We start from the raw sequence: 104200 nt of genomic DNA, 5'->3' as shown, positions 1-104200 counted from the left end.
AAAATGACGACAGCACGCATTGTCATTAAAGTCTTTAATAATGTGCAAGACTTGAGCAGCTGTGGCCTTCGTGGGCATGCCCTCTGCAGAAGGAAGGTCAAGGCCACAGCCCACTGCTCACTGTACAAAACCACAGGACGTGTCTCCTGCTTCACAGTCCTGAAGGCGCCCGTTTCCAAGAATCATATCAGAGGACATGCTGTGTTGTGACTGGAGCCGCTGGACCCACCTGAGCACATCCTTCGCCTTCTAAATTTATAAAAGCATAGGACCATGCATGAAATCACCCTGCCTGGGAGCCCAGGTTACACACAGGTCTGTACACCAGCAACCACACTGGCGACTGGGAGGCTGTCCCTGGCACCACTGCAGTGTTAACATCAATGCCGTCAGTGTGAACAAATCCATGGCCCCTGTACTGTCTGAGCAGAGGTGTTACCGTCCCTGAGGTGGCACGTGACCCCGTTGTGGGCACACTGGGGTCTCCCTAGGTGACTGCATAGCCCTCCTGATGATGTCACCACAGGGTCACAACGCCCACCAGGCCCAGGGAGCCCTGATTCTGTCCCAGGGTCCTTCACTTCCATTTCCGGGGGCGGGGAGGGTGTGTGTGCGCGCAAATCTCCACGTTCTAGAGATGCTGCTCTGCCATCGGGGCCTGGCTGGGGTGCCCAGGGAATCTGGGGGCACCCGGGGAGGCTGGTGTGTCTGCGCCGGGTCAGGCCAAGCCAGCAGCTTCTTTATTTAGCTTTTAACTGTGATCTGCCCCGGACTGCTGCCACATTGGGAAAAGTGAGGCCCAAGGATGCATGGCTATGTGGGACCCACACCCACAAGGGACATCAGGGACCGCTGTCCTGATGATGGACAAGGCCCTCCTGCCCCCTTTGCCTGGCCTGAGCCACACTTGACAGTATCAGGGACTTAAAAAACCCACATGATTTACCTCTTTCTAGAAAACCTCGGGTTCAGCTTTTTACCTAAGGAGGAGGGTGGCCGAGTGACTGTGCCCCCTGCAGGTCATGGGAGGGAGGAGGTGAGCCCTGCCAGCAGGGGGGGCTAAATTTATTCCTTTACTTTAAGGCTAGGGCCCATCATACACATACCCTTTTAAAATGTTTAATTCTGAGCATTATTATTCCTGATAAAAAATACTCTCCAAAAATCTGATACATAACACAAGACATATGCAGGCACTGCTTAGTGTTTCCAGAAATATATTTTGTGCAGATTTCGTTTTCAACTTTGTGGTGGTTTTTTTTTTTGGAGGGGGTTTGCGGGTGCTTTGGTGAGCCTTGTTTTAGAACCTCTATGACCCAATTTTCCTGGTCAGTCTAAGGCCCGGGTTGGGACCAATGGAGCCCACCTGGTGAAGGTGTGACCTGGGCGTCAGACCACAGGAGCTGCTGACATGCTCGGTATGAAAATACTTGTTAAATATTAACAACAGGAACTTACCAGGATTTAGAAAATGTTCCGAATTTGTATAAACTCTCCACTGCGCAGGCACTTACATTCCGGACGTGCCTCCTCCGCGTGGGCCGCGCCTGCGACTATGGGCGGGTGACCCCCGCGGAAAAAAGGCATCAGAGGGAAGCGCCAGCATCAGAGGGACACTTTATTCCTCGGGACATTACAGGCCAACTCCCGGTGGAGCAGGTCAGTTCTGCTTCTGTGGAAAGTGTGCACCTTCGAAGTTGGGGGCAGTTTCTCCCTTGGACATGGTCGCCGCGGCCCCCGCGGCGCAGGCGCGAGAAGAAAGTTCCTCTGGGCCTGAGGCCCACGGGCTGCACGGGGAGGCTGTTCTGCCCTGGGCACCCGCCCACGCCCGGCCCCGCATGCATGCGCAGGGGTCAGGGCCAGGGCCAGTGCCATCCACGCGTCCACGACGAAAGCGCGGTGTCTCACACGGACTCCTCGGTGGACAGCAGCAGTGGGTTGATGTACTCGAACCCTTCAAACTCCGACTGGTCGATCCTCTTGATTACGTCCCTGCAGGGCCAGAGAAGGCTCGGTGGGCGTGTTTAAGATCGGGCCCTGTCTCGCCCCCGCAGCTAAGGACGCCCCGCACCCCCCGCCCCCGCCCCGCAGTTTAGGACGCCCGGCCTCCACCTGGGACCCTTTCTCCCCCCCTGCAGTCCCCGGCCCTGCAGCTGGACACCCCGCCGCGCCATGCTGCAGGCCTTACTCGTCGTCAGGGGTCAGCTGCACCGGCTCGCTGGTGAACTGCGTATCAAAGTTGTCCAGGCCATAGTCGTCTGTGATCTGCGGCTGGAAGGGCGGGAGGGCCTGCTTCTTCCCCAGCTGCAGGAAGATACACGGTCAGAGCCACGTGCGTCAACTTGGCGCTGTGCAAACTCAAACCACAGAATCAAACAGAAGAAATGGTGCTTAAGTATATAAGCCTCATTTGATGGCCAATTGTTTTTCTCTAAAGTGTAGAAATTTCCCTCAAAGTCAGAAAAACTACTTGAGCTGAAAAGTGCTGGCAGCACAGGCCATGAGAGACATACCCCACGCCATCAAGGGCCTGCAACCCCGCTCCTTAAACCAAAGGAGACTGGTTTGGGGAGTTTTAATCTTGGAACCCTGGTCATAAGAGAGCTGAAGCTTGGTAGGGATACCTGTGTTCCACTGGTACCCCTCCTCCCGAGAAGCCTTAAACGGCCATTTCTGACTAGTATTCCTAGTCCCAAAGGGATGCATGGCATTGAAAGGTTTGTCAGGCAGGAAATGGGGCACATGAGAACCCAGACCCTGCCTCCCAGTTGTCATCTTGGGGGCTGAGACACAGTGTCTGGAGAGGGCAGAGTCACGTGGAGGTGGAGCAACTCAGAGTGGCTCCAGTTACTGGGGGGGGGGGGCACCTGGGCCCCCACGTTCACACACTCTTTACATCCTCTCCCTTCCCCTCTACCAGGTGTGTGCTGCACACAGGTGCTGGGCCAGGCCTGCTCCTCAGACCTCAGATAGAGGCACACTGAGGCATGGGGGTCTCTGCCCAGAGGGACCGTCCCAGTCACAAGGGAAGCTGGAGCCAGAGGACAGGCAGGAGCCAGCCCTCGAGTGGGACCACTGTGCTCTCACAGCCAGGGCAGCTTGATTCAAGGGGTGGATGACCCTGGCCTTTCATGACTGGCTGCCACCTTCCCTTGGAGGGTCTGAGATAGCCAAACTGGAAACCCCCGCCTGGGTGGGGCCTCCATGTGACCCGTTGGAGACATGGAACTGTCCCAAGGCCCTGTGTAGGTAGAGGGCTCCAACCAAGTCAGAAATAAGCCTCCAGTCCACCCCAGCTCACACCCTGTCTTTGCACTGTAGGGCCAGGGCCCTTAGGAACACCACTTATGGCAACAAAAGCAAACTGGGCCTGGAAGGTTGAAACAGGTCCTATAAGTTTGGGGGATTTGGGAAGCTGAACACACAGGTTCTGCTAATGAAGTTGGTGCAGGAAGAGTGAATGTTACAGAGATGAATCCCCCAGTCATGCCCAGTAGTGTCAGGGCTGCGGCCAGCACGCCCAAGCCACCTGGAGAGGCATGCCCATCACTGTCACCCAGGGGATGCAGGAGGCAGGTGCGGAACAGAGGGGACAGGCTGACCCACTGGCAGAAGGGGGCTACCAGCGTGTGCGCATGTGTGCATGTGCCCACACGCCCATGTGCACGCTGTGATCCCAGGGCTACGGGAGCTGGTGGGCATGGCCACACCCTGGACACTGTTCTGGGGACATAAGGCCTTCCCTTCTCCCCTGGCTTTCTCTCTGTCAGGCAAATTTCCATATTCTTGTCAGCATGAAATATATTCAGATAAAAAAGAGGAAAAGGAGCATTTCTCTTGTACTATTTTCCCTACTTTAGGTCTCAGCCTGCTTTAAAGAGATTTAAATATCAAGTCAGAACAGACCATGAGGAAAATGCAGCCAGGTGCTGGCCTGGGGTACTCCAAGCCCACCCCCCATCCCTGGCCGCATGGCCGCCCCCCCACCTCCCCGCCCAGGGAATGTCGCACAGTGTCACCTCTTCTTCCCTCAGTGAAAAGCAATGAACTGGAATGGCACTGCCCTAGAGTGACACCCCAGAGTCCCGCCACTTAGCCCTGAGGTGTGATGGGAAAGAGGAGGCCCAAAGGGGCTGGGAGTGAGTGCGCTGAGGCAGTCTGATGAAGTTGATGGGTGGAGGTTGGGAGGGGCAGAGCTGTGTCATGGCCCTGAGGCAGGAATGGGCCCAGTGTGTCGGGGCAGCGAGGGACTCCTACAGGCCCAGGGGAGGAGGTGGCTGCTGGCAGGGCCCAGAAAGGAAGCAGGGGACTGTCCAGGATGTGGGCAGCTCAGACCCAGGTGGCAGCAGTTGGGGTGAGAGAAGGCCAGACCCAGAAGGTTGAGTCCCCAGGACTGGGTGGGTCAAGGGCCACTGTAGGGGGAGGGGCCACAGCGCACCTGGGTGTCTAGCTGGGACTAGCTAGATGGTTAAGTGGAAGTGTCTGTGAGCTGACTCAGGGCATGGACATAGAGCTCAATCAATGGGTGTATGGCTGGGCTCATCTACCCAAACACACCCCGACAGGACACCCAGCATAGCATGAACTGGATGCCCCAGCAAGGCTGCTCTCAGGACCTTCAGGAAGCACTGCCCCCAGGGCCTTGTCACAGCCTGCCTCCTTGTTCTAAATCAGTGTTTCCCAAGGCACCCCCATTTCCACCCATCCTGCTCCCTGGAGGCCCCTTTCCCCCAGGGAGGCAGGTATCAGGTTCCAACCACTTTACCAGGTCCCAGTCTATACTGCGGAAGAAGGCATGAGACTTGATATCGGAAAATCCAGTCTGCGGCCGGCAGCCGAGCCTCTCCTTGGGGTCCTGAGGAGGTCAGAGTTCAAATGATGACGAATCAGCACAGAGCAGAGCAGCCCAAGTCAGTAGCGGGTCTTAAACACCGTCAGCAAACCACCCGTGGCCAGCCCCCTACCCAGGTGAAACTGCTTCCTCCCAGCGGGTTAAGTTCCTTCAGGAAATGCCTCTCTGGCATAATTTCTCCTCATTATCTTTTGTCAAGTCTGAATAAGCATCCACAGGACCACCAAGGAAGGAAGCAGAGTCACACCCACGTCCAGCACTGAACTACCAGACCAGGTGGTAAAGCCTCAACCCCAGTAGCTGAGGAAGGGCTGAGGCAATGGCCACTGGGGTGCCACAGGGGGCCACAAGTGTACCTTGTTTAAAAATCCTTTCAACACGTGGGAGGCCTTGACAGAGAGGAACCGGGGGATCCGGATGGGCTTCTCCAGGATGACTGCAGGACCGGAGGAGAGAGTCGTTCCTTCTGCTGCCCCTCTGCCAGCTCCTCCTTCCCTGCCCCCAGCCTGTCAGCTCTGCCAAGCAGCCTGCAGGGCACTGGGAACCTTTTCTGGGTAGGAGGGTCGGGGCAGTCACGGTGGTCTGGGCCTCTTCCTGTACCCCAGCAGGGCCTCCAGGCCTCAGAGGCCCTGGTGCCCATGGTCAGGCATGCTCATGATCAGGGATGAACCAACAACAGCTCAGCTGGCCCTATGTCCCCACGTCCACAGGTGCAAGACAACACTGTTGGACAGCTTCCCCACGTCCACAGGCCCAGGAGAGCACCATGGGGACAGCCTCCCCACGTCCACAGGCACAGGAGAGCACCGTGGGGACAGTCTCCCCACATCCACAGGTGCAAGACAGCCCTGTGGGACAGTCTCCCCACATCCACAGGCACAAGAGAGCACTGTGGGGACAGCCTGGGCCAGCATCCTGGGGGCAGTCAGTTCTGGTCCAGGGGCCCAGATGGCAAGGAGCTGAGGCTGAGCACAGCCCCTGCCCAGGACTCAGGGGCACACCGGAGGTGGGGAAAAGGGGGCCTCAGCTAAATCAGGACAGATTCTTTCCCGTGGATGTGAAAGACCAGTATCCCCCTGCCCACCATGCTTTGCTCCCTGAGAGCCAGTAGTGGACAGGTGGCAACACCTAGTCTGTGGCAGCCACGGTGACCAGTCAGGGGACCCTTTCACCCCCACTTCTAAAAGGGGAAAACCCGCAGGGCACGGAGGGAGCTTGATGTATGGCCCGCGCACCTTGGAAAAGGTAGTCTTCAGTGTTCATGTCAGGGTTGTCGGTGATGATGTCGAAGGGGGAGCGGCCTGCCATCATCTCGAACATCAGCACACCCAGCGCCCACCAGTCCACACTGAACCCTGTGGGAGAGCCAGGCTGGTCAGGCCAGGACTCTCCATTTGTGCTGTCCAGTCACGGGGCAACAGCTGTGACCTGGACCTGGACCACAGCTGAGGCTGGGTGTCCCCAGCATCTCCCAGGCGGCCTAGCCTCCCCTCTGTCCACTGTTCTGGGGGCTGCAAAGCTATCTTCATGTCAAGGAAGCCCAGGGACAGCCAGCTGCCCCTGTTGTCCAAAGGTGTGCAGCTCCATCACACATAGGGCCCCCATTCTGGGAGGGCTATAGACTCTGCTCTGGACCATGGCTGCTGTTCATCCTCCTTGTTTGGTTACTAAGTGACTTCAATCGTATTGGCCTCCCAGGTGCCTAGGGATCTGAGGGGGCGAGAACCTGCCCACCCCCCAATTTCAACGGCAAAGAAAATATGTGGAAATATTTGAAAGAGTATTTGTGATGGGAAAACAGAAGAACCCAAAAATGCAGGGGGTGTGCACACACAGACACACATGTATATATGTTCTAATCTTTCATTTCACACCCAGAGAAGGAGAGGGTGGACACAGTCCAGTGTCACAGGGGCTGTGGGTGGTTCTGGTGGGTTTAGGGAACCCACACCTGTGGGTGGCACCAGTGACTTGGGACCCCTGCTTGAGGCCTGTCTTTGCATTGTCTTCTCCTTCCCAACCTTTCGGGCTCCTTGACCAGAGGAATCCTGCCCAGTGACCTCCCCAGGGGACAATCAGGTGGACACATGGGACAACAGCTGGGACTGAGGCCATGTGATGACCTGGGGCTGGCGAAGTAACAGTGTGTTTTAGTGCAGTCTGGTCAGGAAACCCTCTTACTGGCAGCTGGGCCAGCTCCCCAGAGACCCTGGTTAGGACCCCAGCAGGGCCAGCCCCACTAGGATTGCCTCCTTTGCTGTCTGCCCCATCACAGAGTCTCTGGCAGAGGCAGCTCCCAGGGCTCAGGCTGTCCTGGTCCACTCCAGACTCAGAGCCAAGTCCCTGGGCAGAGAGGCTTCCAGGGTCGGGGTGCCTAGGTGTCCTGAGTCCATTCTAGACTCAGAGCCAAGTCCCTGGGCAGAGGAGGCTCCCAGGCCTCAGAGTGTCCTGGTCCACTCCCACCTTGGAGCCGAGTGCCTGTCCCACCCGTGCTCACCATACTCCTCTCCCCGCAGGATTTCAGGGGCAATGTAGTTCGGGGTTCCGCAGAAAGTGCTTGTCGTGTCACCAGGGCCCAGGCCTTCCTGTGGGGACAAAGCTAATTACTAGGAGGGAGGGTACCCCCCAGACACGCCCCCACTAGTGGGAGAACACATGGTCATATGGAGGTGCCGGAGACCAGGCATGGATGAGATGGTGCGGGCGCCAGGCTGGCCATGACCCCAGTAGGCGGGTGGGCCGGAGCAGTGGGCAGGATGCTCACCTTGCACATGCCGTAGTCTGTCAGTTTGATGTGGCCGTCGGCGTCAAGGAGGACATTGTCCAGCTTCAGGTCCCGGTAGATAATCCCTCTCTCGTGTAGGAAGTTGAGTGCGATACAAATCTCAGCAGCATAGAACCTGGGGAGGGGGCAACACCTGTCATCAGCAGAGAGAACCCAACCAGGAACCTGGATAGGAGGACACAAGACGTCAGAATTCTCCACTGATGAGCTCATGTGCCAACAGGACTGGGCAAGACACACGTGGGCCCACAGGACCAGGAAAGGCATGCAGCATCCCTGTGGTCAGGGAGACACAAACCAAACCTACCATGAGACACCACCTCACACCTACCAGGATAGCCACTAGACAACGGGCCCCCTATCCCTCCGAACAGAAAATGACAAGTGCTGGCAAGGATGTGGAGAAACTGCAACCCTCATGCACTGCTGGTTGGGATGTAAAATGGTGCAGCTGCTGTGGGAAATAGCTTGGAAGGTCCTCAAAACATTAAAAATAGAATTACCATGTGACTCAGCAATTCCACTTCTGTGAATAACTTGAAAGAATTGAAAACAGGGGCTCAAATGGGTATTTGTACCCCCTTGTTCACAGCAGTACTATTCACAGTAGCTAAATCATGGAAGCAACCCAAGTTTTCATCAAAAGATGAGGATAAAATGTGGCCCATTATTGTGATAGGATAGGATCCAGCCTTGAAAAGGGAGGAGGTCCCAACACTGGCACCTGCTCCAACGTGGATGGACCTTAGGACATGACACAGAGTGAAACAAACCAGATAAGGGAGGATGCATCCTATGGGATTCCACTTCTCTGAGGTCCCTGGAGGAGTCAGTCACAGAGACAAAGTAGGAGAGTGTGGGTTGTGGGAGGGGGTGTGGAGCGAGTGTTTTATGGGGATAGATCTTTGGTCCAGGAAGAAGAGAAAGTCCTGGCAACGAAAGTCCTGGAGACGGTGGTGGGCATGGCTGCACAGCAATGTGAATGTGCCCAATGCCACTGACTTTGCACTTAAAAATGGTTGAGGTGGGAATTTTATGTTATGTGTATTTTTCCACAATTAAAAAAGGAAAACATGAGCGTATGGGGTTCTTGATTTATTACTTGCCTCTCCCCAAAAAGGACCTATGGTGACTCACAGTGCCACATGGGATTATTTTTAAGTGAGGAAATGAGGAAAAGGGAAAAAAGTATGGGAAAACAGGAAAGAGATGTCTATGGGGTGGAAATAAACGCCCCACCCACCTGTGAGGCCCAGGCTGCAGGGGCCGGGGGTGGGGGCAATGTGGTCAGTGTCCCTGAGAATCATTTAAAAACAAAGATCATCCTGCTGAGGCCGGACGGTGCCACTGTGCACTCTGTGCTCTGAGGGTTGGGACCAAGGCCGGGTCACTCCCAGGACCCCCCGGGCTGTGGCCTGGCCTCCCCTGCCCCTCCCCCACCCCCGTGCCCGCCCCAGCTGCACCCACCTGGCGTGCTCCTCGGGCAGCTTCCTCTGCCTCTGCATGTGGAACATGAGGTCGCCCCCGTTGACGTACTCAATGACCAGGAACAACCTGCAGGACACACAGGCTGGGGTCACCCTCGTCCTGAGAGGCCCAGGCAGGCGGTGACCAGGCCATCCAACTCTGGGGTCAGTGGCAGGAGCCCCTCAGCTCTGATCCTGATGAAATAAAACTTGGGAGAGAAACTCTCGTCCACCACTCATGTCATTCAACACAGTTATTTACTCTCCCAATGATGCCTTTAGAGGGCTTCCCTGGTGGCTCAGATGGTAAAGAATCCACCTGTAATGCAGGAGACCTGAGTTCGATCCCTGGCTTGGGAAGATCCCCTGGAGAAGGGAACTGTTGCCCACTCCAGTATTCTGGCCTGGAGAATTCCATGGAGAGAAGAGCCTGGTAAGCTACAGCCCATGGGGTTGCAAAGAGTCAGATATGACTGAGTGACTTTCATTTTTCACTTTCAATGATGCCTGGCCTGCCTTTTGGGTAAAAATGTAAAAATAAGGCAGGGCTGGGGGCTCACTGGGGCTGGGAGGGTGCTATGTGGCTGGTGGCTGTGGAAGGCCTCCCCAGGGAGCAAAGGCCTGGATGGTGCGTAGGGAGAGGTGGGGGAGGGCAGAGCTGAGGGACCAACCTGCAAGTTGAGGGGCCTGGCTCAGCTGGAGAAGCCAGAAGGGCGGGTGCACCATCTGGGGGACGCCAGTGGCCCTCTGGCCACTGTCTAGGTGGACCTGGGACAGGGAGATGGGCAGGCCGAAGGGGAGGAGGTACTCAGCCTCCTGGTGTGGCTGGCCAGGAGGGCCTGAGGCAGAGCCCACAAAATGGCCAGTGGGGTGAGCAGTCAGGAGAGGAAGGGCTGGCTGGAACCACAGGATGGTCCCATGCACCCCTCCCATAGGACCCACCCCAAGCTGCAGGTCCAGAGTTAGAGGGCCAGACACGCTGACCTGGCCACTGGGTCTGCAATGCTACCGGCCTCCCAGAGGAGGGTGGGGCTGCTGGCTGGAGGGGCCTGTGATTGACAGGCCTCTAGGAGGGTGGAGGTGCTAGTAGGAGAGGCCTGTGATTGACAGGCCCATCCTCTGGATGCAGGCAGGGCTCTTCGGGTCCCCAGACAATTTACCTTGTGATTTTTCTCCTTGATAGGATCCTCCTCACAATAAGGTTTCATTTTCAAAATTAAGTTCACACACAATTTCCCTGAAATGCCCTGCTGAGGCTGGCTTGTGGATTTTTAGGTCAACAGTTCCTCTGGGTATGGAGCGGGGCGGCTTTCAGACAGTCGAGAGCACAGAGGGAGCCCCTCTGAGCACTGGCAGCCTGTCTGCATCACTGGTGCGATGATAGTGACGCCCCACACATGGAGCATGTGAACAAGCTACAGACCGCCCACCAAGCCTCTGATCACATATTTACACAAGAAACAATTCCTAAATGCACACAGCAGACATGGAGACTGAGGGCTGAGTACTGGGGGAGCAGCCAGAGCTTTCCATGTGGTCCTGCAGGGTGGGGCGGCTCTCACGCTTGGAAGGGCCCAGTGATACTGACCCTGACACTAGGCAGTCTGCACCGTAGCTAAGTTTTACTCACACATTTGCCTGTGGCTGCTTTCATGCTATCACAGAGGTGAGAGACGGAAAAGGCTTGCCGATGTGGCACAAACAGGACAAGGATGGCTGCACAGCCCCCACAGACCTTCGCGCACTGTTCCAACATGTGTGCACATTGAACCCTGGCAGCCACCCTGGGGGGAAACATTGTGCAGGTGCTCAAGCCCTGGAGAGGCCTCGCCGCTAAAAAACAAGAGTGCTTATTCAGAATGCTGTACTTCAAAGAACAGGATGGTATTTGCCACGGTGAGCAGGGATCGCGCTGCCCCAGGAGACGTGTCCACCCTACGTGGATGTTCCCCAGGGAATGGATGGTGGCCGCCCACATGGACACAAAGAAGTGCCATCCTGGTGCTGGAGACAGACACCAACATGAGGGCTCAGCGAGCAGGAGAGATGTTTAAAAACCGAGAAAAGTAGCAGCAATGGTGGCTTCCTTTCTGGATCTGGAGGAAAGCCTATAACGGGGGTTTCAACAGAAGCCATGTGACTGGAGTGAACACAGAGGCACACTCGGCTGGTCTGTGACTGTCACCTGGGGCCCCAGGTCTCAGGTAAGTCACTGAACAAGGAATTCACTTAATCTGCAACACTGATCAGCTATAACAACAGGGCAGAATGGTTTTTTTTTTCCTATTTTTTTGGCTGCGCCATGTGGCACATGGGTTCCCAGTTCCCTGATGTTTTCTTCCTTCTACAGATAAACATTAACACTACTTTTGACATTTAAAAAAAATGTATATTGGAGTCTAGTTGACTTACGATGTTGTCTTAGTTTGGGTGTACTACCTTCAACATTTCTTCGGAGCAAACCCCCCAAGAGCCACCAGGGGCTGATTCACCCTGATAATGACGCTTCAAGTGACTCAGATAAGCTGGCTGCTGTGACAAACACCCCAATGTCCACGGCCAAGTACAGCCAAGGGCCTGTCTCTGGGCTCCATGACTGGGGCTCTGCCCGTGAGCCCCAGATTGCATGGCTTGGTTAGCACATGTGTGATGCCAGGACAAGAAAGAAACCTCCCCCCAGGGCTGAGATAGCAAGTCACATTTCCTTAGTACTTAACTAAATATAGTTAAGCAGAACATAGTAAAAACTCACAAAACAGGATTCATCAAGAGCTGGAGACAGAAAGCGGCGTAAACACCACAGTCCACTCCTGGGCCAGAGACCAGGGCAGGAGCCAGGCTGTAGAGCTGGGGCCAGAGACGCTACCCACCCAACCTTTCACCCAGGATAAACCTGGAATGCCAGCCCCTCTGAGGGTCGAGGGTGCCAGGGGGCAGGAGGGGACCACCTGAGACGCTTTCCTCATCTCAGGGCCAAGTCAGGCCAGCCTCCCTACCCCATGAGGTAGATCACCAGCCTCACTCAGAGGAGACCCAGATGTCATGGGACAGTGCTGAGATCAAGAGTAATGCCACCAGCATCCGACCACACCCACTCCCCAACCCGTGTCTGTCGGTAAGGCTTTACTGGAACACTGCCTGTGTCTGTCTGCACCCCAGTGAGTAGTTGTCATAGAGACCATGTGGCCCTCAAAGGTGATACTACTATCTGGTCTTCTGAGAAAAAGTGCTGACCCCCGGTATAAAAAAATAACAAGAACACAGTTCTCACAACTCTCACAAAATGTCAGGTGCTCTTCTAAGCACACCTGTGTATGAAACTTAACCCAAGAACCGCACGGTACGTTCTAGGAGTTTCCTTATTTTACAGACAGGAACATTGAAATGCTGGGAGGTCAAGGAATTTTTCCCAGGACCACAGTTACTGTCTATGGGATCTGATACTGGGCGGCTTGGAGGAATCCAGAACCCACACCTGGAGCCCCACTTCCAGTTATAGACCCCCCCAATCACATGGTGGCTGCCCCTGTCCCCTTGGAGGTAGGGGACAGAAAAAAGGAACAGAGGAAGCAGACAAGGGCCCGGGCTTCCGATGAAGAAGGACAGACAAGAAAGGAAGTCAAAAGCCAAAGGGGCATCTCAGGATGGACCAGCCTTGTTCCCAAAGAAAGCACACATCAGAAACGCTAGGCAACCCCTGGACCCACGTGATCAGAACCTAGTCCCTGACTCAAAAGGATGCTCACATGATCCTGCTTGCTCACTTGCTCACTGTGAGCAAGCAGACCAGAGACCACGGGTCAGGGACAGACACTGACAGAGAAGAAATTGATGAACTGGCCCAGAGAAACCTCCTCCTGGATGAGAGGACAAAAAGCCCCCACCTCCCCGTAAAGGACGTGTGCCCAACACACCACCCAACACATGTCCGAGCTCCAAGGCGAGTGCGACTAGGCTGAGTCCGGCTCAAATGCAGGTGCTATGACATGTGAAGGATGCCTGGAATGTGAACCGCACGTTCACAGGAGACATGCCTGATGATGAAATCAGGCAAAGTAGGAGAGACCAAAACAGCGAAGCAGCCACAGGACACTGAGGATATCACTACCTAGAAAATGTGAAAAGTACAGCAAGCAAAACTGGGCAGCAAGGAAGCCACCTTCTGGTACGCCCCTCTCCCCACGTGTGCCCTCATGCTGAGACTCTAGCCCATGGGGTCGGGGCTGCACGTGGACCATTTCAGGGGATCTGCATGGAGAAGAGAGGCTGACGTGGCTCCGCCCACACCCGCTGTCACTCAGCACCTCGCTTTCTATTCTGGGCTTAAGTTATGACAGGAACAAATGCTCTACCTTTTGAAAGTACCATGACTCACGATCCTAGGGAGGGGGCACCTGTCCTCTCAAGGTCAAAGCTGATTCCTGTTGGGTTCACAGCCTCTTGTGCAGGTTCTTGCATCGCGGCTGCTGGTGTGTCCCGTGAGCACCTCCACCATCTCCAGGGCCCCCAGGAACCAGTTCTCCCCAACCCCCGTCAGCAGTAGGTGATCAGGCTGGGCCCTGGGTCTGCTCACTGCAGGCCTACCTGCTCCCCTTCTGGTAACTGCTCATGAGAAGCTGGGCCTTATTCACCAGGTTTTTGCTGCTGGGAGCCCACGGGCACAGCTCAGCTTGAGCAGGTGTCCACTGTTTGGCAGCACTGCAAGGACTCAGTGGGCCCCTGGCCCCACGGCAGGTGCTCAGGGGCGACAACTCATGAGGAGCCTGGAGGAGATGGTGCAGCAGCCGGCAGGTGCCCCAGCCACATCCCCACAGCCGTCCTGAATGCCCTAGGCCTCGCTGCCCCCTCCAGGGTCCACTCTGGTCTGCGTGGGGGTCTTGGTGGCTGCACTTGTCAGATGCTTTCTGACTCAGTGGGTTCTATGCCAAAAATGCCATCCACAGACTTGCAAAGGAGGTCTGCCCGGTGTAGACCCCTCCCGGCCCCCAGCCAGCTCTGCACTGGGTGTCTGTCCGTCCCAAGGTCCCTGTCAGTCGACATATATGGGACCTGAACTCCTGTGGGCAGGTCATGACCTCTTACTATTTTCTCATTAATCAGAGAGTCACGTGAACTCTGACACACACTCACTGTGCCTCTTTACCGAGAATATGACTGCACTTACAGAATCATCCTTTAATATTGTGACTGCCCATAAGGTGCCAGGATCAACCAACTGCTTGGAGCAGGAGAACAGCCTGCGTAGCCCAGCTCTTAGGGAGTTCACACTGAGGGGTTGGGTCCAAGCAGGCACCGAGAAACAACCCGGGAAAGACACCTGCTCCAACCATCCAGGTTTCAGGTGCTTCTAAAGGTTACTGCCAGGTTCTGTAATGTTAGAGGCAAGGAAACTAGACACAGACGATAACTGCTCCAGGATGCCTCCCGGCTATGGTGCTGAAGGCTCTATACGAGTCTTCTCACAGCGGCCTGGAAAGGCAGTATCATGCGCGCCTGTATTGCGGGGATCGCACAGGGGTGATCCTAACTTTAATGTACCTGGGAGCATGTGAACCGGAGGGTTGCCAGGGTGTGAGCTCGGAAGGTGCTGTGCTCCCAGCAATCAAGCTGGAAGTGAGGCTGAAATATCTGACCCGTCTGTCCACACTTCTTGTTCCATGTAGTAAAGTTAACAGAACATCACAGTGAAACCCGTTTTAGAATCCATTTAGGAAGAGTGAAGTCAGGAGGATGCCCTCCCTAGGGTCTGTCCCGTATCCCAGAGACTGGTCAGGGCCAAACAGAGGCGTGGAAAGTACACCGGACACAAGCACTGGGCTCTCCGTGCACCCCGGGCTGGGGAAGAAGAGGTGAGGGAAGGGCTGCACGGCGAAGATAGACAGACTGGGGTGGAACCTGGTCGCAGGGCCTCATCCATGCACCTAGGAGCCTGGATGTTCCCCAGAAGCAACTGGGAAAGTGGTCAGGGTCAGAAGTTTCAGATCTGTGTTTTCAAACATGGCTCAGTTTCTGTGTGGGGGGAACTGACAACCTGGTGCCCCAGGGACCGGATGCCCCGAGAGGCTGTGGCCAGGATTCAGGGGGAGGAAACGGAGGAGGCTGAGAACCTCTCAGGAGGCAGAATCACTGAGCTTGGGGACAGGGCCGGGAGACAACTGCAGACCTGGGGAAAGGCCAGTTCTGTGGGAACAGGGGGGTGGAGATGGGGGAGGTGAGGGGGCACACAGGGGTGGGGGGTGACTCACTGCTCATTCACAGGGGACCCTGAGCAAAGACAGTGAGCACAGCAGGGCTGAGACCGCCCTGCCGCACGCCCACTCCAGGGGAGTCACCGGCTCCCTGAGCTGATGCAAACCCTCCCTAAAAGTGAGCTTGCTTCATGTGATCACATTGCAGAAACACCGCATCTGCCTTGGACACCTGCTGCTTACTGGGAGCCTGGGATTTGGCACATGTTAGGCAGAGGTGCCTACATGACTCACCCCAGTTAACCCCAGGTTTCATGATTCCTTCCAGAGGAATTCAAGGAGTTCCATGGGACCCCAAGTGAAGGGACTCCAGCCAGTGCATGCTTGGGTTCCTCCCAACTTTACCTCAAGCATCTTTGTCTTTTGCCAATTTTGCTTTATACCCTTTCCCAGCAGTAAGTCTCGGCCTTGAATTCGACAATGTGTTAAGTCCTGAGAGTTCTCCTAAGTCACCGAACCTGGGGGTGGGCCCTGAGGACTCTGACCCAGAACACAGTAATTTTTCAAATAAAACAAATTGTGTGAGTTCAAGTCATCTGGCCAAGAAAATTCCAAATTGAGTATACCCTGAATATCATAGACCAGTAGTTCCAACCATTTTAAAGCAGAAATCTAACATATACAAAGCTTTTAAGTAAAGCTCCTGGTGTTTATTACTTTATTCCACTATCAGTGAGAACCACAAGCACAGAGATAGACCTCCCACTCACAGGGCCATATCAGCACCCAATCCCATGCTTGTATCCCATGCAGTGGGATGTGCTCAATAAATATTTTGTAAATAGAATGAAAGAATTTAGCTTCATTTGTATGAAATTCAAGTTATATGACACCAGCTGAGAACAAAGTTATGTGATGAAACAAAAAGCCCCCACACTTGCAAATGGGAGGGCCCCGCAGATGAAAGCGGAAACCTCACGCCAACTCAGCTTCTCCACAGTTCAGACTAGAGAGCAGCAGAATCCGAGAAACACCCCTTATCTTACCGACTTGTTGTCTGGAAGCAGGAGTGTAAGCCGACCAGGAAAGGGTTGCTGGATGCCTGTTCAAACACGTGCTTCTCTGTCTGTACCCAGTCAATATCCTGAAATAGAAGCCAGAGAGTGTGAATACTTCAAAGACATCCTGGGGAAGGGGAGGCTAGAGAGGAACTCTGTCAACTCTGCTTGAGGGGAGACAATGCAGAGAGGAAAGAAAGTGCCCACTAAGACATTTTCCATCCCCACCATTGTCCCTATTACCATCTGCCACCTTCACTGTCATCACCATCATCCTCACCATCACTATCAACACTATCACCATCACCATCCTCACCACCATCCTTACCATTATCACCATCACTATCATCAACACTATCCTTACCATCACCACCACCATCATCATCCCCACCACCACCATCACTACCACCTTGACCACCATCTCCATCCCCACCATCATCACTATCATCTCCATTACCTTTACCATCATCACCACCACAATGACCATCTCTATTACCATCAGGATCATTACTCATCAGCTATCACCATCATCATTTATCACCATTTCTACCAAAGCATCACTAAAGCCACCATCGCCAGCTGTGAGTTGGCCTCATGTGTTGCCCATGGTGCCATGGAAGGTTTGTAATATCATCTCCACTTAAGAAGGGAGGAACGGAGAGTGGAGGATTCCCCAAACCCCACACTCATCTCCCAAGCACCAGCTCCCACAATAGGATTGTCTCCCTCACAGTACATGCTGAAACCTGGAGAAAAGTCAGCTTGACAGTCCCAGCTTTGGTTCCATTCCAACCCAAGAAAGAAGAACTGCATGAGGCCCAGGCCCCCAAATTCTCTAAGTTAATCCCCTTCTTTCAGGGAAAGTGAGAGGGAATGAGATGTGTTCAGAGTAGCCTGCCTTCCCCCAAGGTATTTGGGAAAAACTAGTGAACTCTCAGCACACATTTGGAGGGCCAAAGATCATCTGGGTTCCTCATCGTAGGCTGGGTCCTGATCCCTCTGACCTCCACCCCCCAAGGAGGTGCTCTGGGAGGAATGGCTTCATCTGACCAGCCCTACCCACCCCAGCTCTGCTTGCTTAAGCGATGGCCAACTGGCGTCTCCACTCGGAGTCTCAAGTGCAAACCCAGCCTTAAACACAGCCAACCATCCCTGTTTGTTCTCCAGGGTGCCTGGCCACCGAGGTGCTCAGGAAGGAAACCTCAGTGGGTACACGATACCCCCTCCCCCACACGGAGGCCAAGCCCCCCGGTCTGCCTTCCTCCCGCCTGCTGGACTCTCCAGGTTGTTGTAACAAAATGCCACAGACTGCTGGGCTTTAACACTCCAGATTGCGTCCTCTCGTTGTTTTGAGGCAGAAGCCTGAGCTCAAGTGTGGGCAGGGCCACGCTCTCGCCCAGGTCCCCACGGAGGGTCCTTCCTGCACCTCCAGGGGCCTCTGGCTCCTGTCTGCCTCCCTCTTAACAGTTTCACTGTGTTTTTCCTTCTTTCTGTCTCAAATCTTTCCCTGCCTTTCTCTAAAAAGACACTTGTCCCTGGATTTAGGGCCCCTCCAGATAATCTAGAATGACCATCCCATGATCCGTAATCACTTCTCACCAAATAAGGTCCTGCTCACAGGTTCCGGGCATCAGATGAGGGCCACCCCTCAGTCCACAGACCAAGGCCCAGGCCCGGGGCCATAGGATGGCAGAGTTTCAGAATGCAAACAGCTGGCCCATCTGCCTGCTCCTAGTGTCTCATTCTCTTGAGACCATCTCAAAGTCCAGACCCCAGCCCTGGCCCTGGCTATGTGATGATGCCAGGATCAACTACAGCAGCAATTTTCCCTGGAGACCTCTCCTCTCAGCATTCTAGAAACTGCCCTACCCCCCAAAGACACCATCAACCCTCCAGCCAGCTGTGCACTGGGCAGAGACTTGGAATCACCTTGCAGGGCTGTGACCATCAGTGAAGATGCTGGCTGGGCCCCACACCTCCCATCAGTGAAGACACCGGCTGGGTTCCACACCTCCCCAGGGCTCCGCTTCCTCAGCTGAGAGGCAGGGTTGCACCAGCTCAGTTGTCAGCTCAGCACCAGGGGCTGGCGGCCAACCGGGTGGTGTGTGCACTGCACAAATGCACTTGCTGGGAGGGCAGGTGGGGACTTGGTGAAGCCCTGGCTCTGCCCTCTGAGCTTCCAGCCTAGGCAGCCCTCCCATGGCCCCCACTCCATGTGTATCAAGTTGTCTCACAGTGACATCATCATTGCTCCCTCTGAAGTCACTGTCTGCTTCTAAGGGATGTAACCCCCGCTCAGGGGGTCAAAGAACAGATCAAAAGTACACAAAGCCAAGAAGCCCATGAAAAGGTGCTGAATGCCTGTCAAAGCCACTAAACACCCGCTAGAAGAGCGATAATCAAAAAATAGAACACAACCAGTATTGGCAAGAATGGGCAGAAGTGGGACCCTCGTGTGTTTCTGGTGGGGATGTAAAACGACACAGGGAAAGACGGTTCAGTTGTTCCTCAGAGTGAAACACAAGATGACCCTACGACTTGGTAATCCCCTCCCAGGTGAACACCCAGAGGAGTGAAAACAGGGACCCAGACAGCCGCATAGACGTTCACGGCAGCCAGAAATGGAGACAAGCCACGTGCTCATCAGGGACGGACACACATGCCAAACGGGGCCTGTCCATAAAACAGAACACGACTGAGGCCTAGAAAAGAAAGAGGAGGTGCCGCTCCTCGATACACTTGGATGGACCGTGAGAACGAGATGCTCCGTCAGAGAAGCCAGACATAGAAGGTCCCACAGAGGGTTCCATTTACATGCAGTGTCCAGAACAGGCAAATGCACAGAGACAGAAGTGGCCAGGCGCTGTGGGGCCGGAAGAGACTGGAGAGGGACTGTTCACGGGGAGGAAATGTTGCGGGCTGGGCGGTAACAACGCTTACCCAATACCGTGAATGCGCTAAAAGTCACTAAACTTTACACTGGAAAGTGGTGAAAGCACACACTTTGTTCTGTGCGCTTACTGGCACACAGAGGAGCAGACAGGGAGGCCGGACGTGCTGCAGGCCATGTGTCACAGAATTGGATACGACTTGGCAACTGAACAACAACAACGGGGGACAGATGCAATCTCACCTCATCGTCATGGACCAGCTCCTTCTTTACCACCTTCATGGCGTAGACCTGGTCGTTCTTCTTCAGCCGCACCAGCAGGACCTTGGCGTAGCTCCCGCGCCCGATGACCCTGATCAGGTCGAAGTCCTGCAGCCCGAGCCCCTGAGATATCTTGATCCCGTCCATCCCGTCGATGACTGGCTTGAGGTCCTGATGGGGGTGGACAAGATGGGAGGAAGCGGGAGGGGACTCATCATCACCCATGCCCTTCCCACCCAGGAGCAGACCTCTAGAGCTTCTGATGGAAGGAGCAGAGATCCAGGAGCCATCACCAGTCACAGGTGGCCCCTCTGTGAGCCAGGAGGGATGTGCAGGGCCAGACTGCCCTGACTGCTGAGGAGGTGACCATGGGCTCACACACCCCAAGGCCATCGGTGCTGGGATCAGAAGCTCACCTGGCCCTTCCTGGGGGGCACAAACCATAACCTGCTAATGCCTCAGGAGACCCGCCACAGCAAGCGTCACTCTAGTGACCCTCAACGGCAGGGAAAGGCCACGTGAGCACATGCACCCCTCCTGAGGACTCTCTGAAGAGGGTTTTGTGCTGGAGGAAAGGTAACCGAGTGCTCCTGACTCATTGCACACACAAATGACCAGGGAGAAAGAAAGAGCTCAAGTCCAGAGGGGACAAGCACTTTGGGAAAGGCGTGGCCTTGCCAGGTACTGCTGTTCTCGGAGGTTCTGTGGACAGAAGCTCCAGCTGGAACCGCCCTCGCTCGGGACCAAGCTTCTCAAGCCTCATTTATCACCCAGAGTCAAACTGTGATGTTGTGGTTGGTAATACAAAGTCCCTACTTGTTCCAGGGCCCCATTCCTGGCACAGAGCTCCTAACCCCAGGAGGTTCCAGGTGCTGACAGCCAGCGAAGTGTCCCTTTGTCATGTTAACGAAGCGCCTAGAGGGAAGCCTCTAGGTCACCTGAGGGTGTGGCTGGTTGCCCCGGGAACCAGCCCAGGGATTAGAGGGTCAGTCCCACCTCCTATTTGGAGATTGCCTCTGTGCTAAGTCTCAAAGACTTCTCAGATCTGTGACCCCGCCGCCTCAGTGTATGCAATCCCCGATGCCCACCAGGCCCCCGGACACCCCTAGTTCACCTTTAAGTTCCCACAGTGGCCCCAGAAATGAGCTGATGAACCTCTATAACAGACACAGACACCAATGAGCCATTTTCTACTCACCTCAGAATCATCTTTAATGTTGTCATGTTTCCGGGTTGAAGAAATATAAGCAACTGGTGAAGAGAAAGAAAAAGGGGGAGGGGGTCAAAGCCATCAACAGGGATGTGGCCCAGGACCCAGGGACTCCCACGGCCTCTGTCCCTTTGTGGACACGCAGTGCAAGGCCAGGCCAGGCCACCTGGTGCTCAGGTGGAAGGCCTGGAGCAGCTACTTCTGCCTCAACGAGAGACTTGGGAGAACACAGCTTCCAGAGCCCACCCCCATCTGCTGACTCTCAGCTTCTGGGGCCGAGGCCTGGAAATCTGCATTTGTGACAACTTTCCCTCATGGTTCTTCTAGAAGCGAGAGAGCAGAAGGATTTGATGTCAAGCCTTCCAGTCTCTTTTCTCAAGGTGTGCAGCTGGGTGGGTAGACAGGTGGGGCAGGTGGATGGATGGTGGGTGGGTGGTGTGCAGATGGTAGGGGTGGGTGGAGAGTGGGTGGATGTGTGTAGATGGTAGGTGGGTGGTGCATGGATGTGTGTAGATGGTGGGGGTGGGTGGAGAATGGGTAGATATGTGTAGATGGTGGGTGGGTGGGTGAATGGTGGGTGTATGTGTGTGGATGGTGGGGGTGGGTGGAGAGTGAGTGGACGTGTGTAGATGGTGGATGGGTGGATGGTGGGTGGGTGGATGTGTGTGGATGGTGGGGGTGGGTGGAGAATGGGTAGATATGTGTAGATGGTGGGTGAGTGGGTGAATGGTGGGTGGGTGGACGTGTGTAGATGGTGGGTGGATGGTGGTGGGTGGATGTGTGTGGATGGTGGTGGTGGGTGGAGAGTGAGTGGACGTGTGTAGATGGTGGGTGGGTGGATGGTGGGTGGGTGGACGTGTGTAGATGGTGGGTGGATGGTGGTGGGTGGATGTGTGTGGATGGTAGGGGTGGGTGGAGAGTGAGTGGACGTGTGTAGATGGTGGGTGGGTGGGTGGATGGTGGGTGGGTGGATGTGTGTATGGTGGGTAGGTGGGTGGTGGGTGGATGTGTGTGGATGGTGGGGGTGGCTGGAGAGTGAGTGGACGTGTGTAGATGGTGGGTGGGTGTATGGTGGTGGGTGGATGTGTGTGGATGGTGGGGGTGGGTGGAGAGTGAGTGGACATGTGTAGATGGTGGGTGGACAGGTAGGTGGTGGGTGGATGTGTGTGGATGGTGGGGGTGGCTGGAGAGTAAGTGGACGTGTGTAGATGGTGGGTGGGTAGGTGGGTGGTGGGTGGATGTGTGGATGGTGGGGGTGGGTGGAGAGTGAGTGGACGTGTGTGGATGGTGGGTGGACAGGTGGGTGGTGGGTGGATGTGTGTGGATGGTGGGGGTGGGTGGAGAGTGAGTGGACGTGTGTGGATGGTGGGTGGGTGTATGGTGGTGGGTGGATGTGTGTGGATGGTGGGGGTGGGTGGAGAGTGAGTGGACATGTGTAGATGGTGGGTGGACAGGTAGGTGGTGGGTGGATGTGTGTGGATGGTGGGGGTGGCTGGAGAGTAAGTGGACGTGTGTAGATGGTGGGTGGGTAGGTGGGTGGTGGGTGGATGTGTGGATGGTGGGGGTGGGTGGAGAGTGAGTGGACGTGTATAGATGGTGGGTGGATGGTGGGTAGGTGGATGTGTGTGGATGGTGGGGGTGGGTGGAGAGTGAGTGGACGTGTGTGGATGGTGGGTGGACAGGTGGGTGGTGGGTGGATGTGTGTGGATGGTGGGGGTGGGTGGAGAGTGAGTGGACATGTGTAGATGGTGGGTGGACAGGTGGGTGGTGGGTGGATGTGTGTGGATGGTGGAGGTGGATGGTGGGTGAGTGGACGTGTGTGGATGGTGGGTGGACAGGTGGGTGGTGGGTGGATGTGTGTGGATGGTGGAGGTGGATGGTGGGTGAGTGGACGTGTGTGGATGGTGGGTGGGTGGATGGTGGTGGGTGGATGTGTGTGGATGGTGGAGGTGGATGGTGGGTGAGTGGACGTGTGTGGATGGTGGGTGGGTGGATGTGTGTGGATGGTGGAGGTGGATGGTGGGTGAGTGGACATGTGTGGATGGTGGGTTTGTGGATGGTGGTGGGTGGATGCATGTGGATGGTGGGTGGATAGGTGGGTGGTGGCTGGGAGTCTCCTTTACATGAGCTGCTGTACTACTTTGTGCTCCGTGGCCTCATGTCACCCCTGGGGAAAGAACAAGTGTTTATCGAGTGAGGCCTAGGCCCTCGTACACCCTTGTGACCATGCACAGAACTGCAGAAGCTCAGAGCAGGGCCATCAGTCCAAATGGAATAAAAATTGCTCTCTTGAATGCTTCTTAGCAGTAAAAAAAAAAAAACACACCAACTCTCCACAACCAAAAAAAAACCAAACCTACTAAAACCCAAGAACTATGCAATACTGGGCACGGCAGGCCTTTCCAGAGATGCATATCTGTGGCGGCCACTGCACTAGTGCCTCCTAGAACTCCCGAGGTTGGAACAGAGGAAACCCCACCCTCCACCTTGACTCCCACAGGCAGCAGCACAGAGATGTGGGCACCCAGGGAAGGCCAGCCCGCCCACGCCTGCTCTGGAGAGCCCATCCCAGCCCTGCAGCAAGCGGCCATGCTCACAGGCCCTGGCTTGGGAGGGAGGAGGATCTAGAAAGGGTTCTGGGGGTGGGAGCAGCAGCCCTACTTCCATCGCTCTCCTCGGAGGGAAGGTCCACGTCATCGCTCTTGTCATCCACTGCAGGCTCCTGGGAAGGCATGACGGAATCCTGCAGAGAGACAGGCCAAGTGACTAGGCAGCACCACACGGGGCTTCTGGAGACACTGCATGACCGGGAGTCACCTGTCACACTGTGACGTCACAACACACGTCATTCAGCTGTTACAGCATCGCCCTGAACACGGCAAGATGAGCACTGGAATTACCTGCGTTTCCACAGGCGGAGGTGGCTGCTCAGCCCTCAGGTTCCACCCTTCCAGCAGGTGCTTATAAAATGTGTCTTTTCACATAGTAACGCTTAGTCCCCTCAGCCCTGCCCTCATCGCACAGCGGCCGCAGTCAGGCCCCAGCTCCAGGTTCCATGGCTGACATCACAATTGAGGCAGCTCCCTATTGGTGGACTCTGGGGCTTGGGAACAAGGCCCGACCCAAGTGCTGACCGGGCCGTCACTCTGCAGCCCCTACGTCACCCCCTCTTCTCATCTCGTGGGTAGCAGGGACGGGGTTAGGACCCAAGCTGGGCAGGGGGAAGCCCAGGGTCCCAGAGGCAGCAGTGTGGACTGCACCCCAGCTGGCCGAGGTGTCCACTCACCATATGCCTGCTGCAGGTCAATGGGACGAGCACGTAGCAGCGCTTATGGACCAGTAGTTTGCAGTGGATGCACCTGTAGCCCTGCCTCGCGAGGCCCCATATCCTCTCGCTGCACTGGCCGCAGTACGCTCTCTGCATGGACAAGAATAGGCATCGTCAGCCAGGCCTGGTGCCCCCGTGGTTCTTCCACACCAACGGGACACACTGCCCTGTAAAAACATGCAGCCAGGCCCGTGCCCCCGTGGTCCCTCCACACTGAGGGGACATGCAGCCAGGCCAGGAAGAGGCCTCTTCACACCTGGTAACAGGCCCCACCCAGGCCCAGTAGCCCCAGCTTGGGTCTCTCCCAAGGTTGAGGAAACCAAGGCCCCGAGGGGCTGGGGCTATGCCTCCATAGGAACTTGTGAGCAGGTAACGAGACCTCTCCGTGGGCAGGGCCTCCTTGCCTGCAGGACCTGGAGCGGGGTTGCAAATCCAGCCTGGCTGTGCTCAGAACAGCTGAGGGGCTCCGCCTGAGTGGAGTGACCCAGGTGAGAAGGCTGTGGGGGAGCCTGACCACTGCATGACCCTCGTCCAAACCCACTCATGACCCCTGCATGATGAACACAGAGGCGACCATGCCTGGCACTGAATGCATCTGGATTCTGAACAGCTCTGGGGCTCCATGTGATTCAGTTCAGTTCAGTTGCTCAGTTGTGTCCAACTCTTTGTGACCCCATGGGCTGCAGCATGCCAGGCCTCCCTGTCCACCACCAACTCCTGGAGCTTGCTCAAATTCATGTCCATTGAATCAGTCATGCCATCCAACCATCTCATCCTCTGTCGTCCCCTTCTCCTCCTGCCTTCAATCTTGCCCAGCATCAGAATCTTTTCCAGTGAGTCAGTTCTTTGCATCACGTGGCCAAGGTATTGGAGTATCAGCTTCAGCATCAGTCCTGCCAATGAATATTCAGGACTGATTTCCTTTAGGATTGACTGGTTTGATCTCCTGGCTGTCCAAGGGACTCTCAAGAGTCTTTAGCACCACAGTGCCTTTGAATGTTTGAGTATCTCCTGCAGAGGTACAGGTCAGCAGTGGCCTGTGATAGGGGCAGGGACTCTGGGTGCAGCAGACCTGGGTGTGGTATAAGCCCTCTTGGAGGAGGTCGCCATTAACCCCGCCATAGAGCTGTCAGAACTTACACAGGACTGGGGAAACAGACTCTTGGAGGGCACAAACAAAACCTTGTGCACTCCAGGACCCAGGACAAAGGAGCAGTGACCCCACAAGAGACTGACCCAGACTTGCCTGTGAATGTCCATGCTAGTACAAGTCCACCCTTGTATTTTTCTCAGCATTTTAAAAAGATTTTAAGTGGTCAATCTTTGTTCCTCTTGGTTATAAACACTTGAAACTCATGATCATGACTGGCTCGTTTGGTGAGGTTTTTGTGATTTTAGAAGTCCCAAAATGCAAAGATGAGTGTGTCCAGAAGTGGGGTCACCCACCCACCACTTGGAGCCCAAGTTGTCTCCTTGGTTACATGGTGTCCGTACATTGGCAGTCTCCCGCTTACTTCTGTTCCAGCCATATCTCATTTACATGTTTTACCCTCTTTTGCCATGTTTAACAAATTTCTTTCCTTTGAGAAAGTTTCAAATTACTCCTGGAGAACAGAAAGGATGCACTATACCGGCGCTGATCAGAGCGAATCTTCCCCAAGAGTGAGCCAAGGGTGCAGGACCAGCTATTGGCAGCCAGTGGGCACAAGGAACTCATTTCCCCCCAGGAAGGAGCCTCTCCCCCACACAGAGCATGTACATCTCAGTCACAGCCACAGCACCTGGGATGGTACCCAGCACTCAGTGGGAGCCCAGTAAAGCTCTGCTGAAGACAAGTCCATGCATGCACGCACACGCGTGCGCGCGCGCACACACACACACACACACACACACCCCACTGCTTACAACTTCAGGAAAAGAAGCATGTATCCCAGTCCCCCACACTGCTCAAGTTGTCCTGCCCCAAGGAGGCAAATATGGGTGATGGGGGTCCCTCTGGGAATGGCCCAAGAGACAGTGGATGGCTGCGAAAGACAGATGGGAGGCCAGCCCCAGGGTCACCCCTCTTGAGAGCTCTGACTCTGGCCAGTCCAGTTTAATACTGGCACTGGTGCCTCCAGAAGGGTGACTGCTCATGAGCAAATCCAGGATCCAAGGAGGGAGTGTCAAGCCCGAGAGTGCTTTCACCCCCGTTTCCAGCCCTGTTTGTCAGCATTCATGGAACTATTAAAAAAATTTATGTCCTTGGGGACTTCCCTGGCAGTCTAAGAATCTGTCTTGCAACACAGCAGACACAGGTTCAATCCTGGATCAGGGAACCAAGATCCCGCAAGCTGTGTGGCATAGCTGAAAAGGAGTAGTAATAATAAATAAAAATAAATATAAAATATTAAAAAATTAATTAAATAATAAAAATAATAACAAAAAAATAAAGCTTCATCTTTCAGAAAATCACATGCATTAACAGACTAATGGGTGAAAGTATTTTTCAGTCTGTCTCACATGCTGCTTGGCTGGCCATGTTTTCAGTCATCAACCTCTGGGGCTGCTCTTATGTGGTCACATTGACCGCAGAGTTGTGCAGTTGCGACAGAGACTGCATGCCCCACAAAGCCTGAAACATTTACTCTCTGGCCCTACTTTGTAGGGGAGGTTTCCTCAGCTCGAAAAGCCCAGGAGAAATCCTCAACCAGCACGGCCAGCCCTGCTTGTGTCTTCACCCGGGTCTCCCCACCTGCCTCTCACTCCATACTGTCCCTCCTCGCAGGACTCTCTGCTCATAATAAAGGCTGCGCAGGACTCTCTGCTCATAATAAAGGCTGCAGTTCTTGAACCATCCACCCAGCCAGTCCTGCAGCACAGGTAGCCCATGTGCCACTGGCAGAGGCCGCTCCAGTTGTCCCAGGATGGGAAGGGGGCATATACAGTGCCGAGGCTCAAACCCCTGCACTGGGGGGTTAAGGGCAGGGGGTTCTCACAGCACAGGGAGGGTGCTCAGATGCTGCCCGCCTATGACAGTGATGTGGCCACTCCTCTAGGATGGACTCACTGCAGGGACAGCAGGACAGGGTACCTTAGAGCCACCGAGCTTTTCCCCAACTGCTTTCCAGAAAGCAGGGGTCTGGGTCTGCACCCCTGGAAGTACGAGGACTGTCACTGCGTAAACAGCAGCCTGGGGCACTGACAGCTCTGAATGTCCTGCGTTTCTCTGGTCACCAACAAGGTAAGGGTGCCTGCATTCATGTGCAGCGACCACTCTTGTTCTAACTGACCACTCACACCCTTGCCCAACTTCTGATTTAAGCATTTAGCAAAAGGCCAGAGCTCTTTGGTACTAAACACACATACTGTCTTGATCTCTTATTCCAGGTTTTGCTACAAACATCTTCCCTGCATGTTTCGTGTTCAACATTTGGGGGCTGCAGACAGCTGGCAAGTGCCTATGGTTGAGTCTGAAGACCCACTCCCCCTGCTCCCCACTGCCAGGTTTCCCTAGAGCCCCTCAGCACTTCTAGGTTTTGATTCTATGTGTGTGTGTGTGTGTGTGGCACTGCATGGCTTGTGGGATCTCAGTTCCAAACCGGGCCATGCCAGTGAACACCCTCCCTGATGATCCACCCCGACTCACTCGGCCGTGAACCCAGCCCTGGACAGCCCCTCCCTGCTGACCCACACTCAACCAGTATCTCCCTGTGATGGACTGGATGACCCTCCACCCTTACAGGAGACACTCGTGTCCTGGGTCCCAAGGCCAGGCTCTGACCACCAGTTCCATCCCACAGACTGGGGTCCCCATCGGCCCCCTCGTGCTTCCTGTTCTGGGGAGGACGCTGCCCTCCTCTCCTCTCTCTGCAAGTCCCTGGTTGAGCCCCTCTCTCTGCTCGAGAAGATCAGCTGTGTCCAGTGAAGGGAGCTCTGGCCCGGAAGGCTGACAGCCCTTGCTTTCGTCCTTAGGTCACCAGCAAAGATGGAGAGACATGACCTCCTTCGTCGGCTTGTCCCTGTGAGCCCTGCTGACCCTGCAGAGCCAGGCGTGCAGCTCCTGAGACATGTGGAGTGACTGCCCAGAAAACATACGTGGATGGTGTGGCCTCCAGACATGGAGTCTGGGGACCGAAGGTGGGAAACCAGCCTGGGGATGAACGGCGACACGCCCACTTCCCCACCTGTGAACAGCCTGCTGCCGAAAGGCTGCGGGTATCAGGGTTGGCTCCCTCCTTGGCCTCATGGTGTTTGTTAAAAGCTTGTCGGTGCTCGGGGGAAGAGCAGATGGGAGAGGGCTAGAGTGGGTACGCTCACCCCAAATTCCTGTTCTTCCTTAGAGAGGAAAAGCCTTGCCCACAATTTTGGGGAGGGGGTGGCAGGAGGAGTGCCAGGCTCTGCACCCGACGAACAGAGAAATGCGTTTTCCTCCTAGAACCTGCAGGCAGGAGAGGCCAGGCCCCTCCGAGCAGCCTTGCCAAGTGGGTGGGCTTCATAGTGGGCCAGTGAGTCACTCTGTCAAGAAGGGTGTGAGTGGTTCCCTGAGGTCCTTCAGGGTGGCCTGGCCCATCTGCCTGAGACCATCTCTGGCCAGAACCGAGCTGGTGCCCAGAGGCACAGGAGAGAAGCTGCCTGGCCACAGGCTGGTCGGTCATCTGTTTCTTAAATAAACATGGGAGGGCAGGCAGTGGTACCTCATGTCGTCGGGGCTGGAAGTTTCAGTTTCTCTAGGTTTCATCTTGTCTGTCTGGGTGGTTCACCATAGTCTCACGTCTACACCCATCGGGTGGCCCATCATCCCTGCAGCCCCCGCCCTCTGTCCACATGCAGTGATGCCCAGCCTCCCCACAGTATCTGATGCCCCAAGGACCGCGTGTCCTCTTGTCGTTGTCGGAGGCCCCAGGGCCCCCTCCTTCCCAACAGACATGCTTCATTCCTCCCTCGCTCCTGACACAGCCCCCAGGGCGCCCTTTCCTCCAATCATCCATTACAGGGAACGACACACCGCCACGCTGTGTGTGTGCCTGCTGCGTGCCAGGTGCAGGGGCCAGCCTTCAGGGCAGGGTACCCGGCATGCGTGGGGCCCCAGGTCAGCAGGTGCTCGGCTGCTGTATGGGGCTCAGTGGTGTCCCCCAAACTCATGTCCACCCAGAAATAACTGGGTCCTTGTCATGACTGGTGTCCGGGGGGTGAGGAGTTGGGGGTGTGGGGGTGGGGTGCAGAGACAGGAGGTGGCAGAGGCTGCAGGGCTATACTCCCAGCCCAGGGCTTCTGAGGATGCCAGCGACCCTAGAAGCTACACAGAGGCAGGAAGGACTCTCCCTGAGAGCAGCCCGGCCCTGAGAGCAGTCCTTGTTTTGGACTTCAGACACCAGACCGACCTGCTAAGCGCCTAGTCTGTGGCGCTCTAGGTGGGCAGCCCTGGGGCAGGCAGTCTTCAGCCACGGGGCCTCTGCAGGTACCTCCTTTCCACGTGGCAACAGGACAATGACAAAGCCACGTGAGCCCGTGGTCTCTGCAGGACACAGGGCAGCATGAGGAGAAACACCATGTGTATAGCCTTCGGAGTGAGCTGGGCAGCGGGGCCAAGGGATGGAGGGCCGTTATCGGGCCCTGGGCTTCACAGGACACCCTTGCAACCAGCAGGGACACTGCGCGGTAACACATGCATCCTGGTTACGGGACAAATCCAGGGTCCCTTCTGAATGCCCATGGAGTCCTAGTGCCAGGACGAGGGTCACATGACGGGACATGGTACCGGACGGGGGTCACGCGACAAGGACACACAGGTCACATCTGTCAGAAAAGACCTGAGCTGGAGACTTGCTGGCTCAGGGAGCTCGTGAAGGGCTTGTGGTCATCCATGGCTTAGTGTGGAGCAGAGCCCAGCATCTCCTCCCGGGGGGCACTCACCCTGTTAAAGCGCTTGGCCTGGAAGAGGTGGCCGTTGGCGCGGTACAGCTTCCGCCATCTTCTGGCTCCACGGCGGTAGATGGATTCTGGAAAGAATAGGAGAAGAGTGTAAAGAAACAGCCTTGGGGCTGCGAGCCCAGCTCTACCACATGGGGGGCAGTGGGGACAGGCCGCCAGTTCAGGCGGCCTGGGGCAGTGACTGCGGAGCTGAGACGCCAGCACCCTCGTAGCTGTTCCACATTGCCGGGTGGGGAGACGGTGCCCCGGATGACCCACAAGGACGGCTGTCTGCAGGGGGTCAGGCTGTGAGGCCACTGGGGCCTGTGTATCCACCATGGGCTTCCTGTCCACTCCCTTCCCTCTGGGCGTGAAAACCAGGTCCCGTTCCACATGGCGACGGGCTCCATGGGAGCTAAGGGCTCTCCGGACCTTTAAGCCCAATTGTCCGGGGAGGGACCCTGGCTGCCGGGAAGTCCACAGTCAGCCTGAGGCAGGCGTCCAGCCAGCACCGCCCCCCACCCCCGGCTCCCCTTCAAGAACAAACCTAGGGGCAGAAACAAAGCAAAACCAACCGCACACTTATGCTGAGTTGAAAGTCACCAAAAACACCACGTTCCCAACCTGCACCAGACTTGTGTGGAAGCAGCGGCTCATGAAACACGCCGAGCTACACGTATGACCAGGGCGGGCGGTTTCATTCCTCCTCAAAAACATTTCTAACTTTGCTCCTTCCCAACGCTTTGAAAGTATGTGAAAACAAAATACTTGGGCTACAACGGGAAGCTTTGTGCTTTTACAGAGCTCCGTAGTGAAGGCGACTTTCATGAGAGTCAGGGAGCTGCCAGGAACATACAGAAGTGGAAACTGTAACGGAGTGTTTTTAAAACAAGCAAATGACCAGCTCTGGCTGGAACCTGTGAAACCTGGTCACAGTGACTGCAAAACCGGCTCCCCTCCCACTAAATGAGAGGTGTAGGGGGAAGCCAAGACGCCAACATGCAGACAGACTGGGGCTCCCCCCCTATCTTGCCCTGGGCTCCAAGGGGTTCCTGCTGATGCCCCAGGGCCCCTGCCTGATCACAGGGCGTGGCCCTCCCAGCCAGAGCTGGGGAAGTCTGGCCCCCGGCAGGTCCCTGCTGACGTCCACAGGGCTAACTGCCCTGTGTGTGGCATTCACCAGCCCCAGCCGTCCCTGCACATGGCGGGGTAAGGCACCGAGTGACAGACTCCAAGACGCAGAGGGAGCTGGGTTTTCAGGCAGGGACTCGGTGGCACAAGGCTCCGGCTCCTTCCAGTGTTCAGCACACACACAGCACGAAAGCCTGAAAATGCATCCACGGGATGCCCTTCACATTTCGGTAAAGCCACCCGAAATAAGGAACTCAAAGATATTCAAGCAGAGTCCAAGGGAGCCCCCAGCAGACCAGAAAGCTAGGTGAGGGGACAGAACAGAGTCCTTCGGGACTCCTATGTGTTGAGTAGGGCCGAGGGAACACGGGTGATGTCCCATTGACCACAGTGAGAGAAGCCAGGACCCCCGCTGTTGTGTCTTTCCTGATTACACGTGGAAGCCCTGACCACCCCCTCCAGCTCCTCTCCCCAGCTCCATGCATGGCTGTATTTGGGAGTGGGGCCCCTGAGGAGGTCACTGAGTTCAGTGGTCATGGTTGGGGCCCCTTGATGGGATCAGTACCCTCATAAGAAGAGGAGCAGACACCTGACCTCTGTCTCCACTGCATGGAGACCCAGCTGGGGCAGTGTCTATAAGCCATGAAGAGGGTGCTCACCAGGCCCCGACCCTGCTGGCACCCGGAGCTCAGCCGCCCACCCCCAGATCCTGAGAAGTGAGGTCTTGTGGTCTCTGCTGCATCCAGTGTATTGTGACAGTGGCTCGAGCAGACCAGACGCCTGCTTCACTCCACACACAAATCATCCCCTCAGTACATAAGGACTGAGGGACTTCCCTGGTGGTCCAGTGGCTAAGACTCTATGCTCCCAATGCAGGGGCTCAAGTTCAATTCCTGGTCAGGGGACTAGATCCCACATGCCACAACCAAGACCTGGTGCCACCACACAAATACATTCATCTAAAAAAAGATAAGGACTGAAACGAGGGGCAAAATGACAAGTCTTAGAAGGAAACGTGGACAATCTTAATTGAAGGTGGGGAAAACCCTGAAAACAAAAGGAGAGGACGCACGTTCACCCTAAGGCCACATGAGGCCAGACAAACCCCCGTCTCATTATCAGCCATGCCACATGGGCTAATGATTCAGGATACAGGAGGCATGCCCACAAGTCAATGAGGGAAAATGGAAACGGGAACAGAAAACAAGTCTCCCATGATGTCAAATACTGTCAAGGATCAGAGTAAACTGAAGTCGCCTGTCCTTCTAGGGGAGCTTAACCATGGCCAGAATCAATGGTTGAGGGCATGTGTGCTTCCCCGGGACACAGCAGTCACACTGCTCCTAGACCAGCACCTGACAGGCCTCATGTGTGGGCTCGTGGCCATCGGAGGATGTCTGTGGCCACCCAGGTCCAAGAGGACAGGTGACCTGGGGCAAGGCTGTCTGGGAGGACTCTCAGTCACAACCCAGCTTGAACCACCTTCGGCCACACAAACGCATCTTCCAAAACCAAATTTAAAAAATCAGTATAAAATCACAGGGGCTTCCCTAGTGGCTCAATGGTAAAGAATCCACCTGCCAATGCAGGAGACACGGGTTTGATCCCTGATCCAGGAAGACCCCACATACCGTGGAGCAGGAAAGCCTGTATGCTACAACTATTGAGCCTTGCTCTAGAGCCCAGGAACCACAGCTACTGAAGCCCGAGTGCCCCAGAGTCTGTGCTCCACAACAAGAGAAGCCACTGCAATGAGAAGCCTGTGCACAACTAGAAAGTAGATCCCGCTCACCACAACCAGGGAAAAGCCTGTGCAGCGACAAAGACCCAGCACAGCCAAAGGTAAACAAATAAACAAAAAAAAATTTAAATTATAAAATGACAGACTGATGTATATGAAATGGGCTCTGTAAAACGATGCCTGTTATCAAACTAAAAGGGCTTGCCTGGTGGCTCATACAGTAAAGAATCTGCACACAATGCAGGAGACCTGGGTTCAACCCCTGGGTGGGGAAGATCCTAAGGAGAAGGGAATGGCAACCCACTCCAGTATTCTTGCCTGGAGAATACCATGGACAGAGGAGCCTGGAGGTCTACAGTCCACAGGGTCAAACTAAAAATCAAGAAAATGGACAGTGTGATGTTTCAGGATGCATGTTCATAAAGGGACATCATCCTAGTAAGTGGAAGACTGGGACAGTGCATCAGTGCTGGGCAGGTTGGCTGCTAAGGGTGTGCATGTCCACTCCACTGTATGTTTCATAACACGTGTGATTCCCATGTTCTTGGGGTGCCTCAAAGGCTGCAGTAATCAATATACAATAGGAACTGTAAAAACACAGGGAGGGGCCAGAGGTGGCAACAATGACATGGTTATAAACGAATCTCAGATCCTAGTAGAAACACTGAGTTGTCTCTGCACAGAGGCTCCAGCTATTGCTGTGAGCCCACTGCAGGAACCATGCCCATGCCGCTGCTGCTTGTGCCCTGACCAGTGGGGAGCAGTGCCTGCAGACACACGCTCCACACTGTGGGAGGACACTGGTCAGAGGGGTTGGTTTGGGGAGCCACAGGACAGATGCAACATGGCTCCCAGGTGGCAGAGGTTGCAGGTGTGTAAGTTCAGGGAGAAGCAGGGAGGAAGTGCTGAGCAGATGGGAGGAAAGCGGCATCCTCCAAGCCCCAGAAGACAACCAGCCCTCCTGGGGGAGGGGTCAGTGTATGTCCAGCACATGCAGGACAGACACATGTCGAACAGAGGTGTGACTGTGCTGCTGTCTTTAGCAGGAGACTGAGTGTGGATTCAGGAGGCATCTCTTGGCAGTGGGGGGTGGGGATGTGATGGTGCATTTCATGTGTCAGCTAGGTGGATCACAGTGCCCAGATTTGTGGTCAAAATATCTTGGATGTTTCTATGAGTGTGCTTCAAGATGAGATGACATTTAAATCAATGGCCTTGGAGTGGAGCAGACTGCCCCCGACAGGTGGGCTTCATCTGATCAGATGACGGCTTTGTTCAGTTGTTCAGCCATGTCTGACTCTTTGTGATCTCATGGACTACAGCATGCCAGGCTTTCCTGTCCCTCACTATCTCTTGGCAATTGCTCAGATTCATGTCTATTGAGTTAGTGATGCCATTCAACCGTCTCATCCTCTGTCATGATGACAGCCTGAACAAACCGAAAGGCCGCCTTCCCCCAGCGAGAGAGGGATACTGCGGCAGACAGCTTTGGACCTGGACCGCGGCAGCAGCTCCTCCCACATCTCCAGCCTGCAGGCCTGACTTGCGTCCTCCATGACCCTGTGAGCAGGCTCCTTACAATAACGACTCTCCTGGCAAGGATGGGGAGATGTCAGAGCCCCAGCAGGGCAGACCCTGGCCCCAATCCCAGCAGAGGCACAGGAGCCCCTGGGTGTCCAACCCACACCCACATTACCAACTGGAAAGCAGTGCCCCGTGGACTTATAAGGAACCATGAGGGACCACAGGGAATCCCATACTGGTTTTTTTTTTTTTTGGAGGGGGGAGGGACACTGCATGGCATGTGGGATCAAACCTGTGCCCCCTGCACTGGAAGGCAGTCTTAACCAATGGACTGCTAGGGAAGTCCCCATTTCACACTTACATTCTGGAGTGCCAAGTCAAGTGGGCCTTAAGAAGCACTGCTGTTAATAAAGCTAGTGGATGTGATGAAATTCCAGCAAAACTATTCAGATCCCTAAAGGATGATGCTGTCAAGGTTTTGCATTCATTATGTCAGCAAATATGGAAGATCCAGAAGTGGCCACAGGACTGGAAAAGGTCAATCCTCATCCCAATTCCCAAGAAGGATAGTACTAAAGAATGTGTTAATCATCAGACAATTGCACTCATCTCCTGTGCTAGTAAGGTCATGCTTAAAATCTTGCATGCCATGCTTCAGCATTATGCGAACCAAGAACTTCCAGATGTCCAGGCAGGGTTTCGAAAGGAAGAGGATATAGAGATCAAATTGCCAACATTTGCTGGATTATAGAGAAAGCTAGGGAATTTGAGAAAAACATCTATCTCTATTTCATTAACTATGCTAAAGCCTTTGACTGTGTGGATCATGACAAACTGTGGAAAGCTCTTAGAGAGATGGTAATACCAGACCCATCTTATATCTTACCTGTCTTCTGAGAAACCTGGATGCAGGTCAAGAAGCAACAGTTAGAACCCTGTATGGAACAACTGATTGGTTCAAGGTCGAAAAAGGAGTATGACAGGGCTGTCTGCTGTCACCCTGCTTGTTTAACCTATATGCTGACCACATGTGAGAAATGCCAGGCTGGATGAATTACAAGCAGAATCAAGATAGGAAGGAGAAACACCAACAGCCTCAACAACATCCGCATATCAACAACCTCAGATATGCGGATGATACCGCTCTAAGCTGAAGCTCCAATACTTTGGCCACCTGATGCAAAGAACTGACTCATCTGAAAAGGCCCTGATGCTGGAAAAGACTGAAGAAAGGAGAAGGGGACGACAGAGCATGAGATGGTAGGATGGCATCTCTGACTCGATGGACATGATTTTGAGCAGGCTCCAAGAGTTGGTGATGGACAGGGAAGCCTGGCATGCTGCAGTCCATGGGGTCGCAAAGAGTCGGACATGACTGAGCGACTGAACTGATACACTCTAACAGCAGAAAGCGAAGAACGGAAGCACATTCGGATCCTGACTCACCTCACACAACAGGATATGTGCAGAACACATGTCTGTGCAGATCCTGACTCACCCCACACAACAGGAAATGGAGCAGGGCACACGTGTGTTTTGTGCACACGTGTGTATCAACTCACCCAACAGGAAATGGATAAGGGCACACATGTGTGCCCAGAGCACACGTGTGTGTGAATCCTGACCCACCCTACACAACGGGAAAAGGAGAAGGGCAGGTGTGCAGAACACACGTGTGTGCGGAGCGCTTGAGGGCCGGGCACACAGGGGATGACCTGCCGCGGGCCCTGCTTGTCCACCTTCCCGTGTAGCTGCTCTCAGTGGTAAACAGTCCTGAAAACCAGCCAGGGGTGGGTGGGGGTAGCTGGCAAGACCTCCACAAGAAGCGGCCCTGGTGGGTGACCCCAGCTGACCCTGTCGCTGCTCTACCCTAGTCACTGTGTCACGGCTGAGCTCAGAGTTGGAGCTGCTCAAAGCCATAGTCCAACTTGGGAGCATCCAGTCGTCTCCAGGGTGCCTGCAATCTGAGTGCAGAGTGGGAACAACTGCAGTCCTCATGGCTCTTGTGCTCGGCCACTCTGGTACCTTCGCTCAGCCTCAGCGACACCCCCAGAGAAGCTCGCTGTTTGTCTTTAGAATTCTATAATTAGGGTGGCTGCAGGGAACTTTAATGAGCTCTGTTTCTATGGCAATCTAGCATCATGAGGGCTCTGACAAGGTGAAAAAAATACACTTTAAAAAGGGAGCTTAGAGCAACAGACGTTGAAACAAACCAGGCAGCCCCCAGATTTGGGGGGGGGGGGCGCGTGAGGAGTGCTGAACTTTCAGGGCAGGTCATGATGCTCTTGGAGGCCTCTCTGGCTTTTTGTTAGACATGGACGCACCACCCAGGTGACTGGCCCAGCCAGCACAGCTTCCAGACAGCCCTGTAGACTCAGAACTACAGCAGGAACACACCTGCAGCAGGGCACCTGTGTCAGCTGAATGCCTCCCTCGTAGTTCTAGGTTGGTGACCAGCCCAAGGCAAGGCCAGGGAGCTGGGAGGTACCCACAGCCCTGGGGCTGGGCTGGGGGTGGGGTCCTTGGCAGAGCAGTGCTGCTGCCTCCAGGCCTGGCTTCCTGCAGGGCAGCCGTGTCCCCTGGGATCCAGGCCCCAGGCAGCAGGGCATTCACTCAGGTTGCCCTGTCCTCACCAACCACACGTTCTACCAAAACCCTCCTACTGCAGGCTGCATGTGACCATCTGAAAAAAAGAAGTCTGAGATTTAGGTGGGATGCTGGCCTGAACTGGGGGACATGTCTGGAGCTGCTGTGGCACCTGGTGGCTGCACACGCTGGGCATCCCTGAGGGACACAGTGAGAGTGGACACAAGCCCCACAAAGCCCATGAACCATACAGCTTGTGGGCCTTCCCCCAGGGGCTGGTGTCACCTGACCGTGGATCCAGCCGCCCACTGCTAGGCACACCAGGAGTGTGCCTAGGAGGCACACTGTCTCAGGAGGGACCTGACACTACCCCTAGAGCCATACAACCCAGACCCATGTCCCCCTGCAGCCCTGCAGGTCATGACGGGGGCAGGGCAGCAGTGAGCAGGACGTGGCTGGGCTGGTGGGGGGGGCACTCCTCCAGGGTCCTCACTCACATGGCTTCCTGCTTCTCACTCTGAATTGTGTCCCGTTGCCCTGAGAGATGAGTGAAGGGGCGCAAGGCCACAGATGCAGACTGGGAAGGGTCTCGGAGCTGCTATGGCAGGAAGTCAGCCATGTGGGGATGGTAGCAGTTTGGTCCCCTCAGCAGGCTGGCTCCCATGAAACCTGGCCCTCCTCACATGGTCCTAATGTGATTCCTAAGCCTTGACATTGCTGGCAGGGAGCTGATCTCACCTGGGTCTACCACAACCCAAGAAGGACAACTCTGGCATGTGACTGGCCCGGGGCCATCACGTGACCAAAACCACCCAATCAGGCTGCAGGCTTCCCCCCTCCCCCAGACTGGCCACCCCTGCTGGCCAGAGGAGCAGGGACACAGGGCCCAGCATGGCTGACTGCGTGGACAAGGCGGGTCAGTCCTACAATAGCCACGGGAAGATGGAGTGATTGGGGCTGGGCTCGGCTGGACCCACCTCACGCCGCCACCTCTGGACACACGCGGTGGGGACAACCTCCATCAGCCGTGGGCCTGGAGGTCTGTGGAGCACCTGCCAGCAGTGAGGCCAGCAGCACTGGAGGGTGCACTACGGAACCTCCCCTGGGGAGCCTGGGGCCAGCCTGTGTCCTGTCTCCTGGGGTCTCGCGTGCAGCAGAGAGAAGAGGTGCAGGGGCCCCACCCAATGCAACACCCCGTGTGCCGAGCAGTGGGGCAGAGATATGGCCCCAGAGTTCACCCGCCAGACACTCCCCCCACCTGGTGGCCAAGATGGACATCTGAGTCGTGCCTGTGAGGACACAACAACTGAAGGTCTGAACTCTAGGTTCCGTCGACAGGAGAGTGGCTGCGGGAGCCACAGAGCAGCCAAGGCGGGGAGGGGAGGAGGGCAAGGTGGCCCTCGAGGCAGGAAGCCTTCATATCTCCCTTGAGGGAAGACAACAGGAGAGGCCCTGAGAGTGGGTTCACTCTCACAAAGGTGAGGAGGGACCAGCGCAGGACAAGGGTTCTGATGTTTGTAAAGAGAAACACTTCAGTGGAACAAAGCCTTCTGCTTCCCGAGGCCGGGACAGCGAGGACCCAGCCAGCACCGTGCAACAGGGTCCAGGGCAGCCCAGCTACTAAGACCCCAAGGCCCAACCCATCGGCTCAGTTGCCATCACAGGACCAGATGCTCCATCAAAGGATAAGACCTTGATGAGGCTCAGGCAGTGGAGACCAGAGTCACAGCCTCAAGGTCCCAGGAGGTGCAGGCCACCTACCTGGGCTCCTCAATCTGTCCCTCTGCCCCCCGACACCATTAGTGACTGTTATGAAGTCCAACCCTGGACTTGCCTGGTGGTTCAGTGGTAAAGAATCTATCTGCCAATGCAAGGGACAGGGATTTGAGCCCTGGTCCCGGAAGATCCCACATGCCGTGGAGCAACTGAGCCCACACTCCACGAGAGAAGCCACTGCAGTGAGAAGCCCAGGCATCACAACTAGAGAGCAGCTCCTGCTCACCACAGCTAGAGAAAAGCCCACACAGTAATGAAGACCCAGCACAAGCAAAAACAAGGAAGCCAACCTAAGAGGCATTCTGGGGGGTGGGGTATTGTAACAGTTCCAATTTCTAACAAGTTTCATCACAAAGAGACAAACTGTCATGAAGTGAGTTCAGTTTTGATGAAACAGCTGACCAAGACCAGTGTTTTCTCAGAGCTTCTGGAAGAACACAGAGACTTGCGAGTCACTTACTGCCAGTAAGCTCACGCTGAACCAGCCCATCTCTATCTGGAGGCTTTCCGTTACGGACTCACTTTTAAAAACAGCACAAGTCCTGGAGCTGCTCACAGCCCACCTGTGCTGTCAGGGCCGGCGTTACCTGCTGCATCCATGGCTGGGAGCACAGGGCCAGGCCGATGGAGACGCAGCTCTGGCCAGAGAACATGAGCCCCGCATGTCCCTGGGGAAACAATGGGCAGAGACTGGGGATGCAGCCCTCTGAAGGTCAGTGGGAGATCGCTGGGCCACAGTGAAAACGACGCCGACATCACAGCCAGATGTGCAGGTTAGAGCAGGAGACGAAGCTGGTTCCTGGGAGGCCAAGCGAAGAGGGAGGCCCACAGCTTGTGGGAACCAACTGTAGATAAAAGCTGGGGTTTATGGGGAACTACATTTAATACACTATAATAAACCAAACAGAAAAAGAAAAAAATATATACGTATAATCAAATCACTTTGCTGTATATGTGAAAGTAACATGACATTGTAAATCAACTATAGTTAAAATTTAAAAAAACAAAAACAAAAACAAAAACAACTGGGGTTCAGGGCAGCAGAGACAAGCCTCCCTGAGGGGTCACCTCAGTCCACCTAGACATGTGACAGACCCACAGGCTGCCTCCAGCAGGGTCTGGGGGCTGGAGATCTGGGTTCTGACGATGGCCTCTCCCCAGGGTCTCCTCTCACAGGGTACAAGCCCCCTTCAATCCCAACTATTACCTCCCAAAGTCCTCATGGCCTCACACACATTTGGGGGCGGGGCTTCTGCACAGGACTTTGGGGGTCACATTTGGTCCCAAACAATCTGCTCCTGGTCCCTCCAGATTCATGCTTCTCTTGCACGCAAAACACTGTATCCAACAGCTCCAAGGCTCCACTTCAGCAGCAACTCTGACATCCACAGCCCCATTAAAAATGATCTAAATTGCAGGAGTGACACTCAGCTGTAATTTGTCCTGAGGAAATCTACCTCCACCCCCACCCCTCACCCAGGCCCAGTTTAGACCTGTTAGACCAGACAAGCTGTGTTTCCAAAATGCAATGCTGGGGGAACTTCCTGGCGGTCCAGTGGGTAGGACTCAGTGCTCTTTCTGCTGGGGCCCAGGTTCAATCCCTGGTCGGGGAACTAAGATCCCACAAGCCATGCAGCGTGGCAGGAGAAAAAAAAAGCAACATTGGACAGGAAGAGGATGGCCAGTCCCGCTCCAAAAGGACGAATGGAAAAGCAGGGAAAGCGACAAGTCCCCAGGGAGCCCACACTTGGCAAGGCAAGTCCACTGGCTCTATGAGGCTCATGAATGACCCACCTGGTTTGATGCTGTTCCCCAGCCTCACTGGAAGATCGGAGTGACCCCCACTATGGGGCTCTTGCAAACTCCCCGAGGAAATGGGAATGTGAAGAAATGAACCTAAAACCCAGGCTTCCCTTCGAGGCATCTGTCAAGTCCTATGCTATGGAGTTCAGGGCAGAAGGCCAAGAAATGAAGCTACACAGCTGTTAAATGGGGAAAAAAAAAAGCCCAATATGAGATTTTTGGCTGACTCATGGTGTTGGGGAGACAAAAGATGGAGACTGGGGTCCTAGTCACCCCCCTGGACTTTTCCAGCTACAATTACTATAAGACATTAAAGGAAAATGAGGAACAGACCAGCATCAGCGGAGTCCAGGTGACCCATCCACAGTCCATCTGCCAGGATGAGATCAAGTCCCTTCAGGAGGAAATAACATCACTCAGAGCTCCTGCTGCTTTGCAAACACAGGATCCGATATTCAGAAATCACCAGGCCAGCCAAAAAGCAGAAACATTTGGTCCAACAGTCAATAGAAATGGACTCACAGGAGAGCCAGATATTCAACATACATTGAAAAAGATGGTAAAAGGACAGAATTTTACCCAAGAACTGGATCTATTGAAAAAGGAGTCAAATTCTAAAGACCCTAGGATTTTAGAAATTCTCCAAGTGAAAATACAGCATCTGAAATTAATAATTCAGGAGACAGATTTAAGAATAGGCTAGGGCTTCCCTGGTGGCTCAGTGGTAAAGAATCCGCCTGACACTGTGGGTTCAATCCTTGGTCCAGGAAGATCCCACATGCTGCAGAGCAACTAAGCCTGGGAGCCAAAACTACTTGAGTCCATATGCCACAACTATGGATGCCTGCTCACCCTAGAGCCTGTGCCGCAACAAGAGAAGCCACCGCAGTGAGGAGCCCGGACACTGCAACTAGAGAGTAGCCCCTGCCCACCGCAACCAGAGAAAAGTCCATGAGGCAAGGAAGACCAAGCACAGAAAAATAAATTAAAAAATTTAAAAAGAACAGGTTAGATAAAATAAGAGACAGTAGAAGATCCAGAGCTTCCCTGGTAGCTCAGCTGGTAAAGAATTCACCGGCAATGCAGGAGACCCCAGTTCAATTCCTGGTTTGAGATCATCCCCTGGGGAAGGGAAAGGATATAAACTCCAGTATTCTGGCCTGGAGAATTCCATGGACTGTATAGTCCATGGAGTCGCAAAGAGTTGGACACAAATGAGCGACTTTCACTTTCAGATGAGAAGATTCAGACTGCAGCACACAGAGAGGGGAAAGCAGGATGGAAGGAAGTGCAGAAGAGAGCAAAAGCGCCCGTGGGACCCGGTGAGAAGACAGGGATGCGGATGTGGAGTCTGAGGGGGTAGCGGCAAGCGGGGAGGGGCCGGGCAGCACCTGAATGGACTGGGCTGACACCTTACAGTGGAGATAAGAGACTCTGTGCCCAAGATGAGACGCTCACAATCTCAAGGTAAAGTCAATATTCCCCCTCTTTCTCAAGTCTGTTGAAACAGAAGAACGAAGGCTGTTCTTTTCATTGAAATCACTGATAATATTTATTAAGCATTTATATAAAAGTGTTCATCTAAGCTTTTTACTAGACTTCCCTGATGGTTCAGTCAGTCAAGAATCTGCCTGCAGTACAGGAGAGCCAGGTTCAATCCCTAGGTTGGGAAGATCCCCTGGAGAAGGGGATGGCTACCCACTCCAATATTCTTGCCTGGAGAATTCCATGGACAGAGAGCCTGGTGGGCTACAGTCCACGGGATCAGAGAAAGTCAGACAAGACTGAGTGATGTTCACTTTCAAGCTTTTTACAGAAATACCGCATTAAACAGGACCCACACTTACAATGAAATTTCAAGTATCTTAAAATTTTTCTAAAACAGAAACTAAGGGATAAAGAGACTAAGTTGCTTGACCAAGGCACTCAAGCTATAAAAACACAATCTGGCTTCCAAGATTTTGAAGCTCATGTGTGTAAGAAGGACAATTATGTAAAATAAATATCATGTCTGACAGATGAAACATGAGTTCACACACTCTGAAGACTAAGTTAAGAATAGGTCATGGGATATGATTTTCTCACATTTATAAATACAAGAAATTTAAATGCAATTTAGTAATTTTGAATATAATTTGATAAATTTGGCCAAAAACCATTTTTTAGGCAGCCAGAGAAGAAAGAGAAGCACCCCCTCCTAGGGAGTAACAGAGTGGTCAGGCGAGTCTCCAAGAGACGCAGTAACACAGCCACAGCCAAGATACCAAGCCCCAGGCATGCAGAGAGCATCACTGCCCCCTGGGCAACACACCCAGAGAAAACAGCCTCAAAAATGAAGGCAGGCGAAAGACGTCTGCACGAACCAAAACCCAGCAAACCTCGTTAGGAGAAATACTAAAAGAACTTCAGGAAGGAAAATGGTCTCGGACGTAAGCACAGTCCTTCAGGAAGAAACGGGTGCGTGAGAAGGGGAATCTGAATGAACGCTATTTAAAACAACATTAATAGTGGTTGTGGGGCTTAAACTGTAAGCAGTGCTTACACATTAAGACAACAGCATAAAAATCGATAAGGGGATAAATAAGACTAAAGCACTGTAAGGTTCTTGAATTATCTGCGAACAGCAAAAGGAATAACTTAAGATACATTCCAAGAATGTTTTGTATAATTCCTCAGGTAGCTGGAATATTTTTTAAAAAGTATTAATTAGCAAATATAATAAAAGGTGGGGGTGGAGGTGGAAAAATAACACTTGATTAAACCAAAAGAAGACAAGAAAGGAAGGCTAAAAGAAAGAATATATTGGGTCAATTACAAAATAAACAGTAAGATGATAGATTTAAATTGTAATTTACCAGAATAACATTAAGTGTAAATAAACTAATGCTTCAGTTAAAAGATACAGATTTCATGCTAGGTTAAAAACAACAATTAACTTCTGTTTATAAGAGCCATTTCCAAAACATGATATACAGAAGTTGAGAGTATAGGATGGAAAAAATATACCACATGAACAATATGTCTTCCTCACTCTGCCACACACACACACACACACACACACACAGAGGCATAGTTGTACTGATGTCAGACAAAGGAGACTTAAATGTCATAATACTTTTTCATCTAAAAGAGCAAAATTTCATGATGATAAAAGTGGCGCATTTAAAGGAAGATATAATGATCCTAGGTTTGTATGCACCTAATAAAGCACAAAATACATGAAGGAAAACAAAAGGAAAAAGACACATCTCCAAATGGGTAAAGGGGATCAACTGTATGATAACAAATGAAAACTAAATTTTTGGTGGTGATCATGCTGTGGCAGAAATATAACAAAGTAGAAACATAATGTTATACACATGAAACTTGTAATAATGTTATAAACCAAAGTTACCTCAGTAAGAAATATAGTAGTGAACCAAAAAATAAGTGAAACACAATTAAATTTAAAATGTTAACCACAGAAAACTAAAACAACCGATGGCTTGAACATGGTGGGAGTGGGTAAAAAAAAAGGAGAAGTTGTACATTAAAAAAGAGAGAGAGAGAAGACAAATCTGTAATAATTTAATGTCTATAAATAGTAAAGATATTCTAAAGGTAATAAAGATACACACTATGCCAATAAGTATGTTTAGACCTGAAAATCTATAGGGGTTGGAAAGAGCTGGACACGACTGAACGACTTTCACTTTTTCTTTTCACTTTCAGACTTGAAAATATCCTTAAAAACACAACTTACTAAAGGTGACAAAAGAAGAAATACAAAATCTGAATAATCTGTATTTTAAAAATTAAATCTAGAATTTAAAACATTCCCACAAAGGAACACAAACCTTTGTTGTGAATTGTTTCAAGTAATTAATTTAGAAATAATATTAATCTTAACATAAATCTTCCCAAGAACTAAAAAAAAAGCTCAATTTTTTAAGGCAAATATACCTCAACATTAAAAAAAACTAAGACCATGGCATCTAGTCCTATCACTTCATGGCAAAAAGAAAGGGAAAAAGTGAAAGCAATGACAGATTTTATCTTCTTGGGCTCCAAAATAACTGCAGACAGTAACTGCAACCATGAAATTAAAATGCTTGCTCCTTGGAAGGGAAACAATGACAAATTTAGACAGTGTATTAAAAACCAGAGACAGCACTTTTGCTGACCAAGGTCCAAGCTATAGTTTTTCCAGTAGTGATGTATGGATGTGAGAATTGGACCATAAAGAAGGCTGAGCACTGAAGAATTGATGCTTACTAATTGTGATGCTGAAGATGACTCTTGAGAATCCCTTGGGCAGCAAGGAGAGCAAACCAAGAAGGACTTCCCTGGTGGTCCAGGGGTTAAGACTTTGCCGTCCAATGCAGGGGGTGTGGGTTTGATCCCTGGTCAAGGAACTAAGATTCCACATGCCAAAAAAAAAAAAAAAAAGAAAAAAACCCACAAAAAAACCAGAAGCAATGTTGTCACAAATTCAATAAAGACTTTAAAAATGGTCCACATCAAAAACTGTAGTGTTGGAAAAGACTCTTCAGAGTCCCTAGGACTGAAAGGAAATCCAACCAGTCCATCCTAAAGGAAATCAGTCCTGAATATTCATTGGAAGTACTGATGCTGAAGCCAAAACTCCAATACTTTAGTCACCTGATGCGAAGAACTGACTCATTAGAAAAGACCCCGATGCTGAGAAAGACTGAAGGCAGGAGGAGAAGGGGACGACAGAGGATGAGATGTTTGGATGTCATCATCAACTCAATGGACATGAGTTTGAGTAAACTCTGTGAGTTGGTGATGGACAGGGAGGCCTGGCGTGCTATAGTCCATGGGGTCACAAACAGTTGGACACAACTGAGCGACTGAACTGAACTGAACTGAACATCAAAAAAAAAAAAAAAATCTTAACAACCACCACCAAGAAAGACACCCTTGAAGAAAAACAAAAATACATGATATTAAGAGTTATTATAAAGCCAATTTAAAACCATGTGACATTGTGCAAAAGGCCAAAGGGACAGAAGTCCAGAAATGCCCCCCTCCCCACCAACAGTTGATAATAAAGACATCACTGAATCATGGTGAGAGGAGGATGCTTTTTCCTATAAGTGGTCCTGGCTCAACCTGCTATCACCACAGGGAGCAGGGGCGGGGGAACCTCACACCACACAGTTTACTCCCAGGTGTGGTAGGACAAATGAGGGTTATGATTCTGTCAGGAAAGAAAACACTCAGGACCTGGGGTTCAGGGTCAGTTTCTCTAACAAAAGGCACACACAGTAAAGGAAGTGTCCATTTTTGTTCACCAAGAGTGGAAAGGCAAGACGCTGAGTGAGATGCTAGCAGTGTCACAAACACACAGAACACACAGAGTTCCTACAAATCAGTAAAGTAGACAAATAGCCCATTAAGTTGTTTTTAAACAACCTGAATCTGAAACTGAGGAAAAGACTTGGAGGAGCAGCTGACAGCAGTGGGTCTTAAACAGCCTATAAGTGAGAAGACGCTCAGCTTTGGGGGCAAAGAGGAAATGCAGACCATGACCACGATGTGATACCACTCACAGGTCTACTCTGATGGCAGAGAGCTCTGACAACCCCAGGGCTGGGGAGGACAAGGGAGCGGGACCCTGGAGCCCAGGGATGAGGGTGGATGGTCATCACAGCTGGGCTCCTGACATGTGCCTCCTGAGACCCCAGGAGTCTCTGAGCATCCTTTGTAAGCTGAGACTGGCTTCAGGTTGGGGATTGGTCGTCAAAGTCCAAGGCAAGATTAGAGGGTCAGAACTTCTAGCTCACACCTGACCTCTGGGGAGGTGAGAGGGACAGAAGGTCAGGCCTAACTCTGGGTCACAGACGGTCAGTGGGCTGCCCATACAGCCACGTCCCTCCCCTGTCTCCATACACTTTCAGCACTGTCTATCCTGACCTCAAAGATCTGGGCACAGATCCCCATCTCTCTGTCAACATCGATGGCCCTGACCTTCCCTGTCTTTGTCTACACCTCAGACCCACATCCCTCAGAGCCACCCACTTTCCAGGCCTGCATTTGTGCTGCACCCAACTTTCCCTCTGCCCAGATGCCAGCCCTCATCCAACCTCAGAGACCATGACTCTCCGAAACACCGTGATCTTATGGACCAGAAAGATAGAAAATGACACTGCCAACTAAACGGGAACTCCAGGCTGCAGGATGCACTCAGTTTCAGCCACGTTAGACCTAATGGAATGAACCGGGTGTGGGGGGTACTCCCGGCTCCCCTGAAAGGAAGCCAGCCTGCCCTTCACCCTGTGCTGATCTCTTCCACTTGGTTGGACATTTAGGAACCTCGATGGACAGATGGTTGGGCAGCAGGTTGGACACACGCACATGCCAAGTTTTGTAAATCCTGAGTCTGAGGATGAATCATAAGGAATGAGGTCTTGGGGGAGGATCTGCACCTCATGATGCAGGAGCTCAGAAAGGGTCTGGCAAGGGTGGGCTTCATCCCAGGCAGGGCTGTGGTCCAAGCTGGGTCCAAGCTGAGCTGGGGAGATTGGGGGGAGAGGGGAAGCAGTGCTCAAGAGCGAGTGTCCTTGGAATGCAGGCTGGGGCCACCCACAGGGGCAGCAGAGAGCAAGCAGCGAGGAGGACGGTTCTGCTGCATGAACCAGCCTGTAGGAGCAGATCCAAAACCAGATGAGGGGGCAGGGGTGTGGGTGTGGGTGGGGCTCCTAACTGGAACTGACTCAGCAGGCTGGGCTGCCTCCCCTGACTCAAGTCCTTTGCCATCACTCCTTCCCGCCCTGGACTCCGCACTGGTCACATCTCATCTTCTCTAAACCTCCACCCCTCCGCATCGCTCTCAGGCCCCCAGACCCTAGCTTGTCCACAGACCCCGAGTGTACCTGCAGCCTCCAGGGTGCATCCCCTTGCTCCCCCTTCCCTTCCCCAAGACCCTCACATCAGCCCCCATCTCCTCTGTCTAGCTCCCTGGCTCTCCTCTCCACTGCTACTTTTTGGCTGATATGTGGTCCTCTCTTGAGCACGTGCTGCTGCTGCTGCTAAGTCACTTCAGTCGTGTCCAACTCTGCAACCCCATAGACAGCAGCCCATCAGGCTCCCCCATCCCTGGAATTCTCCAGGCAAGAACACTGGAGTGGGTTGCTATCTCCCTCCCCAATGCATGAAAGTGAAAGTGAAGCTGCTCAGTGTCCGACTCTTAGCAACCCCATGGACCGCAGCCTACCAGGCTCCTCCGGCCGTGGGATTTTCCAGGCAAGAGTACCAGAGTGGGCTTGACCCCCTAGGTGATCCCAAAATACCTTCCTAATCTTCTTCCACTCGACCTGCTGTTACAGATTGAATGTCTGTGTCCCCCTAAATTCCTCTGTTGAAGCCCACTCCAGTGATAATATTAGGAGGTGACTGGGTTTAGATGTGGTCAGGTGGGTGGGGCTCTCACAAATGGATTAGTGTCCTTCCTGGAAGAGAAAAAGGCCAGAGCAGAGGATGCAGAAGGTGGGAGTCCCTCTCCTGACAGCCCTGCAGGCTTCACTCCCACCAGCTCAGTCCAGGCCACCTGTGGGGTTTTCCACAAGTGGTTTGAGGTGGACAAGTGACTAAGGGCATGAGGCATCAGTGTGACCCAGTAGCCAGGGGACCCTGATGAGGCACCTGATGGAGGGTGACTGCTCCGAGGAAGTAAGCATGCAGAGAGAGAAGCAGGTCCGGCCGCCCCGTGATGAGCCAGCTCACTCCTGGCCATTGGGTTTCCAGTCTTTCCAGACTAGAGATCTGTCTTCAGTTTCCACTCACTCATAGGAGCCCTAACGAAAGCCCTCTCCTGTCCAGCTCTTCCCCTGCCACAGCTCCCCTGGCAGAAACCTGCCCTCCCTGAGTGCCCAGCCCGCACCCACATCCACTGGTTCTGCCTTCAGATGACTCTTGATTCGCCCCCGGCACCGGGGCCCCAGGTCCCAGCCTGTCCCATGTGGTTCTCAGCACTGACACAATCAAATCTCAGGGATCCACACGCCCCCAGGCCATGCTGTGGGCTCCCCCTGCCCCGAGGTGGGTCTGTAAGATGGTGTGCAGACAGGGTTGCAGGGTGGCAGAGCCCAGACCTGGCACCCCTTCTGTCAGCCACCGAGTCAGAGCTGCTGTCACACTCCCCGCTTCCTCAGGCCTTCTGTGGGTGTCCTGATGCAGCTCAGCCCAGTGTGTTTGAATGCCTATGATGACATCTGCTCATCATCAGAGGAGAAAGGGGCGGCTACTGTGACTTCACTTTACAGATGAGCAAACTGAAGCCACCCAAGGCCAGGGGTCCCGGCTGCCCCCACCACTCCCAGGGCTCCTATCAGTGCTCTGTCTGGGTCTCACCCCAGGAATCCCTCCCTGGAGGCCAGAAACCAAAAGCACTGGTTGGCTAAGTATCTGCCCCCAGGGACGTCCTGTCCTAATCCCCAGCCTGAGCCTCCTCACACAGGGGCAGGGACTCTGCTGCTGCTGCAATTAAGGTAAGTACCCTGGGAGGGGGTGATCCTGGATTATCTGGGGGTTAGTGTCATCACAAGGTCCTCCTAAGGGAGAAGCAGGAGGGTCAAGTCAGAGGGAAGACATGAGGACAGAAGCCTCAGGGTATGCTCCTCACTCACCGGGCCCCCAGGGGCTCATCTGCCCCAACCACATCTGGTCCAAGAAGGAGGCCTCCAAGAGAGACAGAGAGATGACTGGCCTCCACTCCCTTCCTTCTGCTGCAGTCCTGGAACCATGCTGGGGGCCAGGCAGGGCCCTCCTAGACATCCCTGTTCACCCCAAAGGAAGGATCTCCATCCCCACTCAATGTCTCAAAGCAGCCAGTCAGCTCCTCCTTGCAGCTCTTAGCCTCATATGACTACCTCATCCCAAATCCATTTGCTCAGATGACCACTTAGGGAGAACTGCACACACCATCCATGCTGCACTTGGTCACTCCCAGGCCACAGGAGAAAAGCCCCGTTCCATCAACTGTGAGCCCCGAGTGCACCCACGGCTGCCGTTTCCCCCCCACCCACAGCTCCTTTTAAGCTGTTCGTGCAGGTGGCCTGTGGGTCCCATCTCCCCAGCCAGGAACAAGCTGGCTCCTGGTCATCTGCAGGCCCGGTTACAATACCGCCTTCCCACCAATGCCGAGTCCTCAGCATCCTTGCCAAAATAGTGCCACAATGCACAAATGCACACGGTGGCTATGTAGGAGACAGGAGTAACCCGGGATCAGCCCAGCAGCTCCTGCCGGGGCCAGTGTCCCTGGCTGAATAAGTGCCTTGGACACATCTGTCCTCAAACAGGGACTGTGCATGCAGAGTCAACACCTCCAATCCCAATGGCTTCTCCCCTCACTGGAGAGATGGGGCTTGCACACCTGTCTATGCCCATGTTAACCTGCCTGCACCCACCTGAACACACTCACCTGTCCACATTCACCTGCCCACACACACCTGTCCATGCTCATCAGTCCACACTTAGCCGCCCACACTTACCCACATGGTTCACACAGGACCCACCCCCCAGTTCTCCCTTTCCTGGTCCTCCCAGGTCCTGCCAATCTTCTCTTGGCACTGGACTCCTGCCCCTTTTCCCTTTCCCTGACCCTTGGCCCCACTGTCTTTGGCCTTGTGGGCAGCAGTGGGCCCCACAGGCATGCTGGCCCCAACCCACTCTGCAGCAGGGTGCCCACCTGGTCCACACCCCAACCAGGCAGTTCCACCTCACAGCCATACCAGGCTTCCTTCTCCTCCTTCTCCAGCCACACCAGGTCCCTCAGCATCCAATCTCTGTCCACACCAGGGTCCAGGCCTGCCCCACCCCACCCCCACCCCACCTCTTATCTCAGCTAAAACCGCATCTCCCTGGGGTGGCAGCAGCCCCGTGACCTTCTGGCACCTGTATGTCCTCCCCCCTCCAGAGCACAGGCTCATGTGGACAGGTGGCATACCTGGGTCCCTGAACAAGATACGGGTTACAGGGGCCTTGCACACAGAAGCTGAGAGGTGCAGGCAGCCTGTGAGCAGCAAGGCTGCTCTCCTTGCTGCCCTGCGGGAAGGACCCAGCATCCATGGCCACCACACCAGCCCCTGCGGCTCTGAGGCCCCACATCTGGTTTCAGCCACAGAGAAGGTAACCTGTGATGCTCAGCAGTTGACAGCCTCCACCCCCTGCCTTTCCCGCCACGTGTCAGGGTGGGGGGGGGGGGGGGGGCTGACAGAAAGCCTAGAGGATGGGATGGGAGCGGAGAGGTTCACACCCTGAATGCCCCAGCCTGGCTCACCCCCTTCCCCAAAACTGAAACCCAAGCTGCCCCCTCCAGTCATCTGGGACCAGTTTGGGAGCCCATGGCTCTCCCATGCGTCTCATTATGTGAACAGGACAGGCACCCTGTAGAGTCAGGGTCACAGGGCATGCAGTGCCCCCTCTACCGCCTCTCGCTGCTGCCCAAACAGGAGCCCGGAAGACACTGGCCCCTCGAGTCCCACGTCCCAAGCAGCCCCAGGAATTACTCTCCTCCTGGCCTGTGGGTTTCCCAGGGGCAGGAGCTGAGTTCATGTGTCTTCCAGGTGAGCAGCCGGAGCAAGGGCTAAACGGACAAGCAGCACCTGCCAGTCAAGCCCCCTCCCCACCCCAAGAGGGACTAAGGAGCAAACTGCAGCCCCACACACCAGGGAAGGCTTCCCACAGAAAACCGCTTATTCAACTGTCATGTTAAAGGTTTGCCATGTCGATGTGATGTGAATTGATTTGAGAGACAGAAAGAGCACTGGGGCCACGTGTCCACAACCACCTCACATGTGTTCAGGAGGGGTGGTGCACTCCCCCACTGGGCGTGAGAGCATCTCCTAGGCCCCGCAGACACACCTGCTTTTTCTCCACACCTTCCCAGTAGTGTATACATCCCCGGTCAAGAGAAGCTCTGTCCTCTCCCCAGAAGGAGAGGCCTCTTTATGAGAAAAACAGTAACAGAAAAAGTGATGGTGGGGCCATTTACCCCAGAGTTGGCTGCACACCTTTGCTTTGTGGCCCTTGAGTAAGGCAAAGAGGGGCTGCGTTTTAGACTCTTCTCTGCAAAATTGTAGTAAAGAAGGAGCAAAATACAAACAGTTCCTATGAATCTAGAAACAAACCAACAAAAACTTGTAAGCAGACCTTGAAAAGCCCACAGCAGACTCTGAAGGAAAAAAATGTAAATTCAAAAAGACTCCTGTGGCAGAGCAAGGGGTGGGGTGGGGAGAGGACTGGCTCTGGGACCACCCCTAACCCCCCCAGCCTGACCCATCACCCTTCTGACCATAGGGCCCAACCCAGAAGGATGAGCCTCCACCCACCAGACAGGAAGCACAGCTCTGCTGTGTCTGATAAAAAGGAAAAGGGGGAGAGGGAGAGAAAACTGGATGTTTTCCTAAACTCCCATCACAGTCCTCCCCAGTGAAAAGGATCCCACAGTGATGTGAACCCCATGCAGGACATTCGTGATCCACTATTAGCACACATTAATCCTTCAGTGTACGCACCAGTGATATGTCTGCTATAGTTGCATTTCTGCTGTATGTGCCTATGATAAATCTGCTCTGTGTCCACTATATATCTTATATCTATACTGCATCTACTATGTGCCAATGATGTATCTACTGTGTCTACCATGTATCTATTATGTATCTATTCTGCATCTACTATGTATCTATGATGGAATTAATCTGTATCTGTTTATATCTATCTACTTGGACTTCCCTGCTGGCTCAGATGGTCAAGAATCTGCCTGCAATGTGGGAGACCCGGGTTTGATCCCTGGGTCAGGAAGATCCTCTGGAGAAGGAAATGGCAACCCACTTCAGTACTCTTGCCTAGAAAATTCCATGGATGGAGGAGCCTGGTAGGCTGCAGTCCATGGGGTTGCAGAGTCGGACAACTTCACTTCACTCTATGTACTGTATGTCTGTGATATATCTATTCTGTATCTACCATATATTACATATATTACATATCTAATATGTATCTACTATGTGTCTATGATGTATATACTCTATCTACTATGTATCTACCACATGTCTATACTGTATCTACTATATGTCTAAGATGTATCCATTCTGTATCTACTATGTATCAACTACATATCTGTTCTATACCACAGGTCTATGATGTATCTGTTCTGTATCTATGAGTCATTCTGTGTCTATTATGTATCTACTCTGCATGTACTATACGCCTGTGGCTTTATGCCTGAGACACTGTGTCTCTGCTACATATAACCTGGGATGTGTCCACTCTACTGTATCAGATGCTGATCTAGACCAAGCACACACTGAACCCAGATCCCCGCACAGGCCTCTGAAGCGGTAAGCACTGACATCTGTTTCACAGGCAGGCCTGCAGGACAGCATCTGGACTCCAGGTCAGCCCGGTATTTCCAAACTTGGTTTCATCCTTAACCTCCAAGTAACAGAGCCACAGACATGAGGGACACACAGTGGACAGGAAAACACACTAATGGCGGAAGTCCCATCAGCCTGGCCAAGGCCTGTGTCCCTGTGCTTGGCTCTTGTCCTAGCGCCTCATTCTAGGGGGTGAGGGACAAACATCAGGGATCTCTGACTACCACTGGGGAGAAATGGCTCGAAGCAGGGCAGGGGCGGAGAGTGGGGGCAGGTGCTGGGCCTGCCCACCTCCCCTGTGAAGCAGCCCCTCCTGCGCCTATCTTACAAGAAAGGAAACTGAGGCTCAGGGAGCCTTGTCCTGCTTCCTGCAGCCAAAGTTGACTCAGGCCAGCTCAGCCCAAGGTGCCTGGCTGTGGTCTTGACAGCTGAGCTGGAATGAATGAGTGAATAAATGAAACACACAAGCTGAAGAAAGAACAAAGCAATCAGCCTCAGACCCCCACGGAGGTCTTCCCGGGGTCTCATGACCAGGTCAAAGGGAGAGAAGGGGAGGGGGGGACAGTGCCCCGGGAAAGCCTGGGCCGCCTGGGAAGGGGGAAGGAGGACACCCACCAGCCTCTCTCTGGTCTAAGGACTCAGCTGCTGCAAGTTTCCAGGTTTCTTAAATCACGTCTGAGACTGAAAACAGCTCTGGTGATTAAACACACACAAGAGGCCGGCTTCTCCTTGAGATTAAGCCTTCTGAAAGGCTTTAAGAATTTATCAGGGGCAGGGGGTGGGGGGAAGCCCCAAGCTGTCACAACTAAATTTTGATGTGTGATTTACATATATAGAGAGAGAGAAAGAAAGAGAGGACTCAAGGGTGGGGGAAAGAGGGGTGGGGCCGACAGCAGAGGAGCCCCCTAGGGATTCCCCCACACACAACAGAGAACCTTTTAATGTCTTTTTACAAAATAAAGTATTTCCTCCCTGTCCTGCTCATTTTAGAAAGTCAGACCTAAGGAATCCAGGAGCCCAGGGCTTCCAGGAGGCGAGACATCACACGGGGACAGCACACCAGGAAAACATGTTGTAAACATCACGTACCAGCACAGGCACACCTCAGGGATGCTATGGGTTTGGTTCAAGCAAACATAAAGCAAGTATCATGGTAAAGTGATTCACACAAATTTTTTGGTTTCTCGGTGCAAAGTTACGTTTATACTATAGTGTAGCCTATTAAGTGTTGCAACAGCATTATGTCTAAAAAGAATGTACATTCCTCAGATAAAAAATATTTTATTGCTAAAAGATGGTAAGCGTCATCTTAGCCTTCAGCAAATCTCTTTTTTTTTCCCACTGGAGAATGGTCTAGTCTCCATGCCGATGGCTGCTGATTGATAGGGTGCTGGGTGCTGAAGGCTGGGCTGGCTGCAGCAATTTCTTAAAATATGAGAACAATGAAGTTTGCCAAATCGATGGATTCTTCATTCACAACTGCTCTATAGCAATAACGCTGGTTGACAGTATCTTACACGTGGGAGAACTTCCTTCAAAATGGGAGGTAGGCAACACAAATCTCGATGCTGCTTTTTCAGCTAAGTTTACCTCTTATTCTAAATCCTCTGCTGTCGTGTCAACAATCTTCACAGCATCTTCACCAAGAGCAGATTCCATCTCAAGAAACCACCTTCCTTGTCGTCCACAAAAAACAACTCCTCATCTGTTAGAGTTTTATCCTGAGATGCAGCAATTCAGCCACGTCTTCAGCCAAACTTCTTTTTCTTTAAATCAATCTGTTGTTGTCCAGTCACTAAGTCATTAGATATTTCTTCAAGAAAATCACAACTACTAAGGGAACATTTCACGCAAAGATGGGCACAATGAAGGAAAGAAATGGTTTGGACCTAACAGAAACAGAAGATATTAAGAAGAGGTGGCAAGAATACACAGAACTACACAAAAAAGATCTTAATGACCTGGATAACCATGATGGTGTGATCACTCACCTAGAGTCAGACATCCTAGAGTGCAAAGTCAAGTGGACCTTAGGAAGCATCACTATGAAGAAAGCTAATGGAGGTGATGGAATTCCAGCTGAGCTATTTCAAACCCTAAAACATGATGCTGTGAAAGTTCTGCACTCAATATGTCAAAAAATTTGGAAAATTCAGCAGTGGCCATAGGACTGGAAAAGGTCAGTTTTCATTCCAATCCAAAGAAGGGCAATGCTAAAGAATGTTTAAACTACCACACAATTGCACTCATTTCATATTCTAGCAAGGTAATGCTCAAAATTCTCTAAGCTAGGCTTCAACAGTATGTGAACCAAGAACTGCCAGATGTATAAGCTGGATTTAGAAAAGGCATGGGAACCAGAGATCAAATCACCAACATCCACTAGATCACAGAAAGAGCAAGAGAATTCCAGGAAAACATCTACTTCTACTTCACTGACTATGCTAAAACCTTTGTCATGACTGAGCAACTGAACAAGTCACTAAGTCACTTGCAACCCCATGGACTGCAGCATGGCAGGCTCCCCTGTCCTTCACTATCTCTTGGAGTTTGTTCAAACTCATGTCCATTGATTCAATGACACCATCTAACCATCTCATCTGTCACCCCTTTCTCCTCCTTCCCTCAGTCTTCCCCAGCATCAGGGTCTTTTCCAACGAGTCAGCTCTTTGAATCAATGGCCAAAGTATCAAAGCTGAAGCTTCAGTGAATATTCTGGGTTGATTTCCTTTAGGATTGACTGGTTTGATCTCCCTGCAGTCCAAGAGACTCTCAAGAGTCTTCTTCAGAAAAGTTGGAAAGTTCAGCCTTCTTTATGGTCCAACTCTCACATCTGTACATGACTACTGGAAACACCACAGCTTTAATTATACGGACCTTTGTTGGCAAAGTGATGTCTCTGCCTTTTAATATGCTGTCTAGGTTTGTCATAGCTTTTCCTCCAAGGAGCAAGTGTATTTTAATTTTGTAGCTGCATTAATTAATTACTATTTTTGGCTGTGCTGGGTCTTTATTGCTGCACTCAGGCTCTCTCTAGTGGTGGCGAGCAGCAGCTACTCTGGTGTGGTGTGGGGGTTTCTCATTGAAGTGCAGGCCCCACTTCTAATTCCAGCTCTCTTGCTGTTTCCACCACATCTGTAGTTGCTTCCTCCACTGAAGTCTGGAACTCCTCAAAGTCATCCATGAGCACTGGAATCAACTTCCTCCAAACTCCTGTTGTTGTTTAGTCACTAAGTTGTGTCCGACTCTCTTGTGACCCCATGGAATGTAGCCCCCAGGCTCCTCTGTTCATGGGATTTCCCAGGCAAGTATACTGGAATAGGTTGCCACTTCCTCCTCTAGGGGATCTTCCCGAGCCAGAGATCGAACCAGTCCTGCATCTCCTGTATCGGCAGGTGGATTCTTTACCATTGTGCCACTTGGGAAGCCCCTCCAAGTTCCTGCGAACATTGGTATTTTGTTGATATTCCCATGAATCATGAATGTTCTTAATGGCATCTAGAATGGTGAATCTTTCCAGGAGGTTTTCAATTGACTTTTCCCAGAAACAACAGAGGAATCACCACCTATGGCAGCTATAGCTTTATACAATGGATTTCTTAAATAATATGACTTGAATTTGAAATTCCTTCCTGGTCCATGGATGCGGAATGGATGCTGTGTTTGCAGCATGAAAACAACATGAATCTTGTTGTCCATCTCCATCAGAGCTTTGCATGACCATGTGTGTGGTCAAAGAGCACTGACATTTTAAAAGGAATCTTTTTCTGAGCAGAAGGTCTCAACAATGGGCCTAAAATCTTGCAGGAAACCATGTGGTAAACAGATGTGCTGTCATTCAGGCTTTGTTATCCCATTTCCAAAGCACATACACAGTGCATTTACCTTAATTCTTAAGGGCCCCTTCACTTGTGTGGGGGACTCCCAGGTGGCTCAGTGGTAAAGAATCCACCTGCCAATTCAAGAGACACGAGTTCGATCCCTGGGTCAGGAAGATCCCCTGGAGGAAGAAATGGCAACCCACTTCAGTATTGTTGCCTGGGAAATTCCATGGACAGAGGAGCCTGGTGGGCTACAGTCCATGGGGTGGAAAGAGCTGGACATGACTGAGCGACTGAGCACACATGCACTTGTGGCCCCTTCATGCTCTGAGCTGGATCTTCTGGAAAACTTGCTGCAGCTTCTCCATCAGCACTTGCTGCTTCACTTTGCCCCTTACGCTGTAAAAATGGCTTCTTTCCTTAAACTTCATGAACCAATCCCTGTGGCTTCAGACTTTTCTTCTGCAGCTTCCTCTCCTCTCTCGGCCTTCACAGAACTGAAGAGTCAGGGCCTTGCTCTGCATGAGGGAATACTGTATTAAGGGAATACTGTAGCTGGTTTGATCTTCTATCGGGGCCACTAAAACCTTCTCTGTATCAGCGATAAGGCTGTTTCACTCTCTTACCATTTCTGCATTCACAGCAGCAGCATTTTTAATTTCCTTCAGGGCTTTTCTCGGTATTCATGACTTGGCTAATTGTTTGGTGCAAGTGACCCAGCTTTCAGTCTGTCTCGGCTTTTGACTTGCCTTCTTCACTAAGCTTAACCATTTCTACCTTTTGATTAAAACTGAGAGACGTGCGACTCTTCCTTTTACTCGAACACTTATGAGGCCACTTCAAGGTTCATTTTGTCCTGGTTTGGGTTTTTTGGGGCCATGCCACACAGCTTGCAGGATCCTAGATCCCTGACCAGGGATGGAGCCGGGGCCCACAACAGTGGAAGTGTGGCATCTTAACCACTGGACCACAAAGGAAGTTCCCCCATTGCAGGGTTATTTATTGTCCTGATTTAAATATTGTTGTGTCAGGGAATAGGAAGGCCAGAGGAGAGGGAGGTAGATGGGGGGGATGGCCAATCAGTGGGACAGGCTGAACACAGCACGTTGATGGGTGAAGTTCACCATCTTAAGCGGGTGTGGTTCGTGGCCCCGAAACAATGACACAGATCACAGATCACCACAACTAACGCAGTAATAATGAAGCATGAAATGCTGTGAGAATTACCAAAACGTGACACACAGACATCCTCAACCACAGGCGCTGACCCCCATGATGGCGACCCTGGGGGGTTGTCCACGGACAGGGTGCAGCCTGCAGATCCACAGGCAGAGCCTTGGAAGCAAACCACACACCTCAGGGGACCAGGCAGGGGCTGGGAGGAAAGGGTAGCTCGGGGCCTCAGGGGTGGGGACAGGAGCAAGCAGGGTGAAAAAGCAAACGCCAGCACAAAAGCTGCAGCCCCGGTGCCGCAGATGGATGGTCCCACAATGGGTCTGTTTTTCCAGGTGGCAGATTTTGAAATAATTTTAGCAAGAGAGCCTCTACCACTGCAAAATAAAATAAAACCGAAGAAAAGCCTGGAGTGAAGGGTCAGCCCAGGGAGCTGAGACCAGTTCCTCCTTTGCCCCAGGGCCATGATCACAGGAAGGGGGGATGGGGGCGGGAGAAGACCCTGGAGTGCCTGCATGTTTTGCAGGGACAAGAAGTAACACAGGGTTTTAACCAGCTGGTTCAGAGCAGGTGCACACAGCTCGCTGCCACCAGGGTGCGGAATCCAAGTGTTCTCTTTTCCTTTTTCCAGACTTACTTATTTTTGGCTGTGCTGGGTCTTGGTTGCTGCGCTCAGGCTTTCTCTAGTTGTGGGCTTCTCATTGCACTGGCCTCTCTTGTTGCGGAGCACAGGCTCTAAAGCGCATGGGCCTCAGCAGCTGCGGTGCATAGGCTTAGCTGCTCTGCAGCATGTGGGATCTTCCTGGACCAGGGATTGACCCCAGGTCCCCTGCATTGGCAGGCGGACTCTCAACCATTGGGCCACCAGGGAAGCCCTCGAGTGTTGCATTTTCCCTCAGAAAAAATCCTTGTCTCACTTTCATTGCTTTAAAAATGCATTTCAAGGTTTCTCTGCTCCTTGCAAGTCATTTGATTTAGCTGGATGTGGACAAATGATTTTCAGCTTAACTGGAACAGCAAGTAGGTCATAACTGGGATTCAGGGCTATTGAACCAACACCTCACAGGCTCACAAAACATAGGAATAAGGGGTGACCAGAGACTCCGGTGTGGCCCCACCCCCACCCTGGCCTCCCCAGGGGTTCTACCAGCAGGTTCTCCCAGTTCCTCTGAGGGGCCACGGTCCCCACCCTTCAGGAACCTTGCCGGTCTCTTTCCATGGCCAGGTTAGCAAGTCCTCACCTCGGGTGTTACCCCTCTTTCCTGGGCCCCCAGCACCAGCTCCTCCCCGTCCGGTGTTTCCATCTTGGTGTCACTTACATTCACTACAACCTGCAACTTTATCTGTTTCTGCCCATGTGCTCATTTCATTAACCAGGTGAGACTAGGAGCACCTCCTCTATGTCATGGTTCTCTCAGTATCTGCCTGGCCTGGAATCTGGGGCCACACCGCTCAGATGTGGGAAAGGAGAAGGGAAAGGAAGGAAGAAGGAGGGAGGAGGGAAAGGAGGGAGGGAGAAAGGAGGGAGGGAGAAGGGAGGGAGGGAAGGAAGGGATGGAGAGAGGGAGGGAGGAAAACTCAGGCTCATATCAGCAAAACACCTGCTCCGGCTCCATGCACTGTAATTTCATATAGATCTCCTAATTCATTCTCGCAACTCCTGGGGACGGGGTGTCCCTGCCATTCTGGTGCGGGAAGGAGGGTGTTGGGGTGCAGAGGGGGAGGAGTCTTTGGTCTCAGAACAGATCCCCCCACCCCTCCCAGAGGTGGTGCCGAGCTGGTCCAAGGCAGCAGGAGCCTTATTATTAGATGAATCTGTGAGTCCAGGCACCGGGGAATCCGAAGTTTAAACCTGACCCTGCAGCTTCGAGGACAGGCATGAGGGGTTGTTTGGAAGCAGAATCACAAGCCACCCACCGCCCCTATCCAGCCCACCCCATCCTCTGAGAGAACCCCAGATGGCAGTCAGCTCCTTAGACCAGCGCTGCCCCCATGATGGAGGCTTCAGGCAGGAGCACAGCACCCATAGGAACAGAGTGCACCCCACATTCATGTTTCCCAGGGTGTTGAAGTAAAGCATCTCCTGAGTTTAGAGAAATGGCCTGAAGACCTGGGTCTCGCAGGCTGCATTCCAGGGAGAAGCTGCCAGGGGTCCTGGGATCAACCTGGCTGCGGCAGCACTGCCCTCTCACCAGGGCTCCCAGGCATGGGGGCAGAGAGCAGGGACCCACCACCCCTCCCTCATCCTCATCAGCTGAGTTGTTTCTTCTTCCTCCCGGGTCCCCAAGAGAGGCCCCCAGGACCCAGAACAACCACTCCTCCTGGAAGGCCACATGGTGTTTCACACACAGGCTGTGGGTGTGTCCCCACCATCCTGAGAAGTGATATCTAATTCTTCCCAGCTCCTGGGGGTGGGGGTGGTGGTTGGTACCAAGTTCACCAGCTCCTAGGGCCAGGGATCCAAGTCCAACAGCTCCTGGGGATGTGTGTATGTTCAAGTCCACCAACACCTGGGAGGGGGATCCAAGTCCACCAGCTCCTGGGGGGCTGCAGCCTGTGCCAGCCCTGCATCCCCCACTAGTGTCCACCTGACAACCACCCCGCCCCCCCAACAGGCAGCAGGAATAGCACAGGGTGCTGGATGGGTCCATCCAGGGCAAGGGGCCAAGGCTGGTCAGGGTGCCATGTTTCTTCTACACCAAAGGGTCAAGGGATGGGGCCAGGACCAGGCAGCACTCTGGACCTCTGTCAAAATCCTAGAGGGACCTGCCCTCCTCCATGAACAATGGAGGGCCAGACGGCAAAGTCTACATGGAGTCAGCCTGCCCTACTCCTTCCCTCGACCCCCGGTGGATCCACAGCATCTTGCTGATCCTCTGCTGCTCCCTGGCTGGGCGCTGAAGCCTCCCATTCCCCACATGTGTTGAGTAGGCAAAGTTCAGAGCCAGCTTGCTGCCCGAGCCTCCTCAGGGCCACGGGGACCTGATGAGTGGTGACATCAAAGGATGCCCTCAGTGACAAGCCAGCCTCTGGCAGTGACAGACCTGCCTCTGTCATGACAACTGACACAAACCAGTTACTCATGTACATCAGCTGATCAGTCTTCCTGACAGTCCTCTTCCCAAAACACAAGACAAGGGCGAGTCATAACTTCCCTGCAGTGCCAGCAGTAGAGCCCTCTGTGCAAGGATTCCCATTCCTGGGTGTGTGTGTGTGTATGTGTGGTGTGTATATGTGTGTGGTGGGTCTATGTGTGGTGTGCATGTATCTCTGTGCAGTGTGTATGCATGTGTGTGTCTGTGTCTCTGTGTGTGTCTGTGTCTCTGTGTGTGCTGTGAATGTATGTGTGTGTGGTGTGTGTGTGTATGTCTGCTGTGTGTCTGTACATGTATGTATGTGTGGTGTGCATGTGTCTCTGTGTAGTACATGTGTGTGTGTCTCTCTGTGTGTCTGCGAATGTATGTGTGTGGTGTGTGTATGTATGTGTGTTGTGTGTCTGTACATGTATGTATGTGTGTGTGTGCATGTGTCTCTGTGTGTGCATGTGGTGTGTGTGTGTGTGGCATGTATGTATGTATGTGTCTGTGTGTGGTGTGTATGTGTGGTGTGTCTGTGTGTGTGCACGCATGTGCTGCTAACACTCGGGCTGAGGACATAGCAGAGACTGAGGCCAGAGTGGACCCTTGGCTCTGCAAGAGGAGAAGTCAGGAGTCAGAAGTAGACCTGGGGTCTTGCTGCCTCCATGTTTTCTGACTCCCAACTTGCAGCCCAGGACCATTTCTAATTCCCATTGGAAACCCCGTGGGAGCAGCATGGAAGCCACTTCCCCCAGAACTGTCACCCACTGCTCAGAAATACGTCAACAACTCTAACACACTAGTGTCACTTTTGAGCACCCACTGAAGACAAGCTTCACCGATACAGAGAAGATTAGCATGGCCCCTGGGCAAGAATGACACGCAAATTCATGAAGCATTCCATATTTTTTACCACTGTCACCATGACTGTCAAGACAGTAGTCCTGCTGATGGGCAAAGAAGGTGTCCACGGCGGTATGATCGACAAGACATGTTATGAAGTGGTCTCTCACCTGTGGCGTTCCCAGCACAGACCTCATCTGGCCCTCCCCACACCACTCCCCAGTGCTTTTGCACCCCTCTTCTCCCCCCACACTCCCCTACACACACACCATTTTTATTTTGGGGGCCATTACCCCACAACCCTTATTGCTGCCCAAACCACATGGGCTGGGGGCCCGCTCTGGATGGACACACACCTCTGCCCCCAACCCATACCCCTCCTGTGTGTGGCTGGAAAACATTTTTGTTTTTCTGAATAAAAAAGGCTCTGCTGCAAAAAAAAAAAAAAAGACAAGCTTCACAAAATCCATGTGACTCCATTGCCTGTGTCTACATCTGCCTTCTGAGGAGGACCAGAAGAGACCCAAGACCAGAGGGGGAAGCGGGGGCTGCTGGACACCGAGACCCGAGCTCTGATCCCTAGCGGTTGGCCCGAGTGCCCCAGACACACGGAAACCCCTGCCCCGTCAGAGGGATAAAGCCCCAGGGTCACAGAAAGAAAGGAGCAGCTCTTTCATGGCCACCGCCAACCGAACCAAGGGGGTCGTGGGAGACCACAAGAATAGCAGGGAGCCCAGGGGAAACTGGGCAGAGCTTGTTATAGACAAGAGACTGAAAGAGACCGAAACTGAGCTTTAAGAAAAATGACTGGGGAACAAGAAATTAATTCAAGGCCAAAAACAGCCAATATGGGAGGTGGGAGCTGGGCTGCGGTGGGGTGGCTGGGGGAGTGCCGCAGCAGGAGCCTCAGAAAAGACCTAATTACCCCTTGGTGACCACTGTCCATGCTGTGGGCCAGCACATCACACACGAGAACACGGCCACATGGGGAGACCACAGACAGGGAGGCCACGGGCCCTGGGACATGCAGATCAGGCTGGAACCAGGTTTCTTTCACTTCTCACCAAAGATGGTATCTAGAGACAGAAGGGGGGCTGTCCCCCAAGGGTGGAGAGGTGATGGCAAAGGAAAACCCCAACACTGTACATCGAAATGGAAGGACATGTGGGCTCTCTTGGAAGGCGGCTGCTCTGACGTGACAAACCAGGAAGTCACTGGGTAGTCTCTGATGTGACAAACTGGGAAATCATCCACAGCAGTTGCGACAAGGGGGTGTCTGGCAGGAGACGTGGCCCCCAAGTCAGACTGGACAAGGGACATGTGGACTGGACCTGGCACTGAAGCCCCTACCTTGTGCCTACATGCAAGCATCTGTGTCCACACCTGTGATTACCTGGTGCACCCCACCCCAAGGCTATCCAAGTGTGGGCAGGCACCTGGAATGGAGGGGACCAAGTGCTGCAGGCCCTCTGTCCACACCATCCACGTCCAGCATGTCCACACCTGTCTACCCACCACCCCCACCCGACCACGTCACGTCCACATGGTGTCTGCACCCGCCCACACCTGTCTAATCCCAGGAGGAAGCACTTTTCAAAGGAACAGCAGCTGCCAGCTCAGCCCATGGGCTACCCGCCTCCTCCCCACTGGGCAGGGATTGCAGAGGCTCCAGCTTTAGCCTTCCTCCTGGCGGGAGACCCTCGCAGGCATTGCAACATCTCTGTGCATCTGTTTCCCGAGACCCACCACAGGGCATTCCGGCGCACTAGGGATGCGTCTACACCTGGGCCACAGGGCAGCACCTGGAGAGCGGTAAGGCCTTCCCCCACTGTGGGGGCCGGTGCGTCAGAGGCCTGGAAGGTTTAAGATGGTGGAGCTGAGTTTAAAGTCTTGGCCGGGACTGAACTCAGAGCTACCCACAAGCTCTTCCCGACGTCTGGGCCTCTCTCCTTTCTAAGCACAGGGCCCAGACCCCCACCCAGTGCCCCGCCCCCCTGCCATCTGCTCACCTTGAAAACCGCGCCTCCAGCTTTCTCAGATAAACCATCCTCTACTGCTTAAAAATAATTAACTTTAAAAGCTCCCTTTGTACAAAAACAGATCAGCTAAAATCCATGAATAATTTATGTTTGTTCTGTTCTTTCCCAAGAATGTCACTGCGGAGCTCAGCGAAGTCTCCAGTCTCCGTTGTAAACGAACCCAAGGCCTTCAGATCCACAGGACCCTGATGAGTCTCCACTGCCCCAAAGCTGAGAAGGCGAAGGTGGTCTGCATTACCAGCAGGTGCTCCTGGGGGGCCAGAGCAGAGGGAGGTGCCTGCTCTGGGCCCTGTTCTCCTGGGCTGTCCCGAGGTGGGACCCTGCCGCCTGCTCTCCTCCCAGCTGAGCGGCCCACCAGGTGCAGGGCTTCCTTCCTCAACCCCAGGTGTGCCTCGTCACCCCCAGACAGCCCAGGGCCCCAGACTCACTCCATCTCATTCTGTTATCCCGCTGGGTCGCTTCACATAGCAAAACATGCTGGGGGCTGGGGGGATTGCTGACATCACCAAGCATCTGGGGGTTCTGGACAGACAGAGTAGCTGCCACTGAGCAGACCCTGCAGGAGCACGAAGAAGGACGTCCTCATGGGGACGGACTGATTGACTCACGGGCCCCCAAGTACCTTCTGATTCAAGAGTCCCTCCTCCACATGAGCCTTTCTCCTTTGTAATGAATTTTTATGCTATAAAAATAGGTGGTAAGATACATGGAAAATATCAGAAGGAAAAGAGAAGGAAAACTGGTCCATCTTCACACTAACATCACAGATGCCCGTCTGTTCTCCACCTGAAGTCAATTCCTTGGACAACCTTGCTCTGACGTGTCAACCAGCGGGTTCAAGTAGAGAAGGCTGAGCCCAAAGTGCACAACAGTGGGTGTGTCATTATATACCAACCAGGACAATCAACAAACACACAGGCACACAATCCCATTCTAAAATGGGCAAAAGACCTGAACAGATGTTTCTCCAAAGAAGACAGGCTGGTAGCCAATGAACATGAGGAAAGATGCTCAACATTACTGACCACTAGGGAAATGCCAACCAAAACCACCATGAGACACCACCTCACACCCAACAGGGTGGCTCCCAGAAAATAAGACCAGAAACCAACTGTTGGTGAGAAAGTGAAGCAACTGGAAGCCTGTGCACTATTGGTAGGAATGTAAATTAGTGTGGCTCCTTTGGAAAACAGTGTGGTGGTTCCTCAAAGAATTAAAAATGGAATTATCCTATGATCCAGCAATTCCCGTTGTGCGTATTCCCAAAAGAACTGAAAGCAGGGACTTGAAAAGGTATTTGTACACCCATATTCAGAGCAGAGTTATTCACAACAGCCAAAAGATAGAAGCAAACCAAGTGTCCATCAGTGGATGATGGATAAGTGAAATGTGGTCCATCCACATGATGGACGATGCTTCAGCCTTAAAAAGGAGGAGAGTCTGACACCCACTGCAACATGGGTGAACCTCGAGGACATGATGCTAAATGACACAGCAGACATGAAAGAACACACAATGTAAGATCCCACTTCTATAAGGACCTGGAAGGTGGGTGTCAGAGGGGAGGGGGTGGGGAGGGTTTAATGGGATAGATAAGAGTTTCAGTTTGGGAAGAGGAAAAAGTTCTGGAGAAGGATCATGGTGATGGTTACACAACTATGTGAATATACGTTAACTACTGAACTGCATACTTAAAAATGGCTAAAATGCTAAGTTTTATATTAAGCGTATTTTTTTTTCTTGTTGTTCACTTAGTCATGTCTGACTCTTTGCAACCCCATGGACTGCAGCACGCCAGGCTCCCTTGTCCTTGACTATCTCCTGGAGTTTGCTCAAACTCAGGTCCATTCAGTCAGTGATGCCATCCAACCATCTCATCCTCTGTCGTCCCCTTCTCCTTCTGTCCTCCATCTTTCCCAGCATCAGGGTCTTTTCCACTGAGTCAGCTCTTCACATTAGGTAGCCAAAGTACTGGAGCTTCAGCTTCAGCATCAGTCATTCCAATGTATAGTCAGGGTTGATTTTCTTCAGGAATTGACTGCTTTGATCTCTGTGCAGTCCAAGGGACTCTCCAGAGTCTTCTCCGGCACATTTTGAAAGCATCAGTTCTTTGGCACTCAGCCTTCAATATGGTTCAACTCTCACATCTCTGCATGACTACTGGAAAAAAATCATAGCTTTGGCTATATGGACCTTTGTCAGCAAAGTGAGGTCTCTCTCTGCTTTTTCATATGCTGTCTAGGTTTGTCATAGCTTTTCTTCCAAGGAGCAAGTGTCTTTTAATTTCATGGCTGCAGTCACCATCCGCAGTGATTTTGGAGCCCAAGAAAATAAAGTCTGTCACTGTTTCCACTTTTTCCCCTTCTATTTGCCATGAAATGATGGGACCGGATGCCATGATCATGGGATCAAGTGTGTTTTCACCACGATTTTTTAAAACAACAAAAAACAAAGGTGGGCTGGATTTGGTGCATGGGCCATAGTTCTCTAACCCTTTTTTAAAAAGTGCGTCCATGTGATGGTACATTGGCTGGTCTTTAAAAGTCGTCTTGACAAAGTGTATTCAATGATCTGCTTAGATCACAATGTCAAGAAAAATGAGGTCCTGCAGACTGTATGGAAAACTAAACTAACATGATGGAAGTATCTGGACAGGCTCTCTCTGACACTTCAGCCACGTGAGATCTGAAGAGCAAACCGCATGCTGGACACAGGAAACGAGGTGCAACCCTTCATTCCTACATATGCAATGGCCTCCCTGGAGAAGTGTCAGGGGTTTCTTCACAACCACATGAGCTCAGGACTCTGCCCAGTGACCGGGTCCTCCTGTCTGGGAAGGGGCAGCTGCAGAGTAGGATGTCACAGCCTGGCCACGTCCTCCGGGTGGTGTGATGGACCCTGGGGACACTGGGCTTGGGGTCCTGGTCAGCAGGGTCCTCTGTGGTCAGTCACGCACCGTTCACTATAAATCCTCAGGCATTTTTCTTGTTCCCAACTGGGAGAGGATGCCAACGACAGCTGACCACAAGGACTGTAGACCTGCCAGGCTGTGAGCCTGTGGGGACCCCAGGATTCAACTTCTGCAAGTCCCATTCTGGCCGAATTGCATCCCCCTAAACCCAAATGCTAAGTCCTGACCCCCAGTACCTCAGACCATGCCCTCATTTGGAAATAGGGTCGCTGCAGATGTCTGAAGTTAGAATGAGGTCACAGGGTGGCCCCTGATCCGAGTGACTGGTGGCTTTATAAAATGATTCTGAATGATTAAAATACATTGATGTACCTGGCCAGAGTGATTGCTGGTCTGGGATTCTGCACCAAGGCAATGACGAGTCGACCAGAGGGGCTGACACAGCGCAGCCCAGGGGACCCTGCCGCCCCCAGGGTCACTAGCAGCTGCTACCTGCCTGCAGCCAAGCTGAAGATGGGGAGGAATTTTAACTAATGTCTCCATAGCACTGTTAGTAAGCACGTGAGACTAGATTAGAATTTAAAAGGATCCACTCACTGGGTAGCTCCAGAAAGGGCAATTAAAATTTTTCCTTTCTGTTTTATTGCCTGTTTCAAATTTTCTGCGGCCAACATGTGCTTGTGGTTTCAACCAGAAATGCTGTCTAAATACAAACTGGAAAGTCCTGTCTGTCTGATGTGGCCTTTTTGTCCACTCCCGGTCACCACTGTTCCCCCAAGTTGGCGAGTGAAGATGCTGCGGTGGCAGAAGCTTCAGGGGATAGCACACGTGACCAAGCCCTGGCTGGCTCGAGGCCCTGGCAGGCTGACCCACATAGCAGGGCTGCCAGTCCTCCCGGGAAGTGGGCAGCATGTGCAGCCCATTGCTGACCAGTCCCGGGGTTGGGGGACCTTTGGTGTAAGGAGGGGACATCTTCACAGAAGCGCATCTGATAAATGCCCAGGGAGACTGCACCTGAGATCAAAGCAGGCCTCCTCCAACCTCCAGCACAAGAGTCTGTGTACTGTGGGGGAGGACAAACTGGGGGGGGGGGGGGTCTTCATGGAGAGGAGGACAGTATGGAAGAGGAGGGGAGGGATACGGGCTGGGAGGGGGTGGGGAGGGAGACAGGGATGGGAGGGGATGGGGAAGGAGATGGGGTGGAAGGTGGTGGGGAGAGAGATAAGGGTGGAAGGGTGAGGCCTGCAAACCTCCTGGCATGAGCTGCCTTTGCAGAGGGAGGTGGGGGTTGGGGCAGCAAGGGCCCCCGAGCCTGGCGAGATGGAGGTGGGGAGTCATGGGTAGTCATAGCCCAGGGAGAGCCCATTTACAGGCTCTGTCAGCCTGTAGGGGCAGGGTCATCAGGTAAGGGGGCGGAGCCTGGGCCAGGTAGACCTGGAGAGGCTGTGACTGTCCTCAGGTCACAAGAGAGGGAAAGAGCAGGATGGAGGTAGTAAAGGCCAGAGAAATAGAGGGCACAGAGAAAGCCGCTATTCAGCCATGGCTCTGCCCCAGCAGAACAAAGGATGCCTTCAGGCCACGTGTCCAGGCGGCCAACACGTGCCAGTCACCAGGCAGCCGGCCCCTTATGCCGTCCCCGCAGCCCACCTGCAGCCCCACCTCAAAGCCAGGGCTCCCCCCACGGCTGCCTGGACACTGCCTCCACCACTGCCCCCAAGGCCTCCACGCCAGGCATGAGCTCCCTGGGGGCACAAGCTCCCTGGAGGCTGGCAGGATGGGATGATCCTGCCCCATTAGGTCACACATCCTTCCTCAGGGAGTCACTTCTCCACACACGGGGGCAGAAAGATGGCACCCCAACCCCCTAAATGCTGGCTTCAGAAGAAAAACCACCTCGGCTTATTCATTTATTCTTCCCACAAGTCTTCATGATGTAACACACACACTGCTCAGATACCTTGTCAGAGCCCTGTACTAACGAGAAGAATTTCTGGATGATGAGATAAGACCAAAAAAGTCCCCTCCCCTCCAAAAACCCCCAAATTATGCAAGAACAAGGGAATCATTAAAATGCTTTTGAGCAAAGGTCTTACCAGTGGCTTGTAAGTGCAAGGACCACCTGGCATCTCAGGTCCCTGTCAAAGGTGCTAACACTACTGCTCTCTGGGAGGCAGGGCTCTGCCCATCTGTGGGCACGGTCAGCCTATGACAACACCATGACTCTAAGCTATGAGGTGGCAAACCTGTCTTTTATTCTGTTTCTCACAGAACTCTGTTTAAGAGCAGATGAGAAGATGAAAGAGTTCTCAGGCTCTGCTGTACAACATGGGAATACGGTTAACACCCCTGAACCACACACTAAAAGTGGTTAAGATGCCCTGCTAAGATGACCAAAACCCAGAACACAACGGCACCAGATGCTGGTGAGGACTGGAGCAACAGAAACTCTTCGCTGGCTGCTGATGGGAATGCAGATGGTGCAGCCACTTGGGAAGACAGTTCAGAGTTTTCTTATGAAACTAAACACAGTCTTACCAGACAAGCCAGCAGCCACACTCCTTGGTGTTTACCCAAAGGAGCTGAAGACCATGTCTGTACAAAAACGAGCCCTGAGATGTTTACAACAGCTTTATTCATATCCGTCAAAACTTGGAAGCAATGAAGGTACCTTTCAGTGGGTGATGGACAAATAAACTGTTCTAGCCAGACAACGGAAATATTATCCAGCTAAAAATAAATGAGCCGGATTTCCCTGGTGGTGTACTAGTAAAAGATCCACCTGCCAATGCAGGAGATGTTGGTTCAAGCTCTGGTCCGGGAAGATCCCACATGCCACAGAGTAACTAAGCCCGTGCACCACAACTACTGGGTCCGTGCTCTAGAGTCTGACAGTGGCAACTACTAAGCCCATGGTCCACAGCAAAGAGAAACCTGTGGACCACGATTAGAGAGCAGTTCCGCTTGCCACAACAAGAGAAGGCCCATGTGCAGCAACGAAGACCCAGGGCAGCCAAAAATAATTTTTTTTAAAAAAGGAAATGAACCATTAAGTCATGAAAAGACATGGAGGAAACTTAAATGCATATGACTAAGTGAAAGATGCCAATCTGAAAAGGCTACATACTGAATAATTCCAACAGTAAGATAATCTGGAAAAGGCAAAATGCTGGAGACAGTTAAAGACGAGTGGTTGCTGCGGGAGGGGTGGCCAGGGGAAGCACAGAGGGCTTTCAGGGCAGTGAAATGCTGTGTGAGATACAACAATGGTGGGTACACATCACCGTACATTCGTCCCAACACACAGAATGCACAACACCGAGAGTGACCACCAGCATAAACTGTGGGATCTGGGAGATGTAACAAGGTACCCTCTGGTGGGGGTGTCGATAATGGGCAGGCTGTGTGTGTGGTGGGGCATGTATGGGAACTCTCTGTATCTCTCTCAATTTTGCTGCAAACCTAAACTTGCCCTAGAAAATAAAACCTTTTCTTTAAAAGAGAATCCTAAACAGGATTGAGACGGTGATTTTTATGTCCTGTGTTAAGCGGCGACGGCTGACTGAAGGAGATGCATGAGGGACGAGGGGGCCGTGGGGCGTCGTGGATGCTCTGGAGTTGGCTGCTCCCAGCTGCTCTGCAGGACTGTGACCGGCACCTCCATCCCAGCTTTGACACATCATCACGTTTGTGGGCACAAGTCTACAGCAGGGCCAGGGGCTGCTGGTGCATCTGTGTGACTCACTGTGCTTCACACACTTCTAGAAATACTGAGTCAAGTCACACACTGTAAGCATCTCTAAAAACGACAGTGTGAATGAAGGTAACACAAAATTCATGAAGTGTGCATCTATAATGAGGACCTGGACAGCAAAATGGTAAATGCGTGATTATCATCTCAAAAAATACTTAAGATGAATCACTGCATGAGAAAATTTGAAATGTTCTAAAGTCTTACAAGTCAAAAATGAAAGAAACTGAGGTTTTTCCAAAATTAGAAAACAATCCTAAAAATAGACGTGACATTTCCAATAATAACTTTTTTTTTTATGGGATAGAGTTCTTTTTGGTCATTTAGCTCCAGCATGCAAACTCTTCCTTATGTGGGATCTAGTTCCCTGACCAGGGATTGAACCCACACCCTCTGCACTGGAAGTGTGAGGTCTTAGCCACTGGACACCAGGGAAGTCCCTCCAATAGTAGTTTGTGGGGGTGAAAAAAATTTTTTTCTAAATGGCCCAAAAGTAAACTTCTGTCAACTATACCACAGGAAAGTGAAAGTCCCTCAGTCGTGTCTCTTTGTGACCCCATGGACTGTAGCTTGCCAGGCCCTCCTCCAGGTCTTCCCAACCCAGGGATGGAACCCAGGCTTCCCGCACTGCAGGCGGATTCTTCACCTGCTGAGCCACCAGGGAAGCCCAAGAATACTGGAGTGGGTAGCCTATCCCTTCTCCAGCGGATCTTCTGACCCAGTAATCGAACCAGGGTCTCCCACATTGTAGGTGGATTCTTTACTGTCTGAGCCACAAGGGAAACCCTATACAACGGGAAAGACTGAAGTAATTATCTTTGCGGTTTGTCTATAGGAAATATTGCAAAACTGTCATTTGAGAAGAAAAGTAAAGTGTTTTCACCTAGAAAATACTGGGAGAAATATATTATAGGATCATGCCAAGCAGATATTTAATGATGAGTCTAATTAAAGTAATTTTTTTAAGATTTTGGGATGCTGTTCATATTTTAAAAGTCATCATTTAGCTTTACTTCTCATACTAAATACAAATGCACATACATGTGTAAACGCAAAGTGCAGAAAGTACAAGCAAACAAGTGTACATGTACCAGGCTACTCTTCATGCAGCAAAAAAGGGTAAACAAAACACACACTTCCTCCTTGGGAGAAGGAAAAAAGGAAAAGGCAATCCACTCCAGTATTCCTGCCTGGAGAATCCCATGGGCAGAGGAGCCTGGAGGGCTACAGTCCATGGGGTCTCAAGAGTCAGACACAACTTAGCGACTAAACCACCACCACCACCAAAACACACACACACACACCTATTTTTTCAAAAAGAAACACAGGAAGAATAAGCACAAAAGATGAATGAAATTGGTTGCACATGGGCCGAAGGTACATGACTAGGAATCTATGTGCAGAGTTTTTATTTTTGATTCAATGCATGTAATATCACAGAATTCCTCAATAAACAAAGATGGGGACATACCCTAAAAGTGAGTGCAGACAGAAATAAATAAACCCAGCTGACCATTGTATCGACAATACCCACGGGGGCCATGGGGCCCAGGTGACCCCCCAGGAGCCACACTTGAACTGAACCCATGTCAGGGTAGCTGAGTCCAAGGACCAAGGCTGCAAGGGAGGCGTGTTGGCATGTAGGCAGGGCACACGTGTCCTGATGCAGCGGACTGGGGCCAAGGAGCCCAGGAGGCCTGGAGCAGGTGTCTGGAGCCAGGGCAGCTCTAGTCCAGGTGGGAGCTCAAGGGTCAGAGCACGAGCCCAGGCCCCACTCCTGGGTATGAGGGGCACAGAGAGCCCAGAGCTGCCACCAAAGGTCCCCTCCACCCCAAGGAGGCCAGGTCCCCGGAGCAGCTCCAGGCTGGACGAGGACTGTGCCTGCTGGTCCCAGAAGCAACTGTACCAGAAAGTGGGGACCCCCTTAAATGCTGGGGGAACGTGCCCCACACTGGCAGAAGCCACTTCTGCAGGCCATACCAGCCAAATGCAGCAAACTGGAGCCTCAAAAGGAACGATGAAAATGAATTTTAATAAACTCACAATTCAGAAAAATCCCAGTCCACATGGATACAATGTTGGTTTTAAACAGGAGGGCAACAGGGGACAGCTCTTCCTTACAACACAAAATGCCAACTAACACTGGTAAGGGCTTCCCTGGTGGCTTAGCAATAAAGAATCTGCCTGTCAATGCAGGAGACATGGGTTCGACCCCTGGGTCAGGAAAGATCCCCTGAAGAGGAAATGGCAACCCACTCCAGTATTCTTGCCTGGGAAATCCCATGGACAGAGGAGCCTGGGAGCTATACAGTCCATGGGCTTGCGAAAGAGTACAACACAATTGAGCCACTAAACAATACCACCACCAGGAAAGGGAGTGACGGAAAGAGAAACCAGCTACATGAGTGCCCCAACGATAACAACCCTCCCACAGAGGCCGACACCATGTGCGGCAGACACACAACCCCAGCCTCCATCCCAGACCTCCCCTCATTCCATGGACCTGAGACACTGGTGCTAGAAGCGGGACCACAGAGTGGGTGGCACTGGCTTGGAAAGGCTGCTCCGGATAACAAAGGATTTGGAAAAAACGTGATAAACCGCACAGTGTGGTGAGAAGAGGAGGAGTACATGGTCCACATGGTCTGTTCTGAGACTCGGTGCTTTCAGGAGAGCAACACGTGGAACGCTAGCCTGGTAACAGGGTGTTTAAAGTTGGTCTCTGCAGTGTGACAACCCTCACCACGGCTTCAGTCAGTCCTGTCACCGTGCAGGCGCTCTGCCCCTGCCCACGTCCTCAGGACTGCTCCAGGGAGTCACCCACCACTAGGCTCACCCATCGACTGTGAACAGCAGTGGGTACTGCTCTGAAGTGGGCAGCCTGGGGAAGTGGCATTTCTGAGCTGCGGGGATCAACCAGCTGGGACCCAGTGTCCGAGTCGCCCTCTGACCTTCTCTGATGACTGTGCATCTCCTGCCTGCAGTCAGGTCACCGGGCAGCTCGAGGTCGGCCGCAGCAGCAGCACTGACACCAGGGAAATGGGCAGGAACGACATCGGAGAGTAAGCTTACACATTCCGAGCACTCAGGCACCTCCAGTGCAAAACCATCACTGATGCTTAGTCAGCTACCCCCCCCCACCAAGTCTCCTGCAAACTCACCCCGCACCGGCCAAGGGACACATGGCACCAGAAGAAAGGTGCCCCTGCCTGGTTGATCCTGGATGGCTGCTCGGCAGCCCCACCTCCCCACAGGGTTACCCACTCAGGTTCCCTCCCCAGACAGCACCAGAGATGGAGGTGGGGGAGGCAGCCAGGGTTGAAGGGAGCCACATGAAGCCACTCTGGCTCAGGCCAGAATATGCCTGGGCTCACCTGGGGCAGCACTGCAGTGTCTGACCTGGGGACTCGCCTAGAGCCGTGACAGCCAGATCAGCCTGTGTCACTACCACCACTTAACAGGAGGACAGGTGGAAGAGAACTGACCGTGCTCGCTGGGAAGACCCTGTTTCCACGGCTGTAGCTGTGCTGCCCTCCACACCCTCTAGCCCTGGCCACCTCTCCCGGACGATGGGACTGAAGGAAGTCTGTGTCCCTGACTGTGGGGGTTGGAGAGCCCCCTCCCTTGCCCCTCCACGGGGGGGCTCCAGGCCCACCACCCACCACTGAGCACCCAGCATCACCCTACTGGCCAGGGTCTAACCCTTCTGCTCCCCAGGCCCATCTGACAAGCTCCCAGTGGTCAAAGTTGGAATAATGCAGACAAGAACAAAATAGGAGCATGAAATTACCATCTGTGAGTCCAGACAGACCAAATAAATAAGGAAATGGGCGTGACATCAAACACCTTGAGTAGAAAAGTCCAGGTAATCCATGTGGATACCCCCTCCCCTCACGGTGGGTTGTGCTGACAACCTTCCTCGGAAAACAGGGTGAGAAGGGGAAAGAGGGACTCTACAAGTGGACACCTGACAGAGATGCCTCAGCCAGGTGTGCAAGGCCACGTCACCTGGTGATGTGAGCACAAGTGAGAAAGCAGGTGCCCTGGTGTGATGTGATGAGCAGGGTGGTAGTCCTGTGGTTCCTCCTGAGGCCCTGCCCCAGTCTAAGCATGAGAAAAACATCAGACAAAGCCCAGCAGAGGGGCACTTGATGGACACCTGGCCAGACCTCCTTCACAGGCCAAGGTCACAGAGACAAGGGGGGTCTGGGGCCTGTCGCAGCCAGAGAAGACGAGCACACGTGACGACTGACGTCACGTGGGGTCCTGGGTGGGAAATGAGGAAACTGGATGAGGTGGGACATGAGCCCATGGAAACACACCAACACGGGATCATTAGCCATGACTCACACACACACGGTGGTACGGTGTCCTGCACCACCATCCCGACCCTCCCTAAATCCAAGCCTGCCCCCAAACATAGTGTATATCAACCCACAGGCAGAGCTGGGCTGGGAAGAACCACAATGTACCAGCTCTGCCGCCTCCAGCCACCGGGGGCTCCCCTGCTCACCCTCACCTCTCTGTCAGCACCAGTCCTTGTCCCATGGGCACTTGGGCCCTTGGAAGCACTGATTTCCAACATCCACACCCACCCACAATCACCCATGAAGGCCTGGCCAGCCAAGGTTCTTCTGCACAGTTTTAACCATCTATTAACAGAAGGTGTCCAGGCAAACAGCAGCAGGAACACAGTCATTTACTATGTTCCTTCCAAGACCACAGTCAAAGGAAAAGAAACACTGATAAACCCATCACAGCAAAGAGGAGGGGGGTGACGACATCACGTGGAACCCCGGAAGGCAGCCACCCAACTGTGGTCAGGGAGACGGGACAGGGAGGAGCCCCGGAGGCCATGACTAGGAGACTCCTAGACTCTAAGGAGAAGACCCCCATGCTCACCTGGGCAGCAGATGGAATGAGGGCCCGACCCAGGGGGACGGTGGCAGCCTGGTCACACAGTATGAGACCCCAGCCTCCTGGGAGCAGCCCAGTGGGGATACCAAACTGCCTGTCCCTATGGGCTGGTGACCGTGGGTCACAGGGGCCGAGGGAAACCTCCTGGCAAAATAAGCTGAGAAAAAGAACCTGGGTGGACATGGAGTCATGGGAAGGGATGAAGAACATGTTTAGAATGAAGATACCAGCTCCTCTTTCACCCACCTCCCCTCTGCTCAGATGGCTATGAGTGCCAGGGCCTCATTCACGAACTAGGTCCTCCAAGTGGTGGGGACTTGAGCCCACAATCACACTCCATTTAAGAGGGTCTGAGTGGGAGCCAGACTCTCAGCAGAGAGCCTGGACTTGGACCCAGCCTGCGGAAGATGAATCCCAGCTCTGCCAGGCACAGCTGTGTGGTTTGGGAAAATGATCTGACCTCTCTGTGCCTTGGGTGGCATTCTCTCCACAGAACACAAACAGCAACAAGTGCCCAGAGAGGATCATGAGGACTAAAGCGTTCATGTGTGTGAAGTCTTAAAGCCATCAAAGTGCTCAGTGACTCACTGTGTATGACGGCGCCTCTCGCCACAATTAATAACCTCAAAGAAACACTATGATCATCCAACTCTGAAACAAGGGCAGGACAGTCTATTCCAAAACGAACCTTCAGAGAACAAAACAGAGCTCTTAAAAAATAAGGACAAAACAACACACTTAATAGATGGTTTGGACAAGAAAAATTAAAGGTATCACCTAGAGAATAAAACAGAAGTGGAAAACAAAATCAGAGAACCAGTCCAGGAGTTCCAACAAACCACTGGTGGGCATTCTAGAAAAGGGTACCAGAGGGAAGTGAACCATCAAAGGAATAACTGACAGAAGTGTCCCACCAGGAATGCCTGGAGCGTCCATGCTGAAAATTCCAGACCAGGAAACAAAACACCTCTCATCAAAGCACGTCGTCATGAAACTCGAGGATATAGGAATCAAAAGATCCTAGAAACCTTCAGCAGAAAAAAAATCCCACAACAATCAAACTGGCCTCTGACTTCACAATCAGACCAGAAACCAGTGGGCCGTGGTCAGTCCCTTCAATGTGCCAATGGGGGCGATTCTAACACAGGCTTCCATACCCAGCTAAACTATCACCAAATGTTCCACTCGGGTAGACGTGCTTCCACTCCAGCCCTCAAAAGACTTACTCTCCTCTCCCTCCAGACCCCTTTCTCAGAACGTATCTGGAGAACATCTTAACTGGAGATCAGGCCAAGAAAGGGGTCAGGGGGCAAGGCACAGAAAGGTCAGGTCATTTTCCCAAATCACAGGGTGGAGGATGGACCAGGATAGAAGAGGCAGATACAGAAGAGCAGTGGGAGATCCACAGGATAAAATCAAAGAGAGGTCCTGGGTGTGCAAAGGAGTGCTGCCCATGTACTGAGAAGATTATGGGAATATTTCAGGCAGGACTTCTAGAAAATTCTATGGAAGAAAATCAAGACAAGTATCAATAGCAAGAGAAACTACAAGCTGTGCAAGACAGGAAATATGACGCTGGTGGCTCTTAAACATTTACTTGTGCATTGAGTTGTTGTTTAGTCACTAAATTATGTCTGTCTCTCTTGCGATGTGGTGGACTGTAGCCTGCCAGGCTCCTCTGTCGCTGGGATTTCTCAGGCAAGAATACTGGAGTGGGTTTCCAAATCTGTCTGAAGGGGATCTTCCTGACCCAGGGATTGAACCTGTATCTCCTGCTTTGGCAGGCAAGTTCTTTACCACTGAGCCACCAGGGAAGCCCCATGAATAATCTACATGAATGTTTATGTCATCCACAAGACATAAATGGTCAGTGACTAAACAACCCCACTGGGGGCAGAGGGAGGGAGTGCTGCACTGCCGTGTCCAGAGACACAGCAGAACAAGTAACACCTCTGACAGAAATGCAAGATTCAGAAATGCAGAAACATATGCCAAGGGTGGGGGAGGGGCAGTGATATCAGTTTTCTCACTTCAAGCCACATGGACTATTCAGCACCTTAAAATAGAAATATATAAAACTCAAAATTACATTTAAGATGTGAAAACAATATATCATGTGAACCACACACAGAAGCATGTCCCAACCAGGACGAGATGTCCACCCTGTTTGACATGACCTCATTCCAGCCTCCTGACAATCCCACGTCAAAGAAAAGGAAACCAAGGCACAGAGCAGGGGGTCATGCGGCAGGTGACCAGGGCAGCCCTAGGGTGCTGCCCACACACAGAGATACTCCTTGCTGCTGCAAATCAACTCTTCAACTTCCCGCACAAAACACATGAAAAAGAGCAACCTTTAAAAAGACCAGACACGTAACTACCAAATTAAACAATAAAACACAAACTCAGGGTCCCCCCAGCTCCAGCATCCCGGGCACAATTTCTTGTTCACCCCATAAACCATTACGGAGTAAAATGAAGATGAAGCAGCCTCCATGGCCATCAGATAACAGCCTCCGAGATAATCTCCAAGAAGCCTGGTTAGTTGTCAACTTGGATCCTCACCCCTCCTGACCGGAGGCCTCTTGGAGGACAGACTTGCAGGCTCGTGGTTTGGCAACTGGGGTTGGGGGTGATGAGGTATGGAATCTGACTGGGCCCAGGCAGAATGAACAAGGTGGCCTACTCCACATTTTTTAGGATGATCCTAAAAATAAACCACCACGTTCACAGGCATGGCGGGGATTCTGCAGTGCCACCTCCCGAGTGAAAGATAACAGCCACGATTTGGGGACCAAAACAACTTGAACGCTGGATGAGTAGCTGGTTCAGGTGGCTAATCTTGGACAAAACTGTTCCTGCCCCTCACATAGAACAGCCAGCTTTTACTGTCAGAGAGCCTGCCTGGTGCCCCACCCCCACCCCAGCATGAAACACATATCTGACCCTCCTGGAGCTGTGGTACCAAGTGCTACCCACCCCCCAGAAGCAGAGGCCCAGCAGCACAACGCATTCAGCAAGGCGGGGGCCAGATCTACTGGCTCCCCACCCCAAACGTGCCATTCCCAAGAAATACAGGGAAATACAGAAAGGAATTAATCTCTGTTCTTAGCCATAGATACAGTGACATGACACCTGGAAGGAGGGTCTGTCCTCCAAGGGCTGGCATCACCAGGCCCTGGCTCTAAGGGCAGCGCTCAGGATGGCCCCCTCACCCTGGGCTGCCCCACAGCAGCAGGAGACACGTGCCCCTGGGCCTTAGGACATTCAGTGGGGCTTGGGGCCTGAGCCAGGCACCTGCCAGTTGGAGCACTGAGAAGGCCAGGACTCATGACGATGGACTGACGTGGGCCCTGCTTCGTTCTAGGGCATAGACACAACCCCCAAACTCACTGCACAAATATGAAAAGGGACAAGACAGGAAGACGGGGATCTTCTGAAGCAGGCTGTCTCTATGGGGCCCCAGGCCAGCGCCCAGGGAGGGGGCCTGAGGGTGGCATCTGCCCAGGAGGGCTCCTCACTGCTCCATGTGACCGACTGAACAGCAGGCAGCCTGGAGGTAAAGTCAGGAAGGTTACAGAGCTCACGCTCCTTACGTAAGTGTCAGCGGCTCTCAACTTTGTGAAGGCGGTCCATCGGTGGCTGACGCGGTGGAGACAGGAGTGGGGAAGCCACACAGATGGGACCAGGACACGGATACAGGTGGGCCCCACCACAACCCCACCTGGCCGCGCCAATGCAGACACGATGGCTATGGTTCTGGGGGGCTCACTTCTCCAACCTGTCCCCCATTCAAGGCTTTTACTAAACCCAGCTGAGGCGCTGGGCCCTGAGGCCATGTCCTGGGCCCCCAGGCAGCCTGCCTGCACCAAGGGTCCCACCAGCCCTGCACGGGCAGCGCGTGATCACATGAACGGGAACAGGCCGAGACGGCCCGGAGAAACTATGACACAGCTAATTTCTGCTCCGTGGCTACACACATGCGAGCAACTCCCGCTCCATCTCCCTTGCCACGCACCCCTCCAGTGCATCCCAAATTCTGCGATTTATCCAAAACAAACGAGTCACCCCCGCACCCCGGACTGGTTGCAGAGTGGCCAGTATTTCAAGGGTCCTGCTTCTGGGGGAGAGGTGGCCCTGCCTGGACAGCCTCCCGTCACCCCAGCACCATCCACATGCAAGGACCTGCTCCCCACCAGCCTGGTGGGGGGCTGCCTCCTGCTGTTTTTGTTTTTTACAAAAACATCTTGCAAAATGGACGTCAGAAGAGCACCCACATTCCCCTGTCCCCACCAGCAACTCGCAGCCCCAGCATCCGCGTGTACCTCCCACCATGTCAGGACGAAGAAGCAGAGACCCAGCCGCACTCGCTGCCGACAGCCCAGGGCCAGGTGGAAGAGCCACACTGACACGACCCGCTGTCCACGGGACTGCCAGGGCCGCAGAAGCGCAGCCGCTCTGTGGACAGGGCTCAGGGCGGGGAAACAGGTGCCGGCCACGGTCAGCCTGGGCGGCCCCATCTCGGTAGCTGCCCACACTCGGGCGGCAGCGACGCGAAGCGCTGAGCAGGCAACGCACATGCACACTCGTGGCCAGGCCCTCCTTGGAGGAGCCCAGCAGCAGGACTCTCAGGAGCGAGCGAGCAGGGCCCCCGAGCCAGGGTGTCGGATGAAAACGAGGCTGCTCCCGGAGCCAACCAGCCGCCAGGCCTCGGGCACACACCGTCCATCTCAGGGGGCGCATTTCCTCCCCCACCCCCGCATCGGCCGCATCCCTCGCTGGGCAGGCTCTCCTGGGGCTTGTTTTTCTAAAACCTGTCACCCCTCAGTGCTGCTCCCCCCGCGGCTCAGCTCGGAGCTGCGGCGGCCACATCCCTGCCCGGGCCAGCGGCACCAGCGCGCCTGGGTCTGGAGCATCCGTGCAGCAGGGAGGCTGCGTCCGGACACAACCGCTGCCTGCATGCCGCCGGGCGATGCGCATTACTCACCGGGCTTTCTTCTCCTGCCTCCTCGGCAGATTCTTTATGCTCTACGGAGCGGTGGGCGTGAAAGAAGGCATCCTCCTTCTGCGAACGCGCGGACGCTGCCCTCTGCTCCCCGTGGGCCCTGACAATAGGCGGGGGGTTCACACACTAGGGCAGATGGATATTTAAAGGAAGGCTGGCCGGCCCGACCCCCGCCTCTCACATCCCTGCCTCCTCATGTCTCCAGGCCCGGGTGGTACCCGGCTCCCCGGGGAAGCTGGAGCCGGCAGCTGAGGCACCGACTAAAACATGGCCTGGATGCCGAGGAGCTGACGTCACGGGAGCACAGCGTCTCTGCGTGGAGATGGACCTCAGGGGCAGCAGCTCGGCCTCTGAGTCTCCCGGACGCAGCGTCTGTGGGGAACAGACCCAGTGGGGCCCCAGCCTGTCGCACGCCAGGATCGCTGGCCGAATGGCAGTGGCTCCCGGATTGTGGGTGACCTCTGACCTGCATCTGCAGAGGCCAAGAACGGGTCCAACACAAATGCTCACAGGTCCCAAGCCCCCGGGTGCCATGGCTGGGAGGAGGAGAAGAGGGAAGGCCTGGTTCTGGTCAGGGAGGTGAACTGGACCCGGGTCGGGAGGTGTCTGGGTGCCGCTGCTCCTCTGAGGGGTGGGAGTTGGGGAAGCAGGAAGGGCAGAGATGAGGGAACAAAGTTCCTAGAGAGATGAGTATTGGGGCGACCAGCCTGGAATCACACCCACTCCAGCCTGAGGCAAGAGGTGGGCCCCCAGCAGGTGGCCTTGGTTGTGCTGGCTACGTCCAGAGAAGACCCTCGGCCCCAACAGTCACTCTGGGCTCCCCCATGTGACATCTGGTCCTTGCCAGCTTCTCCTTCCAATTCCAAAATCACAAGGGGACTCAGCCGACCTCCCTGGACCCCCAGGAGCCTATGCTGACCCTGCCTAGACCCCCAACTGCCTGGGCTGACCTGTGCAGCCAGGCTCCACACTGGGGGCCCAAGAGGTCTGGGAAGCTTCTCCCCCTAATCTCCAGGTGACACCAGGGCTGGGAAGGGGAGCGATCCTTCTGCAATGGGTTCTAGGCAGGTGGCCAGCTCAGGAGTCTACACTTATCTGTGTTCCCAGCACAGAATCTGGCCATAGCTCTGGGTTCAAAACCCAGCTCCTTCCCTCACTCTGGCCTAAAGTCACCTGGGAGAGTTGAGTCATCAGGTGATGGCGTCTGAAACTCAGGTGACTTCGGAAGCACCAGTGGAATAGAAGGTCCCCAGAAGACACAAGAAACTGTCCACTGACGACACCTCATGGGGACACAGCCCTGTTCCCCACTCGCCCTCGTTTCTGCACGGGGGCTGATTTCACACAACATGGCACATGAATGCTCAAGACACAGACCAACATATTCATTACTAGACCTTTACTGGAAATGTCTGCATCACCCTCAGGCTATCAAACCACAAAATCACAGACCCACCACCTCTACTGGGGGCTTCAATGGGAAACGCATCTACCCCGAGTCCAACAGGCAAACCCAAGTAAGGTGAGCTGGACATCACAGTCACCACCTTTCAGCCCACTCTCCTCCAGTCATTCTAAATGTGCGGCTTTGCAGAGCTCTAGAAAACCCAGTCTGAACTGGGGGACTGTTCATTTTAATGGCAACCTATTTTAGATGGAAAAGTAGCTTTTCTAGGTTGCATATAATTTGAGACAAAGCTGAATGAAACGGGACTTTTAATAAAGCAATACACACACATATAAATACCAGGGAATAACAGGTGTCCGTTACCTTGGAAGGATTCAGTGGTAACCAGTCCAGCCCTGCCAGTTTGACCCCCCACCCTGAGTGCCCCCTGGCCCCCCACCCAGGCTGGGTCTGGCTCTTGTTCTCTCATCCGAGGATGCTGGGTGGCCTTGAGCACACGACGACGGGGCAGCTTGCTCCTTGCAACCCACCAGTGGGGGCAGGGGAGGCAGAGAACTGACCTCACCATGCATTCAGCCCGTTCTTGAAGCCCTTCTAGCTCTCTTATTGCTCACACGGTGCCTGAGGGGGCAGTCACTTCACACAGCAGGGGGAGCTGAGGCATAGAAAGCCACCCCCGCCTGCCCAGAGTCGGGGTCTGGCCCCAGAACACAGAAGCACCCCCTTCTGCGGCCTCACAAACAAGCCTGCATCCACAGAACTGACCCCTGCTTGCCTGGGTGGGTTGCGGCCATGGTGCCTCAGCATGGCCTCTCCTGCACGGGTCTGCTCCTGAGTGGGTGTCCAGCATGCCTGGGAAGCACACAAAGCTTCAGAGCCAGAGAAGAGACAGACAGCAGTTCTGGGCCCACTGGGCGGGGGCATGAGCAAGGGGTGGGCCGCAGCATGAGCCCCATCCTTCTCCACAGCCTCTGGAAAGGCCGCCCCTTCCTCTGCACCCCACCACGGCTCCTGTGGCCCATGCTGACCCCACTAGCCCCCACCTGGCCCCACTCCACGGTCACCACTCCTCTGGGCTTTGGGAGGAACCTGCCCAGGTGAGCCCAAGTGAATGTCCCTTCAGCTCCCCCTACACAGGCTGACTGGCATGTACCTTCTTTAACAGTGGGCTGTGAAAGCTTCCTTGCGGCTGGAGTAGAAAAGGGAATGGCTTGGGGCCCAGATGCAGGGACAGCAGGGGTGGGCCTGTCACCTCCCCAGCCTCACTGATGAGGGGCTAGAGGACTTTGAAAGCCCCAAAGGCCAGGACGCGCAACTCAGTCCTGGGCCACGGGGGTTGGCAGGGACACAACTGTGGGCAAAGCCAGGGGTCAAACAGCCCCTGACCCCCTCAGACTGCACCTCCGGACCAGGAGTAGAGCTGGACAGGGTCCGGGCTCCTCAGGGTCTGACCAGGTACAGTCTCCTTGCCCTGGGCACCAGTCCCACAGGCCAGCCACCCAGGTGACAAGCAGGGTCCTCTGCAGGGCTGCCTGCCTCCAGGAAGCAGGCTGGAGAGGGGCCATCCTACACCAGCCAGTCCACCCGCCATCCAGGGACACCTCCTCACTTGAGCGCGCGGACAGGGCGGGGCCAAGGACACGAAGCACTCAAGCTGCCAGTGCCTGGTTCCCATGGCCTCGAGGGACACCCCCAGCTTTAAGACGGGCTGCAGCGCCACACACCGCCCCCCCAGGTTCAGCTTTTCTCTGAGACTATTAAGGACTGAGAAGCCCTCCTTTCTTCACCCCTTCCCAGTGGGTCACCTGAGCTAGTTCCCTGTGACAAGCTAGCTCCGTGGCTTAGCTCCCTGTGACAGGGCCTCTGGCACAACTCCTCCTCCAGGAAGCCTTCCTGGGGCCAACGCTCACCACCCACAGGGAAATCCTCAAGTTGACGGAAAGGGCTTCTTTACTGCACCTATTCTGCTTTGTAAGCGCCCCCCAGCTGTCCTTCAGGACACACTGAGTGACCGCTCACCCCACAGAGGTGTCAGCATTCTCACAACCACGTCTGATTCACAGCCCCACGACCCCGTTTTATGGGTAACAGTGGGCCCGTCAACTGCTCACTGGTGGAGCCCCAGCCGCCGCCTGGACACCTGCCTGATTCCCAGCTGCACACATGCAGCCCATACCTACCAAGGGAGGCCACTCCACCCCACCCCCAGGCTGGAGTCAGGTCCCTAGCAAGAGGCTCTATGGAGGAAGGGCTGGCTGGAGTGGCCGATGGGGGTCCAGTCACATTGTGGGGAGTGTGGCTGGATGTTAAGGATAGGGACCATCAGAGGGACCAATGGGGCAGTGGGCAGCAGGATGCCAGCGTCCTTGGAAGCAGGGCTGAAGGCCTCGGCCATGCTTATCCCCTGCTGGGCCTGCTCTGTGCTGGAGGACCCACAGTCTGTACACAAGTGGCCAGCACAGGCAATGGGAAAATGTGAAACAGATCTGACTGTATTTAACACAAAAATCAAACATGAACGTCTCCATGTGAACAGAGGCAGGAAGACACACACAACAGTGGAGCCCCCCCACCCACCAGTGCAGGACAGACAATGCACAGAGGGGCTAACACAAGCCTGCTGGGGGCCATGAGGTCACAAAGCCCCTCTGTGCTGCAGCTGTCCCTGTCCAGAGCCAGCAGGTGGCCCCCCCAGGCCCCTGCATTGCCACGTCATTCCTGGGCTCCAGCAATCTGCCCAGAGCCACCACTGGCCAGGGGTTTTGCCTGGCCCAGGGATCTCACCGGCCAGCTCACCTCTCCCCACAAAGACCCAGCCCACCAACTACCAAGACCACCTTATCCTACCAGGCCCCCAACCCCAAAAGCCCCAGAAACGTGGTTCCATTTGGTAGCAGGAAGCCACCCAGCTCCCAGCTGCCACACCAGGGAGCACGGCTCTCTGGCTGAGCCAGTGGCCTGTTCACCTCCATTGCCTGTGCCCCCTAGGCAACACGGGGCTCTACTCACCCAGGAACTGGACGGGAGTCAGACCCCTTTAAAGTGGGCACCTCGCGGGCTCTGCTGACAGTTTACTCTTATGGCGCTTCTACACACACAGACTCGAAAAATTCTTTGTGCTGTGGCCAGAACAAAATTACCAATTCAGCGTTTCAAAAACCTATAATCTCTGCATGAATGTCCACAATACCCGAGATGCAGAAACAACCCAAATGTCCATCAATGAATGAATGGATACGTAAGATATGACAAAACACCCAGTGGAATACTACTCAGCCATAAGAAGCAATGACGCAGTCAGACAGGAAACAAATGATGAGATCAAGGGCTTGAACAACACAACAATCCAAGGAGAAGTGATGGACATACACAGAGAACCACCCCCAACAGCAGCACACATGTCCTCGGGTACACAGGGACATTTTCCAGGACAGACCATGTCAGGCCACACAGTAAGTCTCAATCAAGTTTCAAAGGACAGATATCATACAAACTATCTTCTCCGACCATGGCAGAATCAAGTTAGAAATTAGCAACAGGAAAGAAACATGGAAAATTCACAAATGTGTGGAAATTAAACAACACATTCAAACAACCAATGGATCAAAGAAGAAATCACAAGGGAAATATGAAAATACTCACAGACAAACAAAAACACAGCATACCAAAACCCAAAGGATACAGAGAAAGCGAAGCTAAGTGGAAACTGACAGCTATAAATGCTTTCTTTTAAAAGCAAGAAAGAAGATCAACAGTCTAACCATACAGCTTAAGATCCGAAACTATGTCGTTTTTCAGTGGCTGTTGTGTCTGACTCTTCGCAACCCCATAGACTGCAGTGCACCAGGCTTCCCTGTCCTTCGCCATCTTCCAGTTAGCGAAAGGAAACAATAAAGATCAGAGCAGAGATAAACAAAAGAGAATAGAAAAACAAAGGAAAATCAGTGAAACCATCAAAACTGATCACCTTTCAGCTAGATGGAAAAAAGAAAGGCTCAAATCACTAAAATCAGAAATGAAAGTGGGAACATTACTACTGATTTCACATAAATAAAAAGGACTGTAAGGGAGCACTGTAAACAATTGTATACCAACAAACTGGATAACTGAGACATGCACAAATTGAGAAATGCACAAATTCTGTGTTTCCTAGAAACAAAGAACCTACCAAGATTAAATCACTAGGAAACAGACAATCTGAATAGACCTGTAACCAGTTACATTAGTTGCCAGGCCGACTCATTGGAAAAGACTCTGATGCTGAGAAAGATTGAGGGTAGGAAGAGAAGGGGGTGACAGGAGGAGTTTGAGCAAACTCCAGGAAACTGAAGGAGAAGGAAGCCTGGCGTGCTGCAGTCCATGGGGTTGCAAAGAGTTGGACACAACTGAGCAACTGAACAAGAACAAATGACTAGTAAGGTGAATCAGTAATTAAAAAAAAAATAATAACCTCCTGACAAAGGACAGTCCTGGACCTGAGAGCCACGCTGGTGAATTCTACCAAACATTTAAAGAAGAACTAACACCAATCTTCCTTTTCCAAAAAACTTAAGAGGAAGGAACACTTCCTAACTTATTCCAGAAGGTGGATTTACCCTAATGCTAGAGTCAGACAAAGACACTACAAGAAAAAGAAGACAAAAGACCAACATGCCTTATGAAAAGTCCTCAACAAAATACTAGCACACCAAATCTAGCAGCATATTAAAAGAACTATACACCATGACCAAGTCAGATTTATTCCTGGAATAAAAAGACGAACAATTAATGCGACAAATCACATTAATAGAACAAAGGGGGAAAATTATCATTTCAATTGATGCAGAAAAGGCACTTGACAAAGCTGAAAATCCTTTCATGATAAAAATATTCAACAAACTAGGAACAGCAGGTACCTGATCTGGTTTTTTCTCATACTACCAATTCTGACACCATCTACCTGCAGGCAGTGGCAGATCCCCTACATTAAGGGCTCAATTCTACAAGACTGCCCTCCAGGTGTGGAGAAAAGGGAACCCTCTTACACTGTTGGTGGGAATGCAAATTAGTACAGCCACTATGGAAAATAGTGTGGAGATTTCTTAAAAAGCTGGAAATAGAACTGCCATATGACCCAGCAATCCCACTTCTGGGCATACACACCAAGGAAACCAGATCTGAAAGAGACACGTGCACCCCATTGTTCATCGCAGCACTGTTTATAATAGCCAGGACATGGAAGCAACCCAGATGCCCATCAGCAGATGAATGGATGAGGAAGCTGTGGTACATATACACCATGGAATATTACTCAGCCATTAAAAAGAATTCATTTGAATCAGTTCTAATGAGATGGATGAAACTGGAGCCCATTATACAGAGCGAAGTAAGCCAGAAAGATAAAGACCATTACAGTATACTAACACATATATATGGACTTTAGAAAGATGATAACGATAACCCTATATGCAAAACAGAAAAAGAGACTCAGATGTATAGAACAGACTTGTGGACTCTGGGAGAAGGCGAGGGTGGGATGTTTCAAAAGAACAGCATTGAAACATGTATATTATCTAGGGTGAAACAGATAACCAGCTCAGGTTGGGTACATGAGACAAGTGCTCGGGCCTGGTGCACTGGGAAGACCCAGAGGGATCGGGTGGAGAGTGAGGTGGGAGGGGGGACTGGGATGGGGAATACATGTAAATCCATGGCTAATTCATTTCAATGTATAACAAAAACTACTGTAATGATGTAAAGTAATTAGCCTCCAACTAATAAAAATAAAAAAAAACAAAAAACAAACAAAAAAAATAAATAAAAAGCTCAACTGGAAAAATAAATAAATAGATAAATGCAACACACACACACACACAAAAAAAAAAGACTGCCCTCCAACCCAACTACAGACACCAACCGCCAGTCCAGGCTAATGCCTGGGCTTCTGACCCACAGGATCAGTTCAATTCCGTCGCTCAGTTGAGTCCAACTCTCTGCGATCCCATGGACTGCAGCACGCCAGGTTTCCCTGTCCATCACCAACTCCCAGAGCTTGCTCAAACTCATGTCCATTGAGTTGGTGATGCCATCCAACCATCTCATCCTCTGTCATCCCTTTCTCCTCCTGCCTTCAATCTTTCCCAGCATTGGGGTCTTTTTCAATGAGTCAGTTCTTCACATCAGGTGGCCAAAGTATTAGAGCTTCAGCATCAGTCCTTCCAATGAATACTCAGGACTTATTTCCTTTAGGATTGACTGGTTTGATCTCCTTGCATTCCAAGCGCCTCTCAAGAGTCTTCACTACAGTTGACAAGCATCAATTCTTCAGTGCTCAGCTTTCTTTATGGTCTAACTCTCACATACATACATGACAACTGGAAAAACCATACCTTTGATGAGATGAACCTTTGTCAGCAAAGCAACATCTCTGCTTTTTAATATGCTGTCTAGGTCTGACTCACAGGCTACAGGCTCACAACCCCCTCCTCAATTTGATTAATTTGCTAGAGCAGAGCACAGAACTCAGATTATTTAGGAACAGCCAGAAGCAAGATGCACCAGAGGGTTGCGAGGCTCTCCAGGAGTCACTCCCCACAAATCTCCATGTATTCACTGACTGGAGAGCCTCGGTACCCCATCCTTTTGGGTTTTATGGAGGCTTCATCACAGAGGCATGATAGATTAAATCACTGGCCACCAGAGATTACTTCAACCTGCCCCCTGCCTCTCCCTGGAGGTCAGGTTCCAACCCTCTAATCTCTGGGTGTTTCCAGTGACCAGCCCCATCCTGAGGCTATCAAGGGCTCTACCCAGGATCAACTGCTAATAAATGACAAGACACACCTATCACTCAAGAGATTCCAAGGGTTTCAGGAGCTCCCTGCCATAAACCAGGGAGGAGGACCATAAAAACTTCTTATACCACAGGAGGAAACCACCTCAACACAAGAAATACTATATGCAAAAAAAACCCATAGGAAATACCACACTCAATGGAAAAAGGCTGAAAGCTTTTCCTCTAAGAACAAGACAGGGATGCCTAGTATCATCATTTCTATTCAACAAAGTACTAGAGGTTCTAATCAGAGCAATTAGGCAAGAAAAAGAGATAAGCAATAGCAACTGAAAAGTAAAATTATCTCCCTCCACATATAACATAGAAAACCCTAAAATTCCAAACAATGTTAGAACTAATAAACGAATTCACCAAAACAGCTTAACAGCTTGTCACAATTAGACAAAAGCCCATGCAGCAATGAAGACCCAGCATAGCCAAAAATAAATTATTTTTAGAAAAGAATAAAATACTTAACAATATTATCTAACAAGGAGGTGACAGACTTGTACACTGAAAACTGTTAACACAGTGCTGAAAGAAATTAAATGACATAAACAAGCAGAAAGAGATCTCATGTCTATGGACCAGAAGATTTAATATCGTTGAGACATCAATAAGTGTTAGTCGCTCAGTCATGTCCAACTCTTTGTGACCTCATGGACTATAACCTGCCAGGCTCCTTTGTCCATGGGATTCTCTAGGCAAGAATACTGGAGTGGGTTGCCATTTCCTCCTCCAGAGGATCTTCCCCACTCAGAGATCAAACCAGGGTCTCCTACATCACAGGTGGATTCTTTACAGTCTAAGCCAAGAAAGTCCCAATAATACTCACAGTAATCTAAAGAGTCAGTGTACTCCCTACCAAAATCCCATTTTTTTTTTTTTTGGCATAAAAACATCATAAAATTCATATGGTATCACAAGGGATCCAGAACAGCCAAAACAATCTTGAAAAAGAACAAAGTTGGAAGACACACCTCTCTGGTTTCAAATATTACTGCAAAGCTACAGTGATCTAAACTGTGGTGCTGCATACAGACAAGACATATGGACCAATGGGCCAGAACAGAGAGCCCAGAAATAAACCCTCACAAGTTCGGTCAAATGATTTCCAACAAGGGTGCCAGGACCATTCAATGGGGAAAGGACAGTCTTTTCAAGAAATGGTGCTGGGAAAACTGGACGTACACATGGAATAGGACAAAGCCAGAGCTTTATCTAACATCATGTGCAAAAGTCAACTCAAAATGTACCAAAGACCCTAAGAACCTAAGACCTAAGAACAAAGGACCAAAGACTCTCCACAGGGGATTTGGCAATGATTTCTCAGAAGGAAAGCTGTGAGAAACCTAGACAGCATATTAAAAAACAGAGATCACTTTACTGACCAAGGTCCATATAGTCAAAGCTCTGGTTTTCTAGTAGTCACACACGGATGTGAGAGTTGGACCATAAAGAAGGCTGAGCACCAAAGAATTGATACTTTTGAACTGTGGTGTTGGAGAAGACTCTTGAGAGTCCCTTGGACAGCAAGGAGATCAAATCAGTTAAAACTCAAGGAAATCAAGCCTAAATGTTCATTGGAAGGACTGAAGCCAAAGCTCCAATACTTTGGCCATCTGATGCAAAGAACTGACTCATTAGAAAAGACCCTGATGCTGGGAAAGATTGAGGGCAGGAGAAGAAGGGGGAAAAAGAGAATGAGATGGTTGGATAGCATCACAGATTCAAGGGACATGAGTTTGAGCAAACTCCAGGAGATAGTGAAGGACAGGGAAACCTGGTGTGCTTCAGTCCATGGGATTGCAGAGTCCAACACAACTTATTGACTGAACAACAACAAAACATGCAACAAAAGAAGAACAAATTGGAGTTCATGTAAATTTTATAATTTTGTCACCACAAACGAAGTAGGGAAAAAACCTCAGAACATGAGAAAATACTTGCAAATTGTGTATCTGATATGCTGAGTAGGTAGAGAACTTCTAAAACTCTACAACTGTAAAACAACCCAGTTCAAAGTGGGCAAAAAACTTGAGTAGACATTTCTCCAAAGAAATGGCCAACAAGAACTAAAAAGATGCTGAATATCACTGACCATCACAAAAACAAAAATCAAAACCACAATGAGATACCACCTAACATCCATCAGGAAGGGTACCATCAACAAAACAGAAAACAACAAGCACTGGCGAGGAACTATGCTGGTGGGCCAGTGGCTAAGACTTCACAACCCCAACGCAGGAGGCCCAGATTCCATCTCCCGCCGGGGAACTGGATCCCACATGCCACAGCAAAGGGTTTGCACACCCCAACTATAACAGGAGATCCCATGTTGCACAAGGAAGGTCTCAAGGGCAGCAATGAAGATTCCACACAGCCCAGAGAGACCAGTGTCAGAAACAGGATGAGCACTGGTGAAAACAGGGGGCAAGGAGAGCCACTGTGCACACTGCTGGCAGGATGGAAGGCGGTGCTGCCACCGCAGACAACAGTACAGCAGTTGCTCAAAAAATTACAAACAGAACCAGCACTGCTCTTGTTCAGTCACTAAGTCATGTCTGACTCTTTGCGACCCCGTGGAGTAGAGCACGCCAGGCTTCCCTGTCCTTCACCATCTCCCGGAGTTTGCTCAAACTCATGTCCATTGAGTCAGCGATGCCATCCAACCATTTCATCCCCTAACCTAGCAATTCCATTTGCATATATATACCCAAAAGAACTGAGAGCAGAGTCTCAAGGAGATATTTGCACACCTGTGTTCAGTTATTCAGAGTAGCTAAAACATGAAGTAACCCAGGTGTCCATGATCAGATGACAGATAAACAGACTGTAGTCTGTCCATACAACAGAATATGTCTCAGCATTAAAAAGTGAGGAGAATCTGACACCTGCTCCAGCACAAATAAACCCTGAGGACATGATGCTGAATAAAACAAGCCAGACACAAAAGAAAAAAATCCTGTATGTTCCCACTTCTAGGAGGTCCCTGGAGTCAAAATCATAGAAACAGAGAGTGGGGGGGTGGGGGCCAAGGGCTGAGAGTGGGATGGGGAGTGCGTGTTTCATGGGGACAGAGCTTCGGTTTGGGAAGATGAGGAAGTTCTGGAGATGATAGTGGGGATGGTTGCACAACAATGTGAATTTAATTAATATCAACAAACTCTATATTTAAAAAGTTAAGATGGTGAATTTACTCTATCTGTATTTCATCATTGTAATAAAAATTGGAAGAAAAAAGGAATGAAGTTCTGATACATGTTACAACATGGATGAACTTCAGAAATATCACAATCAGTGGAAAAAAGCCATCACCAAAGACCACATATCGTACATTCCGTTTCAGGCAATGTCTACACCAGGTGACTCCGTAGAGATGGTGCAGTCTGCTGGCCATCAGGGGGTGCAGAGAGGAGCTGTGACTGCTCGTGGGCTCAAGTTTTTCTTCCCAAACGCATTTCAGAAGCAGGGAGAGGTGGTGGACTTACCAAATGTCACCGAATTTGTTCAAAGTGGTTAAAATAGTAAGTTTTATGTTAGGTGTGCTTTACAGTTTTTTAAAAACCCGAGAGAACCGATTAAATTCAGGCTGTGGACGTACACAGAAGGGGCTTTGCTGCCAGGAACACAGGCCTGGCAGGTGCGACGTGGCCCTTCCGGTCAAATGTGCCCAGGCACCCCCGCAGCTGCATCTCTGCAGCATGTCCTCCAGTCACACCTTGTCACACCGTCAGCCCTCCGCATGGGGTCCTGATCCGGATCGTGACTGCCATTGATCCACTAACCTGACCCTTCTCACTGGCCACGGCCTTGGCAGTGAACACAGATGCAGGTGCTAGAATCACACCCATATCTGGGCCATGATGGGACCAGTGGGAGTCGTCCTGACTGCCCGAGAGTACCAGGGTGGGCCATCCTGACTGCCCAAGGGCAGCATCACAATGGAGCCGGATGAGAAGAACGCGGAGGAGATGCCAATTCTCACTCTCTGTCCGCTTTCCTCTCTGCCCAACCCCCCCACCCCATCCCCCGCAGCACTGCTGGAATGTTCCAACAACACCGAGGGGCCTGGAGCCTCGGAGCCGCCCCGGGTGAGCATCTCAAGGACCTGCTGGCAAGCAGAGACGGCACCACATTCCCCGAATACCTACACAGGGACATGGCCCTGACCACACGCTATCCCATGTCAACCTCCAGCAGAGACCCCGTGACCCCAGGTCACCGGGGTGCTTGAGTGCAGCTCCCACTGCCATCCCCTATGTGAGACCCCAGATGGGGCAGCGTCCACATGAGTGAGGATCAAGCCAGGAGGGCACCAATGTGGGGACAGAAAGGGCAGACTTGAGCCCTCAGGCAGCACAGCCACGGCCCTGAGCTAAGCCAACGGCTGGCTCCTGCCTCGGGGATGCTGAGATGCAGAGGTGCTGGGTGTCCCTTGTGCCCCGGGCCAGCTCTGGCTGCTGGAGATGGCTCTGGGCAGACAGCGAGCCAGCCTGTCACTGTGGCTGAGAGTCACCCACAGAGCACAGTGGAAAGGACCTCATCTCCAACAGGAACATCTCTCTCATTTTACCTTTCTGTGTGTCTGAAAACACAGGTGAGCTCTCCCAAGTGCGATGCTGCCCCTTCCAGGAGACATGGGCACCCGGGCAGGAGTCCAGGCAGGGGCAGCCACACGGAGATGAGGACCCCGAAACCCCTGTGCAGCCCACCCATCTCTGAGTCCCCCACGAACAGGCTCCTCTCTGGCCACCCACCCCACCCCCCAAGGTCCTGCTTTGACCACATCCTTGCAGGTTCAAGTATACTCACAGCAAAACTGCACATGCGCACAGGTGCCTCCCGTCAGCCCCTCCCACTCTGGCTGGAAAGTCTCACCTGCAGAACTGGCTACTGCCCCCCACCCCCACTTCTCAGGGTGACTCCCAGGCCTCAGAATCTCTAGGCCCCCTCCCCCTGCAGCCTCTAGCTTTATTTACCATAGTCTGACACCAGCTGAGACCTGGGGCTCCTCACATTGCCCTCACAAAAACTGCCCCTCACATCCACCCCCACGACCACCACTGGGGCAGTACCTCCTGCCAAGCCCTGGGCTGCTCCGGCCTCTTCAGGCTGCCTGCTCCCCTCCTGCCAGGATTCCACAAATCAAGATTCCAGCCTGCTGGTTTCCAGCCTTCTGGTTCCCAGCCTTGCTGGTACTCCTTCAGGGTCCCCTGATCTCCTCGTGGGACCCTGGGCCAGCCCTGTTCACCGGCCACTCCGACCCTCGGTCTCAACGACCCCCAAACCTCTCTTTAGCCCTGATTTCTCCCCTAAATCCAGGACTCACACACACAAGGGCCCACTAAATATCTCTGGGTGCACACAAACTCAGCCCGGCCTCTGCTGGAATCTGCTCCCACCCTTGCAGCACTGCTGCACCCAGAGCCCACCCAGGACGCTTGCCGGGAAAGGGGCTGAGCTAACTCCCCCCCGGCACCATGGCATGCCCTCAGCCCCATGCCAGGGGCCAAGCAGTCCTGTAAGCTTCTCTGTGCTCCAGTCAGTAAAGACTGCCCTGAAGGACAAGGTGGACCAAACTGCCCAGGGTCAGGGGCCTCTGGGGTGTGGTCAGAAGCTCTTCTCTGACCCACTGCCCCTGGGATCTCACCTTCAACCCACAGACCCTCCACGAAGGAGAATGGGGCCAGTATGAGTGGGGACAGATCACATGGGAGCCGCATCCAGCCAACCCAGCCAGGGTCCTGCCTGCCTGGGGAGGTCAGGGTGTTTCCGGATGTTTTCTCACGGCACCGATGACCAAGCCAACAACCTGTCCAATGGTGGCACTGGTGTCTGAACATGCTCAGCCAAGGGCAGGGGCACCAGTGAGAACCCCTCATGAGGCCACACCAGCTGCCCACTCTGCCCTCACACACTTCACGAGGAGCACTGAGTCCCAGGCCGCCAGGCTCCCATCCTCTCCTCCCTGGTGTAACAGACACATCAACCCACAACCAGGACATGTGTCATAGGAGGACGGTACTCACTGTCTTCACCCGGACAGGGCATGCCTGGCTCCTTGGGGATGCTCGGGAAAACTGCACGCAGAGAGAGCCAGAGAGAGTGAAGGTCAGTGACCACGTGGCCTCACAAGGAGCCCTGCACTGAGTCTGACTGCCCATGGAGCCCCATGGCCTGCTCTTGCCAGATGATTATCAAGGCAAAACCTTGGAAACCCTGCACATGGACGGGCAGTGAGGGCCGACCAACAGAACCCAGGCTTCCGTGTCCAGTGAGAGGACACCTTACTGACTCCTGGCAAGTAAGAGTGGTTCTTATCTGGGATGATAAGACCTAAGAGCAAAAAATAAAGCCAAATTGCTTCCTGTTCCACATTCTCAAATCCTCTGCATCCTAAGATCTTTTTTTTTTTTTCTTTTCTCTGCATCCTAAGATCTTAAACTGTGATCTGTGTGGCTTCCGGTCTGACAAAGTGCCCAAGTGCCCACCCCCACCCCCAGACCGCCCACTGGCTGGCACTGACCGTGAAGGGTGAGCCCTTCATCCTTGTGCTGACAGGACAGGCGGAAGGCCTCCTCCAGCTCCATCTGGGAGGACACAGTACAGGGGTCACCTAGGTGGACAAGAGACACAGCTGAGGCCACTGCAGGCCCAAGGCAAAGGGGTTCACGGGGGTGGGCACCCAACTTTGGAAGGGCAAAGTGTTGCTGCTGGTGACCAGCCGCCCAGGGCAGAGTTGGCTGGTCCCAGAGTGAGTCACCCCCCAACCCAAAGGCCCAAGTCAGAACCAACGAGCCCCAGAATGGCAATGAAGTCACCCACAGCTCCACATGGGGAGCCGAACTAGGCAGGTTTCCTGGCCTGGGAGAGAATGAGCACCCTTCCTATCCAGTCCTAGACCGGAAGGAAGGACTCCTTGCCTACTGAGGCTGGACAGGAGCACAGATGCTTGGACAGCCACAGCCAGGACAATGTGGCCTGGCTTCAGCGGGAAGGGGCGTGGCCAGAGGTCTGCCTGCCCCCACCCTCCTCCACTCCCATGTCCAGCCTGAGAGCTGGTGCGCAGGCTCTCCTGAACTGTCTTCCAAACCCTCCACTATCTCAGACATGTGTCTGGCTACAGGAAAGGAGGGAGGGAAAGGAAAAGAGAGGTGGACCCTAGGGCGCTGGCCACCCTCCCCTCCCCACTTCCCTGAGAAACCACAGCTCAGCTAGCAATCACCCACCAGAAAAACCCAGAACATGAGGAAGGGGGTCAGGAAGGTCAGGACCCACACAAAGTGGGGGGACTCCTGCAGCCTCTTCCTGGGGCCCAGCACCAGAGCTGGCCTTGTGGAAGGACAGCTGCCCCCAAGGGACCCTCACCCCCACCCCCTAGTCCCTCTGTGACCTGCCACAGCCTCTTCCCTGGAAACAGGAAGCTAGTTAATTTGAATCAGCGTAATCCCAAGACTGTCCACCTCCCCAGGGAAGGGGCTGCGCCCAGGTTTAGAGGGACACTACGTGACCACCACACCCCCCAGGCCCACCTTCACTGTCCACCCACTTAAGGGTGAGCGGGTGGCCCGGGTGCAGCCGGCACATCTCCCGCACCTCTGCGCAGAGCTCGTCGAAGGTGGTGGCGGAGTCCAGGCTGGTGATGAGGAGGTCCCTGGGCAGAGAGGACACACAGGTTTCACCAGGGAGCACGTTTAAGTCACATGAGATACTGATGATCAACTAACCAAGTTGCTGATCAAATACAGGAAGCTATGTTATCCCCAAGGGTATGACAGCTCCCCCTCAACCCCGGAACCACTGCCCACAGGCCATGTGAATTACAACATGAGTGCCCTGCAGAAACACCCATCCGGGCACCTGAACATGCCTCCAAGGGGCAGAGGGACAGGGTAAGGGGCAGTCACCCAGGAGGGGTGGGCACAACTGGACACAGAAGGTTCAGTTCAAACCCACAGGCCTCATTACATCGTCCCACTACCTCGATAGTGCCAACAGGGCCACACAGTATCCAGGGTATGGGACCTTTGAGAGGTGGGAAGTGGTGGGGGGTACAGGGAGGGCGAATAACTTATTACCCCAGTGCCACAGCCTCTTGAAACCCTGGAGAGACCATTCGACAATTCCTTTGGTAGGGCCACAACATAATTCCAGACCCAGTTTTTTTGGAAAACCAAGTCCCAGAATGCCACTGTCTTTTATCTTTTCATCCACACTTGGGATATAAAAGCTGGATGGCTGAAGACAACCCAGGGATTCATGGTCAGCCTTTGAGAATGGCCCTTAGAGGTAAGGCAAGTCAGCACCAGGGAACACTCGACTCCCTAGGTCAGGGAGGGAGGGATGTTCAGACCCCTCCATGCACTGTCCCCACATCACCTACCACCCAAAGCAAGGCTGGTGCTGACATGGGTAAACGTACGTCTGCTGAGACTCTGGGCAGGAATCACACAGGATACACTGAAGTTAGGAGGAAGTTTACCCACATCTGACACCACAAGGGTGGGAGCCTCTGAAAAAAGTTTTGAAATACTCCCAACAAGAGAAACACAGGGTCCCCTGAGCATTAACACCACTGGCTTCTGAATTCCATCAAACGTGTGTTGACAGAGCCTCTCCGTCCACCAGGTAACAGACCCAGGGCCACCAAGATCCAAGATCCATCTGCTGGGTGCCCATGGCAGCCCGTGTCCAGCCCATGGCTCACTCCCGAGGGGGTAGGGAGACACAGCTGGAACCCACCCCTTCTGCTCAGACCCTCAGCGCCCACCCCAGGGCCCCAAGCTCACCACAGCCTGTGGCATCTTGGCAAATGGGGAGACTGAGGCATAGAGGGGTCCCACAGTTCATCAGTGGGGGCCCCAGAGACCAAGCCTTCCCATGCCCACCACATCTCCCAGACCTCGTACCTGTGCCACCCGGCACACCCATCAGTCCCCATGCCATGGGGAGCTCTGGAACTGAGTTTGCCACCGCATCGCCTGATCTGTCCCTGCCCCATGACCCTCCCCCACAGTTCCACCCCCAGGGGGCAGCTCATCCCCCTGCCCCGTGCTTCAGGGCCTAGGGGTCAAGAGAATGGCTCCCCAGAGGTTTGGAGGCAACAGACAGCAGGTCGGACCCCTGGGCTCTGAACTCATCACCCAGTGACAGCACTTTAGCTCTTCCCTCCACCGCACAACCTGAGCACAGCGGGGAAAGGTCGTCCCACTCCCTGACCAGATCTCTGACCACCACCCCGAGCATCACCCCAAACCAGAATCAGGCAGCCTCTGGAGCAAACAGCTCAGACAGAGCCCTGGGCAGGGGCAGCACCCATGGGGCCACCCAAGCCTCACATGCAGCCCAGGCTTTGAGTTCTGGAAACCAGGCTTGAGCTGGAGAGAAGATCCAGCCAGGGCGTTTCTGTGATCTCAGAAAACCAGGCAGAGCAGGGTCTCCAAACTCAACACACATCACCCAGAAACCCCCCAAAACACAGGACACCCATGAGACTCCAGTGACCACACCCTCCAAAGGCCCCACTCGCGAGGGGGTGACCCTGATCTCAAGCTTCCGGAGGGCCTGAGGAGGAGAGGGGATGGGAAAGGGCGATCACAGAAGCCATTCTGGGGGGGGTCCCTAAAGACCCCTATTTTTAACAATAGCGTCTCCAGTGTATCTGACTCTCAGCTCCAGGCCTGGGTGCTTAAACAGAACCTCCCTCCACGGGCCACAGGGTAGGAACAAAATTTCACTTGGACCTCGGGGTTTGGATAAGTAAGCAAGGATTCTGGTGGACACTTTCTGGAGCCTGCATCAGGTCTACCATCCCTGAGGACTAAGTTTCCCAACCCAGGCCCCTCCCCAGGTGACAGTGTACAGCCTTTAGGAAAAGCACTGGGAAGAGAGAGGAGCTCAGACAGGGATGGGACAGTCAGCCTGGGGCAGAAACGAGAAAGGTGGACGCAGAAGGAAGGAGGAGGCATAAACAGGTGGGAGCCTCAGTGGGGCAGAAAGAAGAGGAATGAAGAGGGGGAGGGGAGGAAAGGAGGGGGCTGGGGAGGAGAGAGGAAGGGCGCAGGTTGGAAGGGGAAGAAGAGGGAAGAGTTTAGGGTGTGGCCTCATCTCCAGGAAACCAGACCCAACAGGTCACATTTCCCAAGGTAACCAAAGCGCTCTCCAGGGGCCCAAGCTTGGGGTGGATGGGGAGGGGTGGCTAAACAGGCTGCTAGGCCAGCACTCCCAGAGCACTGCCGGGACACCGGCCGAGTCCACCTCCCCCTCCCCTCCCCTCCCCGGGCGCAGACTGGAACTGGTCCCTGGGTGGAGGGCTGGGGGTCTGGTTTCCACCTGCCCTCTGCCTCTCCGGGTGTGGACTTCCTCTGGCTAAGGATCAGCTCTGATTTTCACAGTCAGTCACTAGTTGCTCAATCCCATGGTTCCGGACAGGAAAGAGGACTGTCTGATGTGTGACTGCCACCCCTCCCTCTCGGACAAGCAGAGGCCTGAGGCCGGGACCCAGCTGACACCTCACCAGCTTCAGTCTGCAGTCCACCTTGACAAGCCAGAAGATACGACCCCTCAACCTCTTCAGGTGGGATGGCCAGTCATCCCCCCCACAAATCCTTATTCTCTAAGGTACTGCCACCAATTCCCTTCCCACCACCCCATCCCACCCCACCCCCACGCTCCCAAGGTGGTCAGGCTGAGGACAGCAGAGAGGGCAGGCACAACCTGACCTACACCCCAAATAAAGTGTGCTCTCCAGGTCAAGAGCTGGGGTCCCCCAGGCCCTACAGCCCACCACCAAGTTCAACTGCAGGTGGCGTTCAGCTTCCCCACCCCCGCAGAGGTGTCCCTAGGGGCAGCCGCCGGATTTGGGGGCTCTTGGAGACCAACAGGAGCAGAAAGCTGCAACAGCCAAATAGCCTCATTCTCCTCCAGTCTCTTCGGGCACACCGCGGCACAGCGCTGCCGGCTGCAGCCTCCTCCATCCCCACCAGGGCTGTCCAGCCTCCAAGAATCCAGCGAGCGCTCCCGGGGCCGGTCCAGGGTTCTGGCCACTGACCCCTGTGGACGCCGGTTTGCCCCATTTCACAGGGAGGCAGGTCAAATCCAGAGCACCGATACCGGCCAACTTCCCAGGGAGAATGTCAACACGGGGCCCGGGGACGCGGAGAGTCAAGGTGCCCGTCTTCCGCGCCACGGGCCCCTCCGGGCAAGTTCCAGCCCAGGACAATCCTGTCGGGGCGGGGAGAGACCCGCTGACCCGAGAGGCAGCGGCGGTCGGAGCTGGGCCGGCGACTCCGAGCCGGGGTCGGGGCTGCAGGGCGGGCGCAGGCTGACCCAGTCCTGCCCGCAAGCTTTCCCGTCTGTGAAGTCCAAATGAGGCCGGTGCGCCCGCATCGCCCAGGGTAATCTCTAAGCGCTGGGGCGTCCAAAGCTGCTGGGACCCCCTGGGCCCGGAGGGGCCTCGCTGTCCCCGCCCTTCCACGCCACCGCCCGCTGCCCCGAAACCTCCGCCTCCCGATGCGGAGGCGGCACGGTCCCCGACGGCCAGTGAGGTCGGGGGCAGCTTCCTGCGCCCGGCTTTGCACTCGGCCGCGCGGCCTCGACGCGCACGCCCCCCGCCCCGGCAGAGCCCCGCCGTCGGGCGCTCGCGCTTACCCGCTGTAGTGCGCCTTTAGGCGGACACGGCCGCCGCTCCCGTCCATCTTGGGGCCCGTCCTGCTGGGCATTGCGCGCTCCGCCGGTCGCCGTCAGCGCCGCGCCCCGGACGCTCGGTCCATGGCGTGGGGCCCCAGCGGCCGAGCCGGGCCGCAGGTGGGGCCGACGGCGGAACGCGGAAGGGAGCGCGCGGCGCACGAACCGAGGGACACGGGTCCAGCCAACTCTAGAAACTTGGCGCTGGCGGGGCGGGGAGGGGCGGGGGCGCGGCCGGCGGGCGCGCGCTGCGGGGCGCGCACGGAGTCCAGCGTCAGGCCTCGCGGGGGCGGGGGGTATCCGAACATGGCCGACCCGAGGCCCCGCCGGCGGCCAATCGGCGGGGCGGGCGGTCCCGGGGCGGGGGCGGTGGCACCTGCGGCCAATGAGGGCGAGGTGGGGCCGCCACCTGGGCCAATCCCCGGGGGACCCCGCAGCTGCGGCCCAATGGCGGGGCGCGGGGCGGAATACCTGTCGGGCGGGGTGCGGCCCCACCTGCGGCCAACGGGAGCGCGCGTGGCCCGGCTCCGCCCGGCAACCTGCGCCCCCTGCCCGCCCGGCACATCTGCCCCTGGGTGCAGTGGGCTCCCGGGGCAGCAATTCCCAGGTGGGCTCCCGCGCTGAGCGTCTCAAGAACTTGGAAATACAGGTTCCAGCCCAGACTCGCTGAATTGAAACTCCAGCAGTCTGAGCTCACAGTCCGGGTAATTCAGGTGAGCGCGAGTCTGCGAGCTACCGGGCTAGGGGACAGCGGCAACGTGTCGCCCCTTCGACCATGGATTCCGAGCGGCGCTCGGAATGAGTGACGCGCGTTCGACCAGCTTAGAGACGGGGAGACAGACTGCAAAGAGCCGAGAGCCCGGCGAAGGTCACAGCCGGCAGGTCCGGACTCAGCGGCCCTCCTCTCAGTGCGGAAGGTTTGTCTACACTCGCTAGCTTTCTCCCTCTGCTCCAGTTCACTCCTCGGTCCGGGACAAAAGGGCTGCGTTTGTCCAGGCCGCCGGAGACCTTCACTTCTGAATCTACATCCTCTCTGGGTCTTACTAACTCCGGGCGTTTGTTCCGGACTGTCTCTTTGGAACGCTCTCCACGCCGCCACCCACCAGGTGCCTCTATCCTGGGCCCATTCCCCGTAACCTTGGGATGGGGTTTTCCCTAAGGAGCACGGCCTTAACTGGTTGCATCCACAGGTACCCAAATCTGCAATTTGTGGGCCCTCAGCCGGGTACCAGGTGCCCACCCGGGCTCGGGGATCTGCAGACTCGGCATTCCTGCCTCCCGGGCCAAGTCCGGTCCTCCCCTGGGCCAACCCGCTGTTGCCTGCCTCCTTCCCTTCCCCCACCGCCACCCCGTTGGCAACCTCTGACCGTCGCCTGCAGTCCTGGCTAAGCCCTCACAACTCCCTCCCTGGTTAGTGTGAGGCTTTCTCATTCACTCTTTCATTCCACAGACATTTCCTGGCGCCTCCCAGCACACGGTGCTGGGTGTCCCTGAAGAACCATGTCCTTATGGTCGTAGAACCTATGTCCTCCCTAGAGATGGACACACAAATCTGTTGACAGCCCACCTCTCTCCTAGTTAGGGTGGTTTGAACTCCCCATCCTAAAAAAAACAAAGCCCTCTCTATACCACACCCCTCCACCCACCTGCCCACTTCTCTGCTCTTCTTTACAACATAATCCCCCCCCCGCCTCCCCCCACAACTGTCTGCAGCCCAATCTCCACTTTCTCAGCCCTCCTCGTCCCCCACTGTCACCGTCAACTCCTGTGTTTTACACACACTGGCCAATTCTCTGCTTTTTTCTGAACTGACCCTGGCAGCATACTCACCCCTGAACACTGCTCTGTCCCACCTCTCCTGCACCTCCCTCTGCCGCTTCCTCCTGCAACCTGGAAATGCATCCCCACCACCTCTGCCTCAGTCTTCAGTGCTTCTCAGGCCCTTGAGCTGCTCATGTCCACTTAAGGCTCAAGATTCGTTCCCAAGCTTGATGGCCCCACTGGGCTGACCACATCCGCCCTGCCCCCGCCATCTCTCATCCCACCAGGCCTCCCTCAGATAGGCCCTTCTCCATCTCAGGGTGCCTACCCCTTCTTTTCCCATTCTCAGCTCAGAGTTCCCTGGTGCTGGGTGGTCACCTCCATTCGGTGATTATGTCCACTGCTGCCACCTGGTCCAGCTGGGATTTTTGCATCAGCCTTCTGTTTCCCTAAAACCTAAGTCCATCCGTGTCCATCTCTCTGAACGTAGGAGTTGCAGTGGTCCCGTCATCCTTAGGGACCCCGGGCCTTCCTGCCCTGTCTCCCACCAGCCCCATTCTGGTTCATCCCCACCAGCCCCCAGCTGCCTCTGCCTCCAGGCCTTTGTGTATATGGTGGCACTTTTGCCCAGACCCACACTTCCTTCCAGCGCCCACTTAACATTTCTGACACCCGTGTGAGTCTGCTCCCAGCCCTACCCCATGGGCATCCCTCCACGCCCACCACCGGAGGGAGCAGGAAGCCGCAGCCCAGGGGCGAGAGTGTGGGATACAGCCCCCAGCCCCCCTCTCCTGGCCCCATGGCCAGCACTGGAGCTGTGTCCCCTGGGCTATCGGCAGCCCAGCCTGGCATGTGGCCTTGGGCAAGATGCCCCACTGCACCCTCCCCCCACGTTCCTGCCCCAGAGTGGGATGGAGATAGAGGACGAGGGTTCAGTGGGTCCTGTCCTTGATGCCCACTGAAGGCAGCACTGGCCGGCCGGGGCCCTTCCCTGAGCACCATCTCCTGGACCTGCTCTATCCAAGGCTCCACCAAACACAAGAGCCCTTTCTAAGGAGGGAAGCCCTGACCACGATGGGATCCTCCGCATCCAAGTGGCCCCATGGATACTGGCCTCTGCCTGAAGACCTGAGTGCCATATGGGACCCTCCATCCAGGAGGCTGGAGGCTGGGGCCACCAGTCTTGGTGAGGAAGTCCAGAGGGGGCTGTCGCTGTCTGCTCAGGGCCAGGTGGGTTTGGAGGGTGGGGCCTCTGTTCTCCATGAGGGTTGGGGGAGGGGAAAGGCCTATTCTGGGATGGGGATCTCTGACCATAACCAGCCCCAGGCCCTGGTGAGGGTACATGGGTTGTCCAGAATGCCCAGAATGCTTCCCTGAGCCCCTCCCGCACCCCCAACAAGCTTTGCAAAACAACTCCAACCCGCCTCCAGAGGGTGAGGTCGCTGAGTGTCCCACCCCCAGGGCCTCGAGGGCATAGGGCTGGTCCCCAGTGAGTGACAGGCAGGTGTGCCTGCCTGGTGTCCACCGTTCACCCTGCATCCCAGCCGCAGGCTCAGGGTGTTCCAGTGGTTGGCAGGCTGGGACTCTATCAGCCTGAGTCACTGCTGTGTCCCACGTCTGGCACAGCTGGAGTGAACGATGAGTGAGTGGGTGGAGAACCCTTGGAAACTCTGAGGCCAGTTGTCCCCTTGGACCCTGGGTCTGTTCTGGGGATCACCTGCCAGCAGACTGCAGTGTGATGACATCATGAGAGGACTCGCCTGGCACCAGGGTGCGGAAAAGCAGAGACAGACCTGAGAACAGCCTGGCCGCTGAGCGCCAGTCCTTTTCACCTCTGGGCAGTTTCTCTGTTTCCCAATTTTCCACAAAGATCTCATAAACTTTCATTATCACAAACACGTATTATCTCCAAAGTGGAAAGTACAAAGGTGTGTTGTTTTTAGCTGGTTTTAAAAGTGACAGAGGCTCATTGTGGAGCTCTGACAGCAGTAGGTGCAGGCAGAGAAGACCTCCTCCCTGCCCTGACCCCCCTCCCAAACCCAACTGGGCCTTCTGCCCCTTCCTGTCACCTGGGACCCAGGGCAGGGCTGCTACATGTGCATCCCACCCACTGTGGGCCCTTTGGGA

The 104200-nt window shown here is 53.4% G+C and overlaps 1 protein-coding gene, 2 long non-coding RNA genes and 1 other non-coding gene across 8 annotated transcripts; 3 read left to right on the top strand and 1 right to left on the bottom strand.

Moving 5' to 3' along the window:
• Window positions 1–1200: 1200 nt before the first annotated feature.
• PRKCZ (protein kinase C zeta) lies at window positions 1201–100381 on the bottom strand. Of its 4 annotated transcripts, XM_020873859.2 has the most exons (18): window positions 100277–100381; window positions 96160–96281; window positions 95154–95243; window positions 94657–94707; window positions 29934–30019; window positions 23997–24128; window positions 23372–23453; window positions 20699–20751; window positions 19483–19671; window positions 16338–16435; window positions 9105–9191; window positions 7617–7752; window positions 7350–7437; window positions 6088–6207; window positions 5209–5288; window positions 4766–4855; window positions 2189–2304; window positions 1201–1992 (listed from the first exon to the last, which is right to left on the bottom strand). In XM_020873859.2, exons 1-18 carry the CDS (start codon window positions 100345–100347, stop codon window positions 1905–1907), a joined length of 1779 nt encoding a protein of 592 aa, XP_020729518.1. In that variant the 5' UTR covers window positions 100348–100381; the 3' UTR covers window positions 1201–1904. The 4 variants fall into 4 exon arrangements, with proteins under 4 accessions (XP_020729518.1, XP_020729521.1, XP_020729524.2 ...); XM_020873862.2 differs by lacking the exons at window positions 94657–94707; window positions 95154–95243; window positions 96160–96281; window positions 100277–100381 and adding an exon at window positions 79723–79969; XM_020873865.2 differs by lacking the exons at window positions 94657–94707; window positions 95154–95243; window positions 96160–96281; window positions 100277–100381 and adding an exon at window positions 48139–48275.
• On the top strand, window positions 26576–27562 carry LOC110125022 (uncharacterized). The gene is made up of 3 exons (XR_002309941.2): window positions 26576–26900; window positions 27077–27261; window positions 27408–27562. It is a non-coding gene; the product is annotated as an uncharacterized lncRNA (long non-coding RNA).
• On the top strand, window positions 61741–61849 carry LOC139037564 (U6 spliceosomal RNA). The gene has a single exon (XR_011490450.1). It is a non-coding gene; the product is annotated as a U6 spliceosomal RNA (small nuclear RNA).
• Window positions 100382–100846: 465 nt separating the features above from the next.
• LOC139037469 (uncharacterized) lies at window positions 100847–103969 on the top strand. 2 transcript variants are annotated; one of them, XR_011490314.1, is made up of 3 exons: window positions 100847–101229; window positions 103099–103303; window positions 103700–103969. It is a non-coding gene; the product is annotated as an uncharacterized lncRNA (long non-coding RNA). The 2 variants fall into 2 exon arrangements; XR_011490313.1 differs by having other exon boundaries at window positions 100847–103303.
• Window positions 103970–104200: the final 231 nt, after the last annotated feature.

This window comes from Odocoileus virginianus, chromosome 11, assembly GCF_023699985.2.
Source record: "Odocoileus virginianus isolate 20LAN1187 ecotype Illinois chromosome 11, Ovbor_1.2, whole genome shotgun sequence".
Classification (NCBI taxonomy): Eukaryota; Metazoa; Chordata; class Mammalia; order Artiodactyla; family Cervidae; genus Odocoileus; species Odocoileus virginianus.
The sequence above is the reverse complement of the archived record's forward strand: the minus strand, read 5'-3'. Positions and strand labels throughout refer to the sequence as shown.

Bases quoted from the DNA above. Each gene is read 5' to 3' on its own strand.
- PRKCZ (XM_020873859.2), bottom strand. From the start codon at position 100,347: ATGCCCAGCAGGACGGGCCCCAAGATGGACGGGAGCGGCGGCCGTGTC. The intron at 16,436-19,482 runs GTGAGATTGCAT...CTTCTATTTCAG, and splicing joins AGCTGGTCCATGACGATGAG to GATATTGACTGGGTACAGAC. The intron at 2,305-4,765 runs GTAAAGTGGTTG...ATCTTCCTGCAG, and splicing joins GCAGTATAGACTGGGACCTG to CTGGGGAAGAAGCAGGCCCT.